The sequence below is a fragment of the Daphnia magna genome, linkage group LG5, assembly GCF_020631705.1.
Source record: "Daphnia magna isolate NIES linkage group LG5, ASM2063170v1.1, whole genome shotgun sequence".
In the NCBI taxonomy this organism is placed as follows: domain Eukaryota; kingdom Metazoa; phylum Arthropoda; class Branchiopoda; order Diplostraca; family Daphniidae; genus Daphnia; species Daphnia magna.
Window position 1 is genome coordinate 7,260,836 of NC_059186.1, and position 139,279 is coordinate 7,400,114.

At 40.9% G+C, this 139,279-nt stretch overlaps 10 protein-coding genes and 1 long non-coding RNA gene across 33 annotated transcripts; 3 read left to right on the forward strand and 8 right to left on the reverse strand.

Moving 5' to 3' along the window:
• The first annotated feature begins 487 nt into the window (after positions 1-487).
• Positions 488-22,119, forward strand: LOC116922693 (atrial natriuretic peptide receptor 1). The gene is made up of 24 exons (XM_045173924.1): positions 488-771; positions 2,063-2,829; positions 4,453-4,612; positions 4,829-5,070; positions 5,365-5,479; positions 6,118-6,193; positions 6,271-6,438; positions 6,555-6,639; positions 7,504-7,595; positions 8,326-8,464; positions 9,044-9,125; positions 10,156-10,315; positions 10,493-10,567; positions 10,810-10,887; positions 11,024-11,200; positions 11,697-11,874; positions 12,370-12,528; positions 18,682-18,862; positions 19,891-20,040; positions 20,509-20,632; positions 20,824-20,892; positions 21,005-21,278; positions 21,354-21,445; positions 21,548-22,119. The coding sequence occupies exons 2-24, from the start codon at positions 2,274-2,276 to the stop codon at positions 21,653-21,655; spliced, it is 3,540 nt and encodes a 1,179-aa protein (XP_045029859.1). The 5' UTR covers positions 488-771; positions 2,063-2,273; the 3' UTR covers positions 21,656-22,119.
• Positions 22,120-26,930: 4,811 nt separating this feature from the next.
• Positions 26,931-34,912, forward strand: LOC116922697 (calcium-binding mitochondrial carrier protein Aralar1). Of its 4 annotated transcripts, none has more exons than XM_032929071.2 (18): positions 26,936-27,030; positions 27,407-27,472; positions 27,562-27,618; positions 27,678-27,820; positions 27,895-28,010; positions 28,072-28,211; positions 28,294-28,440; positions 28,501-28,645; positions 28,706-28,799; positions 28,863-28,950; positions 29,038-29,113; positions 29,193-29,401; positions 29,501-29,593; positions 29,678-29,803; positions 31,057-31,251; positions 32,526-32,628; positions 34,262-34,352; positions 34,449-34,912. In XM_032929071.2, the coding sequence occupies exons 1-18, from the start codon at positions 26,974-26,976 to the stop codon at positions 34,630-34,632; spliced, it is 2,130 nt and encodes a 709-aa protein (XP_032784962.2). In that variant the 5' UTR covers positions 26,936-26,973; the 3' UTR covers positions 34,633-34,912. The 4 variants fall into 4 exon arrangements, with proteins under 4 accessions (XP_032784965.2, XP_032784962.2, XP_032784963.2 ...); XM_032929072.2 differs by having other exon boundaries at positions 27,019-27,093; XM_032929073.2 differs by lacking the exon at positions 26,936-27,030 and adding an exon at positions 27,037-27,206.
• A 3,707-nt stretch (positions 34,913-38,619) lies between these two features.
• On the forward strand, positions 38,620-103,325 carry LOC116922698 (CUGBP Elav-like family member 3-B). 7 transcript variants are annotated; one of them, XM_032929079.2, is made up of 13 exons: positions 38,627-39,691; positions 53,530-53,612; positions 82,189-82,237; positions 86,001-86,129; positions 89,957-90,036; positions 93,348-93,512; positions 93,704-93,854; positions 94,007-94,168; positions 95,216-95,293; positions 96,776-96,865; positions 98,280-98,438; positions 98,582-98,804; positions 98,932-103,325. In XM_032929079.2, exons 1-12 carry the CDS (start codon positions 39,193-39,195, stop codon positions 98,707-98,709), a joined length of 1,773 nt encoding a protein of 590 aa, XP_032784970.2. In that variant the 5' UTR covers positions 38,627-39,192; the 3' UTR covers positions 98,710-98,804; positions 98,932-103,325. The 7 variants fall into 7 exon arrangements, with proteins under 7 accessions (XP_032784972.2, XP_032784971.2, XP_032784970.2 ...); XM_032929075.2 differs by having other exon boundaries at positions 38,635-39,691; positions 95,192-95,293; XM_032929076.2 differs by having other exon boundaries at positions 38,636-39,691; positions 93,713-93,854; positions 95,192-95,293.
• On the reverse strand, positions 54,793-57,346 carry LOC123472437. 3 transcript variants are annotated; one of them, XM_045173928.1, is made up of 7 exons: positions 57,223-57,263; positions 57,041-57,101; positions 56,089-56,147; positions 55,857-56,027; positions 55,668-55,797; positions 55,497-55,603; positions 54,793-55,412 (listed from the first exon to the last, which is right to left on the reverse strand). In XM_045173928.1, exons 2-7 carry the CDS (start codon positions 57,048-57,050, stop codon positions 55,179-55,181), a joined length of 711 nt encoding a protein of 236 aa, XP_045029863.1. In that variant the 5' UTR covers positions 57,051-57,101; positions 57,223-57,263; the 3' UTR covers positions 54,793-55,178. The 3 variants fall into 3 exon arrangements, with proteins under 3 accessions (XP_045029863.1, XP_045029861.1, XP_045029862.1); XM_045173926.1 differs by lacking the exon at positions 56,089-56,147 and having other exon boundaries at positions 55,857-55,996; positions 56,574-57,101; positions 57,223-57,346; XM_045173927.1 differs by having other exon boundaries at positions 57,041-57,330.
• On the reverse strand, positions 60,545-61,648 carry LOC123472438. Its single transcript, XR_006646857.1, has 3 exons — positions 61,464-61,648; positions 60,823-60,872; positions 60,545-60,710 (listed from the first exon to the last, which is right to left on the reverse strand). It is a non-coding gene; the product is annotated as an uncharacterized LOC123472438 (long non-coding RNA).
• A 1,702-nt stretch (positions 103,326-105,027) lies between the features above and the next one.
• On the reverse strand, positions 105,028-107,617 carry LOC116922709 (carboxypeptidase B). Its single transcript, XM_032929097.2, has 9 exons — positions 107,462-107,617; positions 107,037-107,200; positions 106,748-106,948; positions 106,320-106,514; positions 106,048-106,179; positions 105,871-105,977; positions 105,632-105,754; positions 105,366-105,540; positions 105,028-105,308 (listed from the first exon to the last, which is right to left on the reverse strand). The coding sequence occupies exons 2-9, from the start codon at positions 107,197-107,199 to the stop codon at positions 105,142-105,144; spliced, it is 1,263 nt and encodes a 420-aa protein (XP_032784988.2). The 5' UTR covers position 107,200; positions 107,462-107,617; the 3' UTR covers positions 105,028-105,141.
• A 628-nt stretch (positions 107,618-108,245) lies between these two features.
• LOC116922708 (carboxypeptidase B) lies at positions 108,246-110,510 on the reverse strand. 3 transcript variants are annotated; one of them, XM_032929096.2, is made up of 9 exons: positions 110,396-110,510; positions 110,129-110,316; positions 109,854-110,048; positions 109,501-109,695; positions 109,270-109,401; positions 109,066-109,172; positions 108,874-108,996; positions 108,613-108,787; positions 108,246-108,536 (listed from the first exon to the last, which is right to left on the reverse strand). In XM_032929096.2, exons 2-9 carry the CDS (start codon positions 110,298-110,300, stop codon positions 108,352-108,354), a joined length of 1,284 nt encoding a protein of 427 aa, XP_032784987.2. In that variant the 5' UTR covers positions 110,301-110,316; positions 110,396-110,510; the 3' UTR covers positions 108,246-108,351. The 3 variants fall into 3 exon arrangements, with proteins under 3 accessions (XP_032784987.2, XP_032784986.2, XP_032784985.2); XM_032929095.2 differs by having other exon boundaries at positions 110,129-110,328; positions 110,396-110,496; XM_032929094.2 differs by having other exon boundaries at positions 110,129-110,492.
• A 1,024-nt stretch (positions 110,511-111,534) lies between these two features.
• Positions 111,535-116,030, reverse strand: LOC116923950 (carboxypeptidase B-like). 5 transcript variants are annotated; one of them, XM_045173931.1, is made up of 11 exons: positions 114,767-116,030; positions 114,222-114,308; positions 114,044-114,130; positions 113,648-113,763; positions 113,361-113,555; positions 112,892-113,086; positions 112,683-112,814; positions 112,501-112,607; positions 112,302-112,424; positions 112,069-112,243; positions 111,535-112,001 (listed from the first exon to the last, which is right to left on the reverse strand). In XM_045173931.1, exons 4-11 carry the CDS (start codon positions 113,754-113,756, stop codon positions 111,718-111,720), a joined length of 1,320 nt encoding a protein of 439 aa, XP_045029866.1. In that variant the 5' UTR covers positions 113,757-113,763; positions 114,044-114,130; positions 114,222-114,308; positions 114,767-116,030; the 3' UTR covers positions 111,535-111,717. The 5 variants fall into 5 exon arrangements, with proteins under 5 accessions (XP_045029866.1, XP_045029864.1, XP_045029867.1 ...); XM_045173929.1 differs by having other exon boundaries at positions 113,648-113,819; XM_045173932.1 differs by having other exon boundaries at positions 114,044-114,150.
• Positions 116,031-120,087: 4,057 nt separating this feature from the next.
• On the reverse strand, positions 120,088-122,838 carry LOC116922706 (carboxypeptidase B). The gene is made up of 9 exons (XM_032929092.2): positions 122,689-122,838; positions 122,232-122,416; positions 121,943-122,137; positions 121,455-121,649; positions 121,245-121,376; positions 121,054-121,160; positions 120,855-120,977; positions 120,611-120,785; positions 120,088-120,550 (listed from the first exon to the last, which is right to left on the reverse strand). The coding sequence occupies exons 2-9, from the start codon at positions 122,395-122,397 to the stop codon at positions 120,276-120,278; spliced, it is 1,368 nt and encodes a 455-aa protein (XP_032784983.2). The 5' UTR covers positions 122,398-122,416; positions 122,689-122,838; the 3' UTR covers positions 120,088-120,275.
• Positions 122,839-123,337: 499 nt separating this feature from the next.
• On the reverse strand, positions 123,338-128,348 carry LOC116922699 (lachesin). 4 transcript variants are annotated; one of them, XM_032929083.2, is made up of 11 exons: positions 126,477-128,348; positions 126,317-126,376; positions 126,131-126,228; positions 125,894-125,997; positions 125,698-125,810; positions 125,417-125,492; positions 125,183-125,348; positions 124,911-125,093; positions 124,516-124,638; positions 124,275-124,433; positions 123,338-124,196 (listed from the first exon to the last, which is right to left on the reverse strand). In XM_032929083.2, exons 3-11 carry the CDS (start codon positions 126,210-126,212, stop codon positions 123,820-123,822), a joined length of 1,383 nt encoding a protein of 460 aa, XP_032784974.2. In that variant the 5' UTR covers positions 126,213-126,228; positions 126,317-126,376; positions 126,477-128,348; the 3' UTR covers positions 123,338-123,819. The 4 variants fall into 4 exon arrangements, with proteins under 4 accessions (XP_032784974.2, XP_032784973.2, XP_032784976.2 ...); XM_032929082.2 differs by having other exon boundaries at positions 125,894-126,003; XM_032929085.2 differs by having other exon boundaries at positions 126,306-126,376.
• Positions 128,349-128,496: 148 nt separating this feature from the next.
• LOC116922704 (lachesin) lies at positions 128,497-135,572 on the reverse strand. Of its 3 annotated transcripts, XM_032929091.2 has the most exons (10): positions 135,344-135,572; positions 135,092-135,253; positions 133,289-133,399; positions 131,649-131,947; positions 130,750-130,861; positions 130,587-130,670; positions 129,513-129,641; positions 129,325-129,444; positions 129,144-129,251; positions 128,497-129,035 (listed from the first exon to the last, which is right to left on the reverse strand). In XM_032929091.2, the coding sequence occupies exons 3-10, from the start codon at positions 133,374-133,376 to the stop codon at positions 128,557-128,559; spliced, it is 1,419 nt and encodes a 472-aa protein (XP_032784982.2). In that variant the 5' UTR covers positions 133,377-133,399; positions 135,092-135,253; positions 135,344-135,572; the 3' UTR covers positions 128,497-128,556. The 3 variants fall into 3 exon arrangements, with proteins under 3 accessions (XP_032784982.2, XP_032784981.2, XP_045029869.1); XM_032929090.2 differs by having other exon boundaries at positions 135,092-135,572; XM_045173934.1 differs by lacking the exons at positions 135,092-135,253; positions 135,344-135,572 and having other exon boundaries at positions 133,289-134,092.
• Positions 135,573-139,279: the final 3,707 nt, after the last annotated feature.

The following is a 139,279-nucleotide window of genomic DNA, read 5'->3' on the forward strand; positions in this document are numbered from 1 at the left end:
TCCACTGGTTTCAAGAGAGAATACCTAATGGAACAATTTTCCACGTCTGGAAGAAAGAAAACAAACTATGCGCTTTAATTCAATTGTTCCTGATCCCTTGTCCTTGTTCTTATGCCGTAATTCTACTTGTCTTGGCTCTATAGCTTGCTATGACGAAACCTCTGTGTACTCACTACTTAATCTACACAGCAGTGCGTATAATCAACTTATCGATCGCCTCTACATAGAGCAAGGCTATAATGGTGAAAGGATTTGATTTTCTTTTTCCCTGTATCGTGCAGGCTCCATTGGACGCTATGATGAAGGAATCATTTGGCTGTCAACCGGTATGTATGCGCTGTGTGTTCCCAGTTGTTCGAGAAAAGGAGCGCACTGTGTGGAGATCCCACGGTAGACGCAGGAAATCGGCACCCGCCTGCGCTGTTCTTATTTCTGTCTTTATATATTTTCTGGCGTTTCTCGCGTGGCAAGTTGTCCGTTTGAGACTCTTGTGGGTACATTTTGTGCCCAGCCCATCAGTTCTTCATCTGCAACTGGATCAACTGGTCTCGTTCGCAAACACATCAAGTTTATCCGGGTTTTCTGACGTTGTCACGTTGCTCATTTCACATTTATAGTAATAAAGAAAGTTTCTTTTAGCTGCATTCCTTTTTTTCTTGATCTTTTTGTGAGTGTTGCAAGATTGATATCACAGTGCCCGTAACTATGTTCAAAGAACTCGGAATTGTGCGTGTTTTTTTTAATATGATGGTGGGATAATGACATGTTGAGGTACGCAGTACGTCATTGCAAATTGTGTTCTTTTTTAACTATTAATGAACTCGGAATTTACATTCTCGCAATCCGCTTAAACGGAATGACGTTTCTTTTGGGGAGGAAGTACACGTAGGCTCATATTTTGATTCCCGTTGTTAGTTATATTGTCATGCAAGTAGGCCCCCCGTGTTTTGAGCATCTAGAGATGGGAGGGAAAGTATATAGATGTTAAAAGAGATACGGATTAAATTTTGAGTTTCTTCCATTGTCGTAAAGTTTTCTTTTATTTCCGCCACTTTATATGCCGGTGTGATGTTATTGCCTCGTTGCTGTGGATGCGGAACAAGTACCAATCTTTTATTCATGCATGGAACCCATTTTGTTTGTCATTCAGGCTTCCTTCGATGATCTATACCATTGTCCTCTACCATATACTTGCTGTCTATCAACTTGAATTAATGGACCATATCACGAAATTCGAAGCGCATCAAAGAGAAAACAAGGGCAATCGCATCTACCTTTCCAAATATCGATTACGTACAGAATATTCTAAAGATACGTTCGTTTGTCAATCCGTTTCCTCCACTTCACTGCCGAACGGAATGGTGCAAGTTGTATAAACCTGATGAGCCAAAAGCAAAAATGGAGTAGATGGAATAAGAATTCTAGACTTAGTTTTTTGTACCAACATTCAATGATCTGTATACTATCGGTGCTATGATAAAAATAGACCTAGAAAGAACTAAAAGCTTCGTATATATAACATCGCCGAATCAACAAAGAGCTATTCACTTGAATCGTTCGTGCTTTGGCGTGCTCTTCAAGGATATTGGGTAGGATCTCTTTTCGATTCAGTTCCTGGCCGCGTATCTTTGTCTTGTCTCCCATTTCTTCCGCAATGTTAAGAAGGAAAAGACCTGAATTTCGCAGAGTCAAAAATGTTGTAATAAAAGTTTGCCATCATTACGTCAGGGTTCTTGACTTCTTTTCCAATCATCGACTTTGCAATAAGGACTAGAGTGGGAAAAGAGGTATTATTAACTGCAACTCGAGAACCCTATATAGACCTGTAGGCACGGTCGTCTCTGGAGAGCGTATAGTAACGACGTAAAAAAGTAACGTGCTTTATTAACTTTGCGGCTAAAGAGTGCCAAACACCGTACAGCAAGTGAACAAACGAAGAGGATGACAGGCTCTGTGTTTGATGACGACAGTTCATTTGTAAAAGTGAAGCAAACATCTTTTTTTGTTTTTGTTGTGTTTTTTAATTCATAATCTTACGCTGTTCTTTTTCTTTTGCATTCAGCTGTTGAAATATTCAACGCGATTTACGGTGGGCGAAGAAATCTCGAGGAGCGTCTACTTGAGAGAAAAAGGTTCCAATAGAAATGGTTCTTGGTTTTTAGTGACACTTTGCGACGCACGAGCGCTTTCTTTCTGCATAGCCAATTTTTTCGTGTTGACGTCTCTCCGCGGCCTATTCAAGTGAAATCTAGACATAAAAAGAGTGCCTCAAAATGAGAAACGTTTTGACATTAACACTCTTTCGGAACATCGGTGTCGGATTAATTGCTTTCGTTGTGACGATGACGGTCGCAATCCAACGTCCGGATTCCGTGCGCCATGAATTCAGTCGACTCAATCGCGCCTTCCGTTTCCAAACGACGTTACCATCCGAACAGCTTTCGTCTTATCGTTTCCGGTCCGTCAATCCATCCTCCGGATTCGACGGTTGGCCTTCAACTTCTTCAGCAGGATCACCATCAAGCGTCAAGGTTCTTCCTTCTGGTTACCACCGACATGGCAGGCAGCCCAGATTTGTTTCGCAGTTTAAAGTGTTACGGCTGGCCGTATTGGCTCCCAAAGATCCTGAACATCAATTCTCGCTCTTCAAAATCCTTCCGGCTATCCATTTGGCAGCCAGGACCATAGAGCAGAGCAGTAATAATTCAAACGGCAGCAACAATGGCCCGCTGTCTGGCTGGAAAATTCAAATTATCAATCGCGATTCAAACTGCTCCTCCATCTACGGACCTCTAGAAGCAATCGACCTTTACAATAGCAAATCCATAGGTCCTATTCTTTATCAATCGTAATTCTCTCTGTTTGGTCCTATTTTCTTTCGATTCACGTTTTACTCGTGTAGACTACTCAATTCACCTTGCAGTGTTTGGGTGCAGACAGTTTTGCATATAAGTGGCGCATTGGCAACCTACGCAGTTTTTCTGAATTTGTAAACATTTCATATCGTGCCACTTCACCAAATGGAACGGTACGAAAGCAAAAAAACGAAAACAAAAAATCCTTACGGCCCTTACAAATTGATCTTGAGATATTTTCTTATTTATATTGGTGAAAGGAAGTTGTGACACGGGGAAGAGCTCTCGCATTTGTTTGTTTTTGCGTGCATGTATAAACAGAGCGGCAAACTTCTTTCGAAAAGAAGAAGCAAAAACACTCTTTTCAACTGAAAGGGCTCTTGCTGAGGCAACATCTGTTTACTTTAACTTCCTCAGTTCCCAGTTGAGCTGGGCATCGTTGATTACGTATAGCTGTATCAAAGAAATTCGCCCGAGGTCTACGCGTTCATTGGTGCCGACGCTAAATACGTAAGGTAAATTGGGTAAGGGTGCCAATCAGTACAACTGTCCTAAATCCAGTAGTTCGTTATAGGGACGTGCGCTCGTGACTGCCGATGGTTTGCCAGCCTTTTATTTGGTTTTCTTGTACACGAATTCTTCGACGGAAATTTTTAATTGATGTGCCATTCACTTGTAATCAGCAGTTTTGAACTCGTGTTTGATAGTCAAACACTATAAGCTAGGCACTACTTGCTAATGACTAGTATTGACAATCTGTCACTGACGTATAAAAAAAAAGTCACAAAACCCAATCAGAATCTTTCCTTGGTTCAGCAGCCCATTCGTAGTGCCCCAAAAAACAGGTTAAGGGTAAAGCTTTTAAAAGAAAAAAAAAAGTGAAAATGCTTATCGCTATAGATCCTTGATCCAGAAGGAAAGTAAAAAGAAAAAAAAAAATGGCTGTACTCTGTGTAATAAATAGAATCCTGGTTGAGAGCGTTCGAGAGCGTTTAAAACCTTTTGTTCGCTTTGAATGCGCCTATGCCATTAAACATCAGTAAGCCTGTTGCTATACATTTACAACCAAAGGATAGTCTATAATAGACAGTATAGATTTTGCCAAACGATTACACAGAATGTACAAATGTGCTTTTATTGTCGTCACCAAGACTATATAGGCTATCGATCTGCATAAATCTCCTGATTTCAATGTGGATTAGCTCGAGATCCCTTTTTTGTGTGTCAATGTTTTAGTCCTTTTCTAAAGACTTGGGTCTGACCTACTTGGCTACTTTAATGACCTTTTTTCAAATTAAATTTTCACAAGAAAAATTTCAAACGTTCAAGCTGCTACACGACATCAACGTAAAACCTGTCATTTCCAAACCATTTGGTGCCTTTCTCAGGGTTTCTGGCGACACGCTTTCGCGATTGATAGTTCTGTATAAATAAAGCCCAGTATTTTAGCGAGTGTAGCGGTCAGAGCGTTTACATATCCCACAAAAGTGACCAATTCTTTTTCTTTCATGTTCCGTCAGTATAAGATAATTTGATTGGTTTGTGGAACGCGTCTGTGAGAAACGGGAGGCAATTCTTACGTGAGTGTCGTGTACAGATGTGTTCCTGGGTCCCGTCTGCGAGTACGTCATATCACCCGTGGCCAAGTACGCCGGCGTATGGAACATTCCGCTCCTAACAGCTGCCGCCCAGGCGGACGGTTTCAGTCACAAGCAGCCAAACTATCCACTTCTGACACGAATGATGGGCTCTTACAGGTTGTATAAGACGAATGCATTAACGATCTTGTGACCAGATGGTCTTGTTTTTGTTTGTTCAAAAGATCTACGATTGTTTTGTTTGTTTGTTTTTTAAATTGGGAGGCTCACAAAATTGAAAGGCAAAAATGCCTTTAAAGGAACATGCAACTAATTAATCGTTGTAATGAAGACCAACAAATTAAATCTTGAGTATAATTCATTATCTGATTTTAGGGAAGTGGGAGCGGTCATGGTTCAAATATTGGCGCGATTTGATTGGCGTGTGGTGGGCATGTTGTACCACAATCACGACGTGGGTAAGGGTGCGGGCAATTCTCCGTGCTATTTCGCATTGGCGGCCGTTTACGGTCAACTGGAAAAACAGGGACACAAGTCTGTTCACAAAAATTTCGACGAGACAAATGGTAGTGTCAACTTTACCCAGTTGTTGCTCCACATCAGCGAAAGCTCTCGAAGTGAGTTTTCCCTACTTCCATTTCTCTTTTAAGCTATCACTTGATGTCTTTTCTTTCCCAATGTGTAATATGTCACATTTTATTACGCGCCAAGGACGTCGACAAATGATCGGCTCCGAACTCCCTATCTTTTTCTACCATGCTGCTTCCTAGATGTGACATTTAATTATGTCATACTTCCCTCTCTGTTCCCATTATTCTTTTTTCTACACCCCGAAATTGGATCGCTTTTATCTGTCGTTATGGAACTATTCTTCCGGGTGGACTTATTTCTTTTTTTTTCCCCCGTCCAAGTCATTGTACTGTGCGCCGCCCCTCTCAAGATCAAAGAGATCATGCTGGCGGCCGAAGAGCTCAACATGGTGGATAGCGGCGATTACGTTTTCTTCAACATCGAACTGCGCAACAGGTTTTCTTACGTTTCTTATAATTTTTTTTTTTTTGCAATTGACTTCCCATATTTATTTTGATTCCCCCCCTCCATCCACCTATTTCCCTACGTACTATTTCCTCCCACGTTACCCAGGTGATCGACCATTACCAATCAAACAGAAAAAGAAACTGACAGGAAGGCAAAAATGTCTTGAAAAACCGATGAATGAGTTTGATTCGAGCTTCGTGTTGCTTGCGGTCATTTTTCGCAGTGATGACAAGCTTACCTCGAATATACAGTCAAGTTATTATAAAAAAACAGGGAAACTAAAAGACCGCGTTTTTTTGCTTGTTAGTACTCTCCGTGGTGAGCTTTACAGAACAGCTGTGTGCGTCATCAGAGATGATGTTCTGCCATCAAGAATTCATGATCGTTCATTGCGATTAGGCCACGTCCGACATCGATAAATTCCGTAGACAGGCAATGTGTAACTGTCTAGTACTATACGCATTAGATTTACTCGTATAATTACATTACGCTGCGCAGGTATACCAGTTCCCTGTCCATCTAAATCCCCGTCAATGAACCACTAATGAAATCGCGTGTCTTTTAAACTCCATCAGCGCGGAGAGTAATGACTTGTGTTTAAATGATTTGTGCTTATGTCTAAATAGCAATAACGCGACGCTCAAGCCTTGGCACAGCAACAGCGATACGGAGGCACAGAACAATCGGTCACGAAGAGCCTACGTAAGTTCGTGCATGCTGAGTGTGTATGTGACACGAATCACTTGATTTGCCATGATATATGAATATGTTTTATGTAGGAGGCACTGTTGACCGTGTCAGCAAGGGTCCCGGATACGGAACAATACCGCGATTTCAGCAAAGAAGTCAAACGGATCGCTCGAGATGAATTCAACTACACGTACGACGAGGATCCAGTCAATCCTTCCGTGGCGGCCTTTCACGAGGCCGTCCTCCTTTACGCCATTGTAAGCTATAGCCATCATTTCTATTTCGGTCCCTCTACGTTTTTCTTTTTTGTTTTTTTTTACGATTCTGTGCAGTTCCTGTTTGGTATATAAAAGGGTTTTGTTTGATAATACAGGCCTTGAACGAGACGCTGGCTGCAGGCGGAGACGTTTCCAATGGAACGGCCATCACCTCCCGCATGTGGGACCGCACGTTTGTTGGTATTTTCGTCAATCATTGGCCTCGGCCATCTTGAACCATTCTCCCGGATTGCCCGTTGATTGCCTCAGTTAGAATAACATCTCATAAAACAGAGCCAGCAAAATTTATAGGATTTGCAGTCAACGCTTTATGGTCATTTAATCAACACTGAGCAATTCGACTTTGGCGCATGTGGCCCACCTTGTTTTTTCTTTGCCTGATTGAGTTTCGGTCACGAATATAGCTCCGCTGGGAAGCCAAGCACCAGGAGACACCAGGGACAAGTCAGCAAAAATTGTGCCTGCCTAGTTACTTTAGTAAAAGCAGCCTTGAGATAGATCATCTCTATATACATCACGTTCCAGCGGGAATTGTGCGAGACGGTCCGCTAACTCATTCCGTTATTCCCGGACGTGAATTTGAGGTACGGACGAGAATGCAATAACAGATCGTGACCGTTTCGCTGCTTCAGTTCGACAGCAAAAAAAATAATAATTCAGGGACGCCGGAAGCCAACAAAATGGACAGTTAACTGCCTGGTGGTCACGTATACCACATGGAATCAACAATTCACCATAAGCAGCCAGCCTAGATTTTACGTTGGCCTTTGTAAAGCTAGATCCTTTCAAATCTGTCTTTACATCTCACCTTAAAATGTTCGACATTTTACGGCTTTATCGATCATATAATCAAATCTTGGGTTGCTACGTAACACAACACCCTGAACGCTTTTCTCGTTAAATTAAATAGAGACGTCGGTAATGGGCATGACTGTCGGTGATCGATCCACTACGATAATATTTCTATTTTCATGTATTTGCATAAGCCTTCTTATCGTTTTAAACTATACTGTCGTTCTCATGTTCTTTCACTGCGTATTAAAGGTATTAGTGGCAACGTCAGCATGGACAAAAACGGGGATCGCAATGCCGACTATTCGCTACTCGACATGGATTCCGTTACTGGAGTCTTTCAGGTAATTTTCTTCATTATCGAAAGCTAGAGTTTCCGCTTTTTTTCTCTCTCTTCGTCATCCTGCATGTACTGTACGCTTAGTTTCCCTATCAATAATTTGAAAAAAATTATCAGACTGTATGGGATTCACGAAAGTTAGTCAGCTGTTAATTAGGAATTCCTAAGCCTGTACGCAGTGAGTTATTCTTATATAGCTAAGAACAAAATGGCTATACCTTTTGGTTATATATTAACATCCGTAACGGAAGTAGACGATTCACGTTTCCTGTATATTTTGATTAATTCACGCACTAGAAAGGCATGCTAAGGAAAAATCGATTCGTCATCGGTTTTGCCGCGTATTATATCAGGATAGACAACAATGTCTTAAAGAAAATGGCCGCTGAGAGAGAGCTTGCGGGTGTGTTTTATTTGTCCAAGAGTTCGCGCGGGCGACCAATAAAAACACCCACACATGTAGTACGTGATCTTGACTTATTTTCCTTGATTACTGGAACGCAATTAAAAGAAATGAGTTTTACTACCGAAGGACGGCTAATATATATGCCACGATTGTTGCGTATATATTCTCGATTCAAAGAAAGGCCCTGGTGGGTTTGAACTTCCCTGATTCATGTGTAAAATTCTGTCGTTGGGATTAAACTTTGATGATTCATGAAATATTTTAATTGCGGCTAATGAAATATTTTCGTTGTGGCTAATGGAAAATCTTACCTTTTCACGTGCTTTAGGTAGTGGCCAACTATTACGGCGTTTCGAAACAGTTGGTTGATGTTCCAGGTCGTCGCATTCACTGGGCAGGAGATAGAAATGGTCCTCCTCCCGATACGCCTACCTGCGGATTCGACAATAGCAAATGCCCTGACGAAAGTAAGTTTTGACCTCGATAAATAGTCAGGCATCAGGCTTCGTGAATTTTTCATATTTCGTTTGGCTGGCCCACCCATCCAGCCCAAAATCTATTTGGGGTTTTTCAAGTGATTCCCGATGTGTGTATCTAGTATTGATGGCCGCGTGATATTGGGCTTCATCCCCGTGCACGTGCTATTTGGGTTTTTATTTCTTTCCTCCCGTTCACCATAAAGTTGCATTTTCTTGCGGCAAGATGGCGAGAACGATGCTCCTGTCCCCTCTACATGACGATATGCCCTCACATGAAATGATTCAGCGATTTTAAACAAATTGTACATGCCGTACAAGTTGAAAAACAGTTTTGACTCGCGAATGGAGCTTATTGTTTCTCACCTGATAAATCGTGTGTAATCTTAGCGGTCGGTTGAGGTTTACATATTTTATTGTGGACTGCCACCTGTAGATGTCGTGCAAACTATTTTAGACGAGTTTCACGGGTACCGTGACTCATGCGGGATGAATAATAGAGAAATTTCGATGATTAAAAAAAAAAACCAACTCACAATTTTGTTATGTTTTACTATGGTTTGATTTTAGCTACGCCTATTTACGCAATCGTCACCATAGTGCTGTCATCCGTCGTGGTAGTCCTCATCATCACATCGGCATTTATTTATCGGTAAACAAACAATTCGAGATTTTTTTAGCATTGCTGGTCGGATTGCTTTCATTTTTGTTTTTGTTTTAGACATTGTCACTAGACACACAGTTCCACCAAGCCACTCCCTTTCTGCCCTATAATTTCTTTCTTGTTGTAGTTTTTGATGTTTCTTTGTCACCTTTCTTTGAAAATGCCACTCACATCTGAAGGAAGTCTTTGATTGATTTACTTCCTAGATTGACCTTGGCATCAATTGAGTTCTCTCTGTAATGCATCCGGAGCGAAACTTCAATCGAAACGAAACTCAATTGTGTTAATGCGATTGGGGACAAAGCGAAAAGGGCAATGCTTGCGGGCACACTCACCCTCTTCTCCCCGACAAATGACACCGTTAAGTTCGCAGTAATAAAAATTGATTAGCTATAAGAAGAGAGACGAGATTCCCATTTGCGTTTTGCATTCAATTAAACCTGGAAAAACGATTGCTTATTGCAACTTGTTACCCACGAAATCACTAGCCCGCAAAGTTTACAAGTTCAAAATTTAGCTATAAGAAATTTTTAGAACTTCACGTATATATACTGCGCCGTGTATTTCATAAACAAGTCGAAAGAAAGATGTATATATACGTAAACAAAAAGAAGTTGTTTATTTCCTCGTCCCGGAAGTATTGTAACAACCGATTATGGAGGCAGACAAAACAAAGTTGTAATAGATGACGGCGATGTTTTGGTTTCTGATGGCTCATTTCCTGATTTCCCCTGCTTTCCGCTTTCTTCCCGTCTCCTTGGATTCGTTTCTATTAATGGACGATTGCTGTGTTGGCTTTGTGTGCTTCTTCTCCGTTAATATATATATATGCAAATGTTTAGTATACCGCTGATCACGTCAATCGATTTACTCTCATGATGTCCTTCTTTGTTTGTCGTCGATGTGTTGTACCCCACAGTCTGTTTGCCCATTAATCAGCTGCAGTTATACTATTCTGGTTTTTGTAAATGTTTTTTCTTTTTTGTTTTGAACTGTGACATAACACCCTACACCCAAGGCACTACAAAGAGGAAGCAGAAATAGCGTCCATGACGTGGAAAGTTGCGTGGAGCGATGTCGTCCTATTCAACGGAGATCGTACGGGTCGAGCAAGTGCTGGGCCGGCTGGAGCTGCAAAGTTTGGTAGCCGATTGTCCATCGGTCGCAACAGCATTTTGGTACATACATTTCGTGAACGTTAAAAACACGTCATCAAACAATGTTTGAATGCTTAAAATTCAATGGCTCTTTGTTATTAGTTGTCTGCTATTTTATACGCCTGCGCTGCAATGGCCGTTTTTGCGGGATGGATTGTATATGTTTCCTTCTTTTATGTCGTTCTCTTTTTATTTTAGAGCAACCTGTCGAATGAGATGGTGGGAAACTTTGCGTCTGACAAGCAGCTATTCATTCAAACGGCCAACTACAAAGTAGGTCAATCAAGTCTGCGTGCGTGCTTCCTCTCCCGCAAGGCGGAAAATCAATCCGGCTGCGTTTATATAGACCTGATGTAGTTAATTCAAGCATCTCTGACTTGGACAGAGCTTATATGCCGGGCTAGAGATTTAACCTGATTTTCACATGATAAATTATTCTGTAGCATTTGTTCAAAGGTGCACACTTTGACCTTTGTCTCCTTACCACCTCTTTCTTTCTTTTGTGCTTTATCCAGGGCATGATCGTGGCCGTCAAGCCCATACCCAGGAGCAAAGTGGAACTCAATCGACCTTTGCTGCTGGAACTGAAGCGGGTGAGGTCAAAATGGACGCGCTTGATCGCGTATTCAAATTGAATCATGTCCTTGATATGATTAAGTCGTATCGTTGCCCCTCCGCTTTGCTTCGACCTTATCATCATTTTTATTTATCTATTTATTTTCTTGCTAGATGAAAGATGTGACTCACGATCATTTGGTGCGCTTCATCGGTGCCAGCGTTTCGGCGCCTCATTGCTGTCTTCTCACAGAATACTGCCCAAGGGGCTCTCTCGAGGACATCCTAGAAAACGACCAGATCCAGTTGGATGCCATGTTCCGCCGCAGCTTGATACACGACATCGTTAAAGTAACCAAGGCTGTTCAATTTTTATTTTATTTTTTTTTAAATGAAAAAGCAAAAAAAGAAACAAAATAATAAAAATAAAAAGAATCGCGCTCCAAATTCTTTCATTTTTGAGCTTACTTACCACTGGATCATTGGATCCAGCAAGTCGTTCATGCACGCACGCATTCGTGTCTTCTTATTCCCGCCAATAGAGGACGTAGCCTTACTTAACAGTTTGTTCGTGCATGAAAATGGGCATTGCGGATCGATTCTCTCCACCACGCCCTACCTACTCCGACTTGAAATATTCAGTGGCGCGACGTTCAATGTGGTGCATTGTAAACCTCACCTATACGCGTCTAACACAAGACTGCTTAACATGATTGTCTCTATATATTTCATAGCCTCTAATTCTGTTCCCCCCGGGTGGATCGATGCGACCCGCGTTTCACGAGTCCTTTTTTCTCTCTCTCTTTTTTTCACGCACTATATTCTTCCATTATCGCGTGTCCTACAGGCAATGGCCTACATTCATTCATCGGAAATCCGTTCGCACGGTAACCTCAAATCGAGTAACTGCGTCGTGGATAGCCGTTTCGTACTGAAAGTGACCGATTTCGGGCTGCATTCGCTGCGTTTGCCAACCGACGAAGATGATGCCGCCAACGATCACAGTTCATATGCCTACTGGAAGCGTAAGAAATTTACTGTTGCTTATATCCACATGATTGTGGATGTTTGTTCTTTACGTTACGCGCAAGTCAATCCTTGTAAACGTGTTTTTTGTAGGCGTTGCACGCAAATTGCACAAAGTCGTATATCCTGTTTACGACATCACGTCAGGTTTATTCGTTTGCGCCCTAGCGGCTTCTTTGTCGATGGTGTCTCGATTGACAGCCGAAAAAAATTGATTTCCTGTACGATCACGTCCATTAAAGTCGTTCCCTTTTTTTTTTTACATGGTTTGATTGGATTTTCTTGTCGGTTTTCACTACATCAGGGTTCTCATGTCAAGACTGTGAAAGGTGGCACGCAGAAACCTTTCGGCGTCTTGTGTGAAATCTGCGCAATATAAAACAAAACAAAAAACGCATTTAAAGTGCACTCATCTCATTTTACCATCCCACAAAAAAATTAATTTCTGATGTTTTTTTTCACGTTCGCTATATGCTCTTCTTCCTGGAACACAGGCAAATTGTGGACAGCACCCGAGTTACTACGTATGGAACATCCCCTACCGGAGGGAACACCCAAAGGAGATGTCTATTCATTCGCCATCATCACTCACGAGATTCTCGTTCGACACGGACCCTTTTACCTGGCCGGCGACAACGATCTCAGTCCCAGAGGTAAATTTTACATCACAAAGTGGGCAACACAAAGCTTATTTACTTGTTAATAGCTTTTTGATCGAACACAATATCCTGTTATCGTACATAATAGGCCTTTCTTCTTTAAGACTAGTCCAGTTTGACTTGTATCCCCAACGTCCCGATATATTTAGCGCAGTTTAGTTGCCGTTGCGCAATCAACAATGAGAATATACCGATCTAAACTTTGTTCGTAAATTGATGGCTATACGTAGAATACGTGCCGACTCAAAGAGCTTCCTATGTGCGTTTTTCATTCCGTCACGGAACGTCTAATATTGATCCGCCAACCATCGACAGTGTGGATGTTGATCGTTTGGCGAACTATAGTGCATCCCACACGAATGTATTGCGTCTTTGACTCTCTTCTTTAAATCGACTATTTCCCACTTTTCCCAAAGCTGCCGCCATTCAGAAGCTACAAGACACACAGTCATTTCGATGAGCTTCACTTTCTTAGTATCTGCTTTAGAGACACTGCGCTATTTGCTTATAAAAACAAGTCGCATGTGTTTGAATGAGGGATTAGATGTAGCGATAGTTTAAAAAAAAAAAAACAGCCGCAAAACCAGGTTGAAGCAATCAAAAATGGCGCGCTAAGCTTATGTGATGGGACTATAGGATAAAATGCGGCTGTGTCAGGGCGAAAAAGTGATGCATCATCGATCCATTCGTTCTGTTTTTATTCTTTGCTCTCTAGTTGTCTATATAGGACTTTACGCACATACCCAATGGATCTGTAGTGCACATTTTGGCGCACTGCAAACAGACGTGGTTCACAGTATACGACGCTCGGAATGCCTGCTGGTTGTCTAATAGATGTCGCTAGACGTGACTTGATTAATATCATACAAATACTTGATTAGCCCCTTTGGAAAAAGAAAAAAAACCATGAAAGATTTACAAACAGCAAACCTTTTTAATGGCTAGAGTCCAAGTTGAAACATGCTTAAAAGCGAGAGAGAGAGAGAGAGAGACCCAATGAACTCGCGTATATACTATTTACGCAACAATTCAAAGAAGTGCATAACGGCAGGGGACCGAGTTTAAACTCTTGTCCGGATGTAGACAGCGACCAGAAAGAGATGGAAGACTCTGGCGGAATCGAGGCCTATACACAACATAGACAGTCAAAAGAAAAAGAAAGGGAAACTTGAAGCTAATAGCAAAGCGGGAATGGCAGCTTTTCTACGGTGGCTTTCTCATATACGCTTCGTTTGGGGCGCATGTCAGCGCATGAAGAGTCTAGGCGTGTATAAGCGTCTGTTGCGAAGACACCATCAGTGATGAACTGGACGCCAAAGGATCCAGCCAACATCAGCACAGAGAAAAGAATGTTATTTAGCTATTGATTCGCGCGCTCGTGTCCAGTTGTTTCCTGCCGAAACATCGAATGAACCGAGCATTAGAAAGAGAAACAAGGTGCAAAAACATCCGAAGATTAAAGTAGGAAAAAAAACAAACAAACAAACAAACAAAGCGATGGCCACGCCAGCTATTAAAACGACATTAAAAGTGGATGTCACGGAATCGGAGCAAATTGAGGGTAAACTGTCGCCCGACAGCCCCCCTTTAGCTGCTTACAACATCAGAAGATCCCTTTCACCGCTTCTTGATTTCGGCGGCAGGCCCGGAAGCGGCTTCGGAGGGGAGAGGCGCAATTTCTGCAACATTAGCGAGTGCGCGTTCTGCAAGCCGCTCAGTGACAACCACCGACTACTTTCGCCGCTTCGATCGCCCGTCATCTCCCCCTCCAGTAGGTTCTTTTTATTTTCAAACACGCGAATAATAGACAAATGTAGAACAGTCTGTGTGCGAAAAGTCTAATGATATTGATTTTCAAACGTCACTTTATTAAGGCGTTCGTTTTTTTAAATGAACTCTATACATATACTGAATAAACCGTCAACAAATTAATTGTGTGCAGCTGAATAGGTGAATGTATTAAAAATAAGGGAGCTGTATCCGTTGTTTGAAATGTTGACACTGCTTAATAAAGGTGTCAACATATAGCAGCTTCTTCCGTTCAAACGCTACAATGATGACGGGCATCCCTCACGCTGAATTTCATTTCCTTAGTTGTTTACCTTCTATTACGCTTCGGAAATTGAATCCTATTCGTACACACTAGGCTTGTACACACATAATTTAATGGTATCACCGAGAAACGTATAGTTATTCTTTTTGAACAGAATAGTTCGTATTGAAAGCCTATAATTATGTAGCAATAGCGTCCTGGTCCCCGAATGAAAAATTAGAAATTGACGACAATTGGCCCGTAGTTTGACGATTTGTTTGTTTCAATTTGTTTGCCGAACGCAATGCTTTGTTGCCGCACTTGATAACAGTAAAGTTCGAGAGCTATAACCTCGAGAACAAAGACTATCAAGACGCCTGATTAAAGATTCAATCAATAGACTATACTAGCCTAATAACACAGCAATTTCACTTATTTTTGGCCAATCTTTTCTTTTTATGACTTTTGGGTCAAGGTTCTTTGATTCCCTCCTACACACGACCAAACCACACACATCACGTAAAGCTGCACCCTGAAAGAGATGGATTGTGTTTTCCTACGCCCCTGTTTCGGAGGATGTCTTGCGTGGTGGTATAGATCTCCATCCCCATCTATTGTCTTACGTCCGCCGTTTCCCATCTTGACACACTTCGGTGGCATTAGATGAGCCTAACTGGAACAGACAGCCACTAGATAGGCCTATTTCATTGTCTTTTTTCCTCATTGTGCCTTCGTCAGCTCCTTCTTCTTGTCAGAACACACCCTACAACTTTGCGTCTCGATGTTCCATCAATCGATATGGGCCTCTACACAACACGTATGGATCAAGCATTTCTCTTCCGTCTTTGTCAGTTTGGCTATGTCTATTCTGTCAGTTTAACGTATTTGATCCCGCATCTTTGCAGTTTCGGTCTCCTACAAGGTTGCTGTACTGTATACGAGACGCAAGATTTCCCTGGAATCCCTGAGGTCCCTGGGTTATATAGAATAGTTTTGTCACAGTCTAAAGAGGACGTGACCCTCCCGCCAATTCGGATCGTCTTGTTATAAAAAGAATTCTTCGCGTTTCAGCAAGAGGAAGGACAAACTTTCTCGAGTATGTAGCAAACAGAGTTATATACAAGCACTCGCTAAAATGATGCGAGGAAAGTCAGCCTCTGTCATCGTTATGCATCTCCGGCATTTCTTCAGTAGTTTGTAATTGTAACGCAGTTGAACTGTGATGGTATATGCAGACATGAAATAAGAACAGGAAATAGTTGACATGGAATATTTAAAGGCCATACGTCTCAGCTTAGAGTTTAATGGTGCCTGACAAAGGTATTATGTCATCACTCTTCCTCCGGGCATGTCTGAGTTTTGAAATAGATATATATTTAATCTGGCTGTGTTTCTAACTTGATTTCAATTTGATGCACAGCTCCAAAGTTCGTTCTGAAGGCTTTTTACAAATGATTAATAAGGCCAAAAGCCTGTGCCTGTGAAGATGAGTTGGCTATTGTGCGCTGGATCCTGAAATGAATAAGATTCTTTGCGCTATTCCGCATTCTCTTTCTTGTTTTCTCTTTCCAAAATTGCTGGAAGAAAACTATTGTTGTGCAAGCATTGGATGTTATAGCCTCGCTGACCGATGTTATTTTTCGTCGGAGGGAAGGGACTCCAGCTGGCTGGAGAGCTTTCTCCACATAAGCACAGACTTGGATAGGAAATAAAAGAGAAAAAAAAAAAGAAAATCGCACAAATGATAATGGCATCGTCAAAGAACTGACGGGAAACCGATCGAAATATTTCCTTGTTATATGATCCACTGTCCGTGGATAATTCAAAGTGATCTTGAACTCGATACCCCGTTTTTGTTCTCTTCTTTATAGTTGGGTGACGTTGCGTTTCGGTTCACAAACGAACATTTCTTCGGGTGCGTGACTGGATGCAACTGCGGGTGTAGAATATCGAACCACTCACGGCGATCGTTGATCTCAACTCTGCAGCTCAGACAGTTTCATGTTTTATAAGTAGTCACGGGGACCAAAAGAAAAACAAGAAATCTGAAATTTAAATCGTGTGATTTCGTCGTCTTAGAGTCAGGATGTCACCACTGAAATGCACTGACCGAGGCACTGACAATAATCGAATTTTTCTATGTAAAAAAAAAAAAAAAAAAAACATCTTTCTCGTTCATCTTTAAAGTTTCAATCACGTCTTGAACGGTTTCAGCGAGTTTCTATTTGATTTCTTTCGATGGAGTGGATGTTTTTCTTTTATCGTCTTTGTGTATCCGGAACGTGACGTTCATTAGAAGGTTTTTTTCAAAAGATTATTTTTCCGTTCGATTTAATGGTTCCTTTAAAAGCCGACAGTGACGATGTTGTCGAAGTGCCACAACTGATGAGATTGGGAATTTTTTTGTCATGTAATTAAGGCGAAACAGGGAAAAAGAGAAAATTAGATGTTGAACGAAAGATGCACCATAATTGCTTATAATTCTATGCAAGCATTATAGATTTTGAATAGTATTTCAATCCAGATAACATATAACTTGACTTTAACGTTATTCTTTCTTGCATACACCTCTATATGCACAAAGTATTCAACTTGGACGTGTAGACTGCGGTATATACTCTTAATTATGTCCGTTGATTGATGTCCACAAAATCCGATTTCAATTCGTTTGGAATTCCAGGTTTTCAATAGTAGAACAAAAACGTCGATCATCCATTTTCGATCTACTGTACAGCTGCCATGGTCGCAATGAATATCGTTTGTTTTCATATTCAGCCTGGCTAAGAAAAAAGCCAAACGACAGAACTTGAAAGAATTGTTTCTGCTGTGAAGACGAATTCCGATGAAACCAATCGTCGAATAAAAAAATAAATTTATAAAAGTTTCGATGTCATCCCCAGTGCGCCAATATGTTATTCTTACTCCGTCAAATTTTCTGTGTAAAGAATGACTTTGCGGATTTCGCGGGGGAAGAAAAAGGCCGAGATAAAAGTGTCAGAGCGCGTGTACGTGTTTTTCGATGGTAAAGTTCATTCCTGCGTCTGCTGACGTTTAAAGAAAGGAAAGTTTGGTAAAGTTTGGAACGAACCTATTGCAACACCAACTACTCGATCTGGAAAAGTCGACGTACACCCCACACACCAGATGCTGTAAGCTTGTATTGTATGGAACCTATATAAGAGTCTATGCTTCCATTGATTCTCGCCTGATCGATTCACTCGCATCCTATAAATCGTCATTTGCAAGACATTTCGCCCTGATTGAGATTTCTCTGCTCGTTTGTTTCAATTACGCGGAAATAAAAAAACAAACAAATCAGGCTTATAGAGCATAACTGTTTTGATAACTAATGGGAGATTCTTCCTAAAGGCCAGCCAGCTTTGTTTAATGATGTCTAATCTACTGTTTCATTTTTTGTTGTTGTCTTCTCGTTGTTCCGCTTTCGCGTAATTGGGTTCCTGTTACGCCTTGCCAATACGTAACACTTGATGCCAACAAAGCCAAATAATTTCAGCCCAAGCTTGCGCAATAATCGGCACACAGGAAGAGACATGTATATAGCAGAGAAAATGTACTACTCGCATTATCGCTTCGGCTGTTGTTGTGCTAGTCACACTGTTGTAACTGCAAAAGTTGGCCAATAGCCAACGAAGAGTTTGTTCACTTGCTTCTTCTTTCGAAGCTTGGCAAATTGCTAAAAGAGAGATTGGCGAATATAGGGGAGTAGATCCAAGACAGTGAGCGAATGGGGTAGATGTTAAAACAAAGCGAACGCGTAAAGAGGAAACAGTTGGCGCTAATAAAATGGCGTTTTGTCAGTCGTTCACTCTTCTGCCGCATAAAGCGTCTCTCAGATATTTTCCGCTCCGTTATTGATGAGTATAGTAGTTATGAGCCTGCCGTGACTCGGGTCCTTTTCTCTTTCGTGGAAATGCTTGACCGAGTGCGGCATTCGAGGAATAATTGAATCAAGAAAGAACACGCTGCTTTCTTTCCCATATCCATCCTTCATTTACAAGTGGAGGAAAAATAATGGGACGTTAAAGTGAATCTCTTAATCATGTGGCGGTGTTCTATCATACATAATTTTCTCTCTTTTTATTTTTCGTAATTAGAAATTATCGGTCAGGTCAAGAATGGTCCGCCGCACGGGAACAAACCACCGTTTCGGCCATCGATCGAGGACGATCTGGGCGACGAGCAGGTCGTTCAAATGATGAAACGCTGCTGGATGGAAGATCCGAACGAACGGCCGGACTTTCAAGTCCTGAAAGCTACGATCCGCCGTCTCAACAAGTAATGATGGCATACATTAACTTGTTCGTAATTGATATTGCGTGTCACTGTAAGAAGCTTAAAAGACTCTGAAACTAACTGGCATTTATGTGGTTAAATGACTGCTGCTTGATTCTGCGAATGGGGGGTGGGGAATTTGTGTTTCATCAACACTCGTTCACTATATACGCCCCTCTTTCTTGGCAATGACAACTGTCAGTCGCTGCCAGTAAAACATTTGTCTTGTAACGTTCCACTTAACTTGCAGATAATTTCATTACAAAAGAGTGAGGTTTATACGTATCGAATCGTATCGAATGACACAATAGCTTCGCTATATTTGTTTTGTTTTTTTCTGTATAGCCAAGGTGTAAGGTGCCTCTCTCATTCTCTTCATATTAGATTCAATTAGAAACCTGAGAATGCCATGGCCAAAAAAAAAAAGGGGGAATGTAAAGAATAGCCTATTGGAACTAGCTTCTTTTCTATCAGTCTTGAATGTAACTCAATACGCCTTTCATCTTACCTCGTCCCAGTGGCTTTTGTATTTAACAAATGCGCAGCGTCACTGTTGCTGCGTGCATCAGCAGCTGATAACCTAAGTGACGAACTTGATTACTTTCTTCGAACCGAGAATGGCCAGTCAACAAAGTGCTGGGTTATTCGATTTGGCCCGGTTACCATGGCGATTTGCCTCTCTTTACATTTCTCGTTAAAGCAAAAGAGGAAATCAGTTATTTTCTTTGACGCGTGCTTCTGATGGGATTTGAACAGAAACAGGTAGAGTGATGGGGAAGTCACACGAAGACGTGTGAAGAACTATAGTATGCATGCAATTCGTTGTTGCTTATCTCACATCGGCAGTCGCTCGTGGCGATGACAAGACGATTTTTGCTCAAGTGGCAAGTCGAATAAAAGTCGGGTAGCGATGGATCTGAAGAACTTGCGTGTTCCGTGAACACTGTATAGGGAATTCTTGATTGGCGTTCTTTTGATATAACAAGTGTCGTGTTTTGTGACCGGCTCTTTGTTTTTATATACGTCTTCAGAGACAACGAGAGCGGCAACATATTGGATAACCTGCTCAGTCGAATGGAGCTCTACGCTAACAACTTGGAGCAGCTTGTTGAAGAACGGACGGCTGATTATTTGGAAGAGAAACAGCGCTGCGAGGAGCTCCTCTATCAACTACTGCCCAAGTATAATTAAGAGTTCACCTATATTCATGTTTTGGGTACAACTGTCTAGTATATAGAACTATACTATATTGGCCGTGTCTTATCAAATGTCCATACGAAACGACGTGACTACTGTCTCCCGTGTTTGTACATCGTAGACTTACGACTCACTCACAAGCTGGCAAGAATTATTGATCTGTCAGTAATCATCTAACTTGATTCAGTATTGAAACAAGCTCTCCAGCATGAACATGACGACGAAGACGAACAGCACGTTCCATTCACACAGCAGAAAATAATCTCACGTTCCCTCTTGACATTCTTGTTTACGAACGATATAGAAATGGCTTTGTTGGCTGACTCTCATACATTCTCCATGGACGTCTTTCAGCAATATTCTATATTTTATAATGATCATCTTTTGTATCATTAATATCCGCTCTATGTCAGCAAGTCTTTGTTGATTTGTCTTATTTTATTGTTTTCTAGGCCAGTTGCCAGTCAATTGATTGCTGGGCAGTCGGTATTAGCGGAGACTTTTGACAATGTCACCATCTATTTCTCAGATATCGTCGGTTTCACCGCCCTATCGGCCGAGTCCGCCCCTCTCCAAGTAAGTGCTTGACCGCTAAGTGCGTAGATCTCAACATCGATCTCTGTTATACAGACATAAATAATAAATCACCAAAACAAAACAAAAAAAGCTTACAGGTATAACGAGCTCGTTATTCCGACTCGTCAGAATGTACAGCCTGACGCAAACTTGTAATTAACGTGATGCGCATGAACTCTCCTTTTTGTCAGGTTGTGGATCTTCTGAACGATCTGTACACTTGCTTTGATTCCATCATTGAAAACTTTGATGTCTACAAGGTAAACAAACCTGAATAGTATATGGTATACATCGCTCGAACTCGAGCCAATTTGAGTTTCATTTCCACGTGCCGTTGTGAGCATGTTCGTTCGTTTTTCCGCTTCTGTTCAGGTGGAAACGATCGGCGATGCGTACATGGTCGTTTCCGGACTGCCGGTCAGAAACGGTAACTTACACGCCCGTGAAATCGCTCGTATGTCGCTTAGGCTGCTCCAAGCGGTCGGCCACTTTCGTATAAGGCATCGACCCAACGAACAGCTGAAACTGCGGATCGGACTTCATTCAGGTCCCGTGGTGGCGGGCGTCGTTGGTTTAAAAATGCCACGCTATTGTCTTTTTGGCGACACAGTCAACACAGCGTCTCGCATGGAATCCCACGGACTTGGTAAAATTTCGTTGCCACGTGTTGGTTGACGTGAACATTGTCTTTCATCCGTCCCTCTTGTTAATCATTGTGCAGCTTTAAAGATACACGTCAGCCCTGCGACAAAAGCGCTTCTGGATTCTTTCGGTACTTTCCGATTGGAATTGCGAGGCGACGTCGAAATGAAGGCAAGAAACGAGAGCTTTCATTTCGTTTTTCTTTTCTTGTGTGCGGCGAAGGCTTCATTTGATCATGATTCATTGTTTCCTTGCTGGTTTCGTTTCAATTAGGGTAAAGGCATTGTTACGACGCATTGGCTGCTCGGTGAGACGACGGACCTGCCATCGGCGCCTACCGCGATGACTCCCACTTCGACGTCAACCTCTGCCAAAGTCTAGCCTCTTCTTTTTAATGATTTTCTGTTTATTTATTTTTTTCTTTTGCGTTTTCCACAAAGCCCGTCATTCCCTCTGGCCTACGGTGTCGTCCCCTGAATTCGTTCATCTTCTCATCCCGTATTATTATTCCCTGTGTGGCATCCACAAGACATTTGTCTGCTCTCCTTTTTTTAAAACCTCGTCCATCCACCTGCAGTATTTATAAACCATTAAAACAAAAATAAGTTGTGCGAATCGTATTCTAGTCACAACACATCGCAGCAGATCTCTTCTGTCGATGTAAAGGATGTGTATTTTCAAATTTTGGTTTTACGTCATATATTATTACATGGTTATTATACGCCGTCTCTTTCAATTGCCATTGCTGTTTGATTGTTTTCGATTTCGGACCACGATTTTTCTCCCTTTAATCCAAACGTATATGCTGTAGATATTACTATATATATTGATCACAGAGCTGTTCTCCATTTCTTATTGTTTTCTATATAGTATATAAGCGGAATCGGATCGGGCCCTCGGCTATGGTTATTATGTATGAAGCGTGTGATTTGTTCCAGCAATAATCTTAGCCCCGGCGAGACAGAAAGGAACCGAATGATGACTGAGCCTGATAATATAAGAAGCCTATTTATTATTTGGGGAAGATATGGCCTCGGCATCAGCGCGAACAGCGAATGGTGGTCCACGCACTCTAATACTTCATACATGAAAGGTTCTCGGGGGCGATGAGTGTAGAAAGACTAACCTCGCACGGCCGGTGTGTTTACGTTTATTATATTATACGGTGGCTTTCAGAAAGTTCGGTATATGGGAACGAATCTTTTCAAAGCGGTTCTTAATTTCAGTTTATGTTTTGCATTCATTTCGGTCGTCGATTTATGAAGAATTCAAAGATAATTGACGCCAATCTTTCGTGAATTGTTGAGCAGAGGAACTTGCGATGAGAAAGTAGGCCACAGTGGGCGCTAGGAACAAAGAATGTATCTATAAATCCAGATTCCGTTTTCGTGTGGTAACCACTTTACGTTCCATAAACTATGTACTATCCTTCCACCCCAGGCTTTCTCTCTTGCCTTCCCATAGCATTTCTATTTCTGGCTGCTGCATTATCGATTGGGAGTACGTCCTCACACGTGAACGGAGTTCCATGGAGTATATGGGGAGGGGGACTTACGCAAAAAAAAAAAAGAAAAAAAAAGAATAAATATCCGCTCCAAGAATGGTTGAACTCGTTCTGGGGGCTCTTACTAAACAGGGAGAAGGAATCGAGTTATAAGTCATCATTATTTACCTTTTAGTCTATACGTATGTAGCAAAGAGGCAACAACCCGTGGCATTCGGGTACACAATATACACAGTCTAGTGCAGACCAAAGGAAAAGTTGGGAATAGTTACTGCGAAATAGCCATTGTGTTATTGCGTCGACACTGAATAATGACCACGATCTATTCACGTTGAGCTATACTTATATATGATCATTATTGCAGGGCTCACAACCCATTTTATTGTAGCAGTGATACATTTTTATGGACTGCACGTGGATCAATGTAGGGGGTGGCTACGTGGCGAGCATGGCGATACACTTCTCGATCATTGTTTCAGTTGTCGAAAACTGAAGGCATGGCAAAGGATGCGCTGATTACTTATTATAGATATAAGATGAACAGGTAGATTATCTAGAGGTTTTTAATACCCGATACGATATCCGTGCAATTAATAGTGTATAGGAGACAATCGTGATTCCAAAAAATCTTGTTAGTTGTTTGTTTTATCGTTTGTTTAACGAATTTGCATGTCGGGACGTTTAATTTACAATCCCCAAGTACAATTCAACAAGTGAAAAAATTCTTGATCGCCAAATGCTACTTTAAATAAAAAAAATAATAGCTGTTTATCTGGCCTCTTTTGTTTGAAATAGAGGGAAAAGCAGAACGGCTTTGCTATCACGCTTCCTCATGAAACCGAAGGCAGGCATCAGGTGTATGCATACATGAAAATCACCGTTCACAAGAACTCTAGCCAAAATTACGATGAAACCCGTGGTGGTAAACTTCAACTGAGCCTCCGTTATGGCATTTTGATGGCTGAGATTTCCAACAGTAAAAATCACCGGGATTTTTCGTGAACACTGCGGTAGCCATCTAGCAGCACACGTTCCCACTAAGTGAGTTAGACAGTCGTTTGCCTTTGATATTGCCGAGGACGTTTGCACTGGAATTGTTTACTTTGTAGTGTCAGGCTGTACTTAAAAAAACTCACTGAGTTCCATAAAAAATCCTCAAGGTTGACTGAGAATACCCTGGACAGAGTTGTTCCGTGAAAGCCGTTAGCGTTAAGCCCTTGCCTTACCTGGAAGTTAATTTTACTAAGTAAGATTTGCTAGTCTTCCTCTTAGCTCGAATCAGCCAAAGGTTCAGTCTTCTTCCTTCCTTGACTTGGTAGATGCTTGTTCAATTTGCTGACCGTGTAATGATCGCATGTGTATCGGTCTACTCGTTGTATTGTCGCCAATGACTGAAAGACTGTCGCTTTTGTCTGACTCGTTGGGCAGCGATTAACGGTTAAATCATTGATAGTGAGCGTGCACTATTAGTAAAAAGTCAAATTGAATAAACCTGAAACGTCTTTTTTTTTTCAGTTAACAATGTGGATGTTAAGGTCTATAGTACAATGGGAAGCAGCTAAAAAATGAGGCTAGCACAATTATCAGCGGCAGCAATTCGCTTTGAACGAGCATGTCCAGGGATAGGTATACTTTCAATGGGAATGTCGTCTTCACTTTTAAGAGTGGAAGTGATTTAATTGGAATAAATGAATCTGGGGATGCTTCTTGTCATGGAATGCCTTTGTCTTCAATCTGTACTGATTATAATCCCGTGATCTTTGTCGGAAAGAAAAACCTTTGACGTTAATTCGACAGGAGATGGCCATACAGACCGGAGACGCGCTAATTGGCTACTCAGCAGTTGGCTTCTGAAGCAGCAAGATGGAAAATTTGTTCATCGGTTTGGCCCAGAATTTTAGAGTCTAGAACCACTTGAGCACCGGAAAAATCCGGAAAAATCACAGATATCACTTCCAGCTTTTCTCAGGGCCCTGCTATTAGTTGGCCAAAGAATTCTGGACTGATTAGTTTCTAGCTCTAACGCATTATTTTTTCCAAGTGCTGGTAAAAATACTTTTTGGCTTGATTACAACCCACCTTTTCCTTTTCAGGACAATCGCGATTTACACTGCTAATTTGAGAAATCTTGGAAATGATGCAGCTATGTCTGCTTCTGTAACTCAACTGGCTATAGTCTGCCTACTGTCATATAGACAGCCAGATTAGGTGTCGCGGGTTTCTTGGGCGGCTGGGTTTCGAGAATCTTTATCTATCGTGTTCGTCGATTCTTAAGAGGCTAGAACTCCCATTGTCAAAGAGAACTTGTTTCAGACTAAACAGAAAGAAGCTAGATTAACAAGAAACTTGTTTATACTGTTCGACATAATTTGCGAATGATGCAGAAAACCAAGATTATTTGGGATTAGAGGCAGTGCTCACTAGCCAGTAGCTACACCAGTGTTTCAGAGAAGAACTGAATCATACAGTTTTCTTAAACAGTTTTTGCACTATTTCCAGTTTGGCGGTTTCTGGGTAAACCAGTTCTAACCATACCCTTTTTTAAGCATGGCAACTTAAATGACGAGTTTAAAAAGGAGGGGGGGAATAACAGGTCGACCAAGACATACAATCTGCAATAAAAAAGAATTTTAGTAAAAAAATAAATGTCGCAGCAAAAGTCAGGGTAAACCGAGTCGAAAGAGGCGCAAATTTGGTAATGGACGGGCTGGAAGTGACTTCCCCAAGAAAGGTTTCCCTCCCAAACAGCCAAAAACTCCCGCATTTGACGAGGGCCAAAACCTCAAGACAACCTGCCTAACTACCTGTACCTGTCCAAAGCTACCGAGTAAGTCCTACAGCAAAATCAGATCATAAAGAGGGAGGTCTTCTGTCTTCTTTATGACTGCATAACTATAGTGTATGGTCGACCTGGTCATGAGCTCATGAGTCATGACAGCCTGACAGGTCATGATGACTGGCAAAATTTTTCACACAGTGTTTGTATTGCAAAATCTGGCAACAGTGCAGTATTGGTTGATGTATTCTGCTGGAGAAGGTGAAGAATTTTTCCGCTTTTGAAATTTCGTAAGTAAAGGTGGATCTTTTAATGGATTAATATTTTGCGTATTATTTTGAAAACGTAAAGCAGTAGACTGTCCTTTATTTGACATAATAATTATGGAAAAATTTCCAAAAGAAATCGTGACCTTGGTGATTTCACAATCGTGCTTCCTGGCTATGCTTTGATAGTCACGTAAGCCAACGAGTTGGTGTCCGAGAAAATTTTTCAAAGCAGTCATTCTCTCTGTGATTAGGCGCGAGAGTACTCATCGTGAACACATTTTTCCATCATGGTTGTACAAAGTTCTATCCCAGCAGTTGACTTATCTGAAGAAAGTCAAGCAGAGAGATTGGCAAGGAAAACCCGTGAGGCACCCTACGTACCAATAGGTCAGTTTTTCTATATATTCAGTTTGCTTGATTCATAAGGTTTTGTTTTTAATGTGTATATTCCTATAAGAATAACTCATTGAGCATCACACTCAATATTAAGGTAAATTTTGCCATTTTCATAACCCCACCATTTTCTACATGCAGGTTTAGCAGGATGTCTTGGAGCCGTTCTTTATGGGCTGTATCAATACAAGAACAGGGGTGACATGTCCACTTCAGTTTATGTGATGAAGTTTCGTGTGGTAGCACAATCAGCAGTGGTTTTAACCTTAGGACTTGGAGTTGGCTATTCAATGATTGACAAATATATCCTACCAAAATTCCAAACTTCAGCCAGTAAAAAAGATTAGCCTTCAGAGTGATGTGGAAGAATTTTGATGAAGCAAACCAACTCAGTCTACATTTTGTTTGTCCCATCATCACTGTAAAGCTGGGACTGTTTTTTTGGCACTGTGTTTTGTTCAAATTGAATGTTTCGTTCGATAATTGAAAACTCGTGCGACGACGGCATCCTACTAGTAGTCAAGGCGTTTTCAAAATTAATGTGTATTTAATTATAGCTAAATGTCATTAAACGGCTTTCAATGACTGAATTTAAACGTCTTTTCCTTCTGTTACGTCAGGTTATTCTGTTTATTAATTGTTCCTATCCGTAGCGGATATGACATATTAGACGTGATATTATATGAAGTAGAGGATATTTGGCGCTGGCAAGTACACCATCAAGGTCGCGGTCCCGTGTTCCTTGCGTGACCAGCAGATGTCTGGTAGCCTGCACACAATAATGGCTGCCTCCGATAATGTGTCCACCTTCCAGGTAATCTTGAATTTTCGCGGTTATCGCCCTCAACTTATCTGGAATTAAAGCACGTCCTAAAAAGTAATCGTTTGGAACAAAATTACTGCCTGAAATTTTCGAAATTCAGTATCGAGTCGGCACGTTCTTTTACCTTGATTCTGTTCGTTCGGCTGATTATTGTTCCGAAATTATCGGTATCGGTTCACGTTCTTTATTAACTGTTGCAAAAATTTATGTATTGTGCGAAGCTTGCTGCAACATTTTAAACTGACACTAAATTAATTGAAATTTGGTTTGATGAGTGAACCCACTTTTTTTCTTGAATTTTCCATGTTATTGCCACCCCGTTTGATGTGTTTTTCTCCTGATTTATGCACACCTCTACCTTTTTAAGATGGAAAGCCATACTTTTGGTCACAAATTGTTGTCACTATTTTCCATTCCTGCCAGGTGCCTACAAGTAAGTTCATTTGTGATTCACGCTTTGAGATCTAGTTCCTTTTGTGTTACGTAACACGATTTTATATTAATACTCAATTGTTTACTTAGGGTGTCTCAACTGTAAAAAGAGCACCTACAGAAGAATTGAAAGCCATCTTTGAGAAGGTATCCTTTTACATCATGTGACTCGATTTCAAACTACATGGCATCTTTTCTTCATCTAGTATGCCTCTGTTTCGAAAGGATCAGAAAAGCTGATGACATCAGCAGACTTCATCCGGGGATTCCTTGGCCTTTTCCCTGATGCAAACTATGACCCAGCTTCTGTTGCTCTTCTTGGTGGAATTGTTGACTCTAGTAAAGACGGGTAAAAACAAATGTCCTATCAAAATCCTTTTATTATGAAGACATCAGTATTTTCATTGAATTGTGGATTTACAGGCTAATATCTTTTCCTGAGTTCCAAGCATTTGAGGGACTGCTGTGCCTCCCTGATGCCCTTTACCTTACTGCATTTCAACTGTTTGACACCAATGGCTCAGGATTGGTGTCTTTTGGTAGCTTTACTATTTTTGATTCATACATTGCAGTTGTAAACTATTTCTTAAATTCCTTCAGAGAACTTTGAAAATGTGATGAAGCAAACCACTTTGCATCAGCGTATTCCCTTCGATATGAATGGCGAATTTGTTCGTCTGTATTTTGGGAGAGACAAAAGCCGGCAAATTTCTTATTCGGAGTTCAGCCAGTTCTTGCATGTAAGTCTTTTTAGGCTAAATTCTGCATTTTTAAGTAACATTCTGATTAAGCGCATTTTTTAAATTATTATTTCCCGGTCAGGATTTTCACGAGGAATATGCAAAAGTAGCATTTAAAAAATACGACCCAGAAGGAACGGGTTTTATATCGGCGTTGGATTTCAACGACATTATTTTAAGCGTCAAAAGTCATCTTCTAACGCCAGATGTTCAAGCTAACTTGATTGCTGTAAGAGTTCAAAATGATTCTATTGAATAAGGAAATGGTATATTGAATTGGTAATAATAGCTTACCCGTGGAGGATCAAGCCCGGGAAGTAAAGTGTCATACGCGTATTTTGTGGCCTTTACATCTCTGCTCAACAATATGGAACTAATCAAGAAGCTATATCTGCAAGCCACATCCAATAAGTTTGATCTAGAAGTTACTAGAGGTATGTTATCGCTCTACACTGAAAGTCCCCCCAAAAACTGAATTCTTCTTTCTGCTTTAGAGGAAATGCTGCAGGTGTCACAGACGATGTCGCAAGTTACTCCTCTTGAATTAGAGATTTTGTTCCTACTGGTTGATCTTCATAAACAAACCGGGTAATTCCCATAATCAGAAGCTTAATAGTATCAGCATTTTTAACTTAAGAAATAACATTTTAGTCGCATCACTTATGCTGACCTTCAGGCCATCGCTCCTGACCAGTATATGAAAAAAATAAACCAGCGCTTGGCAGCAGCCAAATCCGCAGTAAGTACCTTCATTGTATTCATTTTCCACGTGTGCTCAATTTAGTAGAAATTGTAACATTAACGTTTACCCAATTACGTGGAACAGGCACCTGTTGATCGGAGTGTCGTAAGTCAAATGCTTGAGAGTGCATATCGTTTCACCCTGGGTGCCGTTGCTGGAGGTAGGTGTATTGTGATAACTTTTGTTAATTTTATTTTTAAATTTTAGCTTGATGGTGATTCAATTGTGTTTTCTTTTAGCCGTGGGAGCTACGGCCGTCTACCCGATTGACCTGGTCAAAACTCGAATGCAAAACCAACGAAGTGGCTCCTTTGTTGGCGAGTTAATGTACCGCAACTCGATAGATTGTTGCAAAAAAGTCATTCGTCATGAAGGGTTCTTTGGCCTTTATCGTGGTCTGGTACCGCAACTGATGGGGGTCGCCCCAGAGAAAGCCATCAAACTCACAGTAATTCTTCACTATTATTTTTTTGATTTGTTTTCCTGGAATTTCCATTTCAATTGTACGAAGCTTAATTCGATTTTATTTTGTACTTGCGCCGCGTAGACTAACGATCTGGTCCGTGATAAATTTACAACGAAAGGCCAGATCCCTCTTTATGGCGAGGTGATTGCTGGGGCGTGCGCTGGCGGCTCTCAGGTTGGCATACATTCAACTTTAACGCAACAGTTTTGCTTCTCATCGATTGAGGGTTTCACATTAATATTTCAATTTTTGATGTAGGTGGTGTTCACCAATCCATTGGAAATTGTCAAAATCCGTCTGCAAGTTGCGGGCGAAATTGCCTCGGCCTCCAAAGTGGGCGCCGTGTCCGTCGTTAGAGAACTCGGATTTCTCGGTTTGTACAAAGTGAGTAGTGATCGTTTCCCTCTTTCTTAGGATTCCACGCGAATCGTAGTCCGTTAGGGACGAGGGACAGTTAATAGTGAATGTATCGGATACCACTCTCTTTCACTCTCAGCTTGCTTTTTGCTCTTTCCAGTAGCGACGCTTTCGTCCGATAACGTAAACTAGATGGGGTAGAGATGGTCGTGTCTCTTGGAAAATGGATAGATATTTACATCATGCACAACCGAGACTGGAGAAGGGGAGGGGGCGAGAAGGAACACGGGGGGGCTCTATAGAAAAATGATAGCGGAATGGAACCGAGCAAAAAAAAAAAAAAAAAAGAGGAAAACGATGCAATCTCTGTGATTGAAAATCAGCGGGAGTGGGAAACGAGAGAATTTTGAGATTGAGAGAAGAGAGTGAAGAGGGGAGGGAGGTTTTTTCACGCTAGTTCGCGTGCCACTGTGTGTGTGGGAGGAGGAACAAATCGAATTCACCGTTGCCGGCGCCGCAGCTGAATCGATTCCCTTCGCACGGTGCGCTCTCGACGTCGTTTTTTTTTCTTTTCTTTTCTTTCCTTTCTCGTCGTCTATTTGTGCACCTTTGTAAGCTTCGACCCGTTGATGGGATCAGATTGAAATTTCGTTGGGATCGATAAGATCCCGCCGCCCCATCGTCTTTGTGTGCAAGTTCCGTAACTCACGAACCGACACGGCATTCTCAATGGTACGGTAGAGATGGACGGAACCTGTCACTCGCTCGAAACTCTAGAAGCACCACCATTAAGGGAACACAATGTTCCTTCATAGTATAATAAGAGTTAGAATGGAGAAAAGGAGGGGGAGGGAGGGGGGGGGGGGCTGACACAAGAGACGATGCAGCACTTTCTTTTGTTCTATACAATTTTTTTTTTTTTTTTTTCGCTCTCTTCGTTTTTCTTTTATTCCAGTGGCAGAGCGCAACGACGCGCAGTATATTTCACGCGAGTAGAAAACAATGAAAATGTTTTCATCGCGGTGGTTGAAAGCCAAAAGCGTCGAGTATGTCCTCGTTGATTGCCAAACCGTGGCGCCGTATTTCGAGGAACTAGATGACCGTTTCTAATGAACGAAATTTGAATTCGACGAAAAGCCAACCGATCATTTCTATTTTCATAAATCTTTGCTGTGGTTTTTTCTTTTTCTGTTTTTTCGCTGTGATTGTTTGTTTTGATATTTTGTGATGAATAGTATTTAATTAATTTATTATTATTATTATTATCTCTTTTTTTTTAGGGTGCAAGAGCGTGTGCGTTGCGAGATATCCCGTTCAGCGCAATTTACTTCCCGGCTTACGCCCACACCAAAGCTGCTATGGCTGATGAGAATGGCTACAATTCGCCGCTCTCGCTGCTCGTCTCCGGCGCCATTGCCGGAATTCCTGCCGCTTCACTCGTTACGCCCGCTGACGTCATTAAAACCCGACTCCAGGTGAGAGTTAAATGGTAACCGAGTCAGATGCAAGAGAGTCCTTTTAATCTCAGCTCAGCCATACATCCCAACCCCAGAAATCCTCTTCTTTTTTTCTATTTTTTTTTTTCCCTTTAAATCCCAACAGAAGAAAGAAAAAAAAAAAAAGGAGGTAACACACGGGGGGGTTCTGTTTCACGTCCACATTTTTCACTTCTCTTTCACTATCTTTTTTCTTTCTAGTTTCTAGTAGCTCCTTTGTCCAAGAATGAGGAAAGGGAGGGGGGTTGGGGGGGAGTTGGTTAATTGGAAAGTAGGGGATATTTTTAATACCAGAGGAGGTTGTCGAGCCCTAGAGCGCAAGCCGCCGCCGCTCGCTCGCTCTTGTTCCTCTTTCACTCTGCTGAATAATGAATTCATTAGTTCAATGTTTCGACATCCTCAGAGGCGGGCGCGAGTTTCGGTTTGTAAGGGGTCCACTCTCGCCTCCCCTCCCCCCCCTAGCTCTTCTCCTATCTCTCTCCCACCCTACCAATCTCTCTCTCTTTTTTTAATCTGAAGTAAAAATTTATTTAGTTAGATGAGAACTCTTTTCGTCATCGAAGTGTACATTCACCCGATGAAGGGGAAGAGGAAAAAAGAAAAAACGAAAGGATAATGAAAAGAAGCGAGTGGGATTTGGAAAAAAAGAAATAAATAAATAAAGTTTTTAATTTTCTGCACGGCTGCTAATAGATCCGCAGGAAATATTTTCAAGTTGCTGCGTTCTTTTCAGTGATGAATGCGCAGTAATTAGACGACTTTGCGTTCCAAAGTCTTTGGCCCAGCTGCATCATGGGAATGTCTCCCTTTCTTTCTCTCCCCTTTTAATTCACTGACGATGCTCGGCTAATTCGGCTTTCGTATGCAAATGAAATTTGATCCAACTTTTCCCAAGCCAAAAAAAAAAAACAAAAAAAATGTCTTCATATTCAAAGTGTATCATCTCAAACCCCGCGTCTTTTCCCTCGCCGCGTTTTCACTTGGTCGTGTCAATTTGCTTGAATTGACGGTAAGAGTAGCAGCCCGAGACATGTAACGCTGGAAGGAATCGAATGAAGTCTACCCCGTTAGTTGTCGACTCTTGACAAACTCTTGATTAGACGTGGACGCTTGGACTTGAACTGAACCGAATCTCCTTGCCGATCGAAAATTTTAGGTTTTTTATTTTTTGAACGCACCGCCGTTAATTTTCGATTCGTGTTTGCTTATTGCTCTATAATAACTCTGCATCGTTTTTTTTTTGATTTTTGTAGGTAGTGGCACGTAAAGGGCAAACTACCTACACCGGTCTCACCGACGCAGCTCGTAAGATTTGGGCCGAAGAAGGAGGACGCGCTTTCTGGAAAGGAGCTGGAGGTACTGTACATATTTTCCTTTCTTTTTTTTTCAAAATTATTGCTACCGTGGAAGCTATTGAATATTTCGGTTCATTGTCCGGGTTAGGGCGTAAATTTAGACCGTGGAACAGTTTGGGTCTGATGGTTTTTTTTTTTTTTTAAGTAGAAACGAGCGGGCGAAAACAAAACAAAACCCGTTGAACACATGTCCTCGTGACAGATGAATATTCTTCTGAGCTTTCTCTTTTTATGCTTTTCTTTCTCTCGTAGTTGTTAACTAGCTATATCTATTTTTTTGAATCGCATTATAAAAATGAAGTGAAAAACTAAATGCAGAAAAAAAAAAATGAAATTGAGTGAGTATGACTGTACAACATGTAAGGACAGCTGGCAGAATTCCGAAGAGATGGAGGGGAGTTTTTTTTTTTTTTTGGGGGGATTTGATTATGAATATCTCTAGGCGAGTTCGTTACTTTGATCATATTACCAGCAGCAGGGATGATTTTTTTTTTTTTTTTTTTTTAAATCTTCTTTTATGTATAGACTACCGCTGTCGCCTGGCGGGTATTTCTATCAAATATTGATTTTAAATTTTGGCAATGGAAAAATAGTTGTGCGAGGCTCGGTTCTCTTTTCTTCTTCTTTTTCCGCGCGTATTTATTTAGTTGATTGATGTGACTTTGCCATTTGGAAATGTCCACTGATTTCGTGTACAGAACTTTTGAATGGGTTTGCTTGAAAGTGAGTTTGTCCAGAGTGGTCGAAAGAGTGCCAGAGAGGCTTTCTGCTTTTCCATACAAAAAAAAAAAAAATAAATAAATAAATAGAAGAGGTCTTGTGTTTGCTTCGAGATTTTGTGCTGCACCCGGTGTGTAAATGGCGAACGCGAATCAAAAGAAAAGGCGTGAAAAGGATGTGATGTGTTAGTCATGGCGATATCCGAATGTCATCCGTCTGTACGACACACATTTGGGAAAAAAAGGGGCTGTTCGGTATATTTAGAGGCTGAATGGGAGAGGGGAGTAACTGGAACACGAGAAGAAAATTCGAAAACACGGAAAAAATTCTCTTGATTTTGTTTCTTGTCTACTCGTCGTGTTGCCTAGCTCCCGCAACTGGATACGATGAACTTGACGAGTTTGATGTCGTTCATTTCCTTCGTGTAGTATCCCGAGTTACACGTATGAAAACTTGTATATTTATAGTCCCGTCGGATACGAGTTCTAAAAAGAAAAAGAAAGTTGGAATGAAAAAAATTGTAAGCTCTCCGTGGGTAGAAAGAGTCTCCTGGTGGAACTATTCATATTTGATGCTTAGAGCACAGGGTACGTCATATCCAATTATTTTTTCAAAATTTGGCCTTCCGTGTTATGTATGCCTGGGGTGGGCTGGGGATAGTGGTACTACGTAATATCCGTTGGTACGGTGGCTAGAACCCCTTCTGAATGGATGAGTTTTAGTTATTTATTTAATTTGGAATCGTTTAATATTTACTATGAATAATAATAGTGAGAATCAATATATATATATTTTTTTTTTCCCACTCTGCTCTTTGCTTCTCCCTCAGTTTCATTTCATTTTGTACATGTCATTTTCTGGTTGTACAGGAATTATTGATAAATTTTTATACGATTTGTTGTTGTTGTTTCCAGCTCGTGTATTGCGTAGCTCGCCTCAGTTCGGTGTCACCTTAGTCACTTACGAGCTGCTGCAGCGTTTCTTTGACGTCGATTTTGGTGGAAGGTAATTGCATCTTGTGTTGTTGTTTCATTTATTTTTATTTTTTTAAATTCATTTGTTGCAAAATAATAAAACACTGATGTTCATTTTCTCTTATAGCCGTCCAATTGGATCGCAATCTGGCAAGGTAGAACCGCGTGCCATTCAGAAGCCGATCCCTGCCGATCACATTGGTGGCTACCAGTTGGCGTTGCCCATTTTCTCCGGAATGGAATCCAAGTTCGGCCTCTTCCTACCCAAGTTTAGAGCTGGCGCCATCGTACCCGTTGCGCCATCTCTATGATAATATTTTTTTCTTTTTTTTATTGCCGACGTCCTGGTTGTGTAGTTTTAAAAATGAAAATAGGGGAATTCAATCTGATTCAATTCTTAAAGACTGGCTTTAAAAAAAAAAAAAGAAAAAGAAACTCAACAGCAAAAACACTGGCCAAACAAATAATAATAATAACACTTAATTAAAAAGTTGTTTTGACTTTGATAGTCGGTTCGAGTTGTTATCTATTGGAACGTAAACTGATTAGTGTACATGATATTGTTGATTGCAAAATACTTTCCGAAAATCATGTTCTTCATTTCTTATCTTATCTTATCTTAGTAGGATCCTTCCAAAAACTCGAAAAGGTAATTGAGGTCATTGCACATTTTGATAGGGAAGGCACCCCCTCCACCCCCCAACCGAACGATTCAACAATGACAACAACATCCGAAACTAGGGGGGTGATTTTTCTCTCTACAAGGGGAGTGTGACGCGGGTACATTGGGGAGGAGGGTGAAACTAGTCAAACTAGCTTGCTATATGCTTATGGTAAATAATTAATGTTACGGAGCAAAACCGGAATTCGGATGAAACGTTGGAAGGGGGGGGGGCGAATATGCAGCGCTTCCATATGTCCAACTAAAACTATAATGATTATTATTTCTTCTTCGTTTATCGAATGCAAAGAGCAGTAAAATCTCTTTTATCATTACAATTTTTTTTTAAATCTTCTTTATTTTGTATGTTCTTGTTACACAATGTAGCGGCTTTTAGACACTCCCCTCTTGTGTATCTCACCGTGTCCCAAACGTTGTTTTTTTTCATTTTTTTTTTTTTTTCGAAATAGGTTTTGATTATCATTCGGCAAAACGACAGCTGCAAACATTGTCACCAGGCAGTAAGTAAACCATTGTATTGCATTCGGTAGTTTATGTGTGTGTACCATCGAACTCTCTTTGGAGGTCTCTCTGCGCGAGATTGTCTGTGTGTGTGTGTGTGCAGTTTAGGCGGTTCATTGTGATTGTGAAGTCATTTCGGTTTGAAAAAGAAAAAAAAAAGGGTGTGCGGCTGACAAGGCGAATTTGTGTGAGCTGACATCTTGTCAGTGGCAGACATTGCCAGCCACACAAGTTCGATAGCTGCTGTTGAATGATGCAAATGTGACGACAACGAGTTAGCCCCTCCCCGCGCGCTAACGGACTCTTGTAAAACGACAATGCTTCGAAATATGCTGATAAATCAGTAGCAGTGCACAGACATTGCACAGACGAGGGAGACGAATAAAGAAGGAAGAAGAAATAAAAATAGATCTCCGTGGCGCTATTACGTACGCGAATTCATGTGAAACTCCCAATCCAATGGGGAACGTGCGCGAATTAGCAAAACAAATAAGAGTTTGTTTTATTTGGCAATCTGAAAAGCGTTTTCGTTTTCCTTTCAAATATGCATCTGGAGGGTAAATTTAAAAGCTTTTGATTTACAATATGCCGTTCTAGACGTACGTACGTAAATCCCCTAGTTATGACCTACCCTTGTTTTTAGTTTTTCTTATTTTTTACATCACACAACGAAAATGCTTTTTTGTTTGCTATTAATATCTGTTTAATTTTTTTTTTCTTCATAAGACTTGTGACATAACTCCTAGCCCGTTAAAAAAAAAATCAAACAGTACAACGAAAAAGTCTCGACATGGGAAGGCACTTTGCTCAGTGACTGTTGCAGCAGACACGGTCGATGAGAGTTGTTGTTGTATTCCCATTGGCGGTATCAGCTGTCACTATATTTCCTGAGTTTTTGGGAGAGAGAGAAAATAAAAAACAACAACAAAACAAAACAAAACCAACCGATGTACAGTCGAACTTCTCCGGATGATGGCGGTGTTAATCAACTCTTGTTCCACGTGAACGCATCGATGCGCCAACTTCTTCTCCTTGCATGTTATTTATTTATTTATTTTCAAATGATTTTGATTGAAATGATATTCATATCTTCAACATCTAAGCCCTTCCGATTCTCGTCCGCATTTCCCACTCGTATCTTCATACCCTATTTTCGGACTTTTTAATGATGCCGGATGCATTGGAAGAGACTCTATTGTTTCTCTCACACGTATCCCTCTCGATGTTGAACTCTTTCCTCCCCCCTATATAGAAAGAAAATGTTGTGAGGTTTCATACAGTCTGCCGCATTTTTTGTTGTTTGTCTTCCACTCCAAGCGAACGCCGAAGAGTTTCTCATTTCCCACGAGATGCTTGTCGGATGCTTTTGTTTCGAAATCAGTCAACGTTCCAGCTTCCACTTTGAGCTTAGCAAATAAAAAAAACAGAGAATCTCAATGTCGATTTCGGTTGGCTCATGTGCTTGATGGTCAGTGTGATTGAACCCCCTCACATTTCATATTTTTTTTTTTCTTTTCTATCCTCGTACTCAATTCCTATTACGTCAATACCCGACTGCATTTATTGTACCCTGCACACCGTAGACCAACCGTAATAAATAAATGTATGGAAAAAACCGGGGGGGCCACGCTGGTGGGGGGTATCATCATAAGGCCTGTCATAGACAGACAAGCATATAACATCTGGGCAATCTACACGATAGGGGGGGGGTTCGAACTACAACGGGGAAGTGAATGGAAAAGGAACCGGGTGATGGAGCGGATCCGCACTAGAGTGACAGGGTTGCTAGGCATTTTCGGGGAATGCAGCATTGGGTGTAGTAGTCGTTAGACAATAGAAAAAAAATAAAAACTTCAAAAATAAACAAAAAATAGGAAGCTGGACTTATGTAGGAACTGTCCCTGGACTTCCAAAATGACACGGAGGGGAGTGAAAACGGGACGGAGAGAGAGCGTCAGCCATTGCATGTGAATAAATCAGAGGATTTCCTTCATCAATGTATCAGGAGGAGAGAGAATCGAATACACTAGAGGGGTACGTACATATACAAGACGTCAAAGCAGCTCTCAGAACCGCTCACCCGTGGCCAGCTAAAAGCCACTGGAATTATTAACGCAAAAACTGGAACACGGCACGTCAACTACGCGCACGGCACGCTGCAAACGATATACAGGTATGGGTTAGTCGACAGCTCCCGATTTTCTTTCGTTCACTGTCCGCGTGTGTATGACGGAGAGTGGGGAAAAAAAAAATGCAAGAAAGAAAAAAGAGAACAAATGGACGCATATTTAAGGTACGCGTCGATGAGTCACCTTCGTGCATCGAGTACACGCACACGCGATGTTCCACACGCTGCTGGCCTGTTTTGTTTTGTTTTTTTCCCCCGTTTTTGCTAGGACACACAACACGCTGTTGCCCAATGGATGTAGACGCCTATTGGGATGCTGCGTGAAATGATCCCTAAATACAGCATACATTTATTTATTCCTATACACCCACCGACGTTGTATTTTTCTTTCCCCCTCTCTTCTCTCTTCCCCCCCTGGAAAAAAAAAAAGAGAAGAAAGAGGGGAGAAGAAAATCCTGCCGACTGGAAGGAAACTCAGCGTACGTGTGTGTGTGCGGAACAGTTGCGTAAGGAAAGCTGGGCGGATTGAACGCGGCCATGCAAGTGCACACACACAGACAACGCGTGTACACACATAGGAGGGGGTGTAGACGGAGGGGGTAGTAGGTGGATGGTGTTGAGGATAAGAGGGGCGAGGGATGAATCATTTCGGAACGAGTGGTTGAGAGAACGTCAGATAAAAAAGGGAAGTACAAAAATAAAAAAAGGGAAATATAATAGAATGGAAAAGGAGGGTGGAAGCGTCGCGGGGTTGAAAGAGAGAGAGAGGGTGAAATAAGATTGTACCTCTTACTCTCCTCCTACTCTACGCTATAGACCCCTAGAAACTCGAAAAAGAAGGAGGGTTAGTTGCCTTATAGTTTGAGGGGTGCACACTGCGGAAAAGGGAGAACAAAAAATATTCGGAAAACGGAACAGAAAGGAGAGAGAAGTCTATGACTACCATATAGCAACGAGGGTGGGGGGGACTGTTCAACCCTCGACGTCGCTCGTTCCAGCTACCCCGTCAATACGCCTTCACGTATTCGAAAGAGGTAGACGCGTTCTTCATTTGTTGTGTGTTTCTGTTTTTCTTTTTAGCGTATCGTCCGTGTGTGAGTGTTCGCCAAGTTCGCAAACTTGTTCCAGTTTTCTTCATTCTTCATTGTTTTTTTTTTCGTGTTTGTCTTGGTTTTTGTTACGTTTTGGAATAGCAGATCGAAACGGTTCGTTTTTCTTATCCGCAATCTGTTGAACAGAGAAATTGAAAGAAATTATTGATTACTCTTCGTGACTCAACGGTGTGTGTCGACATCTGCAATTGATGGTGCTAGATGTTTCACGATCTTCGTGCGTGTCATTTATCTTTCGATCGTGTACTGCCTGTTGACGACTTTGCGACATCCGAATTGATCGATCCGCTTCGCCGCAAAAACCAAAGGGAACGCGAATATTTTGAGAGGATAAAACATCTTTTTTTAAAAATCAAATAAACACCTCGTCTTGTTGATCGTTGATTGTTGAGCGGACGTTGAAAAGCTGGCGGGTAGTGACCGTCATCAGCGCAAGAAAGCGATAGCTATGTTAATCACCGAAGCGATGACGAACGCTTACGGCAACGCAGGTGCTGGAGGTGGTCATTTTGAGAACGGAATGTCCCCCTATCATCATCATCAACAGCATCAGCATCATTCTCAGCAGCAGGCGAATCAACAGCATCATCAGAATCACTACCAGCAACAAGGAATGATGAACCAAGCGACGGCCAGCATGCTGGCCAATCAACAGCAGCAGGCCATCAATCTTGCCTTGCAGCATCACCATCAGCAACAGTGGCTCTCTGCCAATGCGAACGGAGTCAACAACAACAGCGGATTGATTCAACATCCCGCCGTTGCTGCACCCACTGTCCAGCAACAGCAACAGCAACAGCAAGCCAAAGATGCAGAGGCTATCAAACTGTTTGTCGGGCAGATCCCGCGTAATTTAGAAGAAGCTGATTTGCGTCCCATGTTTGAAGAGTTTGGCAAGATCTACGAACTCACCGTGCTCAAAGATAAACTCACCGGCATGCACAAAGGTAATTTTTAAAACGTTATCTTTTATACATCTTTTTTTTGAATGGGATATATGAAATCATTTCGATTTTGCCGCCTTTCGATTGGGGAAATGATTTGACGTCTTTAGATGAATTTAATTGATTTTTGAAGAAAAAAAAAAGGATCTTGAAGAATGTTTAAGAGTCACGTGATTAACGTTCGGTGGGCGGGGGCGGGAAGTAGGAGGTTGTCGTTGAACGTATCGTTAACTTCAGTGCCGGATTACGTCCGAATACGACACAAAATGAAAAGCTAGTGGTTTTTCTTTGTTATATTGAATGACATTGATAACTTATGAATTTTTGTGTGTCATATACGTGTATTATGTGTACAATATCGTATATGGTTTCTGGGGGGGGGGGGGGTTTGATTGTGCCTATATATACGGCCAGCAGTTGGGTGGCTTCTGAATGTCGACTGGGACTGGGCTTTGTTACTTCATTTTCGAAGCTTCTCTGATTGGCCCTTATTGGACTTGACGTCCAATCAAATTGGCTCAACAAGGAAACGTCAGTAGAAAAATTCCAGTTTTGACAAGGACGGCATGTGTATAGTCTAATCATGTCGGCATACATATATACGTCCAATATCGCATATCCCAATTGAATATCCGAATACTTAGTTAATTTGGTAGCGAGGCGTTTTTTGTTTTGCTTTTTTCGTATAGGCACAGGCTCTGAAAGCGGCCACATCAATTCCATTTTTCTTGTTTAAAAAAGAAACTTTCTTTGCTCTTGTCTGATATCATTAACCGAGTTAATGTTTGATGATGAGAGCACCATGATGACTCACGTTGAGTATATAGATTGCCATGACAGCCGCCGCAATGAATTTCAATCGGAATGTCGTCAATTGAGTCCCTTCTTTTTTTCTTCTAAATTACGACTTCATTACATCAACCTCTTTTTCAATCATTTTTTTTTACTCTTTGTTTTCTTTTTCTACCTAGAAAAAAAAAAATAATTTTTTCAAATAAAATAATTCGCGTCTGACGTCATTGCACGTTCGCGTTCAGTTGAACGACGTCATCGAGGACGCCGATCGAAGTTGGTCGTAGACAATGGCGAGTCAGGTTAATAAGGATGGAACGGGTTTTAATGTGCAGCATGGCGGCCCTTTGAATGTAAACAGCGCCGGCGCAAAACAGGACGTCGCTTCCTCTCGCAGATTGAGGACGGCGTCGTTTTCTCTCGGCTATAGCCCATCGACAGCGTGAGTTGGCCTTGTTTGATATAGGGAACCCTATATGGACGACTTTTCTCTCTCTCTCTCACTGTCTCCCTCTTCTTGACGTACACACTCTCAGACACACCTACCCGTACACACACACACACACACACACTTACATTTTGAGGTACATTGGACGACGACACAGACGACGCTCTGGCAACCTGGTCCCTGGCATCATCATCCTGCCCAATATTGAGACTTTCGTTAACAAACTGTCGTTTTGCCATTGATGTCACCTTGTGCTTTCGTCGTTCTCCTTCTGCCTGTGTCTCTGTGTGTGTGGCTGTGTGACTGCGCCCCTGTGATGATTGTGGTGACAGCTGGCAAATTCGACTAGACTTTTCGTTTATTTTTTTGGTGGGATCCAAAAAAAAAAAAAGGGGGAAAAAAGTTGGACATCCAATCGGACGAACGATTGCAAACAGAGAGACACACAAACCCAACTCACGTCGTTCTTTCTGAGACTGGCCAAGCAAAAAAAAAGAAAAAGAAAGAAAACAGCTGATCTATCGATCGGAATTCGATGTCGTCGATCGTCATAGCGTGAGTCAAACGCCTAAACGAACGCGCATGTGTTCGTTTCATAATTTTGTTTCATTTTTATTTTTTTGTTTTTCAACGTCCTTTTGTTGTGGCTCTGCGTTTTGTTTTTGTCTCTTTTTCTCTTTTCCCCTCGGCACTTTTGGTGCGATGGTTGACAAAGACCAGCGACCAGAACAAACTCACGTTTTCCTTTGTACAATTTAGAATATCCCCCTCTTACTCCCTCGTGCACTCGCAGACTTTTTGATAACATTTCTGTGTGTGTGTGTGTGTGTGTGTGTGTGTGTGTGAGAGGGGGGTGAAGAGAATCGCGTTAAATGTGAACGGGGAAAACCTCAGAGGAGAGGGAAAAGGTCTCGATCGATGCCAGCGCCATCTTGTGTCAACAGGTGTCGGGCTCACGCCATGTTGCGTGAGCCGCTGGATAAAAGACACGCAACGCTATCAGCTAGACTATTTTCTTTCAATTGATGAAAACAAAAGGCAAATCTACTATGTACTACGAGCATTTACTATACGACCCACCTTCCACGAATCCAATGATCTGGCTATATACGTATAAGTGCTGGAAAGCTGACGTGGGACTTTGAAGCGGTAAAAATAAATGGGACCGGGCAAGTTGATTAAAATCTGATTTAGCTGATGGGAGGGTACTGATGTTGTATAATCGAATATCGATTGCAGTCGAATCAATGTCTATATATCTCTGATGGTAGAGACCCCAGTTGAACGTTTAATTTCCGCTCTCTCCATTTTCAATCGGATCTTTTGATTCTTGGCAGACTAGAAAAAAAAAATATATGCAGAGCATGTTCGATATGCGTGTATTGCGTCTTTATTGATTGAACTATAGATGACAAGAGTTAATAATGCTCTGTAGTGTTTTGCCGGAGAAAAGGTAATTGAGCGCAAACTCTTTTGTTCCATCAACTTTTGCTTCTCTGACGCATCTCCTCGAACATAGCCTATAGCCTATATATATAACGCAGTCGCATCACTGATTTTTATCATATCGTTATTTAACTTTTTCTCCTTTCAAAAGACGTTTGTTATTTCTTTATTTGATTTTTTTTTATGGTTAGTTATAGCCCATTCTTTGTGGGTCCTACGTATCTAAGGAGGGAAAGTAAAAATACAAACCAAACGCTTGTTAGTCAAAGAGTTTGTTTAAACAAAACAAATTGATGTCATTCGTTGCAATGGCGAATGATTTCTTTGTATTATTATTTTTTTTTTTTTTTTAGTTTTTCATATACGGTTAAAAATGAGTTTTTTTTTTGTTGCGGCCCCCTTTTCTAAACGGCAGAGCGCGAAATTCGAATGATTTACGAAACTCAAGGCGATGGTGGTATACGGTTTGGAACTGAAATTGAGAAGATTATTATTAAATGACATCCGCCGCTGGGTTATTACTTTCCATATCTCAAGGCTTTTGTGTGTGTATATCGTCGTCATGTCTGCACATGTGTGTGTGTGTGTGTGTGTGTGAATAGCTGTGTGAGAAAAGGAGGAGCAAAGGCTATATTGACATCATGGCGCATCGTAGCCAAATATAAACGAAGGGATTTATATTCTCCACGCGCACAGACACACACCCGCTCGCGGATAAATGAAAAATCCCCAACAATTATTCGAAAAGCTTTGAAAAGAAAAATGCTAAACAATAACGTTTATTTATGTGCGTTCCTCTGTGCGAGATTGGGCTGTTTTTAGAACGGGGAACGTATTATTATTATTATTATCATTTTGTTTCCTCCTACCCCCATCCCTCCCCCCCACACACACACAACGGGGGAAATCGGAAAGACGTTCGTGACAGCCTTTCTCTTTGTACGTGCGCACTTGGTTGAAAACGTGTGGCAAAAGTAGGGACAGATTGTAGGATAAGAGAGCGATGCCTGTGTGACGCAGTTAGATTTCGTTTTTTGGCTATTGTGCGAGGTCGATTGCCAAGTCCATATATACAGGGCGGTCGGTAGGAGTATAGAGAACGAGAGAACGAGAGAGAGAGATGGATGTTGTTTCTCCGACAACGCTAACATCTCCAGTTTCCCTCCCTTTTTTTCTTATTTTTTGCCTTCATTGCGTCCTTAAACTTTCTTCCCTAGCCAGCGCACACATAAAGAAGAAGGCGGTTGGTCGTTTTGCTGGCGGGGGCTACCGTCAAACGGCCGACTTTTTTTTTCTTTCTCTTTCGTTCTTATACTCGTCATCGTATCTACGTCAGCCATTTGCTCCTCCTCCAAAACACGCAGGGACTTTTCTATTCTTTTCTTTTCTTGCTTAGATGAAGAATAGAAAGGAACAAAAAGGAATAAAAAAATATAAAAATGAGGGACAAAAAGGAGTCGCTGCTGGGCGATAAGCGTCCGTCCCCATTCAACGCGCGTTTACTTTCGATGATGTCGCTTTCCCTCTTTCTTTCTGATAACACAGAGAGGGCAACGTTGCCGAGTCTTCACATCGTGGATGATGAAGGCAAAATATTCACACAAAAAATACAAATAAAGAATAATAATAAAAAGAGGTGAAACCCACGTCCGTTGATCTTCTTTATCCAAAGACGGAAAGATAATTTTTCTTTTGGGAATCGCGAGCGCTAACTTTTTAATTGTCGTCTGCATAAGCGGGACGAAAGAGAGAAATCGACCGAGTTTCAGGTCCGTTGCGCCTTTCTAAATAAGAAAAAAAAAATATATTAAAAAAATGAATTGAAAGAAAGGAGGTGGTTGATGGATGAACCGAGTTTCTCTGGCGATCAGGCGGCGAATTGTAACTGCCGAAATTGCTGGTCGATTCCGTCTACATGAAGAGTGTCTCGGAGCAACGGCCATCTACAATTCAGCCGCTCCTAATCGCCTCGTTTCCCAAGTCGAACCAGAGCTGCTGGCTCCTTACCAATAGGCGCTTCTATTTGTTTTTTAACGACCGAATGCCAACTGAAGGGGAAGGTCGAACTTTTTCCGCGTCTATTGACAGCCATTAACTCGCTGTTCATTTCTTTTGTCTTCCTTAGCCTACTAGACCCCCCCAAAAAACAAGTAGGAATAATAATAATAATAATAATAAAAAAGAAAAAGGGGGAGCAGAATTTAAATGAGTTGCTGAAAAATGGCAACGATGCCCGTCGGCTGCATTTTTCCACCTCCCTTTGGCATCGATCCGTTTTCCCATACATGTATGGCATGTAGCGGAAGAATTGCTTTCCTCCCCGCGTGAATGTCTTCTTCTCTCTGGCTCTTTGTGTGTAACCCCCTCCCCAGCCTCGTCATCATCAACGCAAAACTAAACTCTTGTTGTCGGCTGCGAGCTATATCGCATATCTCTCTCTGCGAGTTGCTGCCATTCTGAACGATCCTTGTGTGCATTCAATGTTACTATATCGTCGCATATGCGTAGGCACACGAGTTTGTTTTGTTTTGTTTTGTTTTTTTCTCTTTTTCATAAATGTATTTACATTGTAGTCCTTAAAGTGCTTGAGAAGCTGAGTGGTATGTATAGTCTAGATATCGTGGGATGCATTCTTTTGATGCGAGAAAAGTAGCTAATGCGTTTGTATATATAATCAGCTGATGATGACGAAATGAAACACTTGAACGGCATATCAGAGAGATCCTGGAACAGCCATCGAAATTCATTCTTAGCTATTAGTTTTTTTTCTTTTTGAAATCTTTTCAACCTGTTCATCGACTGTTGGTTTCGTCGGGCAGCCATCGATCTCTATCTCTGTCGATGTTGTTTTGCTCTTGTTTGTTGTTTGATCGTCGTCGAAAGAAAAGCTAAAAAATAGCGGAGAGAGAAGGGGCGGCTATACGAATCGAATGCTTTTCATCTTTAATGACAAACAAAACAACAAATGGGGACGAAAGAGAAACGACGAACAAGCTCCGTCTATATGTATCTACTGTATATATAGCTATACAACAGTCTTTTATCTCTTTTCCATCTATAATAATATATACAGTCGCGGCTGTAAGTTTCTTTACATGTAGCTCAAAAACCCGCCCTTTTACTGTGTATTGGCGGATGGTATATGCCTATGGCAGAGGTTGAGATACCTTATTTGTTCCATTCTTTTGTTTCTTTCCCCTACCCTTCCACCCATATTTACTTAATTTTTCTGCTTAACATCAATTACTATTTTATCACGATGTGGCATACGGTAAGCAACCCTATTTAACGTGTTAACAATAACGACTTAGTATTAAGCTACACTCTGACTTACTTGGGCATGGAAATTAACATTAAGTCCCATCGTTTGACTGAATCAGAAAACGCCTTTTTTGTTCATTTCTTTAGAGTGTGAGATAATAGGGCTGCGTAATCGTATGACACATCGTGGTAAAATAGTAATTTTCGATAAAAGAAGAGTTAAGTATAAATATGGGCGGAGGGGTAGGGTGTAAGAAACAAAAAAATAGAACAAATAAGGTATCTCAACCTCTGCCATAGGCACATACCATCCGCCAATACACAGTAAAAAGGCGGGTTTTTTAGCTACACGTAAAGAAACTTACAGCCGCGACTGTATATCCCTTTAGTCTATCCCCCCCCCCTCTCCGTGCTATCATTATTATCGCCAGAGTCGTCGAACGACGACAACAACGACTCAGCTCGATCTAAACTTCTTTGTCCCCCCTCCAATATTCACGTTCCCAATTTGTGTCTTGTTTTCGGTCTCGTCGCGCCAAGCAGAAAGAAATCCATCTAACTATAGGCAATAGTATAATATTATATATGTAGTTCTTTATCCTTGCAGCGATGAAGATCCTTTCTCAGCTGTTTTCTATTTTGTTTTCATCACCTCCTTGACGCAGTGCCGCGTCGTCTTAAGTTCACCATCGGTATATACAGGCACGCAAAAGCCTATACGTTTCACGAAGACACTTCATAAAAAAAGAGGTGCTTCGATCTTATATAGAAATAAAAAACAAGCCTGTTTTTGGGCCCCCCTTCCGTCTCTCTTGTGCGATCGATTTTTCCCAGCCTAATTTATTTTACACCTTTCTGAGATCAACGTTTTTGCTCTTCTTCTCCACATCTTTGAGTCATTGATCAGTCTTTGAGGATTCAAGAGAAATATAAAGTGGTGTGTGTGTGTGTGTGTGTGTGTAAGGAGATCCATTGGTTTGATGACCGCCTTTTTTTTTGTGTGCGATGAAATGGATTTTAAGGGCAATGCCCCATCGATTTCGAAATGGAGTTCCTGGTTATGTGCGCAGCACTGCAAAAAGGATATGCCAATGATGGAATAGAGGACAAGCGACATTTTACGAAGAAAGATATTCGAGTCCATCACAGGGATTTTCGCTTTTATACCATTAAGTCGGTTCTATATATGTGCGCGTAGACTTTAATAGATTTATGTGCAAACTTTAGTCTTGAACAGCTGCGGGATTTCGTATGTGCATTACATATATACAGATCTAATATATAGAGCACGTATAAGAAATCGAATGGCAGGCTGGGCTGTAACGTGTGCGGGGGGTGGGGGGGGGGAGAGGGAAATCAGACCTTTTTAAATATGTACCGTCCCTCTCTGTACGTGTTTGCGCCAAGCTTTTGGGATATGAGAAAAATGGGGACTAGATGTGTGTGTTAAGGGAGGTAAAAGAGAAGAAAAAGAAAAGGGAGTTGTTGGATGTGATCCCGAAAGAATGGAAATGTTCGAGTACTTTATATTAAAGAGGTTCACCAATGCGCCCAGTCAGATATCCATGATCCCTCCCCCTCCCCCCAAAAAAAACATTTTTCTTTAAAATATTCATTTTTTGTGTGTGTTGTTGTTGCTTGAATTTCTACCATGTGCTGCTATATACATCCGATAGACCAGCTCTCTCTCTATACCCTTATATATGCTGATGTGCAGGGCTATATTATTCTAGACTCTGGGATTGATTAAATATATATATTTTTTTTTGCATGCTGTTGTTGTTGTTGGCATATAATTTTTTTTCTTTTGCTTCTTCGCTGAGAGGGTTGAAAAAAAGAGAACCGGCGGGGACGTTCTCCTGTTTTCGTATATACCGTGTACATATCGATCGGGGCCTATAGACCTATATATACATATACAGAGGCGAACAATGACGCTGTTGGCCAGCGCTCTTTGAATCTTTTTATTTATTTATTTTTTTGTTTCGTTCTTATTTCTTTGTAGATGTATTCTTTTTTTTGCCTAAAAGTATTTATAGTTGTCCAAGTTTGTTTTGCAATAAATTATATTAGACTATACGGTGTAAGTCTGGCGTAAAGACCAGCTTCAGCGGACATATACAACTATATACTTGTATACTTATATACGAGTATATGGTATATGTGAGGTCATACATTGCGATGTAAGACAACCCTGTATTTTCATTTGCCTGCATATTATAGTGGTGTCTAGGCTGGGCCTAGACGACGATGTTGTTCATAGGGAGACGACGCTGGCAGAGACCACGGACGCTAAGCGAAATTCACTGCGGCTATTTTGGCCGGCTGTCGGAAAGAATTTGATCACTTCAAACTGAAATGGAAACAAGAAGAAATGGCCTAGCGACGCGCGATCTGATGTAGACTATATTTTATAAATGGGTGTTCCAGTATAAAGTATATCGTTCATCCGGACGTACATATACGTATTATATATATATATACATATATAAACAACTGCGACAGGAGCACACCAGCAGAAAACAAGAAAGAAAGAAAGAAAAAAAAAAGAAAAATGACCGGAATAAATAAATAAATCCATCAAAGAAATGAGATTTCAGTTGGACGGGGCCAGTTGGACTTTCATATTTTCTCTCTGTCTCTTTTTTTTTTTCTAGTTCGTGTCTGCGCGTGTTTGTGCTGCCTCGCCTCTTTTGAAATTTCAAGCTGTTTGAGCTTTTCCTTTACAAGAAAAAAACTCAAACTAAATAAAAGAGGCGAAAGAAATCGAGAAAAAATGTGACAAAAGTGGAAGAGTTAGAAAGTGGTGGTGGTATGTATAGAGTCTTGTTTGCGGGTATAACTTTGGAGACTTGGGGTGGGTAGAGGGGCTAGTCCCTACGCACTCGACAAAAAGAAAGCAAAAAGGTAAAGGCAGCAAAAATAAATAAATAAAATAAATAAAACGAAAGAAAAACAGCCAAACCCCAAATAACATGACCAAGTTTCATACAAGTTAGCCAAGTGAATAAGAGCAGCACTCTCTGGCGTTTTTCCCCCTCTTTTTCTACGTGTACTTATCTATTTATTTCTTGCCTTTTATTTTCTTGCTGTCTTTGATACAGACCTACACGCGATTCTCCTCCACCAGAGGGATGTACAGGAAGCTTTGGACTTTATAGTAATACACTTGGGCGTCTTTCATCGATTATCGATCGTTTGATTATCCCCTGTCGTCTATATAGCCGTGCCTCTCATTTTCCTCCCCCTTTTCTCTTCCTTTGCGTTGGCGTCTATCAGACAAATGGGGTAGGGTGGGGCTTCGTTTTCTGTGTGTGTGTGACGTCTTCGTCATCTGTAAAAAGGCAAACAAGAAGATGTGGGAAATGATTTTTCATTTTGTGTTTCCTTGTGATGTCGATTCGAAAGCGTTGGCTCTCTGTGTTTAGAGAAGCGAACAATAAGAGGCACCAAGAGCCAATCTGTGTCGCTTTTGTGCAGCCGATAAAGGCAACGACTGACCTCCTCAGTCGATTTCTGTCCGATTGCCGTTGGCCCATTTGTTGCGATTGTTCCAAAATCGCCATGTCGGACGTCGTACCAATAGGAAATCAGTGTCATCATGGGCCTATAAACATAGGGAGCGCGAGCCCAGGCGAAGCACGAGTGGCCGTCCGATTACTACTCGACAACTCTATATGTGATGGCCGCTGCATTAGATGCAGCGAAAGAACAGCTGATGCTTATTGGCGTTTGGTTAGTTCGATAGCGGCAATGAAACAAACAACAGCCGATGGCTTGCAATGAAAACTGGTTACGTGAAAAGAAAAAAGAAAAATGACGGCAATTCGAATCAAAGAAACGAAAAACAGGCTGTGTGCGTTCCATTGTTTGCGCTACGAGAATTGCGTACACATCAGCTCGTATAGTCATGCATGCGTACGCCTCAAGGACGGAACGGGACAAGGGCACGAGATCGATCAGATCGGGGAGCTGCGTCGCTTCGTTCTCTCCTTTTCTTTTTCACGTCTCGTCGATAAATGACCTTTTTCCTTTGGACCTTTTTTTTTTAGATTTTTCTATTTTTTTTTTTTTTTTCTATCTTCTTATTTTGGAGGCGTGACTACTCACGTGATATCACATGACGGAAAGGAAGTGAGGGTTAAAGGAAGAAACGGCTATGCAGTGATCGATCGTCTGAGGAGTGGTCAATCAAAAATGGCGCGTCATCCAAACGCTGCACGAATCGCAAGGAAAGCGATCGGCGGGATCAGATAAGTCCGGCCCGTTTTTTCTGTTGTCTTTCCATTACACGCAACATCCGTGAAAACGGAGAGACAGACAGAAAAAAACAAAACAAAAAAAAAACAAATTTAGATGGACAGACAGATATATAGACTTTCCCAGAAGGTTAGCGGCGGTTTGATGGTTGGCCAATGGCGATAAAAATGTGACCGCGTTTGCCGGCCATCAACGCCATTGGATTATCTCTCCGCTGTTAGATATTAGCGTTAGATATTTTTATTTGTTTTTTAATTTGACGCATTATTGGCTGGGATGGTATTGACATTGTAGCATTCTGATATAGACTATATACATTTACTATATGGTTATAGGATTGTATATAGGGTGCAGGCAGTCGCGCAGATGTGCTTAGGGGATGTCATTTTATAAATAAGGCGGCACATATTGGCTTCGATCGTCATATATATAAGAAATATTTCCGTACCCAATGACGTTTCCGTTAGCCTCTTTTATTTTATTTCTTGTTACGATGAACATTGATTCATTCGGCCGATGGCAGCCGCATCGAATCATCTGCTTCTGTTACTATATTATTATTATTTCATTTTTTTTTTTTTGGTTGGCTTTCTTCCGTTTTATTACGGCGCTATTCGGGGTGGGGGGTTAGAAGTAAAGGGCGGATTTTTAAAAAATTGTTTGAATTAAAAATGATTCGAGCCGAAAAGTGGGCAGCGATGGAGCAGCAACGACGAGATTGAACAGAAAGAAGAAGAAAAAAGGGAGAGCCCATGACTTTGAGGAGGGTGCGCTCTGTTGAATCATTCAGTTGGCCAACTTGATGGATGGCCGCTGTTGTTGTTGTTGTCGTGTGAGCCGAAGAGAATGTTCGTAGAAAGAAAGAACGAAAGGACTTTTGAGCTGCGCCGCACACAATCGCCAGAATTATCATTCTCCCTCGATTGCTGCGGTTTCGCCCTGGTTGGACATTTTTTTTTTTTTTGTCTTGTCGTCATCATGTTGAACGTTGAAAAAAAAAAAAAATCGTATACGAACAATCTCTGCCGCTCCAACGAGGAAATAACCGATTACTGCTGAGCTGATCCGATGCGCTGAACTCGTCGATCACAAATTTGATGGGCGGTGAGCGCGTATAGCTGCGGCCCCAATGTCGGCCTTAATCTCTCACACACACACAAGCGCGCCATCTTTGTGCATTAGAAGCTGGGAATAAAAGCGGCCGGGTCGAGAGATAGCATTTAAAAAGCAAAAAGCATAACGACATACAAAAGAAAATGGCCTGACGCCGACCTAAATGTATAGTTCGTCCCTCTCCTTCCATATGATGGGAATTTCACCGACGGAAAATTCTATATATTTATAGATATACGTGATGAGAAGCAGATGAAACGATTGGATGCCATCATCAGCATTCCATCACGTTCTTAAAGGAAAGAAATGATAGATTCTTACCCAATTTTTGTGTTGGTTTTTTTTTGTTTGTTCCTTGCATCGTCTAAGAACGGCTGCAACGAAATTGGGTGCAAGTTTCTGTAATTGCTCCAGTTTCATTAACGTTTCCTTTGGTTGTATACTATCATCTATAGCTATAATGCTATAGATATTTTCTTCCTTCCACGTTATCCCACGCTTGACGTCTTCGAATTCTGAAGCAAATCACTGTGTATGTATAGGGGACGAGCATTTAACAAGTTTTCGTCATTATATTGAATGCGCTTCGATATTTGCAATTTGGGCGCTGAGATTGCTGTCGAAACTTTTGATTGAAAATGTCTCCGCACATCAGTTGGTGTTCGCTCGTCGCTTGTGCAACGATGGAAAACATTCGGGGAATGATGTTGCCGACAAATGAGATAGAAACGCCCCCCCCCCTCAAGAATGGGAGACTCACGCAGTAGTATATAGGGTGGGAGTTTGTTTGAACGAATTTCTTCGTTTCCCTGTCTGCAGGGCGGCCGCAAAGAGAAATGCCTTGATATGATAGCGCCCTGGAGCGTTTGAATGATTTTTATTTCCTTATTTTCTCCTTTTGATTAGAGATGCAAATTGGTTTGAAAAAAAAAAAAAGAAATTAGAAAGGATTACTCACCTCTTTTTCCCTGATGTGTTCTCTGCTCGTGGCGTTTTCACTTGTTTTTCGCCTTGTTTATTCGAGTTTGCTGGCACGCCTACTTTGTCTTATATACTGGCGAACGACGTGCCACGATTCGAACCAGTCGAGTCACGTCTATCTGTTTCCCCCATGTGAGTCTTCTTCTTCTTCTTTTTTCTCTCTCTATACACAGACCATTCCATTCCTTTTTTCCATTCCGACACTCCCCTCCGTTGGCCAGATTCATCGGCATTAATCGAATTGAATTACACACTCGTTCCGTTTTCTTTTCGTGATTTCGTCCCCGTGACGAAAAGAAAGAAACAACTGGATGTATACAGCATGTCGTTTCTCTATTTATTTGAAGAGAACGCATTTCATTCTCTGCTCGGTTGAGATAAAAATTTGAACAAAAATAATAACAAAGAGGGTGGAGACTTTGGTTTGTTGTTGTCCGTTGTGTATGGTCAAGAGAAAAACAAGTTCGCTAAGCAGTGGGGAGGTTCTCTGTTATATATATATATACCGTCGTTAAATGGTATTTATTTACGTATTAGATGGCCTATAGTCCAATAGAGCGGACACAATGTAGGAGATCCCCCCCTCTTTTTTTTTCTCTTTTTCGGTTACTCCGACCACTGCTAGGAAACCACCGCATTTGGTACAATGAGAACAGGAAAAGAAAAACGAGGGACGGCTTTTATCAAAAAAAAAAAGGGAAGCAATCTTACAGGGTTTTATCAGCAGTGCCCAGCAACGCAACTTCCCTCCTTAAAAAATCCGGTTAGGAAAGTGAGAGAGAGAGAGAGTAAAAACGCAATGAATAGGAAAGCCGCAACTTATATACCCAGAGAATATATAGGAGGAACAGCTATTAGCTGAAACAGTTATTATTTATGATATAAGAGTGTATAATAGGAGTTGGGACGCACGCCCACTCGTCTATTTGTGCAGTCCGCGTTTTAGACTGCCATTCACCATCGATCCCGGGCCCAGTTAAAAAAAGTGAAACACGTCTGAAATGTATAAGAAAGGATTATATATATATCTATGATTACGATAGCTGGCTAAACTGGATGACGCAATGTACTCTAATAGTTGGTATGTGTCTATTTAAAAAAAATAAAAAGGAAAATAAAAGTCTTGCATAACAGCTGTGGCGCTCGGGGCGCACTTCTAGCTCCAATTAAACGGTGCCATTGAAATGGTGATGAGGCCACCCGCACTCCACGCATACTTGCCGCTCCTATATATGTGTACACGACAAAAGGACGGACAAAAAAGAAAAATAGGAAATAAATTGGGAGATGTGAGAGGAAGTTTTTTTTCCTTTTTTTCTTTTTTTCTTTTGATAGACAAACAAGCCGCTAACTTCTTTTTCTGTTCCGTTGCTGATGAAGTGATTATTGGGCCCGCTGATTGATGCTTTCAAGGAAGAGGCTGCCCTCTGCCCTCGTTTTGAATATGAATAGATGACACCACGATGTTGATTTTATATTCTTATGATTCTTTATTTATTTTTTTTTAATGCTTCGATTTATTCGTTTGATGTTTGGACAGGTTGCGCATTTCTGACGTATTGCACAAGGGAGAGCGCCATCAACGCCCAGAACGCGCTTCATGAAAAGCGGACCTTGCCAGGGGTAAGTCTCTTCATCATTTACCAGCCATTCAGCGAGAGGCCAAATGAGTAGCCTAATTAATTGTAAGCTTTTAGCTCGACGTGTATTGCAGCATTTATACGTCCACATTTAGGACTCTATATATACACAGGGCCGTGTCTACGCCATTTTTTTATGTACATCCTCTTCTATTGATAAGAGCCAAATTCAAACGCAGATCGCCACAATTGCTCGCAAAAGTTCATCATCCACCTATAAAGATGAAACATTTTTTTTCTCTTTTACTTCTACTTGTTTTTCACGATGATGTTACGCAACAACAGTAGGCGAGTGGTTATCTTTTTTTTTTTTTATTATTATTTATTTTGTGTTGCTTTTCACGGATTATGGCCAGGAACGAATGTACATAACAAATGGGTTCACATGACTCGTAAGCCCTAAAAAAACAAAAACAAGGGGGGGGGGGAGTAGATGGGGCAATGTATGAGCGAGCTTGTGTTTTTAATGGAACGCCAGCATAAGCAAAACAGTAGAGGCTAAAGAATAGAAAAAAAAAAAAAACGTTTTTTGGGGTGTCTGTTTTTTGTTTGTTGTCTTCTTCTTTCGGCAAATGGCGAGAGTAATACGGCTGATATAGGGCGACTAGCGTCGAGGAAACAGCACTTAAGCTAATGTCGTAGTCGTCGGCAATCGTCTAGGCTGCGAACCCTATGTTATCCAGCAAACAACGAAACGAAACAAAACAAAAAACAAAACAAAAACTAAGCACCAGAATGAGAGACGAGCGAAACTCGAGTGCCACCCCAAAACTTTTCAGTTCGGCTTCTTTTTGCTTGTAGGCTATTGCGTCGCTCTTGAAATGTCATCGCCATAGATTATATATATATAGTAGATCCACCGGAATTAATGGTCTATAAATATATCCCTTCTCTTTTATCACACTCTCAGTTTTTTGGGGGTATTCGAGGGTATTCGAACTAGTAGCGTTTTGGTTTTTGCTACTAGTAGTATAGGGGGGGTATTCTATTAGTAGCATACCTGTTCTAGAATAGGGGTTCGAATATCCCCCGAATACCCCCTATACTAGGGATATTCGATTCCTACTAGCATCCTGAATTTACCCTTCCCCCGATTCTTCATGCATACCCACCAATCTATAAATATACTGCTTCACGACTATGAATAAATCACAAAATATAAATGTCTTTCAGAAGTCTTTATTCATCTGAGATTAGGCCATGGGAAGGAGCATACTACAACGGTGCAAGACAACATTTATACAAATACAACAAATTTTTTATCATAAAAAACCCAGTTTGTTATTATAAAGAACAGGAGAACAAAATAAGACAACAGTATTTGCATTTTTGGAACACCTCAACTTAAAAATAAACATCATTGCACATGATGACACAATCAAGCTTATAAGCTTGAAAGCGCCCACTTTTATAAAAGTGGGCGCCATTCACTTTTAAGCTCGATTGTGTTAGCATTGCAATTTAGCCTTGTAGGTCTCTTAAACATTCTAGGGATGCTCTAAAGGCTGTTACTGAGGGAGAATGAATTTTAATATCGAAAACGCATTCCTCAAAAAAATCCATAAAATGATTCCAAATACTGAGGGAAATTTAAATTAAATGCATAAAACGAGCAAAACAAGTTAACGAAAGCAGTTGCAAAGTCGTTACCACACAGTATTATATCACGATCGATAACAATCCAGAAGTTTGTAGGAGTTTCCATCGTTCCCATGCAGCAGATGAATGGCTGCTTCAAATGAGGGTCTCGCGTTTCGCTTAATTGAATCAAGTCAGCATTATCCTGTAAACACAACACAATAAAAAATTGCTATAGTTATAAATAAAGACGAAAAAGAGTAAACTTTTAAACTGAAAAGAAAATTGCCTTTAAAAAGACTATCAGTCGTTCCGTAATCAAACGAAAATTAACTTTTCGGAGTTTAACGATGCTTGGAGTCAGCTTTAGTAACACGAAAACGGCCTTAAGACATTCTGTTAAAAGGTAATTCGTGAAAAATGACAAATTAACTCGAAAAGTAGACTATAATCAACTTACCGTCAGGGCAGTCAGGAATGTCAATGTTTTTTTTATTAGCCAGAGCCAATATTTTAAATAAGAATTTTTCTTTAAAGACTTTTTCGAAGTTCTTGGCATCGGGATAGAGTAACTGAAATTCTACCTGAAACTTTAGGAATAAAAATAAGTTAGCTGAAACATCTCGAACGTATTGCTGTAGCACATTACCAGAGATCCATTTTGGAAGTCCTTGAAGCGGGGATATTCTTTCATGATGAGACCAGGTTCAGTCAGAGTTTGTTTGATTTCTTTTTGGCGATACCCAAAAGTCGCCTTGCTGTACTCAATGATGACTGTGTCATTATCTCCTCCAGGCGGATGACTCTTCAACCATTCAACCTGTAAATATAAACAAAGTTAAAGCTTTTATTGTGGATTGAATGTTATTTAAAAAATAAACCTTAAACTGGCATTCGGCTTCATTGAAGATGTAGTCGGCATTTTTCTTTACATGAGGCCGTTTCGTGACACGCGGTTTTTTTGGATTGGAGAAGAGTCCTGTGTTGGCCTCTTCCGGCGTGGTTCTTCACGATGAACTTCCCTCAGTCTTTTCAGCCTTGTCTCAATAAAACCAGATCCAGTTGTTTGATTATAGAAATGACAAGAAAACACTTTGCCATCCACGTTGATTCCCAGGCAAGGAAACGCAGCCACTATGGCTTCACCAAGATTTTTTCTTTTCTCCGTCGGGGGAAATAAGTCGAGTTTTCCAGTCAATGTCACTAAGCGATTCACTAGGATCTGAACAATTGTGATGCGCTCTTTTTCAGTAATGAAAGCCTCAAGTCGTTCCAGGTAGTTTTGCACAATTACTTTCCCCTCGTCGGTCGCATTTAAAATTAAGATTGTTATGGCCTACGCACTTCGCGACTGGTTCTACAAATCCCATATTACTGGTAAAATAACGAATCCTTTTCTGGTGAGAATTCAATTTGCTAGTGGCTTTTTCAATGTTGGTTAATGTCAAATTTGTTTCTAAATCACAAAACTGAGCAACATCTTTAAAGATAGTATCAATATTTTTAGCAATGAAATCAATGGCAGAATGACTAACATTGTGTTTGGCCCTCAATTCAAGAAAGAATCTAGCTAATCTCTGAGTTGTTTTATCTGCTGTTGCATTCGCTTGGTGAAAACTGTCCTGCTGTAAAGGATCACTAACATCGAAATCAGTTACTCCTGGTTCGATATGTTGAAAAGAAACATCAGGAAGTACTTGTCTAACATCTGGTTGTGGATCTTTAACTAAACAATTGATAACGTGGTCTCTATATTTAGCAAAACTGTTGAAGCCAGCCTTGCAGTCAGCGTTCCCACAATACAAAGTTCTGTTACTATGACCTGTTGTTTTAAGGAAGCCATGAAAAAGTTTCAAGTGACTTGTCAGTTGAGAATAATTGCCTTTAACTATAACTGAACATAAAAAGCATTTAAAAGAATCAATGGACATTTTGGAAAAGGGTCTCACCAACCAACAAACACACAGCACAGAAAATGTTCAACTTAAAATAGATTCCTACTACATAGATATTACCTAGCAATTTTTCTGGAATTCCAGCCGGCAGTTTGTTAGTCGACAGGAGATGAAACCGCAGGTCTTCTGCAGATAAAGTTGAGATACAAGTTTTAGATTCCATTAAAGCCCTCAATCACATAACTGTCAAAATTGTCTGCACTGACGACCGTCATTAACTTTTTTGCATGCTGGATGTTTGCCATATTTCAAATTAGATTTGACAAAAAATATTTATTGTTTCAATATTGCTAAATCTGTTATATTAAATCAAATCCCGGTGTCTAAGAATTATTTGTGGGATTTCTATCCAGTATTCTGTATTTTAAAATGATTTTTATTGATAAATATCTCTTGGATGGCAACGTTTACTGACGCTGATGCAAAAATTCGAATACCTGGTATTCGAATTCGAATACGGAGGGGGCGTTTTATTCAAACTCGATCTTCGAATACCCGGAAGTACGAAGGGTATTCTATTTCGAATAAGGATTGTCTTATAGATAGTCGAAGATTTAGAATAGGTAAGACCATCTACCAGACCTATTCTAGCTAAGAGGTATTCGAATCTCGGATAACCAACGTATAAGATTAGAATATCCCCTGAAAACTGAGAGTGCAGTTTTTTTTTTCTGATCCCGCTTTTAAGTGTATAGAAACTCAAACAAATGAAAGTGTGTACACCACCCAAAAGGGTGCCCAATATTGTCGATGACTCTTAATGGCATTAAACAAACAAACTAAAACAAACAAACAGCAAAATCGAAGTCTAATAATTAATGGATTCATTAACGTGCTAAGGAAACAAGAGCACAGCAGCACACGTGTACATATAGACTTGTATATATATGTGGCGCTTGTTGACCATCCCTCACCTCCAGTGCGATGTATTACTCAATCTATCGGAGAGAGTGAAAGAAAAAAAAATGTCTATAAACATATTGGTTGTTTGCACGCTATACAGGGCCACCGTTGTTTGTTTCATTTCATTTTTTATTGTTGCTGTGTATAGACATTAATGTGGGCTATATCAACAGATCAGTGACATAACACGCAAGTCTTGTCTAACGTCCAAGCCGAGGCGCCATTTCCATTTGAAAAAAACGTTGTTTATTGTTTGTATTATATGAGGCTCGCGTATATGTTGAGCCAGTGTGGGGAGTGGGCAGCGATGGTGCGTGTGTTCCATCGTTTGTTATCAAAACGCCCTGATGCTATTGACGTAATTATTAATGACGGTCAACATAATTCATATTGAACGCACAAGTTTGGAGATAACATTTTCTTTTGCAAAGCTATTTGAGATAAGCCAATCGTTCAAACGTTTGAAAGGTCCGTGAACAACGTTTGATGATTTCGCTTCTGCTTTTCTTGCTGAAAAATAAAAAATGAACGACAATTTTCTATAAAAGAAAGAAAAGAAGAAAAAAAAAAGATTTTTTTGATGCTTGTACTTTTTATCGAAAAGGTTTCAGATCGGAGTGGGTCGACTTGTTTGATGTAGAAAAAGAACTTGATCTCTTTTTTTTTCTGAATTTTTCAGCTTTTCCTTTCATTTTGAAGAGATTTCTGATAAATTACAAGATCGTCATTTTCAAGTGGAATAGCTTGTGAGAAGCTGTGTAGACTTTATACGTAAAAGCTATCGCTAATAGTTGCCTGTGTAATAGCCTATCCGCTGTAATGGTGCAGCCAGAAAATCAAAAGGTATAGTTTGGGGTTTCCTATATTTCTATACTTGACTGCTAGGAAACGACGATAATCAAAATGGAAGAAGAAGAAAGAAGAAGGAAAAAAAAAGCCTCGTGTGATGACGTTCAAATCTGTTTCTATTTCATTTGATCAAGACGACTTATTGGCTTCTCTCTTTTGTGCGGGACCTTCTCTCTCCTTGCTTCTTATTCTTTCTCCCTTTCTGCTGGCCTGCAACAGCAGCTTCTCGCTCTCTTTAACAACATGGAAAGAGAATGAGATTTTTTTTTTTTCTTTTTTTCTTTTGAATCGATCGATGCTGATTGGATCATGAAGCCGCAGTCGATATCAGGGCCAAATTTCATGCACTATATATCTGTAGGTATATTTATGCACGTTATAGGCCTATATAGTATAGGTCTATACACAGCATGACTTTTCCCATTTTGCTTTCTAGTTAGATTTGTCTGCCAGGCTTCCGTGAAAAAGAGATGACACACACAATGATGTAATAAGCTTCTCTTTTTTCCACTTTTATGTATGTCATCTATCAATATCGAACACGCCAGAGGTCTCCTTTCTCTTATAAAAGAGCCTTCTGACTCTTTTAAAGGAAGGGAGTGGGGAGTGGGTGATATCGGGAGGGCGAGAAATCGGTTGCACGGCGGTTGCTGTTATGGATGTATATACGGGCCAGATCGATATGATATTTCCTTTCGATCTGGCGTTTTCCTTTTTTTTTTTTTAAGGAACTTTTTTGAGTTCCCCCCCTTTTTTTTTTTTTTTTTGTCTGACTGGCATTTCTTTTTTTTGTGTGTGTGTGTGTGTGGCCTTTTGGCCTTTTGCGACGATAAGGACGGCCCCAAGTAGCAGCCGAACACAGCAGCTTTCATACGCTATTGAGGGACTAACTTGAGCAGTTGATGAAAATGGTCCTTCCTTTTTCCTTTTTTTTTCCCCCGATATTTTTTTCGTTTGTTTCCCATCCCTCTATGTGTGTGTGTGTGTGTGTGTTCTATACATTCATCCATCTGGCAAAGTATAGGTCTTGTGCTGACCTCATCTCATTTCCCTCCTGCACGATAATACATATAAGAGCCTTTAGATGTAGTATATCCTATATAGTACTACACACACTACTAGTTCTTGTGTGTGTGTATGTGTGTGTAGCACTCGAATCGATTGGAAGCGATCGATGGGATGTTGGATCCCCTGTCCTTCTTTCTTCGCCATCAAATATGTATATATTGCCTATATATGTATAACAGCGAAACCCAATTCAGTCGTAGCTCTTTTTCTTTTTTTTCTTTTTAAGGACCACATCGACACCATCTCACGACCTTCTCACATCCTCGTCTTCTTCTATTTTTTTATTTTATTTTTATTTTTTTCTTTCCATTTCTTTTCTGGCTCCTCTCTTTTGAATAGCCATCACCTTTTTTTTGTTGACGAGCTCTCAGAACGCCAGTTTTCAACTTCACAGCCGAGTCTGGCCGACCTATACAGAAACGGAAAGAGTTTGGTCGATTTCTTCCTTTCACAACAAGAAAGAAAGAAAATAATTCCCTTTGCCCTTTTTTTTATGTGTACCCCCCAGTCACCAGCTGCGAGTGAAGACCCTCAAGTGTAATGTGTAGATTATTTACAACCATTTATTTCATTTTCTTTTATTCTTTCCTATTTTTGGCGCCATGTACGGATTGTATACCATCGACGCTCTCTCTCCTTCCCTTTTATAGATTTCTCTCTCGATTTGATATCGACGCGTGGCCGCGAGTCGGAGACCATCCGCTTCGTCCATTGACGAGTTATAGAAACTTAAGAATTAAAAGGGGAAATATAAAAAGATTGAATGTGAGACACATCAGAGAGAGAAGGAAAGAGGGAAAGAAAAAATAAGAAAATAAAATAAAAGGGAGAGCGGCTTACGCGATGATCAGATGGAGAGATGCAGTTGACATTTCGGAAATGAGAATCTACTGCAAACCAAGAGCGCCAGCAACGGAAGTCAGAAAGAAAAAGAAAAAAAAAGAAAAAAAAAAGATTAGTTTCTTTTCTTTTAGCTGTTTGCTTCTGTTGGCGACATTGGGTGGCATTAGACACAAAGGCGACAAGTAAAAAGTCTGTCGACGTCGTTTTCGTTTTCCATTTTTTCTTATTTTTTTCTTTCTTTTCTCGGTGGCCAGATGATGAGGAAGATGACGTCTGACGCTAGATGGCAGTGATTACGAGATTGAAGTAGACCAAACACGGCAAACGATGAAAGAGAGCGAACGTATACACGACGAGCATTAAAGGACAAATGCGAGCGAAAATTGGGCCGACAGAACAAGAAAACCCGACGTTTCATTGCCCTCGTCTCTTTGCGGCAGGACGGCGCGTCGCGGATTAATCAACAGAACGTAGAGAGAGAAAGCAAAGCATGTAGACGGAGCAGAAAGTCTTTGAAGTCATTGAAAATCTATAATAATAGCAGAGCAGAACAGGCAAAAAAAGGGGATCCTACAATAGTCAAAGAAATCAACAACCCCCCGCCTCCCCCCCAAAAAAGAAAAAGATGGGGCCTTTACATTTTTCACACAGAGACCTCAGTCGACTATCTCCTCGCTGTCGTGCAACGACTGACAATGAGAATTGCACAAGTTCCCGAACGCGCCCGCACACGCTGTGTCGGTCGAGTTCCAGGGTCCACTTTTTTTTTTCCTTTTGTACGTTCCATACACTACCCCCCCACCATTGCCCTTTCTCGTCCTTTTTACTTCTCTCTTCTTCTTTTTTCATCTTCTTTTCTTTCTCTTCCGGATGCGGGCGCGGCTGGTGAGGGCTTGCATCCGCGTCACTGAACCGACGTCGACTGCAGATGGGGGATAAGGGAAGGAGAATCGATGCCGTCGTTGATTGAAGTCCTTGTGCCATGTTTTCTTCTTTCTCTCTTTCTCTTTTTATTTTTCTATTATTCCCGCGTAGATGTAAAAATGCGGAAGGCAAAAAAACAAAACAAAAAGAAGAAGAGGATAAAACAAGAAAACCAAAGGAGGTTTAGGTCGGATTGTGGCCTTATCGACATGGCCGGTCGTCGTCGAATTAGATCGTCTATAGTAAAATAGTAAAACGGATATTTATAGAAAAGAGCGCGAGTCCCTTTCCCCCCTTTTTTTTTGTGGGGGTGTTTTGGTCCGTACGCATCGGTGTGACGAAGGCAAAACAGGCGGCGAAGGAAAGAGAAAAGGCCTGCCAATGGGACAGTGTCTCTCCGTTCTTTTTACAAAACATTTATTTATTTTTTAAAAGGAAAACAACGGAAGAAACGTGGACATCACAATCTGTGCAATTGATGGACGACATTCGCTCCTCCCACTCGTTGTCGACCGGTTTCATCCGATGTGTACACATACAGCCCAATAACTTCAGTTATATATAAGAATAACAAACCCATTTTTATGTAGTTTCATTTCCCAGTTGTTGAGACCGTATCGAGAACGCACAGAATGTAAAAGCGCAACACAAAAATGAAGACGACAAGAATAACAAATATAAAACGAAGGAAATGTTTTCTGCATTCGTGAGTTTTTACTCTCAACCCTCCCTCCATATCCTTGCCGTTGGTAGTAGATACGTGGACGCTTCATCAATAGCCGCCATAGAATGTCAGATCACTCGCTCGAGAGGAAACATCTTTTTTTTTTCTTTTTCTTTCTTTCCTCCTGCCATATATTCGGACGTGGATCTCTTTTCACATGCGCTGCTCCACGTTATACTGTACGTTATACAGCTGAGAAAATAAGAAGATGATGATGAATAGCAAGATATTGGGATGAGCTGGTGGGAGACGACGTAGATTCATCCGATGTGCAGATAAAAGTGTGTTAGACATGCACACGCACACACACACACATCTTTCTTTATGGCGTGGAGAGTGTGGACGAGCGGAAAGGCAGGGACGACCAAGACCCGCAAGAAACGCAACGTCAGCACGAGCCGCGTGACAACAATAGACGGCTGGATATTTTCCCTTTCCTAATATAAAAAAAAATAAATGTGGATGGACGGGACGTTTTCGTTTTATGCGCAGGAGAGTGTCGATGATGGCTGGATAGCACGAGAATGTCTCCTTGATGATAGGCCTATTTATTTTTCTCTTTCTTTTTTAAAGGATATCCTTCGTGGTGGAAGATGAGGTTTTTTTCGAAAGGTTATAATGCGACATTCATGGAATAAGAAATAAGGAGCCATTTTTTTTTGTTTTGTTTTGTTTTGTTGTTTCGCTTTGGTCCGACCAGTCTGGAATATATTTCAAAAGGGTTAAGAAGAAAGAAAAAAGGGACATCATCTTTTTTTCTTATTTCGATAGTATAAGAATTGGGGGTTGATGTGCCCAATGCGGGTCTCCAAAAAAAAAAAGGAAAAAAAGAAAATCGGAAGGGCAAATAAGAGAAGAACATCAAGAAGAAGGATCGGGTATCCTCTCCATCGCTGTTTGGCGGTGAACGTGATGGCAGACATGGAACACGACGGGACTAGTGCTGCGTCAAAAGATATCTTTTGTGTCTGTGCGTTCTGTGTGTATCTCTCGGTACACATACGGTCCAATTTCCTCTCCAGCGCCCCGTCTGTTTGCTGGTGCGCTCCTAGTTCCTCCTCATTTTTTCTTTTTCTTTTGTCGACCTCCTCTTGTGTCTCACAGACAGTGTACGTGTAGCAGTTGCACTATTATATAGACAGTAAAGGAGCTCTCTCTTTCTTTTTTTACCCCTTTTGTTCTCTGTGTGTTGTCCGTCTTGCATTCTATTTGCATGCTCTCCCATCTCTTAACATTCGGTCCGTCGTATCCCTCCGTTCTAACATGAATTACATCTATTTGAAAGGATTACACCATCATGTCGGAGACTGTTGGATTGTCGTCATGTTCGACCTCTCTTGGCAGATGCCAACAGTCCCCGTTCCCAATGACTTTGGCTTCGTCATGCACATGTAATTTCTGATCAATTATAAACCACGAGGCTTTTTTTTTTTTTATTTCGTTTGTCCGGTGCGCTTGACTTGCCCTTTTCTTTTTCATTTGTTCTTCTATTTGCTTTTGGGGGGGGGGGTTCTTTTCTTTATGGGGCTTTGGTCAGCTATATAGCGAAAGTTATTGTTTAGCTTGGCAAAGCCCGAAAAATAAGCGAAGAATCGTGAAAAGGGAAGAGCGGCTGTGATGTTGAGCGTACAGAGGTCTGCGTTACACAAGGCCCCCAACGTTTTCATATAGGGCGAGTATAACACACACAGCACGGAAATAGGGAAGATAAAAAGGGATGAGCAGCAATTCGATTGATGTTGGGTCTATCTGCAAGAAGAGGTAGAAGAAGAAGAAAAAAAAAGTGATTACACATTAGTTTGTGTTTAAAAAATAAGAAAAGAAAAAAAAAAGAGCTTAGCGCAGCACGTTGGGCAGCAGATAAAAGGCGTCAGATGACATAAGCGAAAGTCTATAGATGAAAAAAAAAGAAAAGAAAAAAGAACGAACGACTATTTCTCATTTGTGTCTCGGCAGATACGCAATAGTTGTATCTGGACGATATCGTTTGCTTTGCTATATAATATATGAGATATCGAACATGGGGCCGTTATAAGTTGTGGACGCAGCGATTGAAGTTGACCTGAATATCGAACTCTTGCGATACGAGATAAGCGCAGTTATACTGTATAGTCTACACATAAAGTAGGCCCACTTTTTTTATTATTTTCCAATTACATTCAGATATTTAAAAACAAAAAACAAAACCCAGAAAGTTGGTGAGGAATATACTATAAAAACAAATGAATACATTCGCTGTTTGTGTGTGTTGTCTTTATGTGTTATTAACATATGAAGTTTGAAAAATCAAGCGGAATATCATTATTGTTCTGCATTTCAAGATATACGTAGCTCTTTGAATGCATTCAAATTTCATTAAGCCGTTGCTGAATAATTGAGAGGATAAACATTTTAACGTATATATATACGAGCCACTAACCCCTACATATACGCATCTGTTATTATGTATACATACGTCCGCTATATAAGTCTGTACGGATTATATATCAATAATTGAGACGCAGTGGGTTGATAGCTCAGCAGATTTGTTTGGTTTATTCAGAAAACTTTTTGTCGTCATCCTGCCCGGAGCAAGTTGACTTTTGTTTCTCTTACGTCCGCTAAAAAGTCCAGTCGTACGCAGATATACAGGCAATAATAGCTCAATAATAGACGTTATCTATTATAATATTCAATCATGCAAGACACATATACGGTATATTCTGTATATAGGCCCTGAGGATGGCCCACTTTTTATACCTTTTGTTTGGCAGGGTTGTTATTGTTTTTGTTTTGTGGTGGAATTATCCCAGTCTATATATCCCTCGGGGGAGGTATATACATAAGAAAGGGGGACCTCTGGACACAGTCTAAGAGGTTGCAGACTATACACGTTGAATCCCAAATCGCTTGCCTTCCGTTTTCTTGGCGGCTTGTCAAACCCCAACGTCCGGCTCTGACACAGCACGTCACTGCGAAATGGCTATAAATAAAGAAATGCATGTAGACCTCTATACACGTTGATGTGCGCGCACAGCGGATCAGCCGTCTAACCAAAACAAATGCGCATCACAACCATCAAAAAGGTGGATCGAGCTCAACTTTCGCTCATCATCCCCGATGTCGAGAAAATACAATAGCTGAAACATCTTATAGCCAACAAAAGAATCAAATATAGAAAAGATTTAAAATCATTTTTGATTGTCTTATTACATTTGAATGGAGTAATACACTGCGCTTAGTATTACGTCAAACGTCTAATGTATGTATATACTATACATATGTATCCACTGCGCTAAGTTTGGCAACGCTACAGCTTTTTGTGGCCGCGGTGATCCTTCATCTGCGTGATTTTAGGCTATAGGCCAGGCTATCAGATTACTATGTTCCTTTTTTTTGTGATTTCTTTTGATTTGATCTCTTTCATCTTTTTTTTTTTAAATTATTATCATTCTCCCCTCTCCCCCCTTTCGTTTGTTAAACACTTGGGCCACGAAATCTGCTGCGATGAACGAGCGAGAATGATCTCCGTCCGGTCGCTTGATTTTGCGTTAAAATACTTCATTTCCTCCCCTCACAATCAAAAGGAAAACGAAATCTTTTTGTTTTCGCTAAGGTTCTATATATATAGACTACGTACAAGAGACGACGGACTCTTGTACCTATCGGCTTTTTCTCTGTATCACTTGCCATTTTTTTTTTATGTAATATGTAGATGAGCTTGGAGAGGATCGCAACGCTCGTCTTTTCAAAGACTTCCCGGGCCGAACGAGAAATTTGTCTTGTCCAAATCGGCCGGAAAATTCTTTTAAATGCTACCTTCCATTGGCTTGAAGGATAACGCGCAAAGTGTTGTATATAGATCATACACTTTGCGCATTGGTCGATGATGACGTCATGATCGAATAGAGCCAACACGGCGCCTGAATCAAAGGCGACTCTTGCGTGTTGTGAGCAGCAAATACATTTCAACACGTCGACACTGAAGAAAACAATCAGCAGAAAAAGAAAGAAAAAGAACCAAAAAACAAAAAAGAGAGAAAAGGGTCGCACCGGACGCGCACTCAATCTTCCACGTCTGCCAGCAGAGAGGGTGGAGGGGGTCTATACCCTACCTTCTATATATGTGTGTAGTTTGTTTTTTCTTATTATTTTATTTTATTTTTTTTCTATTTTTCGTGCGGTTGTATGGAACCATCCAGCCAACTGGTTCACTCCGCAGGGGAAAACTCCCTGGACAGTTTTGGCGACGCGCAACTACACAAAGCCCATACAGCATTGCCGGGACGTTTTATTCAGTTTTTTTTATATTTTATTTCTCCCGATTTTATTTTATTTTTTCGTTCCTTGATCGAATTTTGTTGTTGTTGGACGTGTTTCCACATCTCAACGATATCGGGCCCCCATTTTTTTTCTTTCTTTCTTTCTTTCTTTCATTTATTCCTTTCGATTTGAGTTGTAAGGATGAAGTGCGTGGGCGTTGGCATAGAAGGGAATGATGGCCTGTGTGGTGGTCGTCGTCGTTGGGATTTACTTCCACCCGGACGCTCTTCACCACGTGAACAAGAAACGGATGGAGGCGCAATAGAGCGAAAGGGGTGGAGAGTGGGGGGGCATAGGCAATGGATTGAACGGCAACGATTGCCGTGATATAAAGGAAACTCCGCCTCCAGCACGCGCTCCGTCTGAAGCCTCCCTCCCCAAACCCCCCATTTTCTTTCTCGGGTTTTTTCGGCTTTTGATTTGATAGATCTCATTTTCTCATCAAAAAAGTTCCGCCTATAAACTTGTTTTTTATTTCTAATCAAAAGGACATAAAAAACATCAAACTTTTTTTGAAGAGGGTTATATAGATATACGTACTGTACATTTAAAATGCGTGTGTGTGTGTGTGTCTATGGCTGGTTCACGCATCACAGGTGATGGCGAGTCATCAGAACATGACGACCCGTTTAGTGATGGGCTTCCTATCTATATAGTCCCGTATTCCGACGCTGCTAGACAACACGCACAGCAGCCAGTATAACCTGCTGCTTCCTGGACTCGTTTCTCACTATGTTATATACACGACGAATGCCAAAGGGTGAAAGAAGTACAAGGTATTACGAATATACAGACAGAAGGGAGACCGTATATAGCTTTTGATTTGTAAATGACTAATTAGTTTTCTTCCAGCTATAAAGTCGGGTGCCCCTCACTTTGCTTATCAAGAGCGGAATAGATCGAGGGAAGAACCTATAAAGAAAGAAGAACTTGTTGGGGTGGGGGGGAAGGAAAAAAGGGGGGGCATCCAACGATGTGCGGTCCGCCGGAGAAGAAACGTCGTCAGTTCTGCCTCCTCTCTTCTAATTAGCGAAGCATTTTCAAAGGGGAGGACTGTAGTCTAGTAAGAAGAACTGCTCCGACATCACCAAAGAGAAAGAGATAGAATCAAAACGTATATATATATATACGGTAAACAGGGCCAGGATGAAAGCCAAAGTCGACCAACCGGTAGAAATATATTTAGCATTTTCTTTTTCTTTTATTTACATTTTGCAAAAAAAAAAACAAGAAAAAGGAAAAAGGCTCGCAATTGCTTTTGCACGTATTGATCTCGTTATATACAGCCGAGCAGCACAAGTCCAACTCTCCGCTGTTTCCATCATAGACGACACGCACGGGAGCAAAGAGAAAGAGGAAGAGAGAGAGAGAGAGAGGACTGGAATATTAATTTAAAACAAAAAAAAAAGTACACAGCCGTTGTGGGTGTATAGAGTCGGCGATGGTGGAATTTTCATCACGTCTCTGTCTATAGTAGATATATACATATAGACGCAGTTGATTGAATTCCGGGCTAATTTGATGTTGCGTCTAAACTATATATCTACACACCCACACGAGCCGAATAATCTCGCATTGCATTTGCAAGTGCCACAAAATGCGAGGAATTCAAATAGAAATTTGTTTGTTTTTTACATCCGTTTTAAAAAAATCAGTTGAATCTGATCAAATCGGGTCAACAAACAAACCGCCTGCTTGTTGTTTTGCATATATGCATAGTTTTAAGCGAGACGTGGTGGTACATAACGAGTGTTCATCAATCGTCAAGAGTATACAGTTTTGCCTCTAACGAAAGTTAGTCGGCGATCAACGAAGCAACTTGAAGAGCGGGACCGCATTAAACGCGCGCGGGGGGGAGGTTAGACCACACGAACACACGAATGAAAAGATCAAACATTCATCATTGCAAGTTTCCTCTTTTTAGACATTGGATGGCTGTGTCAGCCAACACTTTTGTCTTTCATCTCGTCACTTGTTTGCTTTCTGACAAAAAAGGGAGTTTTTTTTTCTTTTTTAATGAATGAAACAGTGTCGAAACACGCGCAGTATACATCTGAACATCGCGTAAATATGTACATGTATGCATGGCTTCCTCTTGTTATTTGCCAGAGACTATATTTATAACGGGGGCCGTGCAATTCTTGCGATTCGCGCACGTGTTGCCAAAGACGGCTACATAAATTGCTCGTCTCTACATGTACATATGTAAAGTAAATTGAGAACAATTGAAAAAATGGATGGCTAAATTCACAGCCCGGCTGATTGGGGTAGTATAGCTGTTTTTCAAAGCCGGAGAGAGTCGATATATATAGAAAACAAATAATAGACGGCCATGAATGAGCGCCCGGCCAGCGAGAATGTCTAAATGGCTTGTCTATAAGTCGAAGACCTATAAAGCGCATTAGTTTCTCTCCTTTTCTTTTATGATGAACGGTGCACGTCTGTTAGTCGTCCGTTAAGCTCGTCAATGGCCAAACCACACGGGGCAATCAACTGAATATCGACCACAAATTGTTGTAAACCACATTTCCACGTTATTTCCAATTCAGATGTTATCTCTCTGAGCCCTTCATTTGTATCTATATATATTTTTTTAAAAGAGAAACTGACATTCTCCAACGCGCTTGATGGTTGCTAAACACGAACCAGTGGGAAATTGCGTCAACCGACAACTGCCATCTAATACCTGTTGCCCTATATGTATATAACCACAGGCCGTTTCTTTTAACGCGGTTATAACCGGACAAGACATACCACTAAAAAACAAAACAAAAACAAAAGCCTCCGTTCGTTCAATATAGAATTTCAATTACATTAGCGTAATGTTTGCCCGTCCGAAAACAAAGACAAAACAAATGAAACATCATTTTTTTTTTTTCGTGGAACACTCTTGTTATTATTCTTATATATAACAAAGAAGCCCAGTCAGGTGTTTTATTGGCATCTCTATATATTAGGAGAAGCTAAAACGATGGTCCCCCTCTCTCCCCCCCTTTTTTTTTTTCTTTTTTTTTTCAATATCTTTTGTCCATCTCTACATGAGTAGTTGCGTTTGAACCGGGTTCTGGTAATATAGACTCTGTTTTCACGGATGGATAGAGATGGATGCAGCAATGGACTGGATATATAGTAATGGGTCGAATAGAGACGAACGATTCGACCAATCCAATTATGCGCACCAGTGAACTTTGCTTGGTTGCACTCGCTCGCCTGTGCTGCGCGCACCCGCTATGGAAGCTGACGATTTTGGACCTGGTCCCGTGCTGCTGTTATTGTCATCGTCCTCCTCCTCCTTCTCCTCATCCCCCTCCTCTTCAAAAACAGAAAATAACTTAATCTTTTCTCTGCTCTACGTGTACGACTTTGGTCTACATCGACAGCCCTATATGTATACTTTGTAATGGATATATTGATCTCGTGGAATCAATTTGGATCTATTTCTCATATTGCAATTTCGTTTGTTTATTGCTTTGCTTTGTTTGGTTCCTCGAAGATTTGTGAAGATGCTGACAGCATCAGGTGAATGCAGGTGTTTTGAAATCTTGGCCGTGTAAGTCGCATCTGCTGTGGTGAACATAAGTGCATGCCTACGGAACTATAGTTAAGAAGGAAGGGGGGGGGGGGAGGATGAGCAATTGAAAAGCCATTTCGATTATGGATGCAGAGTAGATGCGCGTCACGCGCGGCCCCTAATTATTTGCCTTGGCTTTCGTCATTTTGCAGAAATGGAACGATGTTATATGCGCTGGTTTTAATTGACTTTAATTCGTCTTCTTCAACTGGGAAATGTCTTTTTATTAATTTTTTTTTTATTCCAAAATGTCCGCACCAAGGTCGTCTTTTTGTGCCTATATTTAGAGAAGAAAGAGTTTGATTGCATAGATTTTTATTTTATGTCTTTCTAAAACTTTGCTGGCAAAGTTTGAAAAAGTGAAAAGAAGGACATGAAAAAACAAAGAACAAAAAAAAAAAGGAAAGAGAGGAACAAGAAGGATGACCTTTTCACGCTCGTCGCTCGACTTCAATCAGGCGCAGCCATTGTTCCGCTGCCGACTTTGACTCGCTGTACGTCTCTCCCAATTTGAGTTTCCCTTGTTAACAAGGACTGAGAGAACACACGACGCTTCCCTCCCCCTTTTTTTTTTCTTTCTTGCAACAACTTCACGTTCGTCGCGCTTTGACTTTGACTTTTTTTTTCACGTTTATAGAGTTCTCGTGAGTTCACGTACGGTTCGAATGCATCTACTGCGCACAGGCTCTCCTCCTAGATTTTTTTTTTTGGGGGGGTAATACATAATCAACATCCGGCTTATCAATCGATGGCTATACAAACTGCAAAACGCCGCTCTTTCTATGTGTGTATATTATTGTGCTGCTCTTGGTTGAAGAGCGGGCTAAATTTTAAATGGGTTATTCATCGCTATACATAGACGTCGTATTAGTTTTTCTTTGATATATTCTCCAAGGCCTAAACACACACACAGACATAAACGCGATAGATCGAAAGATATATCTATATGCAAATTCGGTTCTCGTAATTTTTCTTTTTTTTTTTTTTCCCATTCACTTGGTTATAATATCGTGTTGGGTTTTCTTCCATCGGTTAGTCGTCGGCCATGCTGCTGTGATCATCAATTCACAGACAAGTGTGCGAAGCTTTTTTTCTCTCTCCATGGGCTCCATATAGACTACGCCGTAGGTGGGTGGAGCCTTTTAGAAGGGGCTTCAAAATATTCGTCTATCTACGAAACAGCAGTTTTACTAAAGCAGGGTCTTATAACTCTATATTATATATTATTTTTATGATTATTGTAAGACTGGTGGCATAGGATAAGATTTCCCCCCCTTTCCCTTCTTTCGACACTCTTATACCAGCACCCAGCACATAACCATAAATACTATACGGCGGAGTGCATCTATATAGCCAAGCCATGGCAAAGGGGATCATTGATTCGCCAACGACCCGACAAAATGATAACGGCCAGAACCTTTCGCCTGTCACCAGATGGGGCACTCATTTTTTTGTTCAACCCTTCACCGTTAGCGCTATATACTCCCCCCTTTTCTTCAGTGATTTAGTGCATTAATCCAGTCTATCTCGTTTTATTTTGAAAGGCGGGTCTTGCTTAGATTTCAAATTGATTTTGACACGTTCATCTAGCGGCGTTCTATATACTTTTTCGAAGATTGGATATGATTCACAAAATCGTATATCCAAGTTTTTATGTATAAGACGAGTCAAACTGTCTTCTCTTCCCTTCTTTTCCTCGAAGAGCTTCTCCGCCTCTGTGTGTGTGTGTGTGTGTGTGTCATTATGTATATACTAAAGCCGAGGAAATTTGATGAGCGCGTTCCGTGCGCTTCTCTGTCTCGAAGAAAGAAAAAAAAACAAAATGAACTTTTAGTTTTTGGCTAACTTTTCTTTATAAAACTCAGTCTGCTGCGCTTCATGTCTCAATCTTATTTCCATTTTTCTTTTTTTTTTTTTGTAGAAAGTTTTTTTTTGTTTTTATTTTGTCGATAATAGACTTTGTCTCCTCTGATGATATATGCATAGATATTCTTTAACCTCATTTCCCGTGTCCTCAGACAATAAGCGCGCATTCGGGTCTCTATTGTGCTGCTGTATATATAACACATGGACTATATAACGCATCGTATAGGTGTCATCTTCGTTGGAATAGAAATCTTTTACAGATTTTTATTGATTCATTTTTTGTTTTTGTTTTTTGAGGAAAAAGAAAAGATTGCCTGACTTTGTTTAAGCCCCCCCCCCCCCAAAAAAAAAAAAGAAGAAACCCCATTGTTTTTGAACGATTAGAGCAATTAGATCTCAGTCACGCGTGTCATAGCATCGCATACTAGTAGGGGGGAAAGGGGATTCTTTCTCCGCTTTTTGCCGACGATCGTGTACCCACTGCGAACGTAAATAATAACGAAAAACAAACCGTTAGTCGTTTTGCGGTAGACGCCAGGGTAAAAAAAAAATATATATAAACGTTCAGATATAAAAGGAATGAAAAAGGGGGAGAAGAGACTGAAATAAAATGGGAGAGAGGAGGAAAAGAATACATGGATATATTAAGGATGCTAATGATCGTTGTAAATGATACGAATTCAACTATAAGCTTTCCCATCCTTCTATATGGTTCTCTCTCCTTTTTTTTTCCCCATTTGCTTCGGTTTGAAGTGAAGCGCGAAAAGCAGAGAGAGAAAAGAGAAAAAAAGTAGTTTTATTTCCTGTTGTAATTTGTCTTTTATTTCGAATGTTCACGGTACAGTAAACAATCTCATTTCCCTCCCCCCTTTTTCTTCTTCTTCTTCCCTCTCTATATATATTTTTTTTTCATCAAATAGTAATAAGAATGGCTTGATTGCCATCATCCAGTTGCTTCCTTTCCGTTTTCGGGTAAAGGGTCCCGCAAGCCCACCTTGCACTTACTCGACCGTAATAATGGCCGAATTATTCGGCAACACGTTCGATAAACAAGCCACACCATTATCTGCTGTACGCTCGTCTGCAATCATTCGGCTATACCAATAGAAAATAAGAAAGTTAACTCGATTGTTCCTCTCATTCTATTCTTGTTTTATCTTTTCTCTCTTTCGGCCGTGAAATCCAAGTGAACGAAAGCTCACATCAAACAAAAAAGGGGGAAAAAAACAAAACAAACAAAACGAAATGTGTGTAATATAGGCCGGCAGAATAGAAGAGAGAGAGCAACTCCGAATGTATAAAGATAATGCGCCCTCGAGTATAAGAAAATGCGACTGAGAGCGACGCGTGTTTCTTTGACAGCGGGCGGGAAAAAGACGTCGACACCGTCGCTTATGCTATGGCCGTCCGTCGTTGACGTCTCCTATAAAAAAAATAAAAAGCAAAGTAGGAGTTGCAGGCTTTTCTGCTCGCCGTCTTACATGTTATGCCAGCCTGTGCGAGCGTGTGTGTGTGCTGTGCGTGGTGTATACATACGTTGCTGGGGTGTATTGATTTTGTTTAAGTCCTCGTCTTCTTCCTTTTCTCTCTGTCAGAGAGCACACACACACACACACACACACAGATATCAGAGAGGGAAACTTCTATATACACTCGGTGGTAGTAATAGTATAGTAGTAGTAGTATTACGACTGCCGCTTATGCTTGGTCTCATTCTAGACGTTCTTGATAGAGGCGGATCTATATACAACGCTCTTCGCACAGACGTCCCTTCTTTTCTTTTCTATTTTGCAATCTCATTGTTCCACGGTAGATCCATCTTTTTCAGAGAAACTTGAAGAGCGTTCTGTGCACACAAACCAAGAGTTTTTCAGTCATATAAATACTAGAAGGCAAAATGTACATATTAAAAAAGAAGGGGGGGGAGAAATGAATTTCTATATCTCCCTGAGGGCCTGAGTGCGTGTAGGCGGAGTTCGATTCTTCTTTTTTTTTTTTTTTGCATGCTAATCTCTTATTTTTTTATTTGCTTCGTGGGTGGCTCTTCGTATTTGATTCTCCTTGCTGTTCTCGAGATTTCTACAATCTTTTGGACAACAAGAGGAGCCCAAGTGGAGAGAGTTTAAATCTTTGGGCTATATACGTGTTCCGAGACTGTAGCCCTTGGCAGGCTTCCCCCTCTCCCCCTCGCTGTGCTCCAATCTCTTCCTAGCACCTCCCCCTTTCTTGTTAAGCTGATGATGGTAGACCGTCGTTTCGAGACCTGTGACCTTCTATATCTTTTTTGTTTTTTGTTTTCGTCTCAGAATGGGCTTCCGACTTTGTGGGCTAATAAGAACAACATCCGCATGCAAATGCGGTTAGATTATTCACAATTTAACTTTCTGCTGCGCAACGTCGCGAATTTATAGAATCAAGCGATTCTGCGTCTCTTCTTTTCCCTAGATCTTATACGACGACTTCTTTTGCGATCAACGATTTCATAATTCATTGCAATAAAGCCTCTTTGCATCATCTCGTGTTACACAGTATAGTTCTCCTCTTCTAAATCAAAAAAATATGCCGAGGATAGAATCTACTATAGTCTTTCTTCTTCCGCTATAATCCGACGGATATTAGGCCTATACACACAGTAGTCCTTCCTTCTTCTTCTCTGTGCAACGAGGGTTTACAAGGACGGAAAAATAAGAGACACAACGAAGCGCAGCCGAGAGCAAATAGCAGAACAAGAAAAAAAGAAAAAACGAAAGAAAGAAAGCGGAACTGAAGAAGCCTGTTGATTCTTTTATAAAACCAGGGAGAGCGAGTGGGGTATAAAAAGAAGAAAACTTTTGTCCTGGATTTTCTTTCCCCCCCCCCTCAAATCTTCTATACGACGACGGCATCTTCATGCGCAGTCGTCGAAAACTTTGTGTGCTGTGTGTGTCTGTGTGTAGATTTCCTATATTCTTTTTCCTTTCTTATATATTTCCTCCACTTGCCACCCACCCAGTGGATTGTGTGGCCCAGTGTGTGTGTGTGTGTGTCGTGACCGGTGGCATATAAGGAAAGCTCTTGTATAGCGCGCGCAGTTCCTTACTGAATCTACACACACTGCTTGTGCGTGCGTGAACACTGACACACTCAGCGCCGAGAGGAAGGAATCCCGCTCGGTCCGCCGTTTTCAGTCTCTTCAGTCGTCCTAGCGCCACTGTTTCGTTGAGCTGCAAACCCGTTGCACTCTGCAAATTTGGTTCCCCCCTCTTTTTCATTCTCTCTTCGTGTCTGCCTCTCCACATCTTCCGGTTTTGTTTTCATTTCCCTTTTTTTTTTTTTGGGTTGTTTTGCTTTTATCCCGTCTCCAATTGGTGCTGTTTCTTACAACATTTCCATCACTGAACGGCCGCTTGCTGTGGTTAGCGTTCAATTCAAACTCGAAGAGCCCGCTAATATAATTCGGGTTTTAACAGCCGCATTTTCTTTGTTTGGATTTTTTGTTTTGTTATCTCCTTTTCGCTAGTGCTGTTTTTTTTGTTTTTTTTATTTGGGGATCTTCTTTGTGTGCCTTGGCCTCCATTCGGCTGTGTCTCCCTTTTTCCCATTCCATTTTTGTTGCAGCGCCATTGGCTTCCGTCGGGTGTTTCGGCAATCCGCCCAAAAGGCACAGCGACACGAAAAATCAATCAGTATCGACTTGTTCTTTTCTTTTTGCTCCCTACCGAGATCGAAGAGTTTCTTCTCGAACAGTTGCAAAATTAGTGCAACCCCAATTTTGCTGTTGACCCTAATAAGTGTTGCGCCATCGCCGAGTGACAAGCGTCGAGACGACTCTTCCGCCCACGCACACACACACACACACGAATTTCGATTTCATTCGGTCGGCGGAGGGGCTTCTGCGAAATTTCCTTTGTTCAATTCGGTGCGCCAAGTGTGTGTGCATTTTCACCATCGGCAGACATTTGTTTTTGCACACTCGCCACGCGAAACATTGAAATCCTCTTCGTTTGGCGTTAGGTAAGCTCCAGCGGTCGAACACGTTCGCCATCAGTGCGCTCGAGTGTCCGTGTCTTTTTAAGCTTGTTAAAATGATTATCTTTCTTTTTTTGTTGGTTCTGTTATCGATTTGAAATACTGAAATTTTGGGTATATTGGCAAGTATTTTTTTTGTTTTGGGACGTTGCGATGATTTGGAGAACAAAAAATGCGATGGAAGTCTAGCCGATGGCAATCACATCTATACGTTTGAAGAGCTTTCAATTTCTTTTTGCTGAGCGTTGGATAAGCAACGAGATTGAAAAAGGCAGTGGCGTTTTCTTGGCTGATGGAATAGACGAGCACCAAAAAAAGAGAAAAGGATATTTCAAAAAAAGAAAAAGGAAAGAAAGAGAGAGAAAGAGAAGAGAAAAAAAAGAGGAAGTCGATCGGGAAATGACGAAAAGACAACGAGGACGAGTCTCAAGTGGATGAAGCTTTTATCTCTTTTCCTTGTTTTCTTCGTCAAGTATGTTGTATATATATATTTCCTCCCTTTCTCTTCGTTCGTTCCATTTTTTTTTATAGGATAGATTCATTTTGCTTCTATGTCCCGTTCGGATGTTTTTCGACCGACTTGCCCACTAGCTTTTTACGACACCATTTATTTGTTTTGTTTTGTTTTTTTTCCTGAAATATTTGAAGGCTAGCGCATCAAGGGTCACATTTATATGATCTGCAAAACAATTCAAGTATCACATCGTACGAGATTGCTCAGTATTATCGAAAATATAAAATAAAAATGGCCTAATACTATTTGAAACATGTCAGCAACATCCGGCGTCCCAACGTTTCAAGAGAAAACTCCTTCAATGAAAGATTAGAACAAAACAAAAAATTCCTTTGTTTTTGGTTGTTGTTGTTTTAAATTCCCGTTGGAAAACGGGAATCTGAATGTGACACAACGTTTGTTTTAGCTCATCCATCAGTCGTTCATTTTTCTTTTTATACGTGCGCCGTCTTAGAGGAAAAGAGAAGAGAAAAGAGAAACGAAATGGTCCGCTGCATTTTGCTTATGCAGGACACGTCCACTGAGCGACTTTGAATGATGGCAATGCAAAGAAGCATCGTGTGAGAAAGAGGGGAGGAAGAAGAAGAAGAAAAAAAATCAAATCAAAATAAAACTTCCCATTTTATTTTGACCTTATTTGTTAACTCTCGTGACTCTCACGAGCCCATTCAAAACGAAGTTTCCCTCACTTTATTTTTTTTTTCTTTCTTTGAAAATAAAACTGCCGTGTTCCTCCTCTACTCCTCCCCTGGAGGGTCTGAATGTAATTTGATAGCTCGCTACATACAGCAGAGGACAGACCATATATATATATACATGTGGGTGTGTGTGCTGTGTGTGTGTATCCTAATCGGTTTGCCTCACGGTATTTGAATGAACGCCAATCCCGCCCGTTTTCCACGCTCTGCTAAATCGTGGCGTGTGTAATCGCGTCTAGCGTGTCCTGTTATTCCGTTTGAACGCTGACGTCAGGCGAAGAAAAAAACTATAACGTCCAGACCACCGTTTTTGTTTTTTCTTTTTCTTTTTCCTTTCCACAAAAATTCAAGATTTTTTACCGCCGTTGCGATACAGACGTCCCAATTCAATGCTCCGCTCCATTCGTAGAGGATATGAGGGGTTGAGGGGTCTCTCATTCTTAAGAGAAGATAAAGATTATGTTATAAGTATATATGGAGGAATATTGGACAAATAAGAACGAACCAGAAGAGAAAAAGAATCAAAAGAGCTTTTCATATTGCAAAAAAGGAGGAAAGAATGAGGCCCCACGACGACGTCATCGATGTACACGGTGGCCGTCTATTCTTCTTCTACCGGCCCGTCACGACTCTTCACTCTACTCCAAAGATATTCTCTGGCCGCCGGAGAGATTAGGCATCTTTAGCTTTTTTCTTCTTTCAAAAAAAAATTATTCTCGTTCTTTCCCTTTTTCAACGCCCATATCCAGTGATTATTTTCTTTCTTTTTTTTTCAAGATAAAACTCGATTTATAAGCGACTGCATCATGCGTGCCTCTACTTCCTATGGTAAACTGGTTAGTAACGTGCGGAATTAGACTATACACACACACACACACACACACACACAGAGAGAGAGAGCGCTAGTAAGGATAAAGTAGAGAGAGACTACGGAATAGGATGAGTAAAGGAAGCGGATGACAAGAGATCATACGCCTCGTCGCAAAGTTTAAGCCTTTCAAAGTCTACTTTTTCCCTCCTTCGACTGCATAACTTTGGCAGAGAAGCTCTCTCTCTCTCTTATATATATTCCCTCTAGAATGTAAAGCTTCATCTCTCGTTTCACACTTGACCTGACTTCTTTCAAAAGTGGAAAGGACAAGAGAAAATATATGCATATACACGTTGCATTCAGATCATTTTTCTTTTTTTCAAGGCGATGACATTATCCTTTCCAAATGTTTGGATTGAAAAAAATAAAAAGAAAAACCACAATTAAAAAGTGAAATGAGCAAAGTTATTAAGTCGTGCAGGCGACGTGCGTATAGAACACATTGTGGGTTGCACAGGCCAAAGTTGTATTAGACTGGTCCGAGTCTTCGCAACATGACTGATTGCCATCATTTCCATTTTTCATTGATTTTTTTTCTATATTTCTCTTCGGATTTTGTTTTGTTTTGTCCCCTCGCCAATGTTTCCATTTCCAATTAGCGGGCACCCTTGTTGTGTAAATCGTCGAGACCGCGGACTATTATGCTAATGATGCGCTTTCTCGTTTCCCCGTTCTGACGTTTTACCCGCTAGATGACGTGACATTTTCCTCGTCGTCTTTCAATCTTCTTTTTTTCTTTTCTATTTCTCTTTTTTTTTTGTTTGGTTTTAAGGACACATTTCTCCCACCCCTTCCCCCCATCAGTTATGCTTTCGGTTTTCCACCATTTTGTGTATGTTGTGCATTACCATCATTATCAACGTGTTATCATTCATCCAAAACACAGCCCTTGTCACACAAGAGTGTGAAGCCCTTTTTATATATATAGCTTATACTACTACCGAGAATTGAATCGATCGCCTGCCCGCCTCGCGCACATTTCACCGACTCGTTTATTTATACGCACATACACACACACACAACATGTTTTGCATAATAGCAAAGATCGTCGAGCCAGTGACACATTGAAAAATGACTGTCTTTTTTTGTTGTTGTTTTGTTTGGCCGATGATGTTCTTTCTTCTAAAAAGTAGAAGGCTCAGAATCAATCAATTTTCTTTTGATTTACCTTATTTTGAAGTTAATAGATAGCTAGGGTGAAAATCATAAATCCCATAGCTGAGCTCCTTAAAAAAAAATAAATAAATATGCAGACGTAATATATATGCGTATGAGACTGGCCCAATTTTCGAGTCTCCAAACTTCCTAATGACGTTTAAGCTGCTTTGCATTCGCTGAGTGTGCATACACTACTCGGAACGGTGGCACGCAACAGGGTACATATATATGTACTCTTCAGCGATAGTTAGTGGCTGACCCTCATACCCCGCCATCCTATTGCCTTCCTATGGGACCCTTGCTTCACAATATCCTTTCTGAGAAAGAGGGAGGGAAAAAATAAAAATAAAAGAAAAGAAAAAGGTTTTGGAGTTGCAGTAGTGCTGATGGGGCGGGTTGAAGAGTAGTAATGTCGCTGCCGCTAATCTGCTCCTTGATTGGCAACCACTGATGCGGAAAGAGGATCAGAGTAAAAGATGTGCGGTAAGGGGAAACCGACGAGAAGAGGAAAGAAGCGCACACACGAGTGGCAGGGTTGCGAGCAGGGACGAGAAGAGAGAAGATACTTTGAAAAGAGAAGAGCGAGAGACAGTCGGAGACGGTCTCTCGTTATAACGAGCAGCAAGCAGCAGCAAGCAGTAGCAAGCGCAATGGCAGAGCGGCTTTAATTAGGTCTCGCGAGGCAAGTCTCTCGGGGAACGAGCATCTTAGGAACCGTAAGGATTTATTTTTCGATAGTAAAGTGCGACATCAGCTCGCATCTAGCGAAGGAAAGAGAAAGACGAGTTGGGGAGATGACGGGGTGCTACGTACATTATATAGAGGCAAAAAAGGAGGGGGCGAAGAACGGCAATCAGTCGGGCATCAGAGTGCGATGCGAAGCTATACGCTTACACGAGTGACGCAAAAGATGGGATAACTTGAGAGACAGGATTTTCGTTTGAAGATCGAACGTAATGAACAGAAAACCAAATGGGAGACAGGAACGCCCGCAACCAGCGCTTGGCGCCTTCATTACTGTCATCAGAAACTCGGAGTTGCAAGTGACTTGCGACTTTAGATCATGCAAATAGAGCATAGAAAGGGCGGACTCTTTTATTATAATGTATGCGTCTAAAAATCTTGTTCGTTTTAAAAAGAACGAGATGATAACTGTCGTGTTCATTTCAGATGGAGAAAGAAAGAAAGAGAGAAAGTCGTCGTCTTCCATCTTGTCATTTTTGATCAAAAAACTTTTGCATTTCCCCCGCCGTTCCAATTGGCGCTTTCCCACCACAATGAAACTACAGCACGATCGATAACGTTCATCTCTTGCACGGCTCCTTGTTCCTTGAAATTATTGAAATCGAGTGAGATGGAAACGAAATGAACGGCGAACGGGCTTTTGGCTACGTGCTCCAACAGTTGAAATCCTTGGCGACTGCTGCCTCCTTGTGTATAATGAAATCGGCTTACAACCCCTCAAAGATTTTCAATCGATTGGAGCCCGCAACTGCGTTAGCACACACACACAAAAAGGAAGGACGGTCTAGATGTTGCTCAGCTAGAGCCCCTCATGCACACAAAGGGGCTCTAAAACAGAAAAAAGGGGGGCAAGCAACGTACGCTTGATTCGTCGTTTCTCTTGATGCTTATTGTTTTTTTTTGTTTTTGCGCTCGTGCGTCTGTGCGACGAGAGCGCCAATTGGGCTCAGATGGACCGTGAAAAAGAGAAGGGCCAACTCGGTCGGCCAACTAATGAGTCTACGGCCAACTCGAGTGTCAAATGGGAGAGCGGATCTCTGTCGCTTTCCCGAAGAGTGTGTTCGCGTGTTGTTCACTTGACTCTTTCATATATCGCCCTCCGGTGTTGAAGAGGAACCGTCGTCTCGTTGGTGGAATCAAATCAAATCGAAACCAGTCGACATGTATAGACGGTCTTTCAATTGCTCCTTCCTCTTCAACACGTTTTTTTCTTTTTTTTTTCTTTTTTTCTTTTGGCTTGTCCGAGGCGGAAGGCAAGTTGACTTCCGTTTCACTATAGACGTACTATAAACCAGAACCACTCGTTGTAAAAAGCCGACGACTTGATCGAGTTGTCAGCCCCAAGGACCAGTCACTGGTCGTTCAGCTGTCGCCCGTCTCACTTTTCTTTGGCTCCAGGGAGAAAGAGAAAAGAGGAGGGTGACCATACGACGTCTTCATGCATGATTTCTTTCGGAAAGCGATTCGTTGCTGTACGTTATACACAGATGGAGCTCTTTCTCTCTTTTCGCCTCGCAAGTATATAAGAACACGACCGACAGGCGTAACGATGGCGACAACTCGATTTCTTTCAAAAGAAAAAGCTTCTTTTGATTTTGGATTTGAAAATAAAAAAAAAAAATATCTTATTGCTTTTTTAACCGCGTTTGTGTTGCTGTTTAAATGGAAGAACCCAGCTGATTGTGTGTTTTAAAAGAGGGGCCATCAACAAAGAAAAATGTCAACGTAAATTTCTGACATGTTAGACATCCAAGTCAACAAAGTACAGACACTAGAGGACAAAGAGTTTCTCTTATTGTATAGGAGACCATTTAATGTATAGAAGCCTATTGAGTCTACTTGACTAAATTCATAACAGAAAGAAAAAGGGAATTGATGATTAAAGTGTATGCACTTGACATTTGAATCTAATTTAAACCAAAATGTTTTTCTTATTTTTTATTTTTTTCTCTCTTTCTCTCTTTCTCTTTTGTTGGTGAACAGATGAACCGTCCTATTCAAGTGAAACCAGCAGACAGCGACAACAGAGGAGGTAAGTGTCTATATATAATATACGCACCACTTGGCCCAAATTTATTCCAGCACCTTGTCTTATTATACGCCGATTGGCGTCGGCCGCCGTGTGCGTGTTGGCCCATCGTCATAACCAAATGGCTCGCAGTCGGACATCAATACGTTGCCCTTTTTTTCTTTTTGATGTGCCTCTATATACACAGCTCGCTTGTATATACGTATATATAGTGGCTGGCCATGTATGCAGCATTTATACATTCCCTTCCGCCTTTAATATTGCCAACTATACACTCTCCTTTATTCCCCCTCTTTTTCAGCCATCGATCAGGCCAGTGTTTCTTCTTTCTATTCTTATTACAAGCGATGCACACATAAAACAAAAATATGTAATATAATATAAAGTTGTGGACCGTCGTCCCTCTATATTTTTCTCTCCGGTGTTGGTCTGCGTTCTGTTTTGTTTTATATATAGACCCGTCTGGAATAAAGAATATAAAAACAAAATAAAAACAAACAAGAAGAAGAAGAGGGTTAGTAGGAATAAAGCGAGCGTGTGAGGCCAGACTGCGTGTGTCGCGCACGCATTAATTAAACTTAATGTTGCTGCTGTTTCGGGCAGGGCGGCCATGGATCTCGTGACGTTCAGATAAATCGACCCCCTTTTTTTTTCATTTTGCTTTGCCACTCCAGTTGTTGAAGAAAAAGAAAAAGAGTAGAATTTTTTCTAAGACGTACTGTATTTATATAGGACCTAACGTGTAAACACATTCGATTAGGCAGAGAACGTAAAGGCGGAAAAGAACATTTAAAAATCATTTTCGCTTGTAGACCATTTTTTTTTTCCTTTTTTTTTTTCGAATGGATGTATGGGAAGCCGCACGAAATGATTGCGGTGGGATTATAGTCCTCCCCCGTCCCAATTCTTTTTGGCTTTCGTTTCTCGGCCGTTTTCGATCCGTCTTGCACTGGTTGTTGGGAGGATAGCGTCATTCAAGTTTAGACGGCCTGGCAATCCATGGCGTCATTATTCGAGCCCAAAGAAGTAAAAATAAAAAGAAGAAGAATAAGAAGAAGCAAGAATGAATGTATAGAGCAACACAAAGGCATCTATAGCACGCACTCCCGCGGGGTTGGACGTTAGCCCGTGGGCGGAATAGAAGACATACGTGTAATAATATGGCTGCCTTAAATGTGCGGAACGCAATGTGTGTGTGTGCAGCGTTAAAAGAACGTGCGTGCACACCCAATACAGGGTTGTCGGCGTCCTGGTTGCGATGCTGCAACATTTTGCGCTGGCGCCCAATCAATCTCGCTCTCCTATTTAATATTGGCCTGCACTTTCTTGGCCTGCTGTTGCTGACTGTTTTGCCAACCTTCTGTTTCCATCGTCTATATACCCCGCGTCATCGTCAGACAACAATAACATCAGCATCCCTACCCTAGAGGGGTGTTGGCCAAGCAACGCTAACAAACTCGCCTTTGTCTGTTATTATACAAACGACATTTAGACGTGCCGAGTAGACAAGCAGGATATATTTCGGGGGGGAGGGCCAGCAGCAGTTTGTGCTTTGTTTTCGTGCAAAACTCGGAGAAGTAAAAAAGATTTAAAAAAAAAAATACGAAAATAGTAATAATGTATAGATAGGGAGGTATATACAGTATATATAGACGTAAACGAGAGATGCATACTAATGATTTCGCTGCCCCGCAGGAGAGCTAACAGTATATGCGTCTATACCAATCGCTATATACGATGGCTATATACGTGTTTGCTGTATATATATACGTATAGCTATATACAGCAAACGTTAATAAACCTTTTGTTACTTAAAATATACACAGGCCTTGATTGCCCCAAATTGGTCAAAACTGTTGCAATCAGCGTACACGTGTTTTGTATTTAAACGTAGTATAAGCCTACGTGGTACTAAAATGATCATCATGTTCGTAAGGCGTTTCTTTTTCATCTCGCATTTTTTTTTTTTTTAGAGGGGGGTTGGTTTTTTTTTATGTTTTGATTGATCGTTGTATCTCCGTCTACTGTAATTGCTTTTCTTTTTTTTTCTTCTTCCGGTTTTATCCTCGTTTTTTTCTTTTTAAATATATATTTTCCTCTTCTCTTTTCTTTGATCAACATTCTCGTGATATTGCTCTCGTTCCCCCCCTCTTCTTTTTTTGGCTCAATATATATACATCCTGATGTTCAATATACCTAGATTGATAGATCCCCTCCCTCCCTTATTCTGGTTGCTGCGAGCGGTGCGTCTGTTCGTCATCGTCTCGGCGAATTAATATCGAGCAATAACATTTTTTCCCCTCGCTGGAACTGCTGCTTCCCGTCGATGCGACTCGAGTGATGAGTTTTTGTGTTAGTGTCTTCATCTCTTTCTTTTTTTTTTTTTCAGTATTAAAAGAAAATGAAAAGCTAAAACGAAAACGAAAAACTATGGAGAAAAAGGTTTCGCTGCAATAAGTGGCAATTCAGAGTGTGTACATAACGCGCTTGAAAACTTTTGATCGGATAAGCCCAGCAATCTCAATAATGTTTGGAAAAAAATCAAAATGGAATGGTCGGCTGAGTCCGTTTGAGCGTGCGATCTAATATGATTTGCCGGTCTCTTTTCCCTACCCCACGATTTCCAATTTCTAAGAAAGAAAGAAGAGATGGTTGCTGCATGCTGGTCAAAAAGCTCGTCTATTCTCGTACAAGATTAGATACTGGGGAATCGTATATAGCCAGGAGCCATCCGAATTATCAAAGAAAAGGAAAACAAAAAAACAAAAAACAAACAAAAAACAAACGTGAAAGGTTGGTAGGAGAAAAGTCATCGCACGGAGAGATTTATAGCTTGCATATACTGTGTATTATATACATAGGGATGGCCAGGAAGGGCCTATCAATTAACGTTATTAATGCCCTATAGCAGTGCGATTGATGAAGCGAAAGAGATTCAATAGCGATGAAAGCAGCAGAAGCAGAAGCAACCAGAAATCTATATACACAAAAGAGAAAAAGACTTTCGTGAGGCTGTTTGGAAGCCCCGGCTTTCTTCTGCAAATTAACGATCGCCATACAGGATTTGGGTTCCATTCATCCAATGTGTGTAGATATATATATATATATATATGGAACAGGATCTGTTATAAAACGCTACATCCTCCTTGCTCTTTTATCGCTAAATTCTTCCTCTGCTGCAGTCTTATATATACGTAGGATATATTCATTTTCTTTGTGTTTCATTTTCTTCTTATTCTCCTCCTTTTTATTTTATCCCTCCTTCATTCCCTCTTTTTCGTTCCGTCTTTCTTGACGAGAAGAGCTCGTCCAGGGAGTCTTAACACGCGTAAAAGATATTGCTCGCAGCCCTTTTTTTCTTTTTTTTTTCTACGAGGAGGACCTATTGTGCGCAGCCGGGATTGACAATGAGCACCGTTCTCTCTCGTTCTATCCACTGAATATATCTAGATCCCGCACCCCTTTTTTTTTAAAGGTTATTCGGGAATCTTTTGCCTCTAAATCCCGACCCATTTAACGCTACTCACACGTGCCTATACGGATTCCTTATCCCCCCCTTCTTTTGTTGTGTATAGATCTCGTGGACAGCATTGTCAGCACAAGAATGTCGCAATTTGCAAGAGCACGTTTAGATTGGAATCAATTTAGTTATCGTTGCACTTTGCGATGGTGGTGGTGTTGTATATAACCTTTCCCGTTTCATTGGCGTCCCAATTTGTCGGCCGATTGCTTAACGTTGATGTTCGATTTTGTGCTTTCGTTTCAGAGGATCGTAAGCTTTTCGTGGGTATGCTCAGCAAGCAGCAGACGGACGAAGACGTCAGACAATTGTTCCTACCATACGGCACCATCGAGGAATGCACCATTCTTCGCGGCCCAGACGGACAGAGTAAAGGTCAGACTTTGAATTTATATTCTTTATTGTCTTGTTTTTACTCTTCGCGTTTGCCGACTTAAGCATCACCCTCATATATGAACAGCAGTGACCTTTTATATCGAAACGATGGTCGTATAAATCGATAGGGCAACTGAATTTTATTGTGTGCCTTTAAGTTTCCCCCGCTCCGAAGGCCTAAATATACGCAAACAAAATGAAAGAACGTTGACGTTGATCAAACCGCCAGTGACGCGTGCATCTCTTTTATAGATTTGCAGTCGAATCAAGTGTTGCCGAATGCAATCAAGAGCTGAAAGAAGTAAAAGAATGAGAGGGGGGTTATATATACGATGTAAGAGGCGGCTGTCGCTTCAATATGCGCAGAGTTATGTAGCAAGTACAGTATATATATAGAGAAAGAGAGTAATGGGCTGGAACGATGCCCCAGGTGGCTGTTGCGTTAACTGCATTTGGTCGTCCCCTCCTCTCCACCTGCAGCGCAAGGCGCTAGCAGCTAAAGACAAATGTTGCAGAACCGAACGCTCGACTTATTATCCCCTCGCAATACAATCTATCAATAAATATATATATATAGTATTTATACAATGCATTAACCAAATACAATAAACAATAAGGCAAATAAAAGGAGGTCTTGGCAATCGAATTACACGTTCGCACTGCAGAAAATGCAATAATATCAAAGAGAAGAAAGGGGGGAATGAAAAAAACAAAACAAAAACAAACAAATGTATACAAGAAAACGTGCCAGCCAAGACGAGGAAAGTATAAAAACTAGAACAACATCAACAACAAAAAATGGAGAAACGAGGAAAAGCAACAAATAACATCGCATGGCCATATGTAGGCTATAGTGTCTACAATATGTCGCAATTTCGTATGACTGCCGTGCTGACCCCCTCGAGATAGCGAGCGAGAAAAGAATGGGTTTTCGCCCCTCGATCTAAAGTGGTTTTTCTTTGTTGTTGTTGCCGGTTGGCCCAGGAGAGCTGTGCGAGGCCACGTCTACACACAACAAGTGAACTCGTTATTGTCTCCTTATGTAGAGCAATACATTGCGCCTCGGAGAACGCCCACTATCCCTCCAACTCGCGGCTGTGTATAGCTGTGTAATCATCTTCTTTCCTTCTTGTCACTCGCACGCCATCAATTATCGTCTTATTTACAAGTGTAACAAACAGCTTAAGACGTACGGTACCAAAAACCCAGGGCAGCGCCAGTCTTATGTATCTCCCGATGGTTCTTATTTCCTGACTGTGGAATTATTGATGAACGACCAAGAGCAGATGTTAGTGATTTGAATCTCATCGTCAGATTTCCATATCCATCGGCCCTTGTATATAGTCTAGTCTACTATTGAACGTTATTTGAAAGATGAACGGCGTCAAGATGATGGGGAAATGAAATGAGAAAAATTAAATCAAAAGTTGTGAGATTTAAGTCAATTCCAAATGAAAAAAAAAAATGAATAAAAAGAAAGAAAAACAGTTTGTAAAGAGAACCACGTTACTGAAAATCCATTTTGCGCCCAAAGTTTGGAAAATTCATTAAGACTTGTTGCATTGCAACGTTTCAGCGCAACGCTTTGATGACGCAACATTCTGACGTTTTAATCTCTCAATCATCTGCAAGTGCTTCAATGGGAAATCTTGTATGCCCCTCCATTTTGCACACGATTCAATCACGAGCCGCTAAAGTGCGCGTAACACTCGGCGTGAAGTCATACACAGTTAGATCTATTTAAAGGGGAAGGCTCTTTATGCACGGCCCATCGCGCCTAGTCATTTCCGATTCATCCGGCGAGCACACAGAATATACAGTGAGAAAATAGAGAGCATGATACATAGAGTGCGTTTTTTTTTTTTTAAAGCTTTGTTGCCACTTTTTGATTAAGAGGAGAAGAAAAGGAAGTGAGGACCGGTAGCGGCTGATTTCCGGAGGGGATCCCTCCGTTTCTCTTTTCTTTCCTGCTCATGCCCACGTCAACTCAGCCGGGAAACAATTCGATTTCATCTATGTATGTATGATGCTGTTGTGCATTTCATATGCGTGATGCGATGACTACATAGAGCAGGCAAAATGCCCCAGGCCAGTTCTGGGTGCCGCTTGCTTATGCAGCAGCGAGCAACTCTCTTATTCCTTCCGTGGCATATAGAGCAGGCTCCGCTTCGCCGCAGGCTGTAATACAATTGAATACCAGTATATATGTATGGATGTTATAAATATACAGTATGTAGGATAGACTGCTACTGTATTATATCCAGTTCATTTAGTATAAATGTATGTATAAGCATCAACCGGTTTCGGTATATATCTCAAAGTCTTTGGTTTTATGTATACGCGCAGCGTTCGCCCGTATTCGCTGTGACGTGTAACTCGATCCAACCGGTTGATTAAAATCCAGACGACCCATCGTAGCAATTTCGGAGCTTGGCGATGTGCAGTTGCTCGGAAAGAAGACGCGCACGAAACAAAACATTTTGCTATAAGGCTGATAGCAACGTTGGATATATACATGTATATATAAACAAGAGATCGTGTGACAGTTTGACAGCCAAGAGCATTCGAGTATATAGCGCCCTCTCAATCGGCCTTTGCTGTATTTCTAGATAGTATAAACTGACGGGAATCAAACGCTGGCGCTGACGATGGGCAATCGTCTTCATTCCACAAGTGTCGAATGTCTATAACTGTATAGAATTGAAGGCTATATTAATATAGCCACGGTATAAGTTGAAACTATTGGTATAGAATACAAACGTTGAATGGGTGGAACGAAGATTGGATTGAGGCGAGGTGTTACACTGATCTGTTCGCATCTACTGCTGGTATTGGCTAGTAACAAATAAGAAGCATAGAAAAAGAGATAGGCATGCTTGTTTAATCGAATTAAAAAGAAAAAACCAATCGTCCTTCAGCTTGTGTAAGCAATAGCCAAAATGGGGAAGTTGAGAAAGGATTGGGGTCCCTTTATATTCCGCATCAATTTCAAGTATACACAGCTTCTATATATTTATTTTTCATTCCACTTTGCCGTTCGCTATTATACTCGTCTGCAGGGACAACCAAACCTAGAAGGGCTTCAAGCAAGAGTATAGGAAAGGAAAAATAAAATCTTACGTATTCCGAGGAGGCACGTCGGGAACAGAGGGAAATGAGAGTAACACGAGAAGGCTTCGAAGAGCAGTGGGGAGAGTATTATACTGGGAGGATGTAGTTGGGGGGAGGGGAAATGGGGACAGAGAGTAGTATGTTGCATGCCATATCAAATGCCATATCAATGCCTACAGATGCACAATAGCAGCTCACACGAAATCGGCTCTTCTTCTTTTTGCATTTTATTTATTTTATTTTTTTGAATACAACGCACCGATCGAATATCCCCCCCCCATTTTTCTTCATTCAATTATCTCCTCTCGCTTTGAGGAGGACTGGCTGGTCGATGTCAACCTGATTTATATCATCGAGTTATAAACGCAAGTTCTGGCCTCGATATGGGCCCCGGTCGCCTCTTTTGCCTTTCAAAGCAACTGCAGCATCGCCGCTGCGAATATCAGCTTATAGATGTAATAAAATACGATTGTCCCTGTCATTGGCTCTCTGTTCTTTTCCCATACTTGTCGGCCTGCATACATTAAATGAAGTGCTCGTGTCGCTCTGTCTTTATATATGCTATACATGCGCATTCAATTCGATATCCTTCTCTCATTTTCGGACGTCGCCGTCCCGTTTTAAAAGCGTTGGCTCTTACTATATTTATGTTTTGTTTTGTTTTTTGTTTTTTACATGTCTGTTCTGTTTTTTGTTTTCTCCTTTTATTGTTTTAGGTTGCGCATTCGTCAAGTTCAGCACTCACGCCGAAGCCCAGACGGCCATCAACAGTTTGCACGGGAGCCAGACCATGCCCGTGAGTATATGCCACACACACGCACGCAAAACACACAAACTATTCCCTTTGTATTAGAAATGAAGAGTTAAGAGCTGTCTCTCTCTCTTTTTTTTTTGCTTTCGGGGATGGGGAAGGGGGGAGGGGATAGTATCAATGTGTTGGTCGTATACTACAGGATGAAGAGAAAAGTTAAAGCTCTTCCCCCGGTCCTCGTCAATTATATGCTGGCCGTGAGTTTTGGCGCTGTGCGATGGCAAGATGCGAGATGGATATATAGAAGAAGCTTTAAAACAAAATGGCTCAACGTTTTTTTAAGGACTCTTTTTTTTTTTTTTTTATTCGAGACCGGTTACTACGGTAACCTTTCGCCTGGGCGTATCCGATCTCATTAAGCGTTTTTAATTAGTTTCCAACGGAGCGCGCAGCATCTGTTTACTGAAATCTAATCATCTCGACCCCGATTCTTCCACCCACTCTTTTTACTTTTTATTTTATTTTTATTTCCTTTTTTTTTTTTTTGCTTCCTTCTTTCCTTCCTGTTGCCCTTTATCGTCTAGCTCCTCCCCCACCCCCAAGGCTTTGCTCCTAGCCTCGTTGCGACCCAGTGGGACAATTGCACGCGCCCGGGATACGTTACCAGGGCAACACTTCAGACGTTACCCTGGCAGCGCAAAGTATAAAGGTTTCCCTATACACATATCCACTCTCTGCAGTATATAGGCTATACGTATATATATATGTATATATTTAATCTGTTTTATGAAATTCAATAACTTTTGGTAATAAGTATATACGTATATACAATACTACTATGTAGTCTATATACCATGCAAACACGCGCTAGGGCTACCTCCCCTTCTTTTTGTTTCTATATGTTTCATTTATTCAGTTTGGCCTATATGGACTTATAATGCTACCCTCGCTACGGTCGATTTCATTAGTTGCACTACAATGTAGACTATACTGGAGAGGCTTCTCCGCGTGGGGAGAAGAAGCCACTGATGTTGCGAACGTATGATATTGTATGGAAATGGATGTGAAGAGAATCGAAGCAAGGTTGTAGGCTATACCGCAAATATTAAAGGCAGTTTGAGATGTTTCTAAAGTCGGGGTAGGATGATATTGGTCTATATATCACGCGGGATGTTCGTATTGCTGATTTTTTTGTTTGTTTGACATTATTCAATGCCAATATTTCAGCCAAAATTAGTTTTTATTTTTTATTTTTTATTTTTGAGGGGGGGGGGAGGGCAAGGAGAAGCGATGCATTTTGATTTGTCGACACGAAATCATGGGGAAGAGGGAAACTAGTAGACGTGTGCATCACGCGCCAAACACAGTTGAAATATTTCAAAAGAGGGGAACCTTGTTGGGCATTCATGAGTTGACTTGCCTCGCTCCCCAATCGGGCTGCCTTTTCTCGTTCTTTTGCGCTTCATCCCCCCCTCCTTTTTTTTTCTTCTGCTTGATTCTATTCTCATTACTTGGCGTTGGATGTTTGCATACACAATTCTCTGACTCGAGAGCGCGTTAGAACGTAAAGTCAATGGTATACATGCCCCTGGCTTTTTTCTTTTCCAACACATTTCTCAGCTGATTTCAGTGTCATCAAACAACAAATCTTCTTGGCCTTTCTCTTTTTCTTCTATTCTTCTATTCATCACCCCTCCCCCGTTCTGCAGAACAAACCAGGCAGTTTAGCGAGCACACAACGATTATATACGATGGTATGTATATATGAATATGAAAGGCAGGGGATCAGACGGCGGTCGTCTCGCGTGCTGTGTGTGTGTTTTGTTTTTTTTCTTTCCCCCCTTTTGTATTATGGCGTCGGAATTTATGGTGACGCCAAGTGTCTAGTTATAAATCATTGGGCTGTGTGGCGGGATAATCATCTCGCCCCTTTAACTCACGCTCGGTTTGCCGGCGGGCATGTATTGCAGTCCGTGCCGGCCAACGTGTCGCTCTAAACTCGAGCTGCGCGCAACGCCTTTCGTTAGTCAAATAACATACGATGGCGTAATATCACACACACACACACACACAAGAGGCAATTGGTTCAATTGCTCTTTTCCCTTTCATTTCTTTTGAGGCTTCCTTCCTTTCCTTTTGAGTTCTTTCTTCTCGCTATAGGACACCTTGCTCTATATTTAACAAATTATTCGAAACGTCTTCAGAGGGTTCAGATTCAATGAAATTTCTCATCATGTTTCCGATTGAAAAATAATAGAAATGTTTAGCCTTGTCGATCGATCGATATCCATATTTCATTTTCTTTGTGCTGTGTGTGTATATAGGAAGCCATTTGTTTTTTTGTTTCGTTGCTAAGGCAGGGCAAAAAGGCTCTTTTCTATGCGTTTCCGCTTTTCTAGTGCGATGAAGCTAATTATGGCTACGTGCTGCGATAAAGTTTCCATACTCGGTCGCACACTCTCCCCTACTGCCCCTCTATGCATCTGACTGGTCATGATGGATTGATTGCGCAGCCCTAGTTGCACGTTAGCCGCCCACTAGCCGTAGGTCATTAGCTTAATTTGACATTAAGAGTCCAACAACAGTCGAGTTCTCTTTTATACTTTCCTCCCCTTTTCTTTTAAACGTTTCGTTCCTTTCTCTTCTTTCTTTCTCGCGTCCTCTTGGCTTCCTTTTTAACACACACACACACACACACACAAAAATTGGTGATTGACAGCACGTCACAGTCCCGCCTTCCAATGCTAAACAAGGTGCTGTCCTTTCTTTGGCCTTTTCACCATCCTAATTTGAGACGAGGCCAACGGGAAATTTCTTGACGAAGGATGATGAACCCCGTCGGATCTTGTAAACCGATTAGGCCATTTTTCTCGCGTTGCCTGCGCATTCTGCTAGTGGCCCTTTTTTTTTTTTTGTTGTACTCCTCCGCGTCTCTATCCTTTCTTTTCTTTTTTCTAGCCCCCACCCCCACCGTACTATATTCGATTACGTAACTCTACGCAAGGCACGTTCGCGGCTGTTGCCCGCCCCAGTCTGCCCATTGTCGTATGAAATAACTGGCACACGGAGGAATAAAGATAAGAAGCTGGAACACACACACTCACACAGGGATAAGGACCAGGGGAGTTTAAAAAATGAAGGAGCTAGTCGACTGTATTGTGAGTGGTTCGAGAGAGTGGAGATGCTCTCTCTCTCTCTCCAAGTATTTTGGCGTGATGCGAACCATGTCCGGAATGATAATGAAGAGGGCGGGAATGAATGCGTTGTGTATAGTGGTTTAAGGGCGAAAAGGACCGGGGAAGATGACTTAGTATTTCACGTTGTACTGTGGATGGCGGTTTGACTGAGAGCGCTAGTATTATTGTCAAATGAACCAGGGTGCATCTTCGAGCCTAGTGGTGAAATTCGCCGACACGGAGAAGGAGCGACAGCTGAGGAGAATGCAGCAGATGGCTGGCAACATGGGCCTCATCCATCCGTTCGTTTTCAATCAATTTGGAACGTACGGATCCTACGCTCAGGTGAGCAATTTGTTTTTTGTTTTTGTTTTTTTTGTTTTTTTTTTTATTATTTATGTTTGGTTTCCATTTTTTGTTGAGCGACGAACGGCGGCAGATGTTAAATTGGTTCAAAGATGAACAGCTATATAATTTTGTGGGACTTGTTTGCTCTTGTGGCTTTGGAATTTGATGTGTTTAAACTACATTGCAAGTTGATACAGCAGCAAGCAGCCATCATGGCAGCAGCTTCCGCCGCTGGAGGAGGAGCCTACATTGGAGCCGCGCCCATGGCCATTGCCACGCAGATTCCGCCATCAGCTCTCAACGGCATCGCCAGCCCGGGTGTCGTTCCCTCTGCACAAGGTCTGCCTTTGCTCAACTTTTCTATTTGAATGTCAAATGCATTTTCTTTCTTTAAGAAAAAAAAAAAAAAGAAAATAAAAGGGCATTTGAATTACATATCGATTATTTAATTGAATATGATCAAATATTTTTTAAAAAATAATAAAAAATAGGCACAGGATCGGGGGGTCAGGTCAACGGTGGCCTGTCGTCCATCCCATCGCCTACGATGCCCAATTTCGGAATGGCCCCCAATTCGGCCAACGGCCAAAATGGACCAAACGGACAAGATCCTTCGTCTGTCTACAACGGTCTAGCTCAGGGTTATCCCTCACGTGAGTCTCCTATGCTTTTCTTTCAAAATCTATTTCGATTGCAGTTTTGTTTCGTACGAAAATAATCATCCGCCCCGAAATACTTTCGTTCTCTCAACTGTTCTACATCAGTCACATGTAAAATCATTATTTATTTATTTATTTTTTGTAACGCGGAAATTTCATAAAACATTTTGAAATTCGAGAAAACAAACGTATTTCGGGGTTGGTATAAAGTAATAACAAACAAAAAAAAAGGCTGGAAAAGAAGAAAAAAAGGGGGTGTGTCTCGCATATGATTTGCATTCAGTTCTCAATTTCTTCATGCGGCTCCTCTCTCTCGCTCATCGCTATTCGCCTGCGTCATTCGTTTCTCTCTCTCTCTCTCTTTTTTTATTGGCCATTTTTTATCCATCCCGACGGCTTTATTTTTATTGTTTGTTTCTGTGACGTCACGATCCGACTGTTGAGCGTTCCGCCAAGCCAAAAAGCCTTCATCGATCGCCTTGGCTCCCCTCTGTAATTGCTCTTCTATTCGTCCATTCGACACGCTGGAACGAAAAAGATACGCTCCAGTAGACGAAGAGAGGGCACATCAGAGCAGAAAAAGGAGGAGAAAATAAAAAGAAATAAAATAAAAGCCACGTCCATTGATCTTTCGACCGCTATAACAGTCTGCGTGCTAGCTGCCTGATGGTCGTTCGTGATGGTGGTTATTCGGCGTGATGTCTGCAATTGATCGGCAGGCAGCTCTTGTTTGTGTCTCTGTGTGTGTGTGTGTGTGTGGGTGTGTGTGTGGTTTTTTTTTAAGTTTTCCTTGTACGTCGTAAAAGGGTGTCGGAAAGGAAGTGAAAGCCACTGGGTTTTTATTGGAAAAAAATGAGTGAGAAGGAGGATATAAAGAAAGCCGAGAGGGGGGAGAGAGGCGTGAACGAGAAAGACGTAAAAAATAAAAAAAAAAATAGCGTGCGGTCGGATGCGAGACATCCCCCCATCTAGTAGGTGCAACACACTCTGAGATGGTGCCACCAATAATCAAAGCAGATCTTCCCTCTTTACTGGTGCTAGCACACGGCGGACTGGCCAATGGCGAAGCGGCGCTTCAGCCCGCCGCTTTCGCGGCACTTCAAACCTACCCCGGCGTCGGTAGGTCAACTTTTTTTTATTTCGCTTTTCTTTTTTTTTTTTTATTATTATGATTACAATTTAAAGTCGACTTTTGCTGTTTTCACAATTTTTTTGTTTTGTTTTTTCTTTGATTTTCTTTGATTTTTCTTTTTTTTTCAAGGATGATTTACTCGTCCAATGTGTTTTCTTTTTCTTCATTTTTTTCTTTCCCCAAAAACTTGGCTTTCTTGACACTATCACCCGGAAATTCAATGACTGTCGAATGCTGCATGCCATGAACTTCTTTTGCGTCTAAAACTAACCCCACGACATAATGCTCCGTTATGCAAACTTGGAACATCAACTTTCATCTCTTTGCATTGTAACACCTTCATTTTGCCGATCGACTCTCTCCGTTCTTCGTCTCCCCGACGTGCTATAACAATGGCAGCAAAGAACCAGCATCCCTCTCGTTTTAGATTGGATTCGTGATCGATTCAATGTGCGCGCTCATCACTTGTTCCATTTCTCTCTCTTTCTCTCTTTTAACTGCTGTCTGATGCCTGTTCGCAATCATTATTGATTTCGAATTTCCTCTTCTCTTTTTTTATATTTTTCCCGCATCGTTCTCTATTCGGGATATGCCACGTTGGTGTTTGCCTCCCTATACTTGCCACATCTTTTGACTTCAAAATCCATTTCACCTTTAATCGTTCCTATTACATTTCATCGTAACCTTTTTTTTTAATTTATTGGCACGTTCAACTCTATCCGTTTTTCTTTTGGTCAAACCTTCAGCATTTAATATAGCAAGAGGGTTGCAGAGCAAGCCAAGAACTTGATATCGTTCTAATTGAACGTCAATTGTTTTTCGAGCAAAATTCGTTTCTTGTTGTTGTTTTCTCCGTGCCCGGTTCATTTGGTTTTGATGTGATTTAACTTGCAACGTGGAATGGGGATCATATATGTAGTCTACCTGTTGGGCATTATTACGAAACGAGGGGAAAAGCAAAAGGATATAGCCATGTTTGAACGTGTTGGACGGGCGAAGTTATATTAGTTTAAACGGGAAAAGTGATGCATACATAGAAGAAAGAATTGCCAAAGTTGGTTCTTCGCTGAACTAATGTGGCGGAGAAAAAAGAAAACAACTGTCGTGTTCAAGCTTAAACGCTTTTTTCTACTCGTTTGAAGTTGACAGCGTTTGCCTATATAGGTCCTCAAACAGTTTTTTTTTTTCGTTTATGCCTCACGAAAGCCAAGTTGGTTCTCTCCTTGATCGAGTTCCAATCTCGATTTCTATTACCTTTTCTTTGCTCTTATTCCTGTTGGTTTATTTCTCTTCGAAACCAATTTTGTTTCCACACTTCTTTCTTCCGTTTGGTTTTCTACTTCCTTGGTTTCTCCTCAATGTTCCCCAATTTTTTCCTTCAAATGATCCAAACATTTGAAGAAAGAAATGAAAAGAAAAGAAAACAAAACAAATATTCGATTGCAATGTTTCGCTTCCTCCTTTGACAGCCTATCCTGCCATGTACGGACCCATGGCTCATCACTATGGCAACGACGTTTCCGCCCTGACTCCAGGTTCTACCGAAGGTAGCGCTCACGGTAAGCCAATTCGCCAAGAACCCCCGCCCAAACAAAATGCTGTGACCCATCCTGTCCCCTTTCCCTCCAGTCTCAAAGATCTTTAGCAGTCTATTCTATTATAGTCTAGCCTTCTTATTCGTTTTTTGACGTCAATCTCACGAAAAGGGGAAACAGGATACGAACTAACAAACAAACGAACTAAAAAAAAAAAAGAAACAAAAAACAAATAGAACTTTAATATTAAGAGACGTTTTATACTTCCCCTTTGTTTTTTGTTTTGTTTTGTTGATGCGGAATTTTGGGTTCGATCCTCTTTGAGTTTGACACACGACGTTCATCATTGGCATCACATTGAAAACGTGCCGTGCGTGACTGTGGCCTGTGGGTGTCTCATATCTCGATGTGGATGTTTGTGTCTATACATTTATATCCTGTGTACATATCTTTCGTATCGGCATCCGTGTGTCGCATGATGTGTCGTCGATGTTGAATTTACACTCTATATGCGTAGCTATCGTATATATATACTATACGCTACACTACACTGGTGCATATTGATATCAAAAGCCCGTACTTTTGCTGCCTTTCCTATATTTATTTTGTTTTTAATGCAGCCTTTTCTGTTCGCCCCTCTGTGAAATTCGATGCTGTTTATTTGTTTTCATAGCGTCGAAAACCAAAAAGAGAAAAACACTCGTTTCGTTTCTCGCTCGGTCTCATTTTACCGGAGTCTGTCAATGACGGATCGTTTCTATGGAGAACGAAGCGAGAGCTAAAGCAAACGAGACCAATGCGACGGATTAACGTATCATCTCCTCGTTCGTTGCTTTTTTTTGTCGTCTAACGATATCAACTACACCCAATGCGCACCGACTTTCTGATATATAGAATCTATAGTATATAGATTGTTTGATGCGATCGAACGTCAACGAAGAGTCCCGCATTATTTAACGTCTCTTCTTATTTGCTGCTTGTTTTAGACACAATGATACGTTAACCCATTTCCATAGATCCCCCTCCGGCAATCATATTTGATCAAACAAATAGTATTAGTGTAGCTGTTTGACTTACAAAAGGAATAGTTACATACAATCCTGATGAAAGCCTGTTTGACATGAGCACATAGAAGATCCATTTAGGGGACGCATATAGTAGCCTATAGTTAGTTAAATTGGGAGTCTTGTTTGGTTTCAAAAACAGCAGCTATATAGAGCAACAGATCTCTAGAGAAGACAATCCCTCGTTCAATTACTGCTATCTTTTCAATCCTAATCCTAATCCTGTTCCTCCCAAAATCCAAGTTGATTTGCACAAAACAGAAACTAAAGTATTGTTATTTTTTGTTTTAAATCCTTCTTTATTCCACTGTTACTCTGCTGTGGTGTCGGCTGTTTACGCACCGGAAACGATACATCGCGATGGGATGCCACAGGATGTTCCATCTCCGGTCCCGAGGGTTGCAACTTGTTCATCTACCACCTGCCACAAGAGTTTGGTGACGGCGAGCTGATGCAAATGTTTCTACCTTTCGGCAATGTCATCAGTTCCAAAGTCTTTATCGATCGGGCTACCAATCAAAGCAAATGCTTTGGTACGTTACATCTACTTCCTTTTCTCAATTTATTTATTGATATATTTGATTTTTTTTGTTTCTCCTCGCGTTCCCATGACATCGATCCTCGTCTGTTACGTGTCTAATGCGTTTGTGTAACATGTAATGCGATCTGACGACAGGTTTTGTGAGTTTCGACAACCCGGCCAGTGCTCAGGCTGCTATTCAGGCCATGAATGGCTTCCAGATTGGCATGAAGAGACTCAAAGTGCAGCTCAAACGGCCCAAAGATGCCAACCGACCTTACTAGTCTATTCATCAGAAAGTGAATTGGAGCCAGCGGACGTAATAGCAAGAATGCATCACAAAACAATTGCATTGAAATAAACGTATCATTTAAAACAGGTAACACTCAAACATCACCAGTCCTACCTTGTTGCCATGTTTCTTCAAATTGTGTTCCATTCGTAGATCGATCGTTGGCAGGTTTTCAATGATTCATTTTGCTTTTGTTTTATTCTTGTGCACACAGGCTGAGAAGGAAAAACAAAACAAAACAAACAAAACACTGTGGAAATTTCGTATGTCTCGTGTTGATGTGTGGCAGTTGGACGCAAGTGGAACGCGTGGAACAATGGCGGAGAGTGGATGTGCTGTGTGCAATCTGACATAACCAAACAGATCGATGGCCACGGGACGTGTGCCCACTCTTATTTTTGGTTTGGTTTTCTTCAAATTCGTCTCTCGAAGAAAAGGAAGTACGGCGATAGTTCTGGTTACAGTTCCGGCAACAGTCACACAACTTGATCATCAACCTCCCTCTTGGCTTTTGTTTCTCCGGAAATGAAAAAAAAAAAAAAAAGGAAGGGACATTCGTCTAACTCGGAGTTAACGACAATAACGAACCAAGAATTCTGCAGTTCCTCTTGGCTTTTATTTGCCCTTGTTTTTCTTCCTCTTCTTCCTCTTCTTCTTCTTCTTCTTCTTGGCGTTGCAATCCAGCATCAAGTCATGCTTTCTCTCTCTCTCTCTTCTTTTTTAAAATATCTACAAACAACAACCAACCCCTCTCCAAAAAACAAAACCAAACAAACCAACATAAATCTTCGGCTTTTCTCTGCTCAGCGCGGGCACGCGCGTGACTTGCCTTTGTACAATAGCACGTCGAGAAAAAAGAAAAGCAAAGAGAGAGAAAAAAATTAAAAATTTTCGGAGGGGGGGTTAGGAAGAAAGAGAATTGCGGATGGAAATGGAAGAAGACGGAAAAAGGAAAGTGTTTGACCAAACTTTGCCAAAGAATATAAAATCAATGAAGAAAAATCAACGTCTTCACAGTTTAGTGCGATGGGATTTTGTACGTAAACCTCCCTCCACAAAGAAGAGGGGAAAAAAAACCCAAACAAACAAACAAATCCATTTAGAGACTCGTTTTGTGTGGCAAGAGAAATGTGATTTCGGGCGGAAGAAAAGAAGACGATTGTGTGTACACACGACTGTTGATTTGTGTCAAAAAAAGAAAGTGATCGAGTTTCTCCTTTTTTTTTCTTTTCTTTTTCGTTTTGGAATCAACAAATGGAAGGAGAAAACGATAAAAACATTTCTTATCAACAACAACTGCATTTTTTTTGTTTTATGCATCAAAACATTCGAATTGTACCTTTTTCGTGTGGCATTCCGCGATGAAGTCGAACAGCGTCGTCTTCTGCAAAGCTTGAAAATGAAGAAGAATTAAGAAGTCAAAACCAAAAATCAAGGAAGCAAAAGGACAAAAAGAAGATTATGTTGATACAATTATGCTGTTATTCTCTTCTTGTATTGCAGGTTTTAAAAATGTTTTCATTTATTTTGAACGATCTATGCTGACAGGATCAAGAACAACAACAAAAAACAATGGAACTTTGGAGCCAAAGCTTGAATAACCAATTCTAGTCAGTTTGTCACAATATGATCTCACTATCTCATTCCCCCATTGTTCAAAGTGGAACAAGACACTTTTATAAAAACAAGAAAACAAAAATTCGGGTCTGATATGATAATTTGCCATTCCTCAATCATTTGTTAGTCAAAATTGTAGTCTCCCTTCATTTTGAATAGTGCTGCCATCTCTTGTACGCGCCTCCCCACTATATCTCCTCGGCCTGTCCCAAAAACTTATATCATCAAATACTCTCTCCTCTCCTCATACGTTGTGGCTGAATTGTTGAATGAAAAATGCCCCCCCTCCCCCTCATAATATGAGTCATTTTGTTTTGTTTTTTGAATTATTTGAATGGTGGGCGAGTGCCGGTAATCCTGCGGCTTTGTGACGCAAAGTGTTGATATCTCGTGTTTTCCCATTGACTTTAGAATCTCTTCATTTTTTTTTATTTGGAACTCTTTATCCCCCTCCGATTCCCTAAAGAGAAAAAAACAAAATTAATCTCCAGAAGAGAAATTCAGGACAAACTTTGACGTCCGACATCATCAGCCAAAGACTTAAGATTTTTTTTTTTTAGTTTTTCAACGAGTGTCTGTTCCCATTTCGACTCAACTTGTAATCTCACGACTTTTTTTTTTTTAATGATAAATTTTGTTTTTATTTATATTTAAACACCTTCTCCAGCGGAAGTTTGCCCTTTTCATTGCGTCGACTTCGCTTAGATGCGAATTGTTGAACTTTGAAAAAAAAAAAGGTTACCTCTCTTTCCTTGTTCATTTCTCTTACCTCTCTTTTAAAAATTGAAAAGCAAATCTATATAAGAAATTCGTGCGATGAACGGATCGATCGCGGTCCACATTTGAAAATCCAGCACATTTTTGCGAATCGTAGAATTCGAAAAAGTTAGTTCATTTCCGAAACCAGCCGTTCATTTTTTGTTTTCAAATTTCGCTAAATCTATCAAGAAATTTTTTTGTTTTTTAGATGAATTTTTTTTTTTTTTTGTGTGGATTGGATCGATTTTTTTTTTTTTGTTATTGTGTTTGACGAGCACAAAGAGCTTGCGAGCTTGGCTGAATTGAATTAAAACCCGTAGCGCGAAAACATGACAAGTTTGAAGTCATTTCTCATGTAGCTCTCTCCCAATATATACTTAGGCCCAAACGAAGGCGTTCTTCTCGTTGATCTAATAGAAAACATTGCAGTGCCATCGATTATATGAATCTTCCCGTTTGCTCCCCTTCCCCTTATATATCCTCCCTCGCTCCCGTAAAAAAAAAAAAAACATAAATAAAAAATGAAGAAAAACCCTCAACCGTAATTTCTAATAGCCCAGAAAGCGAATGGGACAAATGAATTCTTGATGCTCTTTACATCGCGTTCTTTCTCGTTCATCATGTAACCAACTTCCCCAGTGACCCTGTATAATTTTTACGCTAATGTAGGATATAAGAAGAAAAAGAGAAAAAGAAAAAAAAAAAATGAAAGGAAAGATGAAGTCATTAGCCAAGCGAATCATTTGATTGAAATCATCCGATATACTTAACCAAATTTTTTGAAATCTCGGAAACATTTTTTTTTCTAGTCGCAAATCTTTTTTTTTTCTCTCTCTCTCTCTCTCTCTCTCTCGATTTGATTCAAGAAATTATTTTTTGATTTCATATTCAAATGCGCTGATCGAGTAGGTAGAATGTTTTTGTTTCATTTGACGCATCATGAACACAGTATATTACATCTTGTTTCAAAAGGGGGGGGGGGAGAACAATACAAATAGACAACATGCCCTTCTTAATTGCAGCTGAAGCCGATCATTTTGAAAAAAAAAAAATCTCTTGAATTCTTCACTCTCTTGTGAAGATCATTCATTCTTTTGGTGTTCCTCCATCGCAGCGCACTCGACCCCTAAAGAGGATTTGATTATCTATTTTCCATAAACGAAGCGCCAAATTTCAAAGACGGTGGCGCGAAAATGAAATATTTCAAAAAAGCAAAATAACAAATTGATAGTCAAAAAGAAAAATCGTTGTGTACTTCAACAAAGAAGATGAATCCGAGTTCTATATTTGATATCCAGCAAATTTGGAACGCATTATTACGATTTTGTCTATACCTGTCCCCGCCGCCGTCGCCGCGTCCGGTATTTTTGCTCTGCCTCCTCTTCCTATATTTTCTCTTCTCTCTCTCTCTCTTGCCCTCCCTCCCATTTGAGATTTTAATTTTCTAAGTACATTATATAAGCAAATAAAATGAAATAAAAAAAAACTAAAATTAACAAAAAAAAATAAATAAATAAATACAAAGAAGAAAAGAAAAAAAAAGAAGAAAAGGTTCCCTCTCCCTTTGATCATCATATTTTCTCTTATACTTATTATATATATTGCGCGACCATTTATCTATAATTATATCCTGTTGCGGATGATATTTCATTTTTTTTTTGTCACTCCTATATATCTCTCTCTCTCTATCTCCTGATCCTTCGAATTCTTCTCGTCTCGCCCAACATGAACACACAAACAACAGAAGCAAACAAAAAAAGAAAAGGAAACAACGCCGGCCCCACTCCCTCAATTATATGCTCCTTTTAAAATCCCGAAACAAGCAAAGAATTGTTACTATACTAATTACCCGCTATTTCAAAAAAAAAATTGTATACCTTATTCCAGTATTTCACAAAGAGACAAAAAGGATCACGACAAACAAAAAAACATGAAAAATGCCCCCCCCCCAAAAAACACAAAAAACAAAACATAAAATCATATATAGAACAAGACACAATTTTTCTCTCCTTCTTTATATCCCTCCCGCAATGGCACTGAAATTCCCCCCCCCCCACCCCTACATTTTTTTTTTCATGAGAGCGTGGATCGTGTAAGTGCTACACTGTTCAACAGATAATCTTTTAAAAGTACCATTTAACAAGCTGGAAAAAAAAAATCTTTTTTTGAAAAAAAATAATTACAAAAAAAATAATCGCCTACCAGATGCCAATACAACGCTTTGCAAGAAAACAAAAAGAACATTTAATTATAACGAAACAAAAAATTATTTTGATTCTTGTTTGTTTTGTTCTTTTAATATTGTGTTATCCTACATACATTTTCGCTAGATGTATATATATAGGATATAATGATGCAGGAAATATGGCGCGCCCCAAATGAATTCCGCTATATGGCTCCTAACATCAACTATAATCAACATTGAGTTTGATATATACGTATAGTTAATGGAATTTTTACATTTGACGTTTGCAGAGCCACTGACCGAGCAAAGTAATCAACTCTGAATTAGCGAGGCAATTGTTTTTTTTTTTTTCTTTCTGTACACAGGTTGGCAGTTGGTATACGTCGTGTGACAACTCAACAAGAGACATGACAGCCGGAATGTTTTTAGACAAGGCAACTCATTGAAAACTCATTCTCAGGTTTCCTGTTTAAGCTGGGAGGAAGCAATTGAATCGCAATTTACTCACCCAATCGCAGCCAGTCGTGCGATTAAAAAAAAAAAAATGGCTGCCCGTCTACAGAAAGATGGTAAATTGACGTCAATTCTCATCATGGCCTGAAACTCGGTCACGAAAAGTGGTTTTGCCAGTTAGACAGGGGTCAGTGAACGTGGAACAACCGGACGTGGGTAATTCACTTTCATCAGCCAATTGCAGTTTTCTTTTTTTTTTTTTCTTTTCTTTTCTTACAATTCAGAGAGGTCTCTTTTATTTTTATGGCCGAATCGGCTACTGTGAGGTGTACTAAACTTCTATTAGCAATCAAAATCGTCTGGCCCCTATTTTCCTCGGGATTTGCCGTGTTTTTCCTTTTTTTTTGTTTTTTTTTTTTTGTTCTCAGCGTCAGACTTGTCGATAGCCCACAATCCAATCGAACTAACGTCTCTAAAAGTTGCCACAGCGGTATAAAAGATGTATAGTCCGTATCGAATGAAATGAGATCGGCTATTGGTGCGCTATTATATTACATCGAGTCCACCACCAATTTGAAGGCGATTATAAAGTCACGCCCTAATTGGACGGCATTCTTCTTTTAGCTCGTGTTGTAATTTTACGGTAAGTTAACAGATTTGCAGTTCATTATAATGAATCATTATATATTCTTTTATATTTAGAGCATTACAGTTTGCGCTGTGCGTTTTTGGATGCGGATTTATTTAAATATATACAGGCGAGCGTTCAGCAACATCTGTGCTGATGGTGGTAAGAAGCCAAACGAAATTCTTTGTTCAAATCAGGTTGTGTACTCGCATTATATAGGCGTGTTAATCGATCTTGCTTGCGGCCCTAAGTCTATAAACTTGAATTGATGGAATAAAATATTATCCCTTCAGTCTTTGATATACACTAGATGTCTATATGTACGAGTCTTTATTGTGAGATGTCATCTTTTGTCATCGGCCATAAAACGCCCCAGGCAGCACATTCAAATCTCGAAAAATATTGATATAATGACACGATACGTCGTTTCTTTCCGAAAAACTGCATAATTAATTGCTCAAACATCGACGTTCTATCAATTATAGTCCGCGAAAGAATGAAACTGATTTTCTCCAGACATTCTTTATATGTACTCCAGGTGTTATAAGATGAACGATTTTCTGCGCAATTATTTGCGTTATTTCTGAACTATAGGACATTATACTATTACTTAATGTATACAAAAACAAAAAGATTTACGCTTTCGAGGTGAAGATATAGTGATAAAAAAGACTTTTATACTATTTATTGCTTTGCTTATAGGTGTATCAAGTAAAAAGGAAGTGCTGTGCACGCTAAACCTCACCAAAATGCATGTGTGAAAAAGGGGGGACGTAGAACATTTAAACTTTTAGGGTGGCTATTTTAGTAGCAAAGACATCGATGGCAGGGAAAAAATCCTGAACTATTGGTGTAATGTTGGAGGCGGGCACAACGAACCCTCTGGTAGGCAGTTCAACAGTGTAGACGTAGTTGATGCCAATCGACTTGGCCCAGTCTGCAGAGTTCCCTATATTAAAATTCACTATAATTGCATTGTATCAAAGGAAGAGAGCATTCGCATTACCTGCAGCACGATAGAGAAGGTCGACTTTATTGCCAACACCGTACTTGAATATTTTGAATTTTGAAGCGGCGCAATTGCCAAGTGCCAACATGTCAGCGAAATTAGACGGATACTCTCGATTATAACCCCAAGGAATGAGAAGTTTTTGGCCGTAACTATGAAGCGTTAGGTAGAGCTAAACAAATGATAAAATATGTATACGTAACAATTTATTGTTATTGTATCTATAGCGTATATTATATTAGAAAAAGGATCAGTTGGCTTACTTTGATTTGTTTAGATTTGCTGATGATAAACTTTGAATAGGCAAGGGTCTCCACTTCGGAAAAGGCTTTCGATCCCTTAAATACCTGGGAGCAAGGATTGCTGCTCGAGCCTGAACCTCCCCACTATAGACGATCGATTATACGCAATGTTGTAAATAACAATTTCGGTGTAAACCAAACACTTGAATGCATATATCAGAAGCCGACAATAATATATGAACGAATACAAGACGAATCACCTTAAAATCAAAGTTACGATTGGGGTCAACACCAAGGCACCTGGCTGATGTTGTTAACGACCGAGTTTTACGCCAAAGTCGGCTCCTCACGTGTGAGTACTCGTATCCTTTAGTATGCAATTACGAAATGAATTAGAGAAGGTGCTTATCAATTGTAAATGAATTGAAGAAACATACCGTCAGGATTAGCAACAGGCATAATGTACCAGTCGATGTTGTTCAATAGTTTCGCATTGGCCGGTTCTTCAACGATTTGCTTGATAATGTACGTGGCAAGCGCGGGCGAAATCCATTCTCTAGCGTGAAATCCTTTATATATATAACAATTTAAAACACGTTGCTCATTAGTCATTACAATTAAATGCACGCTGTAAAGTATATTAGCCTACGCGTTTTAATTTACATTTCATTTTAAATTGATTTTGTGTTTCATTGTATATATACGATACCTCCGTCGATCCAAACGGCCGGTTGACTGTCGGGAGCCGTTGCGTTGGAGATGCGAACCAGGTAGAGCGACCGATTTTCGTACGACGTGCCAATATTGATTAACTCGACCAGATTTGGGTACGTAGCAGCCAGGTAATTCAGGTAGCCGTAAATGTCGTCTAGACGGTGATAGCTGATCCAATCCATTTTGTGCGCTATACAAAGAGCCGCGTCCGCCCGCGTCACATGAAACATTAGAACAGAACGTTGAGACAATCGTCTTTACTGTTTATACGTTACATCAAAATTTGGGTGGGAAATGCTTTGTTCATCAGTTACTGACCTTAATTCAAATGAAACGGTAAGCACAAAACACCACCAAGTATGAAAATATACGTAATTTTTGGCTATAACGACAATAATGCTGGGTAGGCTATAATATTTATACCTGCTTTCGTATCGAATGAACTGGAGTTGGCCTTCGGGTTTTCATCGTTGATATCCGACTGTAAATCTTCGATCTTAACTACGTAAGATATGTTGGCCTCGTTTAGCTTGAGTTTCAATTCCTTTATGAGTTGTGGAGGAACAAGAAGATCGGTTGGAGCATCGGCGGATTGAAATTCTTGCCATTGCCATACGTCAAGTCCTTTGTTTGTTTGGTTTTGTTTTGTACGTGAATAAATGAAACAGACAAAGTTTTAATGCCTTAAACTGTGTATAACTGTATACCCTACCATAAAGTTGTCTGAGATTCAAAACGAGCTGGCTTTCTTCGTTCGAACGAGTCGTGATTGTCCAAACCTGATAACCTGAGTAAGAAACGGCTTTGTCATCTGACGCCGCTTGGTGGACGAGCAACGCGCAACCCAGGGCGAGCACGGAGAACAACACTGACATTCTAATTGCGAACGATGTTATATAGTTAAAAGACACGCTATAACTTTCGATTACAAAGCATCGTTTACAATAGAATAAATTGGTTTTGAGTTATTATTGAAATCAATCGATTAGATTTAATAAACCTCTTGTGGCTATATACGCGATAATTATCATTCGCATATTCATTAACCAATTAGACACCTTTACCTTTAATCATTTAAATAACCATAGAACACAAAAGCAAAACTTCTTCAAGAACGTGATTATAATGGATATGTACCTCGAGTTTATGCGCTATATTGTTAGAGAAGAGAGCAATCTGTTCGAGCAGCAATAGACACAATGAATATATTCACTTAGTGAACGATCTGCCTTAAACTAATCGATCTAATGAATAGGTCACAGACTGTATATAGGCTTTAATACAGTATGTACGAACAGCTGTTAAACACATATATAGGCTAGCTGCTGGTGTGCCGGCTAAAGGAAAACAAGCGATTTCGGAACAGATTTTGACCAGGTCAAACTCAAGGACGTCCCGTGCGGATCTATATGTCCTTATTAGCGCTGTAGAACTGGGTAGCATTAGTAAATAACATCTGCATACCTATTCAAATATTGTTGCTGGTTCGCTTTCTCTTACAACCAATCAGCAGTGTGATATATTATTGGGACACTCTGTGTATACACACGCGTGGCTTGGCTTACTATAATAGCCAATAATGTAGATTTAACTCAATTGCTTATATATAGGCTTTCCCAATGTCCTGTTGCTGGTGAATTCTATAAATGGAAATAGAATAAGAACATCTGTCAAGTAAACGTTATTACACATTTTTCTCTACAAATCGTTCTATAGATGTGATGACGAATAATTGGTATCTATATCGTGGGTATTTAGATATAGGCTATATCTATATAGGTTTAAAAAACTATTCAAAAATAGAAAAAGTCGGGCTTATTTTTAGGTCGACAACGATGATTTCGAATCAAATATAAGTTTTTCTTTTCGTTATGTAGATTCTTAAAATAAATCGGAATCAAAGCACTTTTAGCGTAACCGCCTTGGACCGTAAAAATTGTATCAACTTAATTTTATTGCATCATCACCATGCGTAGGAATACTAAAATTCCAGAATTTTTAAAAAAAGATATATACTTTATGCTGCATCAAGCTGGAAAACTATACGTAACCTTAAGAGTGGCCACTTTAGCAGCAAAAACTTCCAAGGCGGGAAAGAAGTCTTGACTCACTGGCAAGATTCTCGATGCTGGTAGAAGGAAATCTTTAGCGGGCAGCTCCACCGTGTAACTATAATCGATGCCGATTGATTTCGCCCAATCAGCCGAGTTTCCTGCGCAAAAACAAACACGTATAGGTTAACTTAACTGATGAAATGTTGCAAAAAGATGAGATTGGAATGAGCGTGCCTGAAGCTCGGTAGAGAACGGCGGCTAAGTTTCCGACTCTGTATTTATAGCGTTTGAATTTAGACGCAGCATTTTTAGCCAGTGATTTCATCTCGTCGTAATCGGATGGGTAAGTGACGGAATGACCCCATGGGAGCAGGAAAACTTGACCAAAGCTGTGCAGCGTCAGATAGAGCTGGCATTTTTACAAGTATATATAAACATAACATTAAGGTGTAGACTATTTAACCAAGCAAGGAGTGAGCGAAATATGTAAATTACTTTGATTTGCTTCGATTTCTCTGTGATGAAATTTGATGTGGCCAAAGTCTCCGGCTCTGAGAAAGCGTTTGCTCCTCTGAACTTGATTGCGCAGGGATCTCTGCTTGATCCAGCACCACCCCACTATATATAGGTCCAATCATATTCCAACAATGAACGAAATGAATTGCCGTAAGAAGATTTGTTGAGTACCTGATAACCAAAGTTCCTATTTGCGTCCACACCACGACATTTTTTTGATGACGTTTTAGACCGAGTTTTCCTCCAAAGCCGATTCTTCATATGTGTGTACTCGTAACCTTATTTTTTAAACAATATAATTACAAAGACTGGTTAATTTCTTTTCTCGAACACTGATTTTAAAATGTAGTTAAAAAACGAAAGATCGCCATATACCGTCGGGATTCATAATGGGCATAATATACCAATCGACGTTGAGCAACAGTCCAGCGTTTGTCGGTTCTTCGACAAGCTGATGGAGAATGTAAGTTGCCACCGCGGGTGATATCCACTCACGAGCGTGAATTCCTTAGCATTATAGTGTTCCAAAGGAAAAATAATCTTCATTAGAAAATGGAATCCTTTCTTTAAAATGGGGAAAACAAAAACAAAATTTGCTGCTTATACCTGCATCTATCCAGACGGCCGGCTGCGTGTCGGGCGAAGAGGAGTTGGAAATTCGAACAACGTAGAGTGGTCGATCTTCGTATGAAGTACCGATGTCAATTAATCGAACAAGTTTCGGGTATGTGTCAGCCAGGTACTTGAGATAGCCGTAAATGTCGTCTAGTCTGTGATAGCTGGTCCAGTCCATTTTGTGAGCTAAGAACGTAAACATCAACATATCGAAATGATTGTTACGATTTCAATCATTTCCTATCGGTATAATGTCACACATCCGGTGAGCTGCTTAACATTATCATTTTTTAATTCTTAACCTTAATTTTTAAAAATAAAGAAAAATAACGTTAAGGATCTACCCATTTTGGTAGTAATAGCGCTGACATTGATACTCGCGTTTTCGTCGTTGATGGCGGTCTGCAAATCGCTGATTTCGACTTCGTAAGAGATGTTGGTTGCTGCCAATTTCAATTTCATTTCCTCTAGAAAAGGTGGTGGTATCAAAACGCCAATTGGGGCACTAATAGCATCACTATCTTTCCACGCCTCGAATCCTATCATCACACACAAAATAATGGGATTTAAGACATTATCTTTGTTACATTTAAAACAGTTCACGTCCGTTCGTCCTTACCGTAATGCCGAATCATCTGCAAAACGAGTTTGTTTTCTTCGTTCGAACGGGTCGTAATTTTCCAGACTTGGAATTCCGAATAAGTTACAAAGTCGTCATCGTTTGTTGGGGCGGCTTGGCAAAAACAAAACACACAACCCAAAACTAGCCAAGCAAACGGCAGGAGATGCATAACGGAATATTGGGGTCTAATTCAGGTACTTTGCGAATGTAATGGATGTGCACTTTTTCAAATAAAATTCTATATATTTGAAGTAAATATATAACCTTTAGAAATATCGGGTGAGACGCGTTGGTGAAGAAAACCTTGTTGCAGTGGTAGAATGACACGTCGTGCGCTCGACGTTGTTGGCCGCTTTATGAGGAGTAAGGTGCCGTTTGACCTTATTTCATATGCTGCGCATACCAATTACGCGATGTTTCTAGGTAACATCGGTCCAAACGATTATGACCCACATTATCCTAATACTTCTATTCCATTCTTTCGCTGTAATTGAATGGAGTGGGGAAGAACGTAGTAACGTACTACAATTTATAGATTCTAGCACGCAGCTCTTTATTTCTATTGTGCCTTATTATACATACCTACAGAGTTTTTGATTAAAAATGTTCCATTTCCTTTCTAAGATTTGTGTTCGTTTCGACAACCCTCATTTCAGGGTCATACTCTATGTGCATTAACACAAGCTTTTTTTTCTATTACAGCTGTTGGTTAATAAAATACTTTGTGATTGAGTCGGGCCGTGTATGACGTACGATGTCTGGCTAAATGGAAACGCCATCCCATTTTTATTTCACGCACGTACCTCGGAACGCCTGTATCGTTAAAACGGAGAAATTTATAAAGGATGTGAAGTGCAGGTCACAATTTCCTTTGCGTTCACGGGCAATAAAACAACTTAAAAACTGCTTAACTTGCTCACCTCGATAGTATACGCGGTTTGTACCCACAGGCCACAACCATCTTGACATACTAAACACAATTCCATGACCACACGCTATATGCTATTTAGGCTAGACAAACAAAAATTGATGCTCTGGCTACACCATGGGGGAATGTCATATTCTGTTTTAACAACACGTACAGCAAGTCTGACCGGACGGGTTGCTAACGGTCGTGGCTTATTGGTTAGGACTCTTATTCATAGTGTTGATGGTGGAAGGCAATCTGAAAACAGACTGGGATGTAGATCCTCAACCTCTTTACGATGATGTGTTCGAGTGGAACTCTTAAAACCCTCAATTGAACTAGCCTATATTTATTCAGTCAGCCTATTTATGGTTGACTTTGGCTGGGATTTTTCCAAATTATTACCAGCAGCGCTGTTATGTCTATTCCATTTCTGTTGTCATCAAAACTAGGATTTTGTACGGTCAACGTCGATTATAAATTAGAACGTGAAGAATGCCGCACATCGTATTTATTACCAATCAACTAAGAGAAGTATCTTTCAAGTCAAATATCATTTTTAGGCCAGTTTTGAATTGGCTGTACATCGTCGAGGGAAACATGTCAGGGTTAGCGGCTATAGCCATTTATAGATACGCCTCGTCTAACCACAGGTGCAAGGACACTTTGTCGTAGTAGGCTACGTCAATACGTTTCGAAGTTGTGGTCGTGGGTCGAGGTTTGGTTGTTGGTCGTCGAGTAGTTGTCTTGCAGTCGTCAGTGGTTTGACCGTGGTGGTCGAGTTTACTGCACCGCAGCAAGTAGCTACTTTGGTGGCAAAAACATCCAAAGCTGGGAAAAAGTCTTGGCACACAGGCAAAATTTCCGATGCCGGCAAAGTGAATGCGTTTGTGCCTCTGTCTGGCAACTCGAAGGTGTAGCTGTATTTGATGCCAATCGATTTGGCCCAGTCAGCCGAACCACCTTTACACAGAAAGAGTCTCATCATTAAATTGTTCAAACATTCTTAGTTGAAGTTTCAATTAATCACCTGAGGCTGCGTAAAGTAGAGCAGCTGTATTACCAACTGTGTATCTGTAATTCACGAATCTGGATGCGGCATTGTTAACAAGTGCCAACACATCGTTATAATCAGATGGGTAAACGACGTCGTATCCATAAGGAAGCAACCCGAACTGGCCATAGCTATGCAGTGTCAGGTACAGCTGTAACGTAATGCCATTGTTATCAAAATTATTCTCTATGATAAATTAAAAGTTATACTTTGATTTGACTTGATTTTCCCATAATAAAATTTGAAGTTGCAAGAGTCTCCGGCTCAGAAAAGGCTGTAGTGCCTCTGTAGGTATCGTCGCACGGATTAGTGCTCGCACCCAGACCACCCCACTGCATCATTTGAAACAGTGACGGAGGTTAAAATTTGTTTGCTATTACTTCCTGAAATATCGGTAATCAAATTCACCTTATACCCAAAATTACGATTAGGATCCGCACCGCGACAGGATGACGTGCTGGAGACGGAACGAGTTTTGCGCCACATACGATCCTTCGTGTGTGTATACTCGTAACCTTTTTCATTTCAAATTCGAGGAAATTCGTTTGCGATTAGCTTTATGAAAATATAAAAAGAAAAATGGGTGATACCATCTGGGTTTACGACGGGCATGATGTACCAGTCGACGTTGGACAAGAGCTTCGCGTTTGCAGGTACTTCAACTAACTGTTGGATGATGTACGTGGCGACAGCTGGCGAAATCCATTCCCTAGCATGAATTCCTAGTAATTGACGAAGTTTCTGATTATAGCGAACTGTATTGCAAAACAGAAAATGTCTCTGGGTATATAGATAATACCCCCATCGATCCAGATGGCGGGTCTCGTGCCGGCTGAAGAAGAGTTGGAGATTCGAAGGACGTACAGTGGGCGTTTTTCATACGAGGAACCGATATTTGTTAATTGGACAAGCTTCGGGTACGTGGTGTTCAGATAAGTCAAGAAGGCGTAAATGTCGTTCAGTGTGTGATAGCTGATCCAATCCATATCGTATGCTGTTGAAAGAAAAGCATTTAAATTTAGAGTTTGATTGTGGATGAACGATGAAATACCAGCACTGTATTCCATTAAAGGCTTCGTGCTGATATTAGTTTTATATTGTTAACATTTTTCTGCTAGCAATTCTGCCACCAAGAAGTGAGTGGTTCTCGTCTCACTGGTTTTTACTTATTCAATCGACATTACGAACGATTTGCAAGTCAACAAAACAATACAAATTCTTGTTTGGCAATCATTTGTAGTTCTTTACAAATGCGAGTAAAGGCCCACCGGGTTTCCAATTGGAAATGATCCTGTTGACTTTGGTCTTTTGGTTGTCGATGGCTGTCTGCAAGTCGCTGATGACAACGACGTAGGATATTTTGCGCTCAGCCAGTTTTGACTTTAGTTTCGTCTGACTCCGTGGTGGCACTTTAACATCCATGGGATCTCTGGCCATTCTTCTTTTACTCCACAGCTCAAGTTCTTTTTTTAAAATTCACATGGAAAATATATATGCAATCATTTGAGTTTAAGCAGCCATTAGGACTTAATTATTTATGAAAAATTCACCGAACCATACGAATCTATAATGTCCAAAATAAATTGCTGATCTCCTTCGGAACTAGGTTTGATTTTCCAAACTTGAAATCCCGCATAAGAAACCACCCCGTTTTCTTCCGCCATGATTTGGCTGGTGACAAACACGCAGTTCAGGGCAATTGCATATAATAATGACATCGTTAAATGCTGAATAAAATTGTAAAAAAAAATACTAAAGATCAGTAAGTTTATAAACACCATTGCACTTTGTCTTTCCGATTTTTGGACCTAGTACTATTACTGAGTATATATTACTATAGTATATATTATACTATAGTATATAGTAATACACTCATTCGGTTAACATTTTTTAAAAAGGATAATAAAGCAAATGAAAAACTTTTGATTTTATTTTTAAAATCAATTCTTACCTGCCTAAGCTTTGACAAATGGATCCGAGGAAGCTTCTTTGATCGGGTTACTTGATAGCATCAGGGAGCGAAACGAACTGCAGTCACCTAAGTTTTTCGTCAGTGTTCTCGTTTAAAATAAAAGTCGGATGCAAGCTGCTACGTATTTTTATTTTATTTTTGTTTTTTAAAGATATACCTGTGTCTGTCAACCAAACGTTTAGCATGACGTAATTGGACCAGATGCGTCCGCCTCCGTTCGTACATTGACCTAACCAGTTGTAGCCTACTCACGGAGGGGGAAAAAGAAAGGTAATTTAAAAAATAACTTGATAAGCTGTGCCTTTAATTTTCATTTGAAACTAGCATGTGCTTAAGAATCATACCAGATTCAATATTTAAACCAACCGTTTGACAATTACTGAAAATGCTTTTTGTGCAAAATTGCAAAATTTTGATATGGAAAGAAATCCTAAAACGAGAAGAAATTTTTTTCTTTTCTCGATAAGGCAGAGTTATGCGCTACAGCGAAAAAACCGAAATATTTCTCATCATGTTAGGATTTCCTTGGGTATTAATATTTTACAATCAACATTTTTACAAAATTTATGGAAATCGAAAGCTCTTGATAAAAGCTATCGAATGCCGTAAAATTCATTATCTATGCTCTTTTAGTTTGAATTTTATTAATTAAACAATTTCGTCAATTTTGTGGGGGGGTAGGGGGATGACGTAGGTACATACCGAACTTTTCGTAGATCGTTTGGGTTATTTACTTCATTTAAACTTATAAATTTTGAGGTATTCGTGATTCTCTAAAAGGTCCAGACGTCTGGTTTCCCCCTTCTACCCCCTACTGTATTCTCGTATTTTCAAGGTCTGTCTGTCTAAATGTGTGCAGACGTCCTTCATCATCATACAGTACTTTGTAATATCATTTACGCTTAAGACATTATTTTAATTGTTATTGAATAGCATTAACTTAAAAATTTTTATTTCTAAAAATTTTTTTTTTGTACTGCAAACTTTTTAATATTTTGTCGATAGTTTAAATCTGATAGCCTACCACTCCTCTCCTTCAACATAGTATTCGTTTAATTCTAATCTGGTGGCATTTGCAGGATTCGAACCATAGTTGCCTACCATTAACTTTGGCTCAGTAGTCTGATATTTATATGGCTTTATAGAAATAATTTTGTTTAAATCCTGAAAAACATGCTTCGAGAAAAAAATATTGAGGGAAGGGACTTTTTCGTGTAACTTAACTCGCAGCAGTTGAGTGATCCACCGTAGTGTGTGCGTAATAGTCCTCACAGGATCCGCGGAGTTTACCGGGTATTCCCCACCCGGCTCTCGGCGGTTATCTGACCCAGATGAATCCGAACCTAGCGGAGGTTTCTTCCAACGGAATTGTTCTCACATAGTCACGTGATTTACTATCATATCCATGCGTAATACTCCGCAAGGGGGTACACATTCAGGAATATCACAGTAATGGATGGGGGGTACATCCTCACAGAAATGATCATCGAGAATTCCGTATCTGTATCCCGGCCTAGGCCATCCGGACGGCCACCGACCTAGCCAGCACCATGACTCTTACTACGACACACATGCAACACGGTGGGCCCAACTGCTTGTTCAAGCCGGCACCATGACTAGAATGTCTAATGGAAGGCACTTAGCGCACAGATCTCACATCCAGTATTACCTTTCATTCTACATTTAGTCGCCTCCCAACCCAATTACTACATGCTTTATCAAAGCTTATATACCATGAATTTAAGGGTTCTAAAACTCTGCTGTTGCAATCACCACTATATCAGTCTAAAAGTAGATGGATTTAATTTTGGAATTAAATCGAAGCAAAAAGAAACAGTGAACTGTATTGTATAAGTTTTATGCTTTTCGCCTGCTAGAAAATTAAGACAGTAAATTTAACTGCAAATTTATAAAACGAGTTTTAATGGTGAGTTACGGAACGCCATTTGACCCACTTTTTGATAGACAACTCTTTTTCGATAGTTGTCCGTTTATTTAGCAAATAAATAGATAACTTACACTGCCATCTAGCGGTCAAAAACATCACTTGAAGGAGGGATTTCAATGACGACGCTTTCAAGGGAGGAGGAGTCTACAACATATTGAATTTATCGATCGATTGTTAGGTCGATTTCGATCGCCATTGTATAGTTAATGAATGCAACAAGGTCTCTGAGACGGCGTCTTAACGTGAAGACCAGTGTTTCGGATTTTCTAAATTTGCCGGATTTGACTCAAATCCAAATCATTGCGTGTGTTTTGAAATCCGTTCCAAATCCTAAGCTCGAAAAAATCAGCAAAATCCAATCCAAATCAAATCCAAATCCAAATCCAAATCCAAATCATTTTAAATTTGAGAAAATCCGTTCCAAATCCGATCCAAATCCGATCCAAATCCAATCCAATTCACAATCTATTGTTAATTTTATGATTGCAACATGTAACACATAGTTACATACAAATTCTTCTACATATTTCTGTGTCAAGGTAAAAATGTTTAAAATTTCCTTTTAATTTTTTTGACTTTAATCCCTAATTTAACATCAAATAAAAACCCAAGACTTAATAGAGCAGTAAAACATCCTGCGTTGCGCGTTTTCCACAAATGCGAAAATCTCATTTGTGTCCAAGTTGGTCTGCTGCGGCTGCAGCGTCTTATGGAGAAACCATCTTCTTCACGTTAAAAATTAAGTTTTTATAACTATAATTTAGATTTCCCCCTTTTCTTCCTAGCAGTGGCCAGTGGGTACCCTATTCATCTTTTCATTTCCCAATATTATTTTCTAGCTCCAGTTCTATCTACTTTATTTTTATTTTATTTTTGTTTGTAAGTTGCTCGTCTCTTTTAGCCGAAGAATTTCGTTTGCTGCCAGAAATTCGTCTGCTACAAGGGGATGAACAACAAACCATTCACAAACAATAGCTAAATAAAAATAAACCAGATAGAACTAGGGCTAGAAAAAAAATTGGGAAATGAAAAAATGAATAGGGTACCCTCTGCTAGGAAGAAAAGGGGGAAAATCTTAATTATATTTATGAAAACTTATTTTTTAACATGAAGAAGTTGGTTTCTCCATAAACGCCGCAGCCGCAGCAGACCAACTTGGACACAAATGAGATTTTCGCATTTGTGGAGAACGTGCAACGTAGGATGTTTTACTGTTCTATTGGATTAGTTTACTTTTTAATAGAAGTTTTGCTAAAAAGTCTGTTCGACTTTTGATTTCTTACAAAATCCATATTAAAAAAAACTATAATTACAGGTTCCTTTAGATTTCTTAAGTTGGATTAAATCTTTTTATTTCTGAGTATTCTGACTGACAATGGTGAAAACAGCAAAAAAACAAAGAGTTAGCCACAATTCATCATTTTTGTTTGACAGGAGTCACAGGACTCATAAGTTTCATATTTCGCTTTATGAAAAGCATTTTCGCGAAGAGAGGAGGCTTAATGCGATTTTTTTAGCCGTTGCAATGTCCGTGGCGGTGCTAAAGACCCGTTCGATCTCTCCTCCCGAAGCGGGCACCCCGAAGAGCTCCCTTGCTATCAAAGCCAACAACGGGAATCGATGGGCGTTTACTTTCCAATAACCCAAGGGACTAAAGCGCAAGTCAGAAGGACAATCATTGTCAGGAGAATCTGGACCACTTGACTGGTACACTGGTTCTGAGAGGTAGAGTTCAAATTCATCAAGGACCTTTGATGCGCTAGCAGATTGAGCCCTTTTCTGGATGACCGTTGAAAATAGAGCCCGAGTCAAGGTTTGGCGCTTAGACGGAGGTGAATTCATTGCCCTACCTGCCGTGCCCTCTTGAATTTCTTGGGAGTCTCCTAAATTATAAAAACCAAATGTTTAATATTGTGAATTCGTTTTTCGGTTAAAAATGGCCCGTACGCAAATGTTTGTATCGGTATTCCAGTTCGGATCTAATGGACTGCAAGACATCGTTCTCAACAAGACCAGATGACTGAATCCTTCTTCTTTATAAAGGATTTGGATTTGGATTTGAAAAAATCCGGGTTTTTGTTGGGGGGATCAAATCCGATCCAAATCCAAGCCATTGAAAAATAAGGCAAATCCAAATCCCTTAAAAATCCGGGAGGATTTGGATTTGATTGGATTTGGATTTGATTTGAAAAAAAAAATCCGAAACACTGGTGAAGACGATAAAAACCGCACCGAACTTCCCCGATTCATTTTAATCGGGGAAGCTTAGCGGTGTCCCCGATTAGAATGTGATCGGGGCCGAGCCCTAGGTAAGGGTCAGCCCCGCGGCGATCAAGCGGCGATCCAGCTTTTTTGGCGATAGGGTAGGTAATTTTGATTTTCGGTGCAGATCTGACAGATCGCAGATCGTCCATTTTCTTACCCATGGGTAAACAGATCCAAACCGGCTCCAAACAAAAAAAGGACCCAGATCCTAGAACCAGTTTCTGGACCCGGTTCTAAGAAAAAGTTCCCAAGCCCGGTTCTAAAAACAGACTACACCGGTTTTTTACCCGTTTACCCGGACATTTTACCTGACTTCTTTTAAGCCGCCATCTTAAAAAATGGCGGCCGATCGCACCGAAGAACCACACCGGAAACGATCTGTTTCTGGAGAACATGAACCGATCACAACAGATAGATCATTTTTCGGGTAGATCAGATCGGTTTACCCGATCTTGGCCAATCGGGGCCGAGCCCTACGAACAGCCCTATAAAAACGTGATACGTAGTAGTACTACGTAATACGTATTTCAAGTCTAGATTTCCATCTGCTAGGACGACTTGATAAAAAACATAAGTGTTGCGACATGAAAAAAAATGAATTATTATAAAGGAGGAGGGTCAACCTAGGGCTCAGCCCCGATCACATTCTAATCGGGGACACCGCTAATCTTCCGCGATAAAAATGAAGAATGATGAATGGAAGTTCGGTGCGGGGATTTCTTTTTTCAGTGCGGAACGGTGCTATAATCGGTGCTACACCGATAGCACCGCTTCAGCCATATGGGGTTAGTCTTACCAGTGACCTTGCGTTCTGATAGGCCAACGAAAAATCACGTGACTAGGATCAAGTTTGGTTCTTGTTGGCCGCAGGGCAACTGCCAATTTAGATCACTATTCATTGATAATCGGGGAAGGCACCGATCACCAATATCACCGCACCGATCACTGAAATCACCACACCCAATCGACTAAAAAGTTCCCCGATTGGCGTGGGGTCGAGCGCTAGGTCAACTAACTTTGATTTAGTTCATCTGGGGCTCGGCCCCGATTGGCCGAGATCGGGTAAACCGATCTGATCTACCCGAAAAATGGACGATCTGTTGCGATTGGTTCGGGTCCTCCAGAAACAGATCGGTTTCGGTGCGGTTCTTCAGTGCGATCGGTTAGATCTGCCGCCATTTTTTAAGATGGCGGCTTTAAAACTACTTATGAAATTAACTACTTACAGTAATGAATTTAGCACTTTTGCACCTTTGTAAAGTTAGGAAACATTTAATATTCGAGTTTAATACTTTTCGCGTATTTGTGAAAAGAAAATGGACGATCTGCGATCTGTCAGATCTGCACCGAAAGTCAAAATTACCTACCTGATCGCCAAAAAAGCTACCCGTTCGGCGCGGGGCCGAGCGCTAAGTTCAACCATGGTCTGGACTGTGGTTGAACTTTTAGAAAAGATCTCGGTCAATTTGGTAGGGCTCTACCTTGATTGATCTTTTGATGAACCATAAAACGGAAATTGAGCTCAACTGTGACAATTGGTTAACGAAAAAATACTGATTGAGCATAATTTAGGTTCGGGTTGAGCTCAAATGTTGACGATAAAACGCATCCTAAGTTGCTCGGCAATATCTCACCGTTCAGCCTAAAATTACGGGGACGTAACCTGCTGCAGCATTATTTTCTCTACAAGATGATACCAATATCCGCGTTCTAGATTGGAAGATAAGAAAACGTATAAAAGATTATTGGGGGACCCTTTGCGAAAATGGCGCCATCTATCGGGAAAAATCTCAGAAAAAACGTGGGACGGTTGAGATGAAATGACGAGGAATTCCGGTTTGCAAGAATTCCTATCGGGAAATTTATTTTGCCAATCAATTTCTATCAGAGACATTTCTATCAGGCCGAATTTAACTTTTGGTTCAGTTCTTGAATTACGTGTACAAGGTCGAGAGGAAGATGTCGGGGTCAGCGGAAGGACATTTAAAATCGCCTAGTTTATCCACAGGTACAAGGACACTTTGTTGTAGTACGTTTTGTAGTTGTGGTCGGCCGTGTGGTCCTAGTGGTCAAAGGTTTGGTCGTGGTGGTTGTAAAAGCGCCGCAGCAAGTCGCCACTTTGGTGGCAAAAACATCCAAAGCTGGGAAGAAGTCTTGGCACACAGGCAAAATTTCCGATGCTGGCAAAGTGAATGCGTTTGTTCCTCTGTCTGGCAACTCGAAGGTGTAGCTGTATTTGATGCCAATCGATTTGGCCCAGTCATCCGAAGCACCTTTGCACAGAAGAACAGTCTCGTCATTAAATTGTTGAAACATTTTAAGCTGAAATTCACCTGAGGCTGCGTAAAGCAAGTCGGCCGAATTACCAACTGTATACGTGTATTTCACAAATTTAGATGCGGCATTGTTAGCAAGTGCCAACAGATCGTTATAATCAGGTGGATAAACGACATCGTATCCATAAGGAATCAACGCGTACTGCCCATAGCTATGCAATGTCAGGTACAGCTGTATGCAATGGCAGTGTTAGCAAAACCAAACAAAATTCTTAATCATCAGATAAATGAACGTATTTACTTTGATTTGACTCGATTTCCCCTTAATAAAATTCGAAGTTGCAAGAGTCTCTGGCTCAGAAAAGGCTTTAGTGCCTCTGTAGGTATCCTGGCACGGATTAGTGCTCGCACCCAGACCACCCCACTGCATCATTTGAAACAGTGACGGAGGATAAAATTTGTTTGCTATTACTTTCTGAAATATCGGTAATCAAATTCACCTTAAAACCAAAGTTACGGTTGGGATCAACACCGCGACAGGATGACGTGCTGGAGACGGAACGAGTTTTGCGCCACATACGATTAGTCGTGTGTGTAAACTCGTAACCTTTTTTCATTTCAATTTGATGGAAATTATTTTTCATTTTATCCCAGCGAAGAATTGTGATGAAAAAAAAAACTATAATAATACCATCTGGGTTTACGACGGGCATGATGTACCAGTCGACGTTGGACAAGAGCTTCGCGTTTGCAGGTACTTCAACTAACTGTTGGATAATGTACGTGGCGACAGCTGGCGAAATCCATTCCCTTGCGTGAATTCCTAGTAATCGATGAAGTTTCTGATTATAGTGAACTGTATTGCAAAAACAGAAAATGTCTGTGGGTATATAGATAGAACCTCCATCAATCCAGATGGCGGGTCTCGTGCCGGGTGAAGAAGAGTTGGAGATTCGGATGACGTACAGTGGGCGTTTTTCATACGAGGAACCGATATTTATTAATTGGACAAGCTTCGGGTAAGTGGTGTTCAGGTAAGTCAAGAAGGCATAAATGTTGTTCAGTCTGTGGTAGCTGATCCAGTCCATATTGTAGGCTGTCGAGCAAAAAGCATTCAAATAAAGAGTTTGGTTTTGGTTGCGAATGAACGACAACATACCAGCGCAGCATTCCATTACAGGCTTCGCGCTGATATCTTAGTCTTTCTGTTAACATTTGTTTGTTAGGGTAATAATGCTACCCAGAATAGCAAAGATTTCTTTGTTAGTTTTTACTTATTCGATTATATTCGATTGTATATAACACGGAAATTTTACAAGTCAACATAACAATACGCTTTTTTGTTAGGCATTCATGTGTAGTTATTTACGAACACGAGTTGAGGCTTACCGGCTTTTGAGTCGGAAGTGGTTTTGTTGATGTTTGTCTTTTGATTGTCGATGGCCGTCTGCAAGTCGCTGATGACAACGACGTAGGATATTTTGCGCTCAGCCAGTTTTGATTTGAGTTTCGTCTGGCTCTGTGGTGGTATTAGAACATCAATCGGATCCCTGGTCATTCTTCTTTCATTCCACAGCTCAAGTTCTTTTTTTTCGTTTACGTGCGACAGTTGCAATCATTTAAGTTAAGACATGACATTAGTAAGTCTACTCCACCGTGTTTAAAATGTTCGCCTTACCATAGGAATCTTTAATGTCCAAAATAAATTGCCATTCTTTTTCTGAATTAGGTTTGATTTTCCAAACCTGGAATCCCGCATAAGAAACCACCTCGCTTTCTTCTGCAGCGACTTGACTGATGACAAACACGCAGCTCAGCGCAATGGCAAGTAATAGCGACATCATCGGATGCTGGATAAAATGACTAAAAACAATCAAAATCAGTAAGTTAGTAAACGGTATTGATGCACTTTGTCTTCCAGACTTTTGGACTGGAAGCATTTAGACTGATTTCAACATCATAGGTTTGTGTTGGTTTACTTTGAATGATCGAACTCGAATTAATTTAAACGTTTTAGTTGAGGTTCCTGGTACTAGTCTACTATACACACATTCTGCGCGGCATCGAATTTTTATTTTGTAAGGACAATAAAGAAAAGGAAAAACTTGTGATTAATTTTTTAAAACTATTCGTACCTGCCAAAGCTTTGACACGTGGATCCGAAGAGCTTCTTTAATCGAGTTACTTGATAGCAGCAGGGAGCGAAACGAACTGCAGACACCTTAGCTTTTCGTCAGTGTTCTCGTTTAAAAAGACGGATGCAAGCTGCTACATTATTTTTTTTTTTTTTTCAAAAAGAAAGGGAGGTTTAATATATCTGTGTCTGTCAACCGAACGTAAGTGTGACGCACTTCGACCAGACGCGTCCGTTCGCCCATTGACCTAACCATTTGTACTCACTTAGGTGGAAAAAAGAAAAGTATTAAAAAAAAAACTTTATGAGCTGTGTGGCCATTATCTTCACCTGAATCTAGCATGTGCTCGAGAATCATATATACTGAACATGCAACCGAACTATATCACATTTTACTGAGAATGTCTGTGTGTCGCTTTAGCTCACAGACAATATCCGGCTTACCAATAGCCGGCCGACCATAACTCGGAATATAATCAAGCCAATGTCGAGCCGACCTGCAGGCCCATTCCTGCTTTTTCCGAGATTTATGCCAGGATATATCCGATATACAACTTTTGTTCTTGCAGCCAATCCTTGTTGCGTAAACCTTAGCTCTCGCGGTTCGGTTGTTGTTTACGTGAGGAATCAAAAAATTCTCGTTTTCATCGTTTTTAAACTAGACTAATTGTATTCGCTGTTTACATCTGAAATCTTTTCGGCTTTCATGACTTTATAATAGCTGATTATCAATTGTAAACAAGAACTAAAAGAGAGACGTTACGAGTAACAAATGCTCGAACTTTCTAACCTTTACACAATTTTTTCAAAGTCCCATTTCACTATTTCTATTGGAAAGTAAAAAGTGGGACATGTATTTCTTACCAATTAGTTATTACCATTTGAATACATTTTTCCATGATACTGGAAAGAAGAACCGATTCTCCTAAAACAAGATTTTAAAAAATACCCAGAAAACGTTTAAATAAAAAAAACATGAATAATCAAACATTGAATTCTACGTATCGCAGTTTGATCTAAACGATTATCAAACGGCTGTCACGATAATGTACACAACTCACACACCGGGGAAAACTGCTATATGGTTACATTGATTTCGTCAATTTTTTAAAAATTCATTCTCGTTCACTTTTCAGCACGAGACAAAGCTGATCACCTGAGTAAGAATTGCAATCATTGAAGTCATCAACACTAGTTGACCAGTAGGCCGATGCTGATGGTTCAAATCCGATGCCGTTGAGCTGCTGGGAGGCCTTCTGTGAACAGAGGGATTCTTGTAAACGACTTCCTGCACTGGTCTGTTGCTGCTGGTGAGAACCTCGGCCTGCGATGATGTGTGCCGATTGAGCGTCACTGACCGGTAAGTCTCCGTCGTGATGACCGGCGATTGAATAATAGCCAAATGAGCGGCACTCGTCCGTAGCTGCCTCTCTTTCCACGGCGTCGTTCTAATGTCCAGCATCCATTTAGTAGTTGTTGACCGAGATGGCGTAGTCATTGGATTGTGTACTGTGATTGAAACAATGCAAACCGTGAAGGGTACGAACGTATACATAGATTTATTTTTAAAAATTCAAATCTTTGTACTATAAAGCCGTATTGTAGCTTCACTCCTGCCCGCTTGGCACCGATAAAGGCCAGCGTCTGTTTCCCGTAGATTCAAAATTGCCAGCGTCATCTTGATAGTGTAGGCATTGATCTTATGAATAGTCATTGTATGTCGCTCGTTCGGTCCGATGGAAGTGTCTTCCACGTAAATCAAAGAATAGATTACAATAGCTTTATGAAATCTAATTTGACAATCATTTTTGAAAACTCTAAAACTTACTGCCAAAGTACCAGAAAAGATGATGGCTCAGAGGCGAGGCTTCAACAATGCACTCCAGCCCGATGCCGTTGACTCCTGCGGGAGCTCCCACTAATGGTTTCTCAGCCCTGATAGCTGTCGGGACTAGACAAAGAGAAACTCATCAAGAACATATCTCTTGAAAGCGAAAATTAATTCTTAAATGAAATGAAAATCATGTCTCATTCTGGCCTTTTCTTCCACCTAAAATTTTTAATAAATGATCACACCCATCAGTTGTGTGATCAAAAGAGCCGGCTGCCTCTTTTGATATTCTAAGGCAGTCGATCTACAAACTCTTTTCTTATATACGTGACTGGCTGAATTCGTGTAATAGATGGCTGTTGTATATAGGTCGGTGCGTTGTTCGGACTCACATAAAACGACGAGTTGGATACGTTTGCTGACCGACGGCAGTACGCCATTGGAAGCGATGCAAAAGTATGTGCCCATTGACGAGCGATCGGCCGAAGCGATGCATAATCGGCCGTGACCCTTGGGAAGTGAACCGTTGGACGATACAATTTTCTGTTGCGTGTCATTGGCGTGACGGCAGGGATCTATAGTGGACCATCAGTATCAATTTACATGACATCATAATTGAATTATTGGAAGGGGAAGGAAACAAAAAAAACAAACAAATTCGAACCGTGACTGATGTTGGTACCGTCCTCCCGTTTCCACGCAATGATCGGCACTGGCTGGCCAGTAGCTTGGCAGTAGAGTTCAACTGGCTCATTTTCACGCACTTGCCTAACGCTGGGCGTCGCTTCGTCGTCAATATTAGGCGGTTCCATTACCGATAAGTAAGCCATCTGTTGATTAGTATGAAAATGGATATACGTTAGAATGAACAGAGGGAAATTGCTAAGAGAAAGAGGACCTGGCTTTTCATTGGGTCCGTGTTGATTTGCGCCATATAGTAGCCAGCGTCGTCGGGTTGGGCGCTCTTGATGATCCTTTTGTTTCGTTGCGCATTGCACAAAATGTATAAGAATATAGAGAATATAGAGAATGAAAATAATATCAAGAAAATGTCGACCTGTACTATCGTCTCAGTATTATATATACGTATATATTGTCTTGCGTCTTTGCTCGTCATCGACAAAGATTGGAGTGCATATATAGTCTAGCTTCAGAAGAAGAAAAAAAGGGGCCACTCACAGTTTCCAAATGGGCGAGTCGGGAATGTTCTCGACTGAGACGCGGCTATTTAGGGTCACCACTCGCCTGCCAGTGGCCTGAATGGCTTTCGTGTCCACCTTCACCCAGCCAACCTGACGACCAACGCGTTAGGAATTCAATTAGAAACATATCTTCTGGCCGTTATTGCTGTTCGGCTCTTATTATAAGTTCTTACCGTGTAGTCGTTCAAGTGGGAAACTGTACACGATAGGATGGCATCTCGACCCTGAGCTACCGTCACGTTGTCTATTTGCCCGATGAAATCCGGTTCCGCTTCATCTGTAGCTTTTTATTTATTTTTTAAAAATAAGGGTCATCAGTTTCTCTTTTTTTTCCCGCCCATTCAGACTGTTCAAAGCTGTTAATTCAAAACGCGGGGACGCGAACGTGTAATCAAAGGAGAAACTCTTACCGGTAAGAGCTAGTGGTAATCTGTCTAGCGACATGGCTGAAAGCGCCCAACACCAGCAACACAAACGGAATAGCCGACTCATGCCCACCCTGTCAATTCTGGATTAAGAGCGCCGGAGCTTTTAACTTCGTTATCCTATTCATCGCGTGAAAGGTAGAGTGAGTTAATGCCATACTGTGTACTCACGCGTCGTCGATGGAGCCGGAATTCTGATGAGTCGGTCTTGTCCAAAACGTCTTATAATTACTGCATCATCCGCAAAACAAAAACAAACCAAAAAAATGTACTGCGTATTACATATTTGAATAATATCTCAATCATTTGAACACCAAATTGCGCAATTTACCTTGGCACTCGGGGGTATGCTTGTCCAAAATAGTCCACTTTCAAAACTGCGTCAACGGTGTAAAAACTCGTCAATTTTCTTGAGTGAAGTTGCGGTCGTGTTTGACTCCGGCGGCGCACTGACGACAAATCGAGCGGATGGTGAGAGATTTCAGGGGCGACTGAAGATAGCGGCCGAAAAAGCTGTAACGGAAGTAGTAGCACTGCACGGACATAGCGAAAAGGAGGTGGTTTTCGTATCAATACTACAAGAAGGGCGGCATTCGGCAAAGCGCGTGGCCCCCACCCAAAAAAAAAGGGGGATCCAACGGACGGGGAGGAGACATCACCTTTTGTGTGTGTCAAATCTAGCTGGCCATATATGTATCACGATTGAGCCGACAACGGCGAACGGGTGCGTTCCAAAGTCGTAGACGGACAAGAAAATGCAATGAACTGCGCAACTGGTGATGCCTTGTTCTTTCGTTTCGAAGAAAAGCCCGTTCTCCTGGTAAAAGGCGAACAAATAAAAGTAGCATAAAGAAACTCTGCCGTCTTTTTCTTGATAATTGTTTCTAACTATCGAAGGAGCATGTGTAGACCTATTAGCTCAGCGGGATAGAGGAGGAGTGTGTGCCACTCACAAATGGCAGATCAAACACTCGATCACTAACCTCAAACTATAGTGTCTGTAGCGCATTCGATTTGAAATGCAACAATACTTGTGGAACGAATCGATTTGCAATCGAAAATATGAGGGCTGCTCTTTTTCGGCCCTCACCGTGACCATCGAACGTTCAAAAAAAAAATAAATAAAAGGACAGATTTTTTGACTCAAAACCTTTTTCCGTATTTTGTTTGGTTCCCTTTTTTTCTTGTTTTCTTCTTTACCCCGGCTCTCTTTCTCTGCTCACATGACTTATCGATTTCTACTCAAAATGGTGAGACGTAATCGACTGGACAGATAAGAAAAATATATAGAGGACCCACCGGCACAACATTTAGACCGGGCGCGTACGCGCTAAAAGACCGGCAATTTGCGCTTGGTGGTGTTGAGAACAAATCTGTTCGCCGGCTGTATATATATAGACGTGTCGATTGTGATGACGAGATCATGGAGCGTTGAACTAGTGGTGATACAGCCTCTCTTTCTCCATTACAACGCTGGCACTGATGCCTTTCGTGGTATTTTTTTTTTTTTTTATTTGGGTGGGGGGGAGGTGACCATTCAACGTCGCCCATGACGACAAAGTATTTGCCAGTGTCCTACGCTTTTCCGCTCTGATTCGAAAAGCTGGTGGTACATAAACAGAAGAAGGAAAAGAGAAGAAAAGGAAAAAGAAAAGGAGAATATATGTACACAAGAGACGAAGGGGCCGCGGATTCAAGTGCGGACTGTCGTCGCCCGTAGCCTCTTGTTCGAGTGGACGGCAAACTGGTGCGGAACCCCATCAAAACCTCTGGCCGCAATTTTATACCGGACCTCCTACACTCCAGCAGCCGCTCGTCTTGCCTCCACAGATTGGATCTCTATTATATATCTTTACAAATCGCGGCAAGAGGTCTTTTTTCGAAAGGGATAGTAGATGTAGTCCTATATAGGACTTGATCGTAGGCCTATGTTACACACATGACGACGGAAAAATAGATACGAAAAAAAAATCAAATAAATAAAATCCGAGGGGGCCCTTTTGTGGCATTTTTCAGACGCCCATCAGTGGTAGACAGTGGGGCCCAGTTTGAGGGAAACGGAAGAGAAGAGGAACGAAAATGGAAGAGTATACAGCATTTCCTTTTTTCTCAATATCGCTCTGGATGGGGCTTATAGGCTTAGTGACTTGGAAAATGTTCATCGTCATCGACTCTTATATAGGAATAAATAAATGCGTGAAAACAAAAAAAAAACTTATTTCCCACCAGCCTCCGCACCTCATCTAAGGCGAAATGAAAGACAAGACGCATCCAGCTGAATAGCTACGCACACGTCTAGAAGATGATGATTACATGGCGCGCTATTCAAAACAAGACATTCAAATAGACGCGATGGACAAACGGATTATATTGATAATCGTAATAATTTTGATGGAGTAAATCGCGATTTTTTAAATGTAACGGCAAAACGGAATGAAACGGGGGAAAGATGGGACTAGGCAGAGGAGAGAAGTGAACGCGGCCGAAGAAAACAGCGGAAGCCAAGGGGACGCGAGGGCGGACGAGCCGCTGCGGCTGCCACTCCGCCACAAGCTCCGCTCGGTCGTCGTCAACTGGTAATGCAAAGTGTCGCGACCTGGCGGTGCCATTGATAATATCAAGGAACCATCGCCTTGCTGGTGAATTTCATCTTCATCTTCGACGTCATTGCGCTCGTCCACTTCATGGTCCTGTTGCTGTCGCCTCTGCTGGTGTTGCTGCCGATGCTGGTGGTGATGATCGAGGCCGTTATTGGCCTCTTCCAGATCTTCAGAGTAGTCGATTGACCTCCTTGTCGTTGCCCGGGCAGCCGGCCATGAGTTACTTTCGTAGACGTGAATGCGTCCTTCAACTTCGCCCAGCGAGTTCTTGGCGATACACCGGTACTTGCCTGTTCAAAAAAGGCAACCAATCACAAGACGGCTATAGTTTGCGTCCTTATTAACAATCTTTTGAAAAGGATTGATTTCTTGCACAGTTTCATCAGCATCGTGCATACCAATATCAGATTTTTCGAACGAGTGCACCGTCAGTGCCATCCTGGAAGCAAATATCGAGTCACGCACTTCAGACACACCGAATTTGTTGCCCGAAATGATCAATTCGCCTACGTCGCGTGAAATGAGACAAGAAAAGACAAATGAACGGGCCGCGTATGTGACGAGTATTTTTCAATTTACCGTCGCCTCTAATCCAATAGTTAACGGAGCGTGGGAACGCTTCGACGTTGCATTCCATCGTGAAATTATTGCCTTGGGTTGACCAAATCAGCTGATTGGGGACGTTGATGACCGGATTGACTGCGGAATTAAAGGTAGAAATAGTTTCATTTACAACGAGCATCAAATCAAATAGAAAAGTGACTTACAATTAATGTTTACGGCAATCCGGCGGGAAGCGGCCGGCGGAATTCCGTTGGAAGCCGTGCAAACGTAGACGCCCATGTCGAGCCGGCTGATTCTGATCAGCGACAGCGTTTCACCCTCGTACGTTGCGACTATCGAGTTGAATACATCAAATTAATTTTTTAAAAAATCGTTTAATACCTCATGGACGCATCACCGTTGGATAACCTACACATTAATTTTCTGACGTGTACAGAGGTGAACGATATATAATTGAAAAGAAAAAAATGTTTCAAAAAACAGATTTCAGGTTTCGTCTGTTGAAACAGAGAGTCAATTTTTCTTATTGACTTGGCTAATTTTTCACATCGAGGACGACTCGTAGCCAGGTTGACTCGTAGCCAACAAGAAACGACACAAGGGATATTTTATTAATGAATTCATTGTTTAAATGCTGATTGAAAAGGTGGCCAAACTTTTGTGTTCCCCGTTTCTGTTGTCTATCTCTATCAATCTCGTTCTCTTTTGTTTGTCTCTTATGCGCTTTGTTTACAAGCGAATGGAGATCCGCTGGAAGGAAGAAATAAAAAAAAAAATAGAATCCGTTATTAGCGCCTCATCAAATCTTGTTGGTTCAGTCTGCTTTTCTCGTTTCGGTCTATAGATCTTGGCGTGAGCGGGATGGTGTGTATACAGACTCTTGCCTATCGTCGACATAATGCGGGGACGAATGAAATTGACAAGAAACGCTGATGTGACTGTTTCGTAAGGGTCCCTGGGAACACTGCGTGTTAACGATTCAATTGTGCTACTGTTTCACCACTAAATAATTCTCCACTGCCAGTCTGGTGTGTGCCTGCCATTGATTCCACTCCATCAACGGTGAAATGGTAATGGTACTATCCAATTTTGAGTGATTCCCAATGTTTGCGCAAAGAACCTGCAAGACAAGTAACTCGCGAGAAGCTGGAGACATCTAGCGTTGAAATAGAGAGACTGACGAAAGGTGAAGAAAAATGAAAAAATTCGAAAAAAAAAAAACAATTTTTTTTTGTTTGTTTCCACATGATACGAACGAAATGAAGAAATTGATTTACAGCGGAGACGTTCGCCGTTGACTGTCCGCATTGTGATGTCTTCGCCATCTTCACGGTGCCAGCGAACTGTGGGCGGAGGATCACCTGAAAAAACGAGTCAGCCACGATGAAAACGTCGATAATTGTATTAATTATTAACAAAGTTGCAAAGAAAAAGTTTCACCTTTTGCTTTGCATCCCAATTTAATGGAACTGCCTTCGGAAGTCATGACGTCATTAGTTCCACTGTCGGTGGGCTCGATCTCTGGCGGCACGACAACCCTCAGGTAAGCCACCTACACGAAAAGCGTGAGCGATGTAAGCAAAGACGCAAACATTCAAACCATAGTGACAAAGATTCCCCTCTTCCAATTCTATCCGTGGCAACCCGTAACGCAATCAGGTTTGTTCGTTGAATAATTCATTTAGAACTTGGCTGGCTGGGCTAAAGTGGCAGCTTCCCTAGCAACGCTCTCATTCTGGCAGATGTGAATAGCACAGAGGTAGAAATATATAAGGATAGAGAACGGAGAGAGAGAGAGATGGATAGCAGTAGTAAGTAAAAAAAAAAAAAAGAAGAAGAAGAAGAAGAAAAACGCGCGCGAAATCACATCATTCAATTATGCAGTTCAATCTCTGCGAAATCGCCCGCTCTCTCCGTGCCTGCGGATCATCTCATTCACTGATGGTCGTATACGTAATGACGATGCACATGCGAGGAAAACTAAAAAAATTTTAAAAATAGAAACCCCACTTCTTTTTATAGACATGGACAAATGCGGGAAAACTACTACGCTACATGCAGGATGGGGGGACCACGAGCGTAGCTATATAGCGAACAGGAAAACACTTTATTCCAATCAGCGGGCGACATCGGGACGGAGTTCTTAATCATGATTCAAAGCGCTCTGATGAAATGATGGAATTATAAAAGCTACATCATTTTAGAGTCGACAGAATGGCGAAAGCCGGAAAGTGGGGGAGGGGGGGGGATGTTATTAACAAACAGCGGGGATAGAGACGGGCCCAAAACTGGCATCCCGTTTGACCCTGACGTGATGATCGTGGTATATTATATAATACCTGACTTTTCATGGGATCCGTGTTGATTTGGCACATGAATAGGCCTTCGTCCTCGCGCTGGACGTCGGCGATGACCAGCTGCCAGACGGAATGGCCAAAGTGGCGCACGGATATGCGGGTGTTGTGCGTGATGACGTGCGTGTGGATGGCCTGAATGGCTTTCGAATCCGACTTGATCCAGCCGACTTTGTAGCCGCCGAGATGAGCGACGTGACACGACAGGACGGCCTCAGCGCCCAGCGTCACCGTCTGGTTGGGCAGAGGCCGCTCGAATTCCGGCAAATAGCGGCTGTCCGTCACTGTTTGAATGTCCGTCAGTGTGTTCGCAGGGTAAATTGTTGGTATATAGCCGGAACAAGATCAAGAATGAAAGCCAATTAGAATTGATATGAAACTGTGGAATTATGTATATTGAATATAGGATGGCTGGTCAAATGTACGGAATAAGTTGGTCGATACGGATAGGATGATGCGAGCCACTCATCGTATCGTAACGGTATATGAGAACACGCAATATAGCGTTCGTTTCTTTAAAAGGTCTTGATTGACATCCGTTGGCTATTTAAGCTTGCCGAATCAAATCGAATGAATATTTACAAGGATTGCGGCTAGTCTAACTTGGTGGCCTACGTCGAAGTTGGGATGTATGCACGTTGTTGTGCACAATTGATTCGATAACAGCGGGATAACAGGCCAACAGGGAATATACGACAACTTGGAAATGAAAGCTTGATTGATAATACGAGATCATTACGTTACAAGACCTTCGTCAACAATATCTGTAGCAGGTGACGTCTTTCTCACTTTGCATATCGAAATTTGATTGAACTAATGAACGCGACAACAACGCGAACTGTTCCCAGTTTCACGAAACGTAAACTCCGTGATTAACAGGTTTAAGATCTGCTTTAATCAGGCCTTTCCAAACTCTTTCTGAAGTTTCTTTCTCTTTTGTTCTGATTAAACAAAAAATCCATCAAATTCTTGTGAATCTCGTCCCCCCTTTCTTTTATCGTGTGTCTATTTGAACGTTTGCATCCATGTCATCCGCCAACGTTCCGCATGGTTTTTCAGCATCATCTCTCGAATAAGTCGACACGGGGATTTGATTTTTTTATGTTTCTCCTTCTCTCTCTCTCCCTTTCGCCACAACAAAGCGTCGCGTTCCGCTATTGTCGCTCCGTTGTTTCTCCGCCGGCGGCATCATCCGCCCCAACACACCCGACATCACGTTCGGCTCCCACCGCCACCACACGCGCTAATGTTTTAATTGAATGGCGGCAACACAAGTTTCGGTTGGGGGAAAGAAAAGAAAAAAAACGAGTCGTGACGATTCTCATCGAACTGAGTGCAAAACATCGTATCCCCCCCCCCTCTTCTTCATTTTCCCCTGGCTCCGTATGTAGCGCCTTCTCGGATTTATATTTATTTATATATATGTAGGGTTTTGACGCACCCTTACATTCTCATCCCCCATCTCCCTCTCAACGCCCAATCCCGGCGAGCTTCGCATCACAGCGAATTATCCAATAAACACTTAAATAGCTATGCCTTAAATACATGAATTATTATTACTTTTTTGTTACTTAAATGATTGGGACAGTTTTTATACTTTGTGTATTATATGTTTCATTGCTTACCTGCCATCGAGATGAAAAGCCATGGCAACAGGGTGATGGGTAACGTCCAGCTGTTTGATGCCCTCCCATTCGTCTTGTTGGCCAGCATGATTGCGGTCTATTTATCCGACACTGGCAAAAGAGAGGATGCGTGTTGCACGGATCAAAATGTGTGCGGTTATGTTTACAAATCACGCGATTTCAAAAAACAAATGTTTCCACTGGTCGGTTGAAAATACAAGTAGATTTCATATACAAGCGGAGCAATGTCCATCTCGTCCGCAAGCGTTCGGTCTAAAAGGACATCCGCACCATCGAGTGCCGACGATGAGAGGACTCGTGTCACCAACAAGCGATTTCAAGCACTTCTTTTTCTCTCTCTCTCTTCCGGGACTTTCAAAGTCCGACTTTTTTCTCACCACTTTCCTCTTCGTTCGAAACTGGCGGTTCTTTTCGCGACCGCTCTCTCCGGTTCACTGTTTATTTCCTGCCCGCCTCTCATGTCTATTTATCTCGATCGTCTTCCTACTTGCCCGCCCAATAGCTGGATGCGCGCGATCTGGTTTGTCTGACTGCAAAGTTGCGTGTCGACGTTGATGACGGCGCTTGCTGGTGAATATTCCACGTTGTACGCAGCGAAAACAACAGAGGCACACACCAAAGACGATTTGACAGGCAAATATCTACCAACTTATGAAGTGGGGACAAAGGGGGACGAGTCTAACATGGAATACTAAAATACTATGGCACAACATTTATGAACCCGTCGTCTCATCGACCGTGACCTGGCAGTGAGCAGAAACATATTTGATTCCAACGTGGGCTCTCTTCTAACTTGCATCTGTGCAGGATAAAGAGGAATTTATTTATTTATTTATTTTGATTATTTCTTCAAAAATTGGGGGGGGGGGGGGATGGAATTGTCGGGATGACAGTCGACTATGAGCAACGACATTACGAACTGTGAATCATTAGCGTGATAGTTTCCTCCCCCGCTCAATGCATCTGTTAGTAGGTCTCTACATAGCAAAGGGCTTTGTGAGCCTCCATTTCAAAAATGGATGGCTACTGGATATAGATCTGTGTTCCATGCTAAGCGTCGCCACGCATTCTTCAACACGTGACGTCCACTTCTCACTCCACTTCTCCTCCACGACTTGCAACCCCCCCTCCAACACGTGCTCGATATATAGTATTCGTTGAAAAGAAAAAGACATCTTTAATCATTTATTTAGTTTAGCTGATGTTGACAGCTCGCGCAGCTGAATGACACGTATCGGCTTCATGGCATCTGCGTTCAAAAAAAAAAAATCGTCGTTCTTCAACATCTCGCCATTGCCTTCCGCCCCGACGACTTAGATATATTTAGCGTTTGAAAATGTACGTTGAAATGGACAAGCCGACTGTAAATGACTGCGCTCACATAATCAATCGCAAGAGCAAATCAAGGCGGGTGGAGGATTTAGATTGACCGGCATTCCTAATACAGCACTTGCATACTGGCATTATCATCCCGACTTCGCTCCCCTCCACTCAACTGAGATTTCACATTTTTTTTGTTTTTTGTTTTGCTGGGTTTTCTAGCACAGCTGGATGACGGAGGGGTGACGAGACGTGCCACTCATTCCTAATGTATCGGTTGCAATAGTCGCTGACAGACGACGAAGGAATCTCGTGCGGTCATACGTGCAAACGAGCGATATTGCAATATTCAACACACAAACAACAACAACAACAAAAACAAATCATAACAGCTGACATCTGTTTGATGGCTCGTTCCAATCAATTCCTAAAATCAAGACTTAATCGAGATTTTGTGTTTACCTTATTTCCAATCGCCGTCAGAGGGGGGAGTACAAAAATGCGGTGCACAATTTTTCTTTCACGTGCTGGCTGCTGGTGCTGTTGTTGTTGTCGTAGACCTTTGGTGTGATGGCACTATAGCACTGAGCGTCGAGACCATAGTCTATACACGCTCATCATTGGCTGTAACAACCAATAACAATCAATCAAGAACTAGACCGCCAGCGACAGCGTCAGCACGCGAAAAATGAAGGCGCGTTAGTAGTATTGTACTTGTTGTTGATGCGGGCCCCGCTTCCCCAAAATCGCACCGGATGATGATGATGTTTTGCTCGTTCGACGTTTTGTTGTTCCGTCCGACGTGTGTGTGTGTGTGTGTGTGGCGTGCGATAGTTTTCCTGTGTTGACGTTTCCCAAGCAGCAGAGAGAGAGAGAGAGAGCGGAGCAGTTTTACGAGAGATGCAAGACGTCCGTTGCTTCGACAACGAATAAAGCGGCCAACTGGCCCGACCCGTCAGCTTATAGCTCCTATACCCCTGCCCTTTTTCTGACTGTGAGGAGGGGTTGGGGGTGGGTGGGTCTATACTGTATAGTGAACAAACCCAAAGCCGGAACGATGCTGGGGGCGCAACAAATACGTCGTGCTACACCAGCGATGGAATGAAGATCATTTCCCTTCGCTTCAACTGTGCGCGCTTTGGCTGTCGCCTGCTGCCGCTACATATAATTCTGCGCCTCTTTTTTTCTTTTCAAACTTGTGTGGATGTTTGTAGTCTATATACACTATGCCTGTTGTAAAAAAACGGCAGTGGCAGCGCACCATCAATCGCGCGCGTTTTCTTGTGCTGTTATGTTATGGTCATGTCATGATTGCGGGTTCAGTGGAGGACAAAAATAGCGAAGCAAAAAATATGTCGCTTGAGCTCCTGTATTATTAGATGTGTAATATTTATGATGACTATATATGATTGTACTCGAAGAAGGAAAGTTGGCATTAATAAATAGACGAGTTTTATAGAGCCTGCAGTTGTTTGTTTGTTTTTTTGGTTTTTTTTTTTTTTTTTGGGTTTGGAAGGGAAAAGACAATTGGGTTGTCTGGGTGGCCGATTCTTGAGCGGGCCATTTGAATGGATTTCTATCTCTCTCTAGGGCGCCCTTTTGTTTCTGTGCACACACACTCGGACATGGCTAATACAAGGCCTGTGTTGCAGATGTTGGCTGTACGTATATACAGCTATATACAATCCAAGAGGCAAGTACAAGAAAAATAAAATAAAAGGGGAAAAATGTAAAGCGAATCGCTTAACTCGATTCAAATTCAATCCAGCTGTAAGTGATTCGCGCAGTCGCCGTGAAATGAAATTTACGGAATAAAGAATCAACAAAAAAGAAATTGAAATGGCTCTTTTTTTTTTTCATATTATTATTATTTATTTTTGTAGTCACGTACTGGAGAGAGAAAAAAAAACTAAAAATAAAATATAGTTGAAAACTAGACGTAATATGTTAAGACTTGGCTTTCTGAAAGACGAGTAACTTGGGCGGGGGACTTACCAGATGGGTCTATACCCATGCAGAATGGTGATATTGGCCAGATTCTGGTTTCTTTGGCCGGATGAAAATAGGATGTCGTCAACATTTACATCCAGTCCAAAGCCCGAAGGACTTCTTCACTTTTGACGTATATATATTCAGAATGATGTTTTGCCTCATATCAAAGTTGCATCCATCTCTCTTCCTCTTTCTTTCTCTCTCCTCTCTTTTTTAATTTTTTTTTTATTTTTCCATTCAAACTATAATTGAATAATCATAATACGCGAAAGGTCAAATGAAAAAAAGAAATAGTCCAAAAACGTCAAGCGAAAAACAGCAAATCTCGTGCGCGGATTTCACTCTGCCAAAATGTATACGAAATACCAACCATAGTTTTGGATTCATTATTATTCATGCTTATAATCATTCACATGGTATATGTCTGCTGCGTCTTGTATATATATGTACTACGATCTGACACGTACGTTGACTCGTACAATGACAACACATTTTCGAGATGTTTTGTTTGTTTTCTTTATTACGTATTTCTTTTTAAGATGAACGACGACATCATTTTCGTTCTATTATCCGCTTTTTGTTGTTCGTATATATAATATACAGAACCTTGTATCACATTTGTCTCACGATTCAATCAAGCGTCAAGTAAACATATAGCCTCCCCCCATTGTGTTTACAAGCCTCGTCGTTCGTCTTTCGGGTGCTGCGGATGAAGACCTATATTTTTGCTTTATTTTGTTTTGTTTTCCTTTAACAAGTATCTAGACAGACGACGAGAGTCCAACAGCTTCCAAGTCTTTTCTATCTCCTTCAATCTGCACTCATCGTTTGAGTATCTTTGCACAGCGGTGATGATATATAACGTTAACCGGGGCCAAAGAAGATGGGCCGACTTTGAAGGAGAGCAGCGGCGATGGAGAGAGATGGCCCTTTGGACATGTTTAAGGATGGCTAGCCTTCAGCTATATACATCTAAGAAAAAAGAAAAAGAAAGAGAATAGAAAAACGATTACTTTCGAAGAAATCACATCCATATTCTCTCTCGGCTGGGGCTGTTTTTGATCTTAGTTCTATGTACGTAATGGATCAAAAAATATTCTTCCCTCTTCGTCATATGGATTTGACCTTTTTTTTTTGCTTTCCTCCTCGTTGCATTCATTGGACTTGGACGCGTGTGGGGATTGACCAAGAAGACACGAAAGTGTGCGTACACATTGTGGTATCAAATGGCGCTGAGGATCGAGTCAAGCGCGTTTGATGGTATATTTACTAGCGATCTGAACAAGATGGACGAGTCCTTCTTTTTTTTGGCCCTTGTTCTTGTTTCATCGTTTCGCTGCTGTCTTATATACTTCGCCGACAAGACTCTGTGCTCTTACAAGCGCTTTATTATAATTTCTTTGTCGTGAAACAAAGCCCTGGACTATACAGCCATTTTTGCAGATAATCCGTTACGACTAAACAAAACAAAACAAAAAGGCTAAAGGAGCTTTCGTGTGACTTCAAAGCTTGATATATGTGTACAGAGGGGTGGGCATAATCCTTTTGGCGAATGTTTTCTATTGTCTAGCAAAGTGTGTGTGTTGTGCACCACCCATTTCTATATAAATATATGGATTATATAGATGCTGCGGAGTGACTATAGGTGGGTATAGAATTCCTAAATCACTCCATATCCGTCTGATGTGTATTATGCAAGTATATAGCCACTAATGGAGAGATAGTCAACTTTTCAAAGTCGTGTAGGCTAAATAGGCTATACTCCATATTTTGCCTTTTTTATATCAATTCTATTAGACTTGATTTTGAATTCTGCTGGGTTTTTAATGCACTTGATGTGTTTGCCTCGTGTTCCAGTACGAAAGCTTACAGACTTTAGAGGAAGACGGACATGGTGTTTATATAACATCAGAAAATCCTCAGAATTGAACTGGCCATCAAACCGTTCGTGAAAAGTTTTTTCTTTTTTCTTTTCTTTTTTTTTGTTATTGTTGTCCGTTTCTTCACATTTCTTTTCCTTTTTCTCCCATTTTATTTCCTTCATTCTCCAGGCTTTTTATACAATGGCCATTGCGGAGTCGTACATCCATCAAGAGAATGGACTTATAGACAAGTTTCAACGTCGTTCTTTCCTTTTGTTGACCCACTGAAGAAAGGGGGTAAAAAAAAACGAATCAGCAACAACGAAATAGATACAACTCTACGAGGGTCTTTCAGAAAATCAAGGATTTCTTTTCTGATGAAAACGATAATAATCCAAAGCAAAAAAAAAGAGAACTGATGAAGTCACTGACCTCTTCCCCGATTACAATCCAAGCTAAAAGGTTATACATGCCTCCTATTCTTTGATTGGACTTGCAATCTCGTTCTTATATATCTATGTATCTATGTACCGTATATATATAGTACACGTTATATACTGGCAGACTATACACACGGAATCTCGCGGGAGTATAACTGTACATAAGATTTACTTCGTATGTATGTCTCCATCTTTAAGACATCGAATGAAAACAGTTCTATGTACCCATTATTTATTTATTTACTATATTTAATTTTTTTTTTTTTTTTATTTTGGGTCATATTCTTGAAATCTATTAGAGATCGAGATGATATGCTGCTATCTTTGATGAGATGAGAATGGTTATACGATCCGGA

Excerpts from the sequence above, each read along its gene's own strand:
- LOC116922693 (XM_045173924.1), top strand. The coding sequence starts at position 2,274 with ATGAGAAACGTTTTGACATTAACACTCTTTCGGAACATCGGTGTCGGA. Across the intron at positions 20,041-20,508 it reads CTCTATCAACTACTGCCCAA|GCCAGTTGCCAGTCAATTGA; the intron begins GTATAATTAAGA and ends ATTGTTTTCTAG. Across the intron at positions 21,279-21,353 it reads CATGGAATCCCACGGACTTG|CTTTAAAGATACACGTCAGC; the intron begins GTAAAATTTCGT and ends ATCATTGTGCAG.
- LOC116922697 (XM_032929071.2), top strand. The coding sequence starts at position 26,974 with ATGTCTGGTAGCCTGCACACAATAATGGCTGCCTCCGATAATGTGTCC. Across the intron at positions 28,951-29,037 it reads TGGCAGCAGCCAAATCCGCA|GCACCTGTTGATCGGAGTGT; the intron begins GTAAGTACCTTC and ends TACGTGGAACAG. Across the intron at positions 29,804-31,056 it reads GATTTCTCGGTTTGTACAAA|GGTGCAAGAGCGTGTGCGTT; the intron begins GTGAGTAGTGAT and ends CTTTTTTTTTAG.
- LOC116922698 (XM_032929075.2), top strand. The coding sequence starts at position 39,193 with ATGTTAATCACCGAAGCGATGACGAACGCTTACGGCAACGCAGGTGCT. Across the intron at positions 90,037-93,347 it reads ACGGGAGCCAGACCATGCCC|TATTATTGTCAAATGAACCA; the intron begins GTGAGTATATGC and ends TGAGAGCGCTAG. Across the intron at positions 93,513-93,703 it reads CGTACGGATCCTACGCTCAG|TTGATACAGCAGCAAGCAGC; the intron begins GTGAGCAATTTG and ends CTACATTGCAAG.
- LOC123472437 (XM_045173926.1), bottom strand. The coding sequence starts at position 57,325 with ATGGAATCTAAAACTTGTATCTCAACTTTATCTGCAGAAGACCTGCGG. Across the intron at positions 57,102-57,222 it reads AATTCCAGAAAAATTGCTAG|TTATAGTTAAAGGCAATTAT; the intron begins GTAATATCTATG and ends TTTTATGTTCAG. Across the intron at positions 55,798-55,856 it reads ACTTCCAAAATGGATCTCTG|TTTCAGGTAGAATTTCAGTT; the intron begins GTAATGTGCTAC and ends TTATTCCTAAAG.
- LOC116922709 (XM_032929097.2), bottom strand. The coding sequence starts at position 107,199 with ATGTCAGTGTTGTTCTCCGTGCTCGCCCTGGGTTGCGCGTTGCTCGTC. Across the intron at positions 106,515-106,747 it reads TTCATTCGATACGAAAGCAG|CGCACAAAATGGATTGGATC; the intron begins GTATAAATATTA and ends CTCTTTGTATAG. Across the intron at positions 106,180-106,319 it reads GGCCGTTTGGATCGACGGAG|GATTTCACGCTAGAGAATGG; the intron begins GTATCGTATATA and ends ATATATATAAAG.
- LOC116922708 (XM_032929096.2), bottom strand. The coding sequence starts at position 110,300 with ATGCATCTCCTGCCGTTTGCTTGGCTAGTTTTGGGTTGTGTGTTTTGT. Across the intron at positions 109,173-109,269 it reads GCCCATTATGAATCCCGACG|GTTACGAGTACACACATATG; the intron begins GTATATGGCGAT and ends TTAAAAAATAAG. Across the intron at positions 108,537-108,612 it reads CGTTCTCTACCGAGCTTCAG|GAAACTCGGCTGATTGGGCG; the intron begins GCACGCTCATTC and ends GTTTTTGCGCAG.
- LOC116923950 (XM_045173929.1), bottom strand. The coding sequence starts at position 113,810 with ATGTCATTATTATATGCAATTGCCCTGAACTGCGTGTTTGTCACCAGC. Across the intron at positions 113,087-113,360 it reads CATTTCCAATTGGAAACCCG|CATACGATATGGATTGGATC; the intron begins GTGGGCCTTTAC and ends TTCTTTCAACAG. Across the intron at positions 112,002-112,068 it reads TCTACTTTACGCAGCCTCAG|GTGGTTCGGCTGACTGGGCC; the intron begins GTGATTAATTGA and ends TTCTGTGTAAAG.
- LOC116922706 (XM_032929092.2), bottom strand. The coding sequence starts at position 122,397 with ATGATGTCGCTATTACTTGCCATTGCGCTGAGCTGCGTGTTTGTCATC. Across the intron at positions 122,138-122,231 it reads GGACATTAAAGATTCCTATG|AACTTGAGCTGTGGAATGAA; the intron begins GTAAGGCGAACA and ends ACGAAAAAAAAG. Across the intron at positions 120,786-120,854 it reads GGAAATCGAGTCAAATCAAA|CTGTACCTGACATTGCATAG; the intron begins GTAAATACGTTC and ends CATTGCATACAG.
- LOC116922699 (XM_032929082.2), bottom strand. The coding sequence starts at position 126,212 with ATGAGTCGGCTATTCCGTTTGTGTTGCTGGTGTTGGGCGCTTTCAGCC. Across the intron at positions 125,349-125,416 it reads CGGACCCAATGAAAAGCCAG|ATGGCTTACTTATCGGTAAT; the intron begins GTCCTCTTTCTC and ends ACTAATCAACAG. Across the intron at positions 124,197-124,274 it reads AGCTACAATACGGCTTTATA|TACACAATCCAATGACTACG; the intron begins GTACAAAGATTT and ends TTTCAATCACAG.
- LOC116922704 (XM_032929091.2), bottom strand. The coding sequence starts at position 133,376 with ATGCTGGCCAACAAGACGAATGGGAGGGCATCAAACAGCTGGACGTTA. Across the intron at positions 130,671-130,749 it reads ATTGGGATGCAAAGCAAAAG|GTGATCCTCCGCCCACAGTT; the intron begins GTGAAACTTTTT and ends TCGTTTTTTCAG. Across the intron at positions 129,036-129,143 it reads GTTCGAAAAATCTGATATTG|GCAAGTACCGGTGTATCGCC; the intron begins GTATGCACGATG and ends TTTTTTGAACAG.